Source organism: Mesoplodon densirostris, chromosome 2 (genome assembly GCF_025265405.1).
Source record: "Mesoplodon densirostris isolate mMesDen1 chromosome 2, mMesDen1 primary haplotype, whole genome shotgun sequence".
NCBI classification, from domain to species: domain Eukaryota; kingdom Metazoa; phylum Chordata; class Mammalia; order Artiodactyla; family Ziphiidae; genus Mesoplodon; species Mesoplodon densirostris.
Window position 1 is genome coordinate 80,728,566 of NC_082662.1, and position 144,179 is coordinate 80,872,744.

At 40.3% G+C, this 144,179-nt stretch overlaps 1 protein-coding gene across 4 annotated transcripts; it reads left to right on the forward strand.

Annotated features, from left to right (window-relative positions):
• Positions 1 to 49,242: 49,242 nt before the first annotated feature.
• On the forward strand, positions 49,243 to 118,458 carry LRRC8B (leucine rich repeat containing 8 VRAC subunit B). 4 transcript variants are annotated; one of them, XM_060090072.1, is made up of 5 exons: positions 49,243 to 49,378; positions 83,372 to 83,427; positions 94,151 to 94,253; positions 96,985 to 99,149; positions 114,964 to 118,458. In XM_060090072.1, the coding sequence occupies exons 4-5, from the start codon at positions 97,011 to 97,013 to the stop codon at positions 115,234 to 115,236; spliced, it is 2,412 nt and encodes an 803-aa protein (XP_059946055.1). In that variant the 5' UTR covers positions 49,243 to 49,378; positions 83,372 to 83,427; positions 94,151 to 94,253; positions 96,985 to 97,010; the 3' UTR covers positions 115,237 to 118,458. The 4 variants fall into 4 exon arrangements, with proteins under 4 accessions (XP_059946055.1, XP_059946058.1, XP_059946059.1 ...); XM_060090075.1 differs by lacking the exon at positions 114,964 to 118,458 and adding an exon at positions 109,613 to 109,750; XM_060090076.1 differs by lacking the exon at positions 114,964 to 118,458 and adding an exon at positions 99,799 to 99,868.
• The last annotated feature ends 25,721 nt before the right edge of the window (positions 118,459 to 144,179 follow it).

A 144,179-nucleotide genomic window follows, 5' to 3' on the forward strand; every position in this document is an offset into this window, starting at 1 on the left:
GAGAAATGAAAATCAAAACTACAATGAGGTATCACCTCACACTGGTCAGAATGGCCATCATCAAAAAATCCACAAACAGGGTTTCCTTGGTAGCACAGTGGTTAAGAATCCACCTGCGAGCGCAGGGGACACGGGTTTGAGCTCTTGTCCGGAAAGATCCCACATGCCGCAGAGCGACTAAGCCCGTGCACCACAACTACTCAGCCCGCACTCTAGAGCATGCGAGCCACAACTACTGATGTCCACACGCCACAACTACTGAAGCCCAAGCGCCTAGAGCCCATGCTTTGCCACAAGAGAAGCCTCCGCAATGGGAGGCCCGCATGATGTGGTGAAGTGTGGCCCCCACTTGCCTCAACTAGAGAAAGCCTTCACGCAGCAGCAAAGACCCAACACAGCCAAAAATAATAAATAAATAAAATAAATAAATTTTTAAAAAAATCCACACCCAATAAATGCTGGAGAGGGTGTGGAGAAAAGGGAACCCTCATGCTTTGTTGGTGGGAATGTAAATTGATACAGCCACTATGGAGAACAGTATGGAGGTTCCTTAAAAAACTAAAAATAGAACTACCATATGACACAGCAATCCCACTCCTGGGCGTATACCCAGAGAAAACAATAATTCAAAAAGACACATGCACCCCAATGTTCATTGCAGCATTATTTACAATAGCCAGGACATGGAAGCAACCTAAATGTCCATCAACAGAGGAATGGATAAAGAAGATGTGGTACATATACACAATGGAATATTACTCAGCCATAAAAAGGAACAAAATTGGGTCATTTGTAGAAATGTGGATGGACCTAGAGACTGCCATACAGAGTGAAGTAAGTAAGAAAAAGAAAAACATATATTATATTAATGCATATATGTGGAATCTGAAAAAATTGGTATAGACAATTTTATCTACAAAGGAGAAATAGAGACACAGGCATAGAGAACAAACGTATGGATACCAAGGGGGAAACGGTGGGGTGGGATGAAATGGGAGATTGGGATTGACATATATACACTATTGATACTATATATAAAATATGTAACTAATGAGAACCTACTGTATAGTACAGGGAACTCTACTCAGTGCTCTGTGGTGACCTAAATGGGAAGGAAATCCAAAAAAGAGGGGATGTATGTACACATATTGCTAATTCACTTTGCTGTACAGTAGAAACTAACACAATATTGTAAAGCAACTATACTCCAGTAAAAAAAATTTAAAAATTATTATTAACCTTCTTAGGTGTGCTAATAGCATGTGTTTGTTTGGGAGAAGTTACTTATTCTTGGGAGATGCATGCTTAGGGGTGAAGTATCTGAAATCTGTAACTTTTAAAATGTTTATCAAAAAGAGTATGAGAGAGAGAAAATAAATGTGGCAAAATATTAACAAGTTTTTAATCTTGTGGAAAGGTATATGGGTGTTTGTTGCATCATTCTTTCTACTTTTCTGTGTGTTTAAAATGTTTCAGTTTAATGTTGTGAGGGAGAAAAAAAGTGTCCAAGTGCACAAAGACATTCTTGCAGTGTTGCTAAAAATATTAAAATACAGGGTACCATCTAAAGGCTCTGCAAAAAGAAATCACTTAAGCACATTTGGTACAGTCGGTCCAGCCATAGAATGAATTCAGTCAGTCAGTCAACAATTATTGACCAAGGAAATACTTTGCATCAAATACTACCCTAAGCTCTGAGGACAGAGTGATAAAGAAGATAGAGAAGTCCTCGGCTCTCAGGAAAAGCCAAAAATAAGCAAACAAATAAATGAACAAATTCATTACTGACAGGACTGACATGGCATGTGGCATGAAGTGAATGACAAATGACAGAGAAGTCTCCCTATATTGAAGGTGGCCGACAAGGGGGACAGCTGGTAAATCTTCCCGTCCTCACAAGGGAAAGCCAAGTGAAAAGGCATTAATGCAAGCATGAGGACAGCTACACAGCATGAAGAGAATGATGTAAATTACACAGCACAGCTTAGAAAAATGACTGCAACATGGTGTTGTGTGAGAAGAGGGATGTCGAACCACTTCTATAATAGGATACAACTCTTCAGAGATATATATACACGAGTAGGATGATGCAATGCAAATTGCCAACAGCGTGTCAGTGTGTTGACATTACAGGTGACTTCTACTGTCTTTCACTGTCTGATTTTTCTAATGTACAAATGAACATATTACTTTTATTTAAAAAAAAAGAAGAAGAAGACACGTCACACTCTGAAGGTAAAGAAAAGCAGCAACATAAGTAGCCCACAGTAACACCCTGGTGCCCAGAATGAAGGTCAGTCTGGATACTTGAGAAGCAACATTCTGATCACTCTTAGTAACAATCCAGGGAGTGTCAGGCTGACGCCTCCTTTGTAACAATCCAGGGAGGTCAGGCTGCCCCTCCAAAGGAGGCATCCACTCTCCACAGGCAGCAGCTTCAGACATTCATGAAATGCTTTGCTTTCTTCCTTGACTCCAAACCTTGGGACTGAGACAGAAAAATAGGGGAAACTACTCATAAGCTGCCAATAACAAAAAACTAGCTGAGTCCGTCCAATTAAATAAAAAAACAAGTGTACATGTGACTGTGGGTCAGTGTCCTGGATGCTGCCAAGAAGGAAGCAACGTCAAGAAGCTCATTGGTGGGAGCCAAGTGATCGTCCCACCCATTTCCATAGCCAGTTAGCCATCCAGTTTCAGCAGCTCTGGGGAGCATGCCTGCTTATCTGCAGATGTCCACAAGAAGGCAGCAGAGGGTTTTTTCTAAAAAAGCTGGCGTGCTCTCGGACTTGAGACATAGGACAGAGAGAGAAGGCGAGGAAGAGGGAGAAAGATGGGGAGATTTTAGGTAACTTTTATAAAGAATCAAGTTTACAAGAAATTTATGAACTTTTAGTAAAGTCTGTAAAAGTTTGTTAGAAGCGATTCAGGGCAAATAAGCCAAATTTGGTAGAAGGAAGATGTAAGGAAATCTGATCCACCAGAACCTAAGAGTAAAACAAAAAAGGGAGGAAGTCAAGAAAAAAGAGAGATCCACTTTGTGGGAGATGGCAGGAAATATTAGTCAGCAAACCAAATATTTCAGGATATTGTACCCAGGGGAGTTTTATATTCACTTGGGGAAAACTGCATATATAGTGCCATTTATAGGGCCCCGTAGGTTCTATCTGTCTATAAATATCTCCCCTTCAAGTATGGAAACGTTTGTTTCTTTATGTTATTATCATTATTTGGGATCAGAGCACCTACAAATACTTGAATATTCTTGAAATAAGGTTGAAAAAATATATTTTAAGCCTTTAGGAGTTTCTTTTTTTTCCCCACTTCCTATATTTTCTCCCTTCTTCTTCCTCTTTCAAACAAGTAGCTGGCTCTGTGTTTCATTGCTTTCAGAGAGGTCTGTAGCGCAGCCAAAAGCAACAATTTCCAGGTTTTATTTCACAAAGCCTAAACTAAACCCACGGGAGAACTTAGAAGGTTTGTGGAAGAGATAAAAAGGAAAAGGGAATTTAAAAGCAGAGAGTTTTGGAAGAAGCAAGCAGGATAGAGGTACTTTCCTCAGCCCAGAGAAAAGACTTCCTCTGGGAGAGGGGGAAATAAACAAGAAAAGATGTGGGTCCCTGAAAGCTGGGGGCCAGGGAGGAGGCAAGACCCCAGGAAGCAGTGACTGTCCCACTTTAGACAAATGAGAGCAAGGCCAGAGTTGCTGCAAAAGACCTTGGGACACAGCCTGAAAAGACCCGCACGGGCCCAGGTGAGGCCCAGACAACCAATCCTCGTGGAAACGTGCGAAAGTAAAGGTGTGCTCTTTTGAGGGTTTGAGTAGGGCTGATCCACCACCCAATTCCCCCAGCAGTGACCACCTCGCACTGCGTAATTACAGAGTGGTCATTCTCAAAGACCCACACCAGCTGGGGGATGAGATGAACAAAGGGGTGAAGGAGACACAGAATCCCATCCTTCCCCAATCATGTCTGATTCTGAATTTTCCCCAGAGGTTTCTTATCCAGGTATGAGACACCTCACCCTTTGCTTTCCACTCCAAACTCTTTCAACCCATTTCTCTGATCACAGAGCAGAAGTGGTAGAAAAGAAGGGTAGGATCACTCAGAACAAGAGCTTCCTTTTCAGAGTCTAACAGGAAAAGGGTGGTGATGTACTACCGTGGTGAAAGTAAATGTGGGTGTGATCTATGGGTTTCATTTTTTCCCATACTTTTGCTATTGCTTAATGCCAGTGAGGAACCAGTGAGCTGCCTGCATCTTACTTAATGTTTCGTTAAAAACAGGTCACTTGCTTACTGCCTCCTGGACTGCCATAAATCCAGGAAGTCTGCCTGTTCTCATAATTTCACAGGCCCAGAAGTCTGAATATCCACTGGGGTAGAAGTGTCTATTCTGACCTCTTCTAATCCCTTTTTCCTTTAAAGTACCTCCTTCGCTTTTCTCTGCCCTTAAGTCCCAGACTTCCCTTCTCCCCACAATTTCCACTCCTTCCTAAATAATGGCATTCCTTTGGATCCAGTGCAAGGTGATAGATACCTTGTCTGATAAACTAATCATTGGCTTTATGTTTTTTGCGTTCTTTAGTTTCTAAGCACAGAGGTGATTGGCTATAAGTTAGAGGAGGCTTCCCCACCCCACCCCCAATGAACTGACATTTATCTTTACATCCTTTCACACGGAGAGGCCTCATAGCACAGCCACACTATGAAGTTAGTCTGCTGATGTGATCCCATCACTTAGCAAATATTAATTAAGCATTTACTATGTGCTGGGCATTATGCTGCACATTAGGGAGTCAAAACAAGTAAGCCATTGTCTCTCTCTTTAAGGAGTTCCAGATAACTAGGAAGGGACAGAGTGGAGGTTATTCAGCTCCACAATTAACTTTCTGAGACTTTCACCATAAGCAAGCAGTGCATGTCCAGAATCTGCTGTGAAGTGTGGTCATTCTCCTCTTGACCTATGGCAGAGAAATGCATTCTTGCCAATCAGGGCATTTTTGAAATGGTTGACTGTGTCCCCAGTACACGAACAGTTTTGTTAATCATTTTGCCCCACTTAATCGGTGGGTGGACTGGTAAGGCAGAGTTTGGGAAAGCACACTCCAAATCCTGAGCTGAACTCAGCATGACCCTTGCTTTCTTTTTCCCGTTGGCTTTTTCCAACCCCAACACACCTTTGGAAAACTCAGTCCAGTCCACATTTGGCAGAAACTAGGTGCTGACTAATTGTTGACCTAAGCTTTTTTTAAAGGTTAAGTTGAATTCTTTTGAGTGAAATTCAACCAAAACAACCATCATATTCCTTACAGATGAACTGCTATAGTAGTCAGGTGATATTCCTTCTGAAAATTACTGACTTAGCTGGAAGGAGCCTCTTCAGTGACTGGTTACTTCTCAGGAAGGCTGCCTAAGACCATATTTTCCATCAAGAATGCTAAATACCTTCCAGATGAAGTATTTGTGTAGGCAATTGTAATTGTCTAGGACAAATGCAAGGACATGACCCTTGGAGTCCCATGTCTTAGATGGGCTTTGAGCCAATAAGGCCAGGCTGTGTTTGGGTGGGTCATGCAGCCTTCCTGGAACTCTCCTCTGTGCTCAGATGCCCCCTCACTCTCCTGCAGAAGGCCCAGAGGAGAGGAGAGGAGAGACAAGTGACAATCTTCACACCCTTCCCCAGGAGGCTCACAGCAAATCTAGCCCTTTGGGGCTGGAAGAACAGGACAGCAATTACATGGAGTTTTATAGTCACTACAGGTAAACTGGTAACAGCACATTTAAAAAAATTAATGACAAGTCTAGGTTTTTTGTTTTTGCTGGCATCCTTGCCTTAGTGCTAAAGCTGAGATTGTGCATAAATGGAATGTGAATTGTAATTTCACGGGCTTCAGAAGGGATTACTGCCTACCTTGCAGATCCATATCTTTAGTTTGAGACTGAGATGTCTGTTCTAATGCAAATATCACTGGGAATGCAGGACTTTATGTCTTCTGGACCATTTATGCCTTGATCTAGATGAGCTTCAGATTACTTCCTGAGAGCCAACTGACAAGGGCAAGAAAGACCGAGAATATGAGGAATGGGAGAATGAGCACCTAAATGGGAAATGGACACCGATCTATTCATAAGATGGGTACTGAAGCAAATGGGGCTACTGCCAGGCCAACTCTATTTAGAATAGAGCAAAATATTTTCTGGCCGGCACCTCTCCAATGGTCACATTTTTCAGAATATTTGTTTCTGGAGACAGAGATCTGCTTTAGTGATATAGTCAGAGAGCTTATGCACCATGGTAATATTTAAATAAGTGTGCTTCCAGAGTAAAATAAATGTTTAGATAGCTGTAGATACACCACCCAAAAAGTGTACATTTAATCTCTTGCTCCAGAATTAAGACTTTGGACTAAAAACACATCAGAAGGAACTTGATAGCTCACAGCTTTCACATTATGTAGAAATGATCCATGGCCACAGAATCTCTTAAGTTGGGAGCTTCTGTTGGCAATTGTGTCTGTACATGTAAGGACTTCATAAAATGTTATTCAAATGATATAATTTTATGACTATAGAAGCATTCTCACAACACTGCACCTTTTGCTGTAATTGCAAGTTAAACCAAAAGTCACAGTTTGTATTTCAAAGATACTCCCCAGTCCATATGCATAAATGCACTTTTTATCCCTCAAAAATTTGTAGTAAATGTTAGAAATAGCTCTGTAGTATATATAGACATTACTTTTCATGTCTCATCCAGTGCCAAAAATCAAAGATTATACTTCTCATTTTAATTAAATCCCCATCAAAATTACAGTAGAAATTTTAGGGGACCTCAGCACATTTAGGATGTGGAAGAATAAAAATTCATGAATACCAAAAACTGTTCTTTAAGTATAGAAAATGGAAGGGACTCTGACCCAGAAATTAAGACACATTATATATCCACAGTAATTTTTCAAAACACATGGTATTCATATAGGGACAAATAGACCATGGAGTTAAATATTGAGTTCAGAAATATGTACAAGTGCATATGGAAACATGCCATATGATGGATACAGTACAAAAGACAAGGGGAGAAAGGATGTGTTGTGTGTGAAATGGTATTAAAAAACTGGTCATCCAGCTCATGCAGCTCAATAGCAAAAAAACAAATAACCCAATCCAAAAATGGGCAGAAGACTTAAATAGGCATTTCTCCAAAGAAGATATACAGACTGCCAACAAACACATGAAAGAATGTTCAACATCATTAATCATTAGAGAAAAGCAAATCAAAACTACAATGAGATATCATCTCACACCAGTCAGAATGGCCATCATCAAGAAATATAGAAACAATAAATGCTGGAGAGGGTGTGGAGAAAAGGGAACACTCTTGCACTGTTGGTGGGAATGTGAATTGGTACAGCCACTATGGAGAACAGTATGGAGGTTCCTTAAAAAACTAAAAATAGAACTACCATATGACCCAGCAATCCCACTACTAGGCATATACCCTGAGAAAACCATAATTCAAAAAGAGACATGTACCAAAATGTTCATTGCAGCTCTATTCACAATAGCCCGGAGCTGGAAACAACCTAAGTGTCCATCATCGGATGAATAGATAAAGAAGATGTGGCACATATATACAATGGAATATTACTCAGCCATAAAAAGAAGCGAAACTGAGCTATTTGTAATGAGGTGGATAGACCTAGAGTCTGTCATACAGAGTGAAGTAAGTCAGAAAGAGAAAGACAAATACCGTATGCTAACACATATATATGGAATTTTAAAAAAATGTCATGAAGAACCTAGGGGTAAAACGGGAATAAAGACACAGACCTACTTGAGAATGGACTTGAGGATATGGGGAGGGGTATGGGTAAGCTGTGACAAAGCTAAAGAGAGGCATGGACATATATACACTACCAAACGTAAGGTAGATAGCTAGTGGGAAGCAGCCGCAGAGCACAGGGAGATCAGCTCGGTGCTTTGTGACCGCCTGGAGGGGTGGGATAGGGAGGGTGGGAGGGAGGGAGATGCATGAGGGAAGGGATGTGGGAACAGATGTATATGTATGACTGATTCACTTTGTTATAAAGCAGAAACTAATAATAAAAAAAAAAAATGGTCATCACCTGGGAGACAATTAAGTTGGATCTCTACCTCATACCATACATAAAAGTGAGCCTCGAAGGTTTAAGGAACTAAAAGTATGAAGGAATATATGAAGCTAGTAGAAGAAAATACAGAAGAGCATCTTTGTTATCTCGGGGTGGGGAGGAAATTTTTAATAAGACCCCAAATCATACATCATAAAGGGGGAAATAGTTGAGTTTCTTTTCATCAAAGAAACCCTCCCAGTCTTAAAATACATGTGATTGGGCAAAGTTAGTGACAGCATAACTGACACGCTATCTATATCTGAGTATATCTAGAATATATATTATGGATAGAGTTAACAGAATAATGAAGATTTGGACAAGAAATTTGAAATGTCTAAACCCAACAAAGAAGTAGCATCTAAAACATTCAAGTGACACCAATAAATTAACAAATAACAATGACAAAAATTAGTTAAGCCAAGAAAGAAATGTGCAAAGAATTAATAGCTGTATAAATTATGTATATTATTTCTATCCATAGAACAGAGAAACCTGTAAACCAGCAAGTATATAAAACTATGCTTAAGTCCAATAGTGCTTAAAGGAATTGAAAAATAAATAATAGCTTTTTGTACCCTTCAGATGGCAAAAATTAAAGTAAAAAAACACCAAGTGAACAGGAACACTTGTTCAAGAGGTGAAAGAAGAAATGGTGTAGCCTTTCTATAGGGCAATCTGTCAATACTTATCCCATTGACCTTCTTCTAACTACTATGTGTATGTCCCAGAGAAACTTTTGCACAAGTCTATAAAGATGCATATAAATGGATATTCGTCTGTAAAGGGGAGAGATGCCCATCACCACGGTGTAGAGAAGTAATATGGTCTGGGACAGACAAATCCTGAACAATGCAAACGTGAGTGAAAAAAAAGTAAGAAATAGACACACTGTAGACTACAATACATAACAATTTAATTTAAAACATGTACATGTATTATACAATAATGCATATTTTAGAAGAATATATATGAATCCAAAGACACATAGCAAGCACATTAGAGAGGGTTTGTTGAGAAGGCAGTGGAGGAAATGGGAATAAGAACCAGAGGAAGAGATAAGAATATTGAAACTTGACTAAATGAAAATTAAACAAAAGTGATACCTTGCCCAGATGAGCACTGAGGAGTACAATGATCTCAACTCTGCACCCAAGTTCCAAATTTTAAAAAGAAAAAAAAAGTGAGAGAGCTTTCCTGAGGTCACACACTGAATTCGAAGCAAGACCTGGGCTTTAGTAGTATTGACAGCCTCATTTACTGAGACCTTGACCTGTACTAGTCATTATCTAATAGCTTGACATTCTATGCATTATCTCATTCAAACCTCACATTAAAAAAAATAATCCACATTATTATTTCCATTTTACAGATGAGGAAGCAGAGACTCAGAGAGGTTATGTTATCTGCCTAAGGTCACACAGCTAGTAAGTGGCATAGCTGGAATTTGAATCTAGATCTACATAACTGAAGTTCATGTGCTATATTTCCTGCCATTGTTCACAATTTTAATAAATAAATGAAGTTACCAAAACCAAGTTCATTCTTTCCTACTCCAATCCCCAGTCCTCTATCATTGACCACTTTGGTTACTGTGGTAGACTGAATAATCCCACCACCACCCATATGCCCACATCCTAATATCTAAAACCTCTGAATGTTTCCTTATGTGGCAAAAGGGACTTTGCAGATATGACCTAGTCAAGGATTTGGAGAAGGGAAGAGTATTCCAGAGTATTCAGGTGAGTTCAGTGTAATCCCAGGGGTACATTGGAGTGTCAGAGAGAGGAGGAGATGTGATCGTGGAAGCAGGAGATGGGAGTGATGCCAGGAAGGGGTCATGAGCCAGGGAATATAGGCAGCCTCTACAAGGTGAAAACAGCAAAGAAATGGATTCTCCTGTGAACCTTCAGAAAGAGCCAACAACTTGATTTTAGCCCCATAAGACCCATTTCTGACTTCTGACCTCCATAACTGTAAGAATATAAATCGGGCTTCCCTGGTGGCGCAGTGGTTGAGAGTCCGCCTACCGATGCAGGGGACACGGGTTCATGCCCCAGTCCAGGAGGATCCCACATGCCGCGGAGCGGCTGGGCCCGTGAGCCATGGCCGCTGAGCCTATGCGTCCGGAGCCTGTGCTCCGCAACGGGAGAGGCCACAACAGTGAGAGGCCCGTGTAATGCAAAAAAAAAAAAAAAAAAAAAAAAAAAAGAATATAAATTCTATGTCATTTAAAGCCACTGTTTGTGGTAATTTGTTGTAGCAGCAATAGAAATATTACAGACTTACTTCAGGATCTTTAGAGCCATCAGAGGGGTAATAGATGTGTTACCAACAAGGTTTAACAACCAGTTAATACCAAATGTGGAACTGAAATCTGGATTTCTTTATGCCTCAGTACTGGGTTCTTTCTACTACATCTTTCATTGGATACACACAAGTTTCTGGAGTAATAGCAACAGGGAATTTGAAATCAAATAAGTAGACATTGAAAGTGTGTGACTTGTTTCCAAGGGGGCACAGGTTTAGACACCAGGCACAGAAACCAAAGACACACCCTGTGGTCCTGTTACAGAGAATAGCTCAGTATACGAAAGGAAATGTTTCTACGCTTAAAGTCCTATGCCTGGCTATCAGTGAAGTAGAACAATTCAGGTTTGATTCAACTGCTCCAGCAATGCTATCTACACATATTAATTAGTTCTTAATAAAAATCATTTTCACAAGGCAAAAGAGGTATAAATAATGCTATTTATGAAGTTACTGTAATATTGTAAAAAGAAAAAAAAATACTACTGGAGTTGACATCAGAACTGGGTTCAACTTCCAACTCTGCCATTAGCTCTGTGATCTGGCTAAGTCAGTTTGCCCTTCTGGGTCTCAGATTCCTCACCCATGGAATGACCTGCATAGCCCACCACAGCTCTTCCGTGCTAGACCAAATCATTCAGCACTCTCTACGGAGCCAATGCTGTCCTAACACCAGCACCAGGCTGGAAGCCAGAGAGAGGAGCCCTGACATTCACTGAGTGCCTCCTGACAGCCTGGTGCTGTGCTCCAAGCTTCACTTGTGTCACAATGGTGATGCTCACAGCTCCACAGGGTCATATTATGATACATATTTCACAACAGAGGACAGCAGAGACCCAGAGAGCTCAAGTAACACACTCAAGATCATGCAGCACATGTTAGTTAGAACCAGTTCTGCCTTGAAGTGCTGTGGTCTACAGTGCTATGCCATCTCCCATCTCCTCCTCAAAGGTTAAATAATGTAACACACACACACACACACTTTTCAGGTGTCAGACACTTCACACTCATCAGTTCACTCAGTCCTACCAGCAACCCTCTGACAAAGCCAAGGCAGATGAGGAAACTAGCTCAGATACTTTTAAGGAACCTGTCCAAAGTCAAGAGCTGGGAAATGGCAAAGATGGTGGAACTTGCAGTTGAGTCTCTCTGACTCCTTGCTCTTTCCACGATGTCCCAGGTCCCTGCTCTGCCACCACCAAAGGGGTCTTGGGTAAGTCACTTAACCTCTGTAAACTTCAATTCCTTCTACTGTAAGATTTTTATTATAATACCCGTCCCTGAAGCCATCTTGAGGATTAGATCATTCTAAGAAAGTGTTTTGCAAGCTTTTAAGAATATACAAACGACAAGAGTGTTTCAGCTTCCCTTGAGCAATGACTATTTGTGTCATCTAATTTAGATCTTTTTTTGAAAGTTTAGACAAAACTATCATAACGTGTCAGGAACTAAATACCTCTATGAAACATAATTCTGTAATGCCTGACACAGGTTGAGGGCTTATGTGTTTGCTATTGTTAGTAAGAGAAGAGCCTTAATCAGTAGCTGTTCAGAAAGGCAATCCTAGCAAATACTCAGATGATCAATAACAGCATCTAGGGCAGTAGCCAGTCCATTAACTGGTACTGAAACCACAATTCCACATTACTGAATTTCTTAAATTCATTATGTAGTTTAGGTTTGTTAGATTATCACATAACTAAATTTGGAAAGGTAAAATAACTAGAGATTTCTGGAATGTGAGGTTCCTTGTCATTTAATATAATTTAGAAATGTTTCCTGAATACCCTGCCACAAATAGAGAAAATTATTTAGGGCATCAAGCAGGGAAGTACACCTACTCATGTATCTTTGGTGATGAATATTGTCCTCCTAGGCTGACCTGGCAGCATGTGTAAGGATACACATGACTTAATGAGAGGGGATAGGGCCCTCAATCACCTTAATCAATTATCAACCTTGGTGATAAATGGAGTGACACATGTGGGAGACTCAAGAATTGCCTCCAGAATTTCTGTAGAGGTTTTCTGAGTCAACTTTTCAGTCATTTAAAATATTTTTTGATATCCAGGAACACTTCCTAACACTTGACTTTGTCTATGTTCTGGCCATTTTCAATTGCACTAGAATCCATTTGCCATGAATGAAGTTCAGTATAACACTAAACCTGCTGTGGGACAGAAAAACCTAGAATGAGTACCAGTTTGCTATAATTGGAATAACTTTAGTTTCAAAAATCTTATTCATAACTAGCCAAAAGAATAACTAAAATCCTTTTTAATGATAGATTTATCATCATTTCTGGTGAATTTCTTCTACTAGCATTGTGTCACTTTCATTATGAATTAATAACCTATATACTTAGAATAAACCACAGATCCACCATGAAAAGTTGCTGAAGAACCACAGATGGTGCATTTTAAAAAGATGTTACTAAAATTTAATTAGAAATTTTGAAATACGTAGAGTCCTTTCAAATTAGTCATAATAATAGGAGTCAGGAATAAGTTAAATTCACATACATCCCCAAAGATGATTCTTCCACCAAAACTTTTATTATTGCATAGATCTTGGAGTTGAAAGACATGCACTTGAGTCCTAGCTCTGCCACGCACTGGCTCAGGCTCAAACTCTGAGCATTTCCTTACCTGTCATATAGGCATAATGATGATACTCCAAGGGTTTATTTTATCAAATTCTGTAATGACTATGAAAATGTCATATGAATTATAAATGTTAATTAGTATTGAATGTTAATAAATTACAAGACGTATATTTTGTTCAAATTATAATAGAAATTGTTGGCCTTAGAAGACAAAGAGAATACTCACATTTTAAGTTCTTCCTTGTTCTATTACAATATTGAGAAAGCAAAGAAAGGTATTTCAAAGACCCAGCAAATGAAAGTCATAACTGGGTATAACTGAATCTGTGGAATATTGAGTAGCTCTAAAAATTGTTGCCAGATCATTTCTCAAGCTAACTCTATAAAGAATGTGTTAATATAATGCAGAGAAAAATTATATGAATACTCTTCCACATGGAAGTGATAGACAGTGGTGTGTGATATGGAAACTAGAAAGATGAATAAGGTAAAATCTCTGCCTTTGAGAGCAAAGAGTAATGAATAGTCCTTAGTCATTCATCATCAGTTGGGATCATTGTTTCCAAAATTTATTATTTTCTCTCTCTCTCTCTCTTCCTCCTTCTCTTCTTCCCCCATCCCCTCTCTGGATCTGCATGTCTTGCTATGTATCTGTATACATTTACATGTATGCATGTATATATGAATATATATGCACAATTCAGTATATGTTCATATATCATCTAATAGCCTCTGGGATAATTTCTTATCAGGAAAATTACTTATCCCAAAACATACTCTTGTCTCAATCTTTCTCACCTCAGTATATGGCACTAGCATTCCCCTGGTTGCTCAAGTTACAGGAGACTTAAAAAATAAGAGTGAAAATAAACATAATTTTATAAATGATTTTGAAGTCTTAAGAGAAGATATAATAGTTAATAATGATTGAAGGCTTATATATGAGAAATTTCCCATCTCATTCAAATCTCAGAACTATGCTATAAAATAGATATTTCTGTCAATCCAAGTTGCAGGTGAGGAAACTGAGAATCGTAGAATATAAGTAACTTGTCCGAGGCCATACAGTTAATGTGTGATAAAACCTGGGATTAAAACCTAAATCTGTCTTATTGTAGAAATCATTTTTTGCATGTGTTTTTTGTGTGTGTGTATGAGTGTGTGTATTTCATAAAAGTCTGTGTCGTTGTTACAAAAAAAGGAATAAGGAAGGCAAACTTAAGTATCTAACCTGTAATATGCAAAGTACAAAAACCTGTGCATATTGATGATAATCACATAAAGATTAAAAGACCAGATTCCATCAAAGGACACATTTTAGGGGCATGAACTAATTCTTTTTTAGGAGTAAAGGGACTCATCGAAGAGATATTTTAATAGACTGATCTTGCTGTCTTCACATGGCAAATTGTTTCCAAAGATGGCCACATTCCTCTCATCTCTGTATACCCATGACACTTCATCCTGAGGAGGTGGAGTCTATTTTTCCTCTCTTTGAAACTGGGCTGTCCTTGTGACTCATTTTGTCAAAAAGTATATGGCAGAAGTGATGTTTTGACAGTTCCAGGCCTAGGCCTTAAGAAATATGGTCAGTCCTGTTTTAATTCTCTTGGAATGCAGCAGCCATATAAAGAAGTTCAACTACTATGTTAGAGAGATAAGCCTCTTGGATGGATGGGCGGGTGCATGGATGAATGGGTGGGTGGGTAGATGAATAGATAGGTAGATAGATAATGATTGATAGATGGATAGATGCTGGCTAGATAGATAAATACATAGAGAGATAGATAGATAATCATATATATAGAAGGAAGCCCTGGATAATAAGAGAGTTTGAAAGAAAAGAGGGAAGACCAGCCAGCCCCCATCTGATCCATCCACTCCAGGTGAGGCACCAGACATGTACATGAAGCTTGAACTACCCCAGCCAACACCACGTGGCCCAAAGACAATACATCCCCACCGAGCCCTCCTCAAATCGCGGAATAAGGAGAAAATGAATAGTTGTTATTGCCTGTTATTTTAGTTACCTGTTGCTCCATAGCAAATCACCCTAAATCATAAGCAATACATAACCAAAACACCTAGAAAGCTGGTTCATACTACATTTTACACTGAGCAGCAGAACCAAAAATTATGACTGCATAATGACTTCTTCAGTTTTTTAATCAAGCTGAAGCTAAACAACAAGTTCTTATTACTTGCAGGTTACTGGTGACTATAAAAAAGTTAATATAATGCCAATAGTGACTTATTTTTAATGTTCAAATTTGGAAATTACAGGGCTCTTGGCAAACATCTCATTTACCTCTCAAGGGTAATGTAACAGCTTTTTAAAGATAAGAAACCTGAGTCTTTTTGAGGGATTAAAAAAAAAAAACCTGAGTCTTTTGAGAGATATGATTAAGAAACTAGGATACCCAAACAAATTATAAATAGAAAATATTCCTCCCAAAGTCTTTTTCATTTTATTTAGTTTTAAAACATCATAAACTGAACTTAGTGAAGGTAGAGAGTTTGAAAAGGAGGATAAGAAAAGTTTTTAATAGATCAGAAATCATTTTACATAGCTGCAGACAGAGTGAAGTCAATTTTTTCTTTATTCCTGCCAACCTGGGAGACAGAGATGAATGAGCTCCAGAGCCAACCTTCATCCTCAGACTAGGCATTAGTTTCAATCCCCTCTTCCACTAAAGTTCAATAAGAACTTTAAGGAGAACAGTATTTCCTTAGATTGGATTTCAGATCACTAGTCATCTAGTGCAATTGAAAATGGCCAGAACATAGACAAAGCCAAGTGTTAGGAAGTGTTCCTGGATATCAAAAAATATTTTAAATGACTGAAAAGTTGACTCAGAAAACCTCTACAGAAATTCTGGAGGCAATTCTTGAGTCTCCCACATGTGTCACTCCATTTATCACCAAGGTTGATAATTGATTAAGGTGATTGAGGGCCCTATCCCCTCTCATTAAGTCATGTGTATCCTTACACATGCTGCCAGGACAGCCTAGGAGGACAATATTCATCACCAAAGATACATGAGTAGGTGTACTTCCCTGCTTGATGCCCTAAATAATTTTCTCTATTTGTGGCAGGGTATTCAGGAAACATTTCTAAATTATATTAAGTGACTAGGAACCTCGCATTCCAGAAATCTCTAGTTATTTTACCTTTCCAAATTTAGTTATGTGATAATCTAACAAACCTAAACTATATCATGAATTTAAGAAATAATCAATATATGTTCCATCCTCTGAGCTAGAGTACAAATAACGAAGCAAGAACTTTCTAATAAATAATAAAAGCAAAGTAGTTAATTCACAAATTCTTTAAACCTCTATCCATAAAGTTAATTTGTTTACATAATGACCTCAATCTTCACTATTACTATCAGCACAAAAAGTGTTTTTTACTGAACCAAGTTCTCTGACACAAAATGAAATAACAATACATTATGTTTTTCTTAAATTCTATTTGTTTTATTCTAAATAGTTAAAATATTCATATGGAACATTAAAAAGAATGTATATATGTAAAACATATTCATATGGTCCAAAATTCAAATGGGTATGTAATGTTAAAAGTCACATTCCTATCCTGTGTCCTCACCACCCAGTTCCCCTGCCTAGAGTTTCCTGCGTATTCGTCTAAAGATATTTTATGCCTTTAGAGGCAGATATTTTCCCCTTCCCATGCTTTTAGAATACAAATGGCCACCTTATATTTGTATATTGTTCTGCAATATACATTAAGATAAATTATGTTAAGCCTCAAAACAGAGGAAAGAAAGGTAAGAGCAACTAAAAAAATGGAAAAATAAATGTAGAATAAAGAAGATCAGCAATGCCTAAAACTTATTATTTGAAATGTATAAAAATATTGATTGATCCCTGGCAATCAAGAAAAGAGAGAAACAAGGTACAAAATAAAAAATATTGGGAATTTACAAAGTGACATCAGTATGAATCATGAAGACACTGGAAATATCCTAAGAGGATATCACGAAAAATAGTATTCAAATACATTTGAAAATTTAGGTCCAAATCAATAAATTTCTTTAGGAAAACATTAACTTTCTAGAACTGACACAAAAAGAAATAGAAAACATAAATAGTACTATAACAATTAAAAGAATCAAGTGTGTAATTTAAACATTTTCCATAAAGAAATCTCCAGGCCCAAAGGAGTATGTGAGAAAAAAATTAAACATTTTTAATTACCTCTGCTTCATACTATAAACAAAAATCAAGTCCAGGTGGATTGTAGACTTAAATGTGAACAGTTAAACAACAAAGCTTCCAGAAGATATCATGGACAACATCAGGATCTGGGGTTAGGGAAAGAGATCTAAAACAGGAATCAAAAAGCAAAAATCATAAAGAAAAAGATTAAGTAATTAGACTAAATTGAAATTATGAACTTAAGTTCATAAAAAGACTCTATTAAAGTAATAACAAGTGGGAGAAGAAATTTTCAACCCAGACAATCTAAGAGCGCACGTCCAGAATATATGAAGAACCCTACTAATTGATGAAAAAAAGGACAAATAAATCAATTAGAAAATGGTTCTCTTAAAAATTTTCTTCACAAAAGATGATGACCAACTGGCCAATAAACATATGAAAAGGCTCACGATCTCACTGATCATTAGGGAAATACAACACACCCATCAGAATATCTAAATCTAAATATCAAGTGCTGACAAACTTATGACAGAACAGGAAATTTTGTCCGCTTTAGGTGGAATGTAAACCACTTTGAAAAACTATTTTCTAAAATGGCCATGCACATCCTACGGCCCTATGTAGCGGGTCTGGCTGCATAATTTGTGGATCCAGTACAAAATAAAAATACAGGACCTGTTCAAATAGCAGGGGGAAAGTACTTCAAAAGGTACTAAAACATAAAAATTTTTCCTTTCTTGCACAGTATCTCTGGCAACATGTCATGATGTTGTTTATTTGCTCTTTAATGCCATTCTAAGCAAAGAAAAATTAAAATTTTAAATTATCTTGAATTTTACAATTAATCTCTGTATTGTACAATGCCAGTTTTAAGTGCACATATAAAGGCACTTGACTCATATGTGGAATCACCAGTATTACACAATTTGTATTTTATAGCCCATACATGGAGATGTACTTTATCCTACCAAAACAGTGGAAACACTGCACAAAACTAACTCTGCTATTTTTATTTCACCTCTTGACGTGTTCATATTCTATCTACATTCTCTACCTTTGGCTTACTTTAACCCTTACTAAGAAAGGACTAAGAGGAAGGGTTTGTCCCATCTTTCCCTTTCCTTCTCTGTCATCATTTTCAGAGTTAAGTGGTTGGCTAATAAAGGGAAGTCGTTTTCCTTAGAATGCATTACCTTCTCCCTGCACTTGATGCAAATACTGATTTGAATGAAAGCATGGCCTCTTGAGGCAGTCAGTGCCCTGCTTACTCAGTCCAGTCTGTAGATGTAATACACTTATCTTAAATTTGTTTTGAATCTTGTTGAACTTCAATGAATAGTAGCTCCACCAGAATTCTATGCTTGCAGGGTTTTGGTCACAGGCAAATGAAGCCACCAGGAACTGCGAACATGGACATTGTGCCTTTTTCCTCTGCTATGCACATGCTCATTATTCCATCAGACTTCAATTACAAAAGATAAGCTTCAACATAAAATTGTTAAGAATTTTGAGACTGAAAAGATGAGAGATCTAATTCGAAAATATACATGCACCCCAGTGTTCATAGTGGCACAATTTACAATAGCTAAGACATGGAAGCAATCTAAATGTCCATCGACAGATGAATGGATAAAGAAGACGTAGTATATATATATATATATATATATATATATATATATATATATACGATGGAATATTACTCAGCCATAAAAAAGAATGAAATAGGGGCTTCCCTGGTGGCGCAGTGGTTGAGAGTCCGCCTGCCGATGCAGGGGACACGGGTTCGTGCCCCGATCCCGGAGGATCCCACATGCCGCGGAGCGGCTGGGCCCGCGAGCCATGGCCGCGGAGCCTGTGTGTCCGGAGCCTGTGCTCCGCAACGGGAGAGGCCACAGCAGTGAGAGGCCCGCGTACAGCAAAAAAAAAAAAAAAAAAAAAAAAAAAAAAAAAAAAAAAAAAAAAAAAAAAGAATGAAATAATGACACTTGCAGCAACATGGATGGACCTAGAGAATATCATACTAAGTGAAGTAAGTCAGACAGAGAAAGACAAATATTATATGATATCACTTATATGTGGAATCTTAGAAACAGTACAAATGAACTTATTTATAAAACATAAACAAAGTCAGAGACATAGAAAACAAACTTATGGTCACCAAAGGGGAAGTGGGGGAGGACTAAATTAGGAGGATGGAATTAACAAATACACACTACCGGGGCATCCCTGGTGGCGCAGTGGTTGAGGGTCCTCCTGCTGATGCAGGGGACACAGGTTCGTGCCCTGGTCCAGGAAGATCCCACATGCCGTGGAGCGGCTAGGCCCGTGAGCCGTGGCCACTGAGCCTGTGCATCCGGAGCCTGTGCTCCACAATGGGGGAGGCCCCAACAGTGAGAGGCCCATGTACCGCAAAAAAAAAAAAAAAAATACACACTACCGTATATAAAACTAGATAAACAGCGGGCTTCCCTGGTGGCGCAGTGGTTGGGAGTCTGCCTGCTGGTGCGGGGGACACGGGTTCGTGCCCCGGTCTGGGAGGATCCCGCATGCCACCGAGCGGCTGGGCCCGTAGGCCGTGGTCACTGAGCCTGCGCATCCAGAGCCTTTGCTCCACAGCAGGAGAGGCCACAGCAACAAAAGGCCCACGTACCGCAAAAAAAAAAAAAAAAAAAAAAAAAAAGATAAACAACAAGGACCTAGTGTATAGCATAGGGAACTACATTCAATATCTTGTATTGTAATAACCTATAATGAAAAAGAATTGATAAAAAGAATATAGATACATACACATCATGTACAACCAAATCACTTTGCTGTACACGTGAAACTAACACAATATTGTAAATAAAATATACTTCAATAAAGAAGAGGAATTTTAGAACAGAAATAACAGAGCACCATACCAAGTACTGAGCTTTTGCAAGCACAGGGCACTGTGCAGCTGTACAAGTTGCATGCCAATGAAGCCAACCCTGCCCAGCAGATCCACTCCTCTATTTATAGCCAACAGAAATGCATGCATGTGTGCACCAAAAGACATGCTCAAGAACATTCCTAATATCATTATTTCTAGTATCCCTAAACTAGAAATAATTCAAATGTCTACCAACATTAAATGAATAATTGCATAGTAATATCTATAAAATGGAATAGTATATAACAATTAAAATTAAAGAACTCTAGCTCACCACAACATTGATGACTCACAAATATAATGTTGAGCAAAATTAGCCAAACACTGAAGAATACATGCTTTGTTATTACTTTCATGTAAACTTTTAAAACAGCCAAAATGAAGCTAGAAGTCAGGATAATGTATGCTCCTGGAAAAGAAGGAAGGAGGCATTGATTGAGAGAAGAATGAAGACAATACTCTGTCTCTTGGCCTGGGTGGTGATTACCCAGTAAGTTTATTTTGTGATAGTTTATTGAGCTGAACACTAATAATTTGTTCATTTTTCTGAATTGTCATATTTAATTCTATTTTTTAATTTAAAAATGGAAATATGGAAAAAGTATTCCTTTACTTTTGCTTATTATAGTTCTACAGTGGAAAGTGAGTTCATTTAAAAAAATTATCTGACAAAATATTAATGATGATACATAGCACCTGCTATGATAATCATAGAAATCTATTAGAAAATGAGCACACTAGAGCCTTTTAAGTTTGATGTTTAGGAAGTTCCTCTTTTATTACCATTACAAATCACCATCAGATGTCTTTTCTAATACTATTCTAATTTACTTTTCTAATGACATTATCTACTTCTGGTAGCTGTAGCTTGTTCCATATACACAAATATCATAATCATGGAAGTTATTAATTTTATTCTTTTTTTTTTTTTTGGCCACACCACATGGCATGTGGGATCTTAGTTCCCCGACCAGGGATAGAACCCATGCCCCCTGCACTGGGAGCACACAGTCTTAACCACTGGACCATCAGGGAAGTCCCAAGATTTTATCCATTTTATTATCTCCTATAAGATTATGACTTTGTCAACGTACATATACAAGAATTTCATAAATTTCTACTTATAATTATCATGCATTGAGGAAGCAACAATAGAACACGCCTTAAAGTCTTGTGTGGACTCTAGGTACAAGAGGGCAACCGTAACAATCCAACCAGTTAGTATTGACAAGGATGTCTTGATTTCTACAACTGTTGAACACATAAAGCAGGTGAATTCATAATAATTAGGTTTTCCCCCTTCTAATGAGTTGGTTGTAGGAGTAAGTAAAGAGTGAGAAATAATCCTTTGTTTTCGATGTAACTCTAGAAGAGGGGTCTATGAGAAACAGCAGAGAAATTACACCAGAAGATTAAGTGTTGGCCACAAAAGGGAGCTGTGAGGTGCAGAATGAGCTGATTCTAAGTCTTTGCGATCAATGGCCGTTCAGGGCTAAGAGAGAAATCACTAACATCATCTTCATCACTAGCTTCAGCCACTCCAAATCCCATACAACTTTCTGTCCAGGGCCAAGAAGGGTAAATTAAGAAAAAGAGGTAATGAATGGCAGTATTTTTCCTGTTTGCCAACTCTGCTTAATGTATAGGCCTCTTCTCCATTTTTAGGACCTGGTGTTGAATACTTAACTCAAACAGCTCATGTGGATATATTAAGGAAGCGTGGAATAAGCTTCTTTCCCCTATCCTCAATTCTCCTAGTGAACTCCAGTTACTACCAGAACAATGTATGAAAATGTAACTGTTCTAGAACCATTCCAACCTTTTATAATCATTGAATGTTGCCTGTATTTATTGAACTGACACTACCTTGCTCTGCATCTATGTAAGAAAATGTAAAAGGTGAAAGAAAATTACAATTAGCAAGGTTCTATAACAATTCTGTACCTAAGTGGTACAATTATACTATATGTATTCCATATCTGTAATAATATTTAATTGTGGCTTTTATATCATTTATTATATATTTTTTCAGATTCATGAATTTTCTCTGAAAAAGACTTATTTAGATTGGAATGGATTGATTGTTCAAAGTTAACTATAAGTCAACAAAGAGGAAGTGTATATAATGACAAGGTAGGTGATGAAACACCTCTGACCACATATTATTTAACCACAAATCTGAACCACAAGATAAAGTCATCAGTAGGAGTTGCCCATTTTCACTGCTAATACAAGAATATGCTCAATTCATTGATGTCAATGCTTTACAAATTAGCCACACATGCAAGGTTTCTTTTTCCTTTACTTTTTTGCCTCAACTAGATTGTGAAATTTAATGACCAATTCCTTTAATGTATAGCTAATATTACTTAAGTCTTCTTTTGTAGGGGATTGGGTTACTTTAAGATATTTTATATCTTAAAATCAGACTACTGGGAATCAAAGAAATTAAAACCATCGAAAACTGTCTTCCGCAGTCAGCATGTTGCCTGTGGTGATTTTAAAAGTATGCCCACAAATTCTTTGAAACTTCTCCCTTCAGGAGGTAAAACTTAAGTGTAGGTTAGTTTTAATGACTAACTTCTAATGATTTGGATACAGAAGATATGATGGTATTCACTTCTGAGATTAGAGTATAAGAAACCTGCAGACTCTTCCTTGCAAATGTGCTTTTTCTCTCCTGGATCACTTACTCTGGGAGAAGCCATATCATGAGGAGCCCTGTGGAGAGGCCCATGTAAGGAGGAACAGAAGCCTCTTGCCAAAAGCCATTGGAAAGAGCTTAGAAAATGAACCCCAACCCCACCCGAGCCTCCAAAGACTGAAGACCAGCTGACAGCTCAGCTGCAACCACGTGAGAGATCCTGAGTCAGAACCATCCAGCTAAGCTGCTCCAAGCTTCCTTTGCAAACAGTGGGATAATAAATATTTGTTATTTAAAGTTGTTATGTTTGAGAGTAGTTTAGTACACCATAGATAACTAATATAGATTTTGGTATCTGGAAATGGGATGCTGCAATAACAAAAATCTAAAATGTGGGAATGGCTTAGGAACTGGGCAATGGGCATTGAAGAGAGCCTTAATGAAAGCCTAAAGTGCCTTGAAGTAGCTGTTAATAGATGCCTTGTAGTGTTTGATAAGGCAGTGAGTGAGGGCTTACAAGAAAGTGAAGCAACTGTTATTGGAACACAGAATCAAGAAGAGCTTTGCATTTTAATAGCAGAAAGCTCAGAAACAGTGTTGCACATAGTTATATGAGAAGTGTTAAATGTAAGAAAAAAATGTAACTAATGAACTGGTTGACATAGAGATTTCCAACAGCAGTGTTAAAAGTGCTACCTGCCTTCTTTTTGCTTAAAGTAGAAGGCAGGAGGAGAGATACAAACTAAAGGAAGAATTAATAAACACAAAAGAGCCAGTAATCAATGATTTTGAAAGTTCTTAGCTTTTCACGATGGCAAATGATCCTAAGATTAAGAAACAGCTTCTACGTAAAGAACAAATCCAGAGCACTTCTGGGGGCGAGGGTGGAAACGGGTCAAATATGAAACCAAAGACTGAAAAGTCTTTGGTTTAGACCTCAGGATCATCAGAGGTGGTTCCACAGAGTGTGATTTAATCAGAAAAAGACTCTCTGAGGAGAATTACAGTGTGTATCACGGATGCTCTCAGTCAAACAATAGGGCCTCTGGAAAGCTTAAGGGTATTGTTCCTCAGCCTTCTCAGAAAAACCCAAGGAAGAGCCAGGGCTCCATTGAAAGGATTTGTAGGTATGGCTTTTGTCTAATGGTTCAACTTAATAAGATTCACAGAAAGTCCACAATGTTTTTAAAAGAATTATACATTCAGAAACATTATCAGCTTGGCCTGAGAGGGACAGAATCAGTACAATATGAAAAGTGGCCTTTGGACTACAAAAATTTCACTGGAAGGAAGCAGGCTGAGAAAACTGCTCAGCGGTAAACACAAACTATCTTTCATGACAAAGGAAGGATTACTCAGAGGGCAATGCCAGAAGGCCAGAGAAAGGCATAGAGAGCCATGATGAAGTATTTCCAGGCCTGGAGACCTAATCAAGAACTTCTACCATGTCTGACTGGATTTTATAACTGCTCTGATCAGTGACTCCCAGTTTCCCCTTTTTGTACAGAAATGTCTATAGCAGTTATCCTGTGCCTTTCACACCAGTGATCACTGGGTGTTTTGAGAGGGACAGGTTCTTTTTTTTTTTAATTTTTATTGGAGTATAGTTGATTTACAACATTGTGTTACTTTCTGCTGTACAGCAAAGTGAATCAGTTATACATATAGATATATCCACTCTTTTTTAGATTCTTTTCCCATATACGTCATTACAGAGTATTGAGTAGAGTTCCCTGTGCTATACACTAGGTCCTTATTAGTTACCTATTTTATTTTATTTTTTTGCGGTACGCGGGCCTCTCACTGTTGTGGCCTCTCCCGTTGCGGAGCACAGGCTCCAGACGCGCAGGCTCAGCGGCCATGGCTCACGGGCCCAGCCGCTCCGCGGCATGTGGGATCTTCCCGTACCGGGGCACGAACCCGTGTCCCCTGCATCGGCAGGCGGACTCTCAACCACTGCGCCACCAGGGAAGCCACTAGTTATCTATTTTATATACAGTAGTGCATATATGTCAATCCCAATCTCCCAATGTATCCCTCCCCCACCTTTTCTCCCCTGGTAACCATAAGAATATTTTCTACATCTGTAATTCTGTTTCTGTTTTGTAAATAAGTTCATTTGTACCATTTTTTTCAGATTCCACATATAAGCGATATCATACAATAGTTGTTGTTCTCTGTCTGACTTACTTCACTCAGTATGACAATCTCTAGGTCCATCCGTGTCACTGCAAATGGCATTATTTCATTCTTTTTTATGACTGAGTAATATTGAGAGGGACAGATCCTTGTTTCTTTAGTTCAACAATATATATATCTAGGTTACTATACCTAAGAAAATACACCCAAGGAGCCTCATCCACACCTGGACCTGATTAAATGATGAGATTCTGGATACTGCAATGGGGGCCATGGGAGGAGGTGAGAGTAGGAGAGGAAGTGAATCAGTGGGGGCCAGAGGACACATTGCCATAAGCAGCTTCCTCGAATCCCAGTGATCCCCACCTCCTGGTATCAGACCTTTGTGTAGTGCCTTCCCATTCCATACCAGGGTTGGTCTGTGTGACCAAGAGCATATGGCAGAAGTGATGGTATGTTCCTTCCAAAACTAGATTATAAAGAATTAAAGCTTCTGTTTTGGGAATTGTTTTCTCTTCTCTGTCTCCTCACCCACCACCCATACTTCCTGCCTCTCTTTCTCTCTCTCTCTTAGATCACTCACTGTGTGGGGAACCAGGTCATGAGCAATCCTATGAAGGACCCATAAGGAGAGTAACTGAGGCCTCTTGCCAACAGCTGTAGCTGTCAGCCAAACACATTCTCTAGACCCAGTTAAGATTCAGATGACTCCAGCCCTGGCAGACACCTTGATTGAAGCCACATGAGAAACTTTGAGAAACACCACCCACTTAAGCTTTTCACAGATTTCTGACCCACAGAAACTGTGAAACAATAAATATGTTTGTTGTTTTAAGCTGGTAAGGTTTGAGGTAGTTTTTTATATAACACTAGATGAGAAATACATTGACATATGCTGAATTGGATGGGCCTATTTCATAGAAGCATAAATGAACAACAGACTGGGACTCTCTTGGTTTTCCAGGTTTTTTTTTTTTTTTCTAAAAAAGATGTTTCAAAAATTGACTATGTGCTATTCCTACCACTTCTGATGTCACTCTATGACCTTTCATGGTTAACAAAACAAAAAGTATAACTCAGTTCAAAAGCTGCCTTAGCTTCTTTCATTTTATCCATAATAAATAAAAACTTATCAAGGACCGTGAAATCAAGAAATCCTATATTGGGACTTCCCTGGCAGTCCAGTGGTTAAGATTCCATGTTTCCACTGCAGGGGGCATGGGTTGATCCCTGGTGGGGGAACTAAGATCCCACATGCTGCATGCGCCATGGTCAAAAACTTTTTTAAAAAAGAAAGAAAGAAATCCTGTAGAGGAACACAGAGGTCACCCCCTCGACCAACAAGCCTGGCAAAATCTGAGATTCTAGGTCATTTTGACAGCACATCTGTAGAAATGGTGCAGCAAGAGATAGGACATAATAGAAGTAATTACTAGTATTTATAAATCACTTTGTTTTCAGAATGGTTTTTAGGTCATTTTTAATAGTTTTCATCTTTATTAATTAGCATAGCAGCAGTTTCCCCATTTTACTGATAAGGAGTCTAGGAAACAGGAATACTGCATTCTTATGCCACTCACCCAGTTATCATCAGAGCCCAAGTAGAAATCCATATCTCTTTAAGTTAGTTTATTAAGTTTCCTCAATATCCCAAATACTATGCTAGGTACCAAAAATACAAGGAAAAATAGGTACATGTCCTTATTCCCCAGGATCTTAAAATCTAGTAAATGTAAAAGTAAAATGGTGAGAGCAATGATAGTGATGATATACCAAGTACAGTGGAAGCAAGGGGCAAGCGTACTTTCCGTGTTCTCTTATGATCAGGAGATACTTGGACTTGCAACTCCAAGTATAAGAATAAGTAAGGATTCTTAGAATCCTTAGAATAAGTAAGGATTCTTATTTTTCCCAGTGATTCTATAGCCTAATGAACTCTAATTTCCCTGTATCCTAAACATAAATAGTTGAGAAGCTTCTTTGACTGATACATTTTTGTTTATATGGTAGGATATCAAACTAGAAATTTTGTCTCATGCATCACAATACAATAGATATTGAATTCCAAAGTGAGATGCCAGACCATGTATATATTTTCAAAGAAAATTATGAGAACCAATTTTGGTACCTTTAAAACCTCTGACCCACTTTGATGATATAAAATGTTGAAGGCAGACTGAGAGGGTGGAATTATAAAGGAGTTTTACCTATGGAAAAGAGATTCTTTCTTCTTCAAATGAGGTGAGGAAATCCTGAAGGAGACTCTGGGAGACAATCTGTGTTCCCGCAGTTGTGGAAGCAAGCTGGACTGGGGTGTGACAAGTCTGAGGACTGTGGCTGGATGCTATGGCTGCTGGCCTGAGGTATCAGGACAGAGACATCCAAGAGATTGGCTGCTGTCAGCTCATCAACAGAGACTGATTACAGGTAGACTCTCATCCTGGAATCATTTTAAAAGTCCTCCCATCTGTTCAAACAGGGCTTTGGCCTGATGGCAAGAGATCCCAACAGAATCTGGGCTTGGGTGGACTCCTGAAAACCTAGGGGCACGGCCCACATTGTGGAGTGGAGGTCAGAGAGGCCCAGCAGGTGAGCTGTCAAATAATCCAGAATGGCCCGAGAGAGAGAACATCAGCTTTAAACATCAACCAGGCCCAGAGAGTAAAGAGACAGAATGAAAGTACCAGTTAAGCAAGAACTTTCGGGTCCTCTTCTTGTCTGTCCCTGAGGCTGCTTAGGTGGGACAAGCAACCCATAATCCCTCCCTGACAAGGTTGCAAGGAGACAGCTAGCGATGGGAGGGGAAGGAAAGGGGAAGGAATTCTTACCTATAAATGAAACTAAAATTTAGCCTAGACATTCAAATTTTTTTTTTTTTTTTTTTGCGGTACACGGGCCTCTCACTGTTGTGGCCTCTCCCGTTGCGGAGCACAGGCTCCAGACGCGCAGGCTCAGCGGCCATGGCTCACGGTCCCAGCCGCTCCGCGGCATGTGGGATCTTCCCAGACCGGGGCACAAACCCGTGTCCCCTGCATCGGCAGGTGGATTCTCAACCACTGCGCCACCAGGGAAGCCTGACATTCTAATTTTTGAATCAAGCTCTGGTTTGCAAGTTAAAGCAACCATGGGACTTTCTGTCATTAAGTCCCCTCGAGCTTTTATCCAGCAGCAGGAAAAACATTTATCTTACTGAATACACTTTAAAATATCAGTGGGAGACAAAAATAAAATTGCTTTTCTTATTATATCCCTCAAACTATGCTTATTCAATATACCAGTTGTTTTTATTTTAATGGCAATATTATTCAGGCTAGATTATGAAGAAAAACAAGAATTTAAATGGAAAATTTCATTGCTGCTGTGAAAAGGTATAATTATAATTAACAGCCACAATTCCTTACATTTAAAAAGTTTTTTAAAAAAACTTAAAAATCACCTTCACATCTATTTTTCATTATCTCTATGATACTTTGCAGTAGTAGCAGAATAAGAAGTTAATTTACACCACATCAAGATACCTACATATACATACTTATCTAAACTCTCAGGGTGTATAAATCTAATATAGACTAATAAAATATTAGATATACAAAGGATCCAGCTCAGCCTGGTTTCTCATCTCTATATCTGTCCCAGAATCGCTGGGTCTGGATCCAAGTCCTCACCATCTGGCTGGGTCTGTAGTCCTGGCCTGGGACTGCCCCAGCCCCACGTCCCAGAGCCCCATGTTGCTCTGTTCTATTTCATTCTGTTCTATTCTATTCTATTCTATTCTGAATCTGACTCTGGTGTGAGGCCCCATGTCTGATATCTGGACCTTCACTGCATTCCCAAGTTTTGACATCTAACTCCGTGGCTTACAGTTGGCTTCTGACCATCTCCAAGTTCTTGATTACTCGCCCATATTCCAGTTCCTTACCAGGACTTCTTTCAAAGGACTGGGGGCCTGTCCTGGAAATCAGCCTAGAGAACCTAGCCTTCATATCACTTGACAAATCTTCAAGTCTTCATTGCTGTATCTTCTCAAATGCCAGAACTCCCTGCTATATCATTGTCAATTCTGTTACCAACTATTTGCCTGACTGAATCTGACTTAGCCCTCAGAAAGTCAGAAAGCATGCTTACCCGACAGCTTAAACCTCCAGCCCAGCACATGCATCAGGTGCCAGCTCCCCTGTGGGTGGGTTTATTGCCAGGTCTTAGTCCCTCCTATGAGCCTATTCTGATGAAAAGAATTGGCATGCGCTACTAAACCTCAACAATAATAACAGTTAACATTTATATCTTACTAAGTTCCAATCATTGTGAAGTACTGTATTATTTTATTTATTTCTTACAACAACTCTATGAAGTAGGTACTATTGCCTTGTACAAATGAGGAAACTGAGGCACATACTGGTGAGACAACTTGCCTAATATTTCTTGCTCAGAAGCAGCAGATACCAGGCTTGATAAGTTAAGTAAGATTGCAAGGAAGCAGCATGGGATAGGAGGGGGAAGAATTGATAATTGGATGCATACATTCACTGGAAACTAAAGCATTAAATAGATCTAGGAAATGACAGAAAAACTTTAACCACATGTAGGAAAAGACTAAGTGCATTTTAGAAAAAGGAAAGACAAGTGAGAACAAATGACTTTAAATTTGTTGATACACAGATGAGAAGGGCTATAAAGAGGAAAATAAGAGTTGAATCTGCTAACTAGGCAACTAGACAACCGTTGGCAAGAGGCGCAAGAGAAAAAGACTGGTTTCAGGAGAAGAACCTTCGGTTGCCAAAACCCTAGAGAGGGAAGGAAGCCTGAACTTAGTCCTGGTTGGACAAGAGCTGGAACTGCTCCAAAGTGCTGCAGGAGCTGTCTGGTCTGGCGCACTGAGCACCTTAACTCTCAGTGCAGGAGGGTTTTCTACAGCCTATTGGGAAAAAGAGCTGTAGTACAGCTGTTTGGAGCCCAACCAAACTAGGGTTCTTGGATTCTAGGCTCCACCACTTACTTTGAGAAGATAACTAGTCTTTCTGAGTCTCAGTTTCCTTAGTTATAAAGTAGGAATATTACTATCTCCCATGCAAGATTATGATGATGATGAGAGAAACTATGTAAATAACCAGCACAGTGCCTAGCACAGCACAGGTGCTTGGCAAATACTTAACTGTGGTACCATTGTGATTTGTGGTGATAGGAGGGAAAAGACCACCGTGATGCCAAGAAAAGGATTGTGAGCTCTATTCCTAACAGAGTTCTTGGCACATAGTAGGCAATCAATAAACATTTGTGTGAACAAAGGAGCAAAACAAGGAATAAATGAATCTTAGTGTTTCCATCTCAAGACCCAGAATGTAGTTGCTTGCATAAGATAGGGCAGCATATGTGCCGACATCTGATGGGTCATCTGAAGTTCTGTCATTCTCTGTATCTCATGGGGCTTCTAGGTCTTGCAGACTCTGAGGCAGGGTTCAGTATGCTGCCACACGGGCATGCTATAGGATACTCTGATGCTCTTAATATATAGGATTCATTCAGAATACTAGATGTCACGTCTATGCCGCTTCAGAATTTTCATGAATCTAATTTGAGTATTTTTCCAGGCTTTACTCCTACTCTGGAGGTAGGATGGGTCAAGAAAACGATAAACCAGGCATTTCATAACCTAGATCCCTCAGTTGTCTGAGTCCTCTTGGTCCATATTCATATAGTAGTGTAAAGGTGGTGAAAGACATTACTTGAATATGGATACATGAAAGTTCTGAAGTAGCATAGATGTGACATCCTTCACTTTGAAAAAGAGTTGAAAGTTGGAGAGGAGCAGTAGAAGGAGTTCCAAGAATAGACAGGATGGATTAAAGGAAAGTCAGTATGGAAAGAAATCATACAAGAAAAATGTAGTCACGCAGCAAAAATCTTTCACCATATTCTGAGAGATTGGCTATGCTCACTCCATATCAAAAATGAAATAAAATACAGCATTGTAATGGGCCAGAGATTCAGAACCCCGTGATTTTTTTTTCACAAAGAAGGAACAAAGGATTATTTATACTGATGGTATTTGAAGAGTATTTGAAACTAGTAAATGATGACAACTCGCACTGTAATTAATAAAATATCCAAAGCCAGTGATATGGAAGGGGGAAACCAGATGCTTTTAGGGACCCACCCTTAGTGTGAGAGCTGAATCCCCAGAGCAAAAATGAATACTAATGAAGAGAACTGACTATCAAAATAGATGACTGCAGTTATCATATGGTAGTTGGTTCAGTTCCAACTCAAACAGCAGACCAATCTGTGGTACTCTAAGATCTTTCTACAGCCTGGCACCAGGCAACAAATAGCCCATCTGTATTGCCGGGATGGCACCAGTGAGAGCAGACATCTATTTACATAAAGACAGACTTCAATGGCTAAAATTACCTTATATTTGGCATGGCTTGCTCATAAAAACTGAGCATTTAATATGCCAGTGTGCTATGAATTGTTTTCTTCATGCTTGGTAAATTTTCAGTATTTTTCAAGAGGCTAAATCCACAATTTGCAAGGGCCTAAATTGTTTTACCTTAAAGCAAGCTAACTAGAAAAGTTAATTTACATGTTGTTGGAGTATAACAATGTGGGCCTTTGTACTCAAAAACTATTCATACTATTTTCTTCCAAAATCAAGGATCTTTTTTAAGTTGCTTTTTTTTATGGTTGATACACTGGGTTGTTGGTTTGTTTGTTTTTTTGCGGTACGCGGGCCTCTCACTGTTGTGGTCTCTCCCGTTGCAGAGCACAGGCTCCGGACATGCAGGCCCAGCGGCCGTGGCTCACAGGCCCAGCTGCTCCGCGGCATGTGGGATCTTCCTGGACCGGGGCACGAACTCGCGTCCCCTGCATCGGCAGGCGGACTCTCAACCACTGTGCCATCAGGGAAGCCCAACTGGGTTGTTTTTGTTTTTGTTTTTGTTTTTAAGGCATGCACTATGGAGTCCTATGGCTCTGGATTATAAACTTCTTTTCAGTCCTTACTAGCTCTATTACTGTGGTTATTTGTGGGCCTCTGTTTCTGATTTACAAAGTAAGAATAGGTACACTCACCTCAAAAACTGTTGATGCTAAGCAGGACTCAGAGCACCTTGCAAAGAGTCTGGAAAAATTAAATATTAAGTAAATATTAGTTACCTCTGCTTCTTTCTTCTCTAACCTCAATGTTGCAAGACAATCAAATACAATTTTTTTAAATTTTAAAAAGTAATTTGACCTAAATTTAGCTCTCTGTCCAGATGGATATATTTTTCAGGAAGTAGCTCAGAGAGGTAAATCTATACCTCTGAAATGATTACGGGTAAAGCTAGTGCACAAATATGAATTTTTAAAATCGAAATATTAAATATTTTAAATCAGAGTTCATACTTTAAAAGAATCATGTGAGGTGGCACCCTTGCTTAGAAAAAATAATCACCCCTAATTAATCTGTTTTGTAATTCTGGGTTTCTGGATCCTATATGAAGATCTTGCCTAAAATGGGATATGTCTCTTCTTAGTTCTTTGTAAGCCTATAATTATATATTTACTCATCAATGTCAATAGACTTTGAAAAAGAGTATTGCATAATGTTTATTATATTCTGTATTTAAAAACATACTCTTGGGCTTCCCTGGTGGCACAGTGGTTGAGAATCTGCCTGCCAATACAGGGAACACGGGTTCGAGCCCTGGTCTGGGAAGATCCCACATGCCACGGAGCAACTAGCCCCGTGAGCCACAACTACTGAGCCTGCAGGTCTGGAGCCTGTGCTCCGCAACAAGAGAGGCTGCGATAGTGAGAGGCCCGCCCACCGCGATGAAGAGTGGCCCCCATTCACAGCAACTAGAGAAAGCCCTCGCACAAAAATGAAGACCCAACACAGGCAAAAAGAAAGAAAGAAAGAAAGAAAGAAAGGAGTTCCTTTAAAAAATAAAAATTAAAAAAATAAAAACATACTCTTGTCAGGAATAATATTTGATTTTTTTTGGAATAATAGGGCCTTTGTTACATTTTAGTCTTCCATGGGAAGGGCCTGCCTGATGGGTGTGTTTGTATGTGCGTGTGCATGTGCGTGTGTATTTATAACATGGAATATAAGCATATACTTCACCCAGTACATAGTAGATGTTTAATGACTTTATGTGACTGTTGATTTTAACAAATATTAAGGTATTGTCAGACACTGACACTTCTTGAATTGATTTAACTGGAGCAGACTTTTAAGGGTTAGCAAGAGGAGAAATAAGACTGAAAGCACGGAGAAGGCCTTATCCCCTCCACCAAGAGTCTGGACTTGTGGGACATTGAAGGTGAATACAGGGCCACTGAAGATAAAAATTCACTGCAAATGGAATACATCCGAGAGAAAACACATAGAAATATTAAAAATTGGTGTATGCAGAGTACAGGTTATTTTCCTCTTGGATTATGTCTTAAAGTACTGTCCATTGTTCTAGGTGTATCATAAAATCAAAATAATTATGAAAAATAATAGTGAATCACAGATCAGTCTGATTTTGTAAGGAATTAAACATCAGAAGTTGTCCTCTAGCAACAGATATCAGTCATTAGTATCATTGCTTCATGTGTTCTGCCTAATCCAGTTGTGATTTCTGAATCTATTTCTACTGGTACAGATAAAGAATCATTTTCTAAGGAAAATTTAGTTTTAAACTCTCCTAGAAACTGCTGTAAGAAACCTTAAAAAATATTGAAATGCCATATGCTAAAAAATATTCTTGCATGACAAATTAAAACAATGTGAAACCCAAGAGATTAGAAATATGGTTCAATCATGTTACCAATCATGGCTGGCATTGAAAAAGCAGATGTGAGACTAAACTTTGAAAGGATTTTGTTTGAATATAATAAATCTAAATTTTTCTCAAATGTGTTTGTTATAACTTCCACACTATTCATATGCCAATGAAGTCTTTGTAATTTTGTTGTTGGAGTTACTAACTTGTCAGATTGCATTGGTGTTTCTAGGTCTGAAAGCATAATTTCTGTTTTAGGAGATTAGGAGTGTTCCTGTTTCGAGATAAAAATCACCACTTTCCAATATTCCTGTGATATTCAAATGGCACACCATTTGGAGTCACAGGTGCTATTGAGAAAGTTACTTATATGTTAATGTGTTTTAAATTAGCAAGACAAAGTGAGAAAGTGATTTCTAACTTCAACTACACTGTTCACTGGCATAGAGCAGTTTAGTTAGATGCCTAACTTATCATTCAAGTAGAATTGTATTCTTACCGAATGGCAATTTCTCTTTAACCTAATCTAAAAAAGGAAAGATTTTGAAATGATCTCTACGATATACTTCACGAAACGTCTTCAATGTAAAAAGAAAGCATTTATTGCACCTAACAATGAGTATGGCTCGACCTGTAAGTCTTCTTTTTTACCTTAGTCTTATTAAGAAATATCACATTTTCACTCATTGAAAAGAGACCAGGTGCATGTATCCTCTATTTACAAAAATCTGGCTCCTTTGGAATAAATCGCTGCAGGATGCTGTTTAAATTGATGTTCACAGAGCACCTAAACATTTAGCACTTGAACCACAATGGGGCTTAGGGCGTATGTAGCGCCACTTGAAGTCTCTCCACTGCCAATTAATTTGAAGGAAAATATTGCCATGTGGGATTCTTGTTTTAGAGAAATAGCTCTGCTCCTTGCTAAACCAAATAATTTAAGCATGTTGAGTGGGTAATGGGCCCATGTACATTTTCCCCAAAATTCTCACTCCTTGGATGATATTAACCAAGAGATTTCAGCATTGTTGAGCCCTGACAAGGCTGACCGCAGAAGGCTTAGGCCAAAACCAAGGGTATTTGTTCTAATGAATAGCTACTGGGGCTGTTGGTATGCACTCCCAGGCATGCCTCTGCTTTTTTGCTTACTATTTCTCTGTTTTTTCCTTTTATTTTTCTTTCATTCCTTGTTTCTTTACCTCTTCTTGGACAGTTTTGTGTAGATAATGGACAGAGGACAGGCCTTGGAGTCAGACAGGTTGCATCTGAGACTAATATCTACAACCAAGCTGAGTGACCTAGAACAGGTCAGGTCTGATCTCTTCATCTGTAGAAATGACAGAGTAATATCTAACTTACTGTGCAGTCATGAGAATTAGAGATAGTAAGTGTAAGCTTTCTTAAAAGACAGAAAGTGGCCAGTAAAAGTAGCTGTTTTATTACTTTTATTACTATTACTACAATTACTTTCATGAGGTTGATTTAGATTCTTACAGCAGCTGCTGTTGAACTCTACTCTGAGTCTCTTTACTACAGAGTGTCCATCCTTAGATGCTATGAGTGTTGGCTGCTAGAGAGGATCACACCACCTTCCTTGAGAGATGCCTGGGAACTTGTATTCTCCCATGTCACTACTTCTCTAAAGTTTTCTTGTAAGAGGACTCAATCAACCAGTCATCTACAGGAACTACTATCTTAGGCTTTGCTTCTGGGATACTAACCTAAGAAAATTAGTAGTAGTAGTAGTAGTAGTAGTAGTAGTAGTAGTAGTAGTAATACAAATATATCTTAGGCCTTCCACTGGCAACCACAAATACTTCAAGCACTCAGCTAAAGACAATGCTAATCTATACTGGATCAGTTTCTCCTTCCTGGTTCCACTTCTGGCATGACAGTGTGCAACTCAGACTCACTCCTCAGCAAAACTGATGAAAAGTATTTTTTAAACAGCCATTTAAAAGTAGTTGGCCGTGGGCTTCCCTGGTGGTGCAGTGGTTGAGAGTCCGCCTGCCGATGCAGGGGACACGGGTTCGTGCCTCGGTCCGGGAGGATCCCACATGCTGCGGAGCGGCTGGGCCCGTGAGCCGTGGCCGCTGAGCCTGCGCGTCTGGAGCCTGTGCTCCGCAACAGGAGAGGCCACAACAGTGAGAGGTCCACGTACTGCAAAAACAAAATAAAATAAAATAAAAATAAAATAAAAAATAAAAGTAGTTGGCCGTGTGGGCATACAAAAATAGAAATGGCCCTATAGGCATACAGCAAGTGAGGAAATATATACTCAAGAATATTTACTAAAACTCCATAAAACTACAAGAGTCTGTGGTATTTGAGCCAAGACCCATACTATCCCTCACCATTCCCAGCTCAGTGAGATGGGAACTCCACCCAGACTGGTACAGCCAAAAACACAAGGTTCTGACTCCCCCCAGCTCCCAGTTGGAAGCCTATCTTCCTGGGAGGGACAAGACATCAGCATTTCTCATGCTGCCCCCAGCTACTTGTTGCTGAGGTGAAGTTCTGGATAAGTGCAGCCAAGAGGTGGGGGCTCCCTTCTCCCACTCATGAGACAAAGGTTCTACCTTGGGCATGGTAGGACACCAAGGTCCCAATTGCTCTTGCCTCAGCCCAAAGGACAGGGGGTTTATGCCAAGGGAAACAAGCCAAGGACAACTGGGGCTGTGCCCCCACATCCACTGAGCACTTAGTTCTTTGAGCTGGGGTGTCACTTAGAGAGAATTGAGCTATAGTTCCTTACTCCAGCACCAGAGTTGTGACTCAGAGATTTTGCCTGGGAGAAAAGGCTGGCCATAGAACAAAGAGCTCAAATTCTCTCCCCAAAGGAGTCAACTTTATCTGAAACAGCATGTGAAGTTCAAGCCTAAGGGTACTCTCAAAAAAACAGTAGAGGGCTTCCCTGGTGGCGCAGTGGTTGGGAGTCTGCCTGCCGGTGCAGGGGACACGGGTTCGTGCCCCGGTCCGGGAGGATCCCACGTGCTGCGGAGCGGCTGGGCCCGTAAGCTGTGGCAGCTGAGCCTGCGCGTCCAGAGCCTGTGCTCTGCAACAGGAGGGGCCACAGCGGTGAGGGGCCTGCGTACTGCAAAAAAGCAAACAAACAAACAAAAACAGTAGAATTGTTGGTTAGAGGCAATTGGAAGGAGATTGATAACTTACTTGAGGATATATAGGCTAAATGATAAGACAAATAGTTGCTGGAGAAAAATAAGAAAACAGCTGCAAGAACCCTCCTAGAATCTGAATAAACTTCAAACACTGAGTATCAGGAACTATCACTTCGAAGGAGCCTGAATTTGATTGGATTAATGTGTAAATTAATTTATTCCCCAGGACATTGTTACAAACAATAGAGCAATTAACCAGCCATTAGTGGAGTTTCATAGGTGGGTGTGGTCAGGTAATCAGACAAACAATCCCGCTAAAACCCTGCTATCCCAGAGTGACTGGGCACATCCAAGGATGAACCCTTGAGGAAAAACATCAGAGACTTTATGTGTGTTTAGTGTGCAGAGGAGGAGGGGCAAGGAATAGACTTCACTAAAATAACCCATTCAGTCCCTAAACAACTAAACAAGCTAATAACAACAACAAGCCCCAGAGGAGGGGCGAGATGGAGCCAGTATCCAAAGTTGCTGCAATATGTTATCTACAATGTTCATTTTCAGAAACATATTATGAGACATGAAAAATAAGCAGGAAAATATGACCTGTATACCAGAAGAAAAGCAAGCAATAAAACTGCCTGTAAGAGTGACCAGATGTCAGATTTATCAGAAAAAGACTTCAAAGAAGCCATTATAAATATGTTCAAAGAACTGAAGGAAACAATGATTTTAGAAGAAAGGAAAGCATGATGACAATGTCACATCACATAGAGAACATTAATAAAGTGATAGCAATTAGTTAAAAGAACCTAATGGAAATTTTGGAGTTGAAAAGTAAAATAACTGAAATTTTAAAATTCACTAGATGGGCTCAGTAGTAAATTTAAACTGGCAGAAGATGAAATTAAAGAACTTGAAAATAGATCAATAGAAGTTATGTAATTCAAAGAACAGAGAGGAAAAAAATAAAGAAAATGAACAAAGCCTCAGAGAAATGTGGGTCACTATTAAGTATACCAACAGACATGTAGTGGTAGTACCAGAAAAAGAACAAGAGAGAGAAAGGGGCAGAAAAAATATTTGAAAAATTAATGGCTGAAAACTTCCCAAATTTACTGAAAAAATATAAACCTACTTATCCAAGAAGTTCAAAAAACTACAAATAGGATAAACTAAAAAAGATCCATGAATAGACACATCATAGTAAAATTTCCAAAGAAAATGTTGAAAACAGCAACAGAAAAATGACTCCTCACTTATAAGGAAACTCCAATAAGATTAACAGTTGAATTATCAGAAACAATAGAGGGCTGGAGTCAATGGGATTACATATTCTAAGTCCTCAGATTTTAAAAACTGCTAATCAAGAATCCCATATCCAGCAAATTTACCATTCAAAAAAAATGAAGGTGAAATAAAGATATTAGGATAAACAAAAACTGAAAGAATCTGTTGCTAGCAGACCTGCCTTACAAGAAATACTAAAGTAAGTCCTTCGGGCTGAAAGGAAGTGACCTCAGACACTTATTTGAATACACACAACGCGTGTGCGTGCGCGTGCACACACACACGCACATGCACACAGGCACACACACAACAAAGAGCACTGATAAAGGTAATGATGTAATAATAAAAGAGTATAAATGCCTGTTTCTTATCATTTCTTCTCTTAATCATTTAAAAAGCATAAAGCAATGTATATTTAATTGTATTGATGGGCCTATAACATAAATTTAATATATTTGCCAATAACAGCACAAGGAAGTTGGTGAGAATAAAGCCATACTGGGTTAAGAATTGACATCAGATACTTAACTTGATTCCATAGGAACAAATGCAGAGAACCTAAAATGATAAATAAGAAGGCTGATATAACAAAAGCTATACATATATACTTGCTCTCCTTTCTTCTCTCAGCTTCTTTAAAAGACATAAAATTATGTAAAGTAATAATAATTATAACAATGTATTGTTGGGTTTATAACATGTATAGAGGTAATAGCTATAACAGTAATACCACAATAAGAGAGAAAAGAGAATAGAGCTATATGGGAATGATGTTTCTACATTGCCCTGGAATTGCTGGTATAATTCTGAAGCTTTTTTTGGTAAGTTAAGGTGTATATGGTAAGCCCTAAAGGAAATAACTAAACATATATAGCAATAAAATCATTAAATATATTAAAATGCAATATTAGAAAATATTCAATTAATGAAAAAGAAGACATTAATGCAAAAAAATAAATAAAGGTGAGGCATAGAAAAACAACTTAAGTGGGAAGTGTAAATTCAATTATATTAATAACAAATGTGAATGGATGAAACAATCCAATCAAAGAGCAGAGATTGTCAGACTGGGTTAAAAAAAAGGATCCAAATATATGCTGTCTACAGGAGACACAGGTTATTGTCAGAATTACAAATAGACTGAAAGTAAAATAATGAAAAAAGATGCACCATGCAAACAACAAAAATAAAGCTGGAGGGACATTTTATTATGCTAAAACTATCAATCCATCAGGAAGATATAACAACTATAAACATATGCGCACCTAACAATAGAGCACCAAAGATATGAAACAAAAACTGACAGAAATGAAAAGAGAAATATATAGTCGTCCTTCAGTACCCACAGGGTATTAGTTCCAGGACTTGCCACGGATTTCAAAATCTATGGATGCTCAAATCCCTTATATAAAATGGTATTGTACAGTCGGTCCTCCATATCAGCAGGTTCTGCATTTGTGAATTCAATCAACAGCCAATTAAAAGTCAATCCACAGATGCAGAACCTGTGGATACAGGGGGGTGACTGTGTTTACATAAAGTTCCCCCTATCACATCATCCTTAAGCCCTGGCCAGCATTTATTATAAGACCCCAAATGCACAGTTTGGGGAATACTTGAGAGAGGATTCATTCTTTTATAGTTTTTATTTTTAAAAATTAATATAACTAATAGTTTTCTTAATAAAAGGCAAAAAGTTTAAATTTGATAAAACCAAAATAAGCTGTTAGATTGCTTTTGTTACTTCTTAATCAGTTCTTTTGGCATTAAAAAGACACAATCTCAGATTATTTCTTTGGTTAAAAAAAGCAAACAAAAAAACCCCAGAAACCCCTTGACAGGCGTAGCCCTAGAGGAGAGCTTTATAGGACAATGTCCAGATTCAAAAGATCCACCAAAGCCTGAAACTTTGTCCTATGGTTATAACTGTGTATATTTAGAGGACATTGATTTTGTTTAACAGCAGGTATACTGAGATGCAATTCACAAAATTCACCTTCTTACAGTGTACAATTCACTGTTTTTTTCATATAGTCACAGAGTTATGCAACAATCATAACTATCTAATATCAGAACATTTTCATCACTCCCAAAAGAAACCCTGTACCCATTAGCAGTCACTTTCTCTCCCTTCTCTGCCAACCTCTGGCAACCACTAACCTTCTTTTGTGTGTGTGTGGATTTACCTATACTGGACATTTCATATAAACGAATCACATATTATGTAACATTTCATGACTGGTTTCTTTCATTTAGCATAATGTTTCCAAGGTTCATTTATGTTGTAGCAGATATCAATATTTCATTATTTTTATGGTCACAAAATATTCCATTGTATGGATATACCACAATTTGTTTATTCACTCATCAGTTGGTAGACATTTGGGCTGTTTCTACCTTTTGGTTATTATGAATAATGCTACTATGAGCATTCATGTACAGGTTTCTTTGTGGCCATGTGTTTTCAATTCTCTTGAATATATTCCTAGGAGTAGAATTGATGCATCATATAGTAATTCTGTGTTCAACACTTTGAGAAACTGCCAGGCTGTTTTTCAAAGTGGATACACCAATTTACAGTTCCACCAGGAATGTTATAAAGGTTCCAATATCTCCATATCCTTACTGAGATTTCTCATTTTCTTTTTATTTTAGTCATCCTAATGAGTTTGAAGTAGTATCTCCTTGTGATTTTGATTTGCATTTCCCTAACGACTAATGATATTGAGCGTCTTTTCATGTGCTTATTGTCCATCAGTATCTTTTTTTTTTTCCCAAGAAATGTTGATTCAAATACTTTGCCATTTTAAAATTGGGTTATTTTTCTTTTTATTGTTGAGTTTTGTTTTTATATACTCTGAGTACAAGCCTCTCATCAAATATACAATTTGTGAATATTTTCTACTATTCTGTGCGTTGCCTTTTCACTTTCTTAACATTAATATTTTATTTAATGCTACCCTTCTGTTTTTATTTAAAATGAATGAGAAAGAACACAACATTTGTACAAATGTGTAGATACAAGTGCTCTGGAGAAAGAGCAGAAATGCAAGGCAAGGAAAAGAGTCTTGGGTTTTAGTGCAAATCACTCCATTCTCAATGCCATAACACCAAATCTGTACTTGCAACACAGCAAAATGTGTCTACCTACTATATTCTATTTCTAAAATCCAAGACTTCTGAACTCAAATAAGAATCTGCCATCAAAAATCCAATCTATCATGAATTCCTGCACTATGAATATCTCCAGTAGAGAGCACTAATGTTTCTTAAATATTTTGTGTAAGTAGCTTTAAGCTAGAAAAAGCTTAGGAAGCAGTTATGACCCTTTTCTATTCCTACACACCTGGGAACATAAGACACAGGCATTTATTCCACATTCATTAATGGTTTATAGAGCACTCACTCCCCCCAGGTACCATGTTAGTCCTTGGGATCCTGAAGAGGAAAAGATATACTTCTTAACCTCAAGGAATTTAGAGTCTAGTGAAGAAGCTTATCTCAATCTCCCAATAGCCCCATCTTCCATCAGTCAAGGAAAGCATTTACTCATGCACTTCTCCATCTCTAACCACATACATATATGGTAGAAAAATGCCTGGACTGTCTTCACTTGAAAACAGGAGGGCCTTAGAGATAATCTAGTCAAAGCCTCTCATTTTATACATGGAAACTCTAAACCCAGTAAGTTACTTCCCCAAGATCATGATAAAAGCTAAGATCAATATGGGATTTACTATGTGTTTGGAGCTACTCTAACCATACTATTCATTTAATCTTCACAACCCATTTTCCAAATAGAAAATTAAGGCACAGAGAAATTAAGTAATGACAAACATCAAGCAGCTCATAAGGGCAAAGCCACGATTTGAATCCAAGTAGTCTTGCTCCAGAATCCCTGCTTTTACACTATGCTATATTCAAGTAACTGTTTCTAAAGGTAGTCATGACTTTCTGACTCATGTCTTTATACTGTCTTTTTACTTTATGCTAGCAAAATGGTTTCCAGCATCTCTAAAGCCAATCCTTTGGTCAAAAATTATCAAAGAAATCTTAAGATATTATGGCACTTTAAAGTCACAAGACACTCAAGTTGGAAAAAGTGGCCCAATTCAATGTGGATATTTATGTTACCAGGAGGAAGAGAGGAAGACATACATAGCCATGAGAAATATAATAAGTAATCTTGTAATAAGTAATTTTTTTAGCTAACTTTGATGAATGTTGCCACCTGTATATCATTCCCTTGTCTTCTTGACTCACCCCCATGTACTCCTTCCCACTTCCAAATCCCAGTCTTTTAAATTTGTTGATTTTTCAATCAAGTAAGAACATGTTAAAATATGAGAACTAAAGTGGACAGAGCTAGGGGTTAAATCCTGAGATGACCCTAGAATACACAAATTAGAGAAGATGTGCATTTCAGAAGTCTCAGACTTCATTTCATTTCACTCTTTCAGTTATCACCCAGCAAATACTTGTTTTGTGCCTACTATGTTCAAAACAATGAACGTGTTTCTGAGGATGCACTAGTCCATGTGATGGATGTGACCTTTGCCCTCCTGAGTTCCACAGCCTCGCAGCATTCCTCCAGAGGATGTTAGGGATCTGTAGTTAAGCAGTTGTCAACTTTCAACCTATTGGGCCTCTGAATGATGACTGAGCTGCAGGAGGATTAACAGAGTGACTCAGCAAGGCTAGAAACTGCTAATAGATGCCATCACTCTTAGGTATACAGACTATAGAGGTAAGAGCATATTGTTTAGAAACGCCTATAATACACTATTTGAGTAATTTGCATGAACTATCAAATAGTCCATAAATAGAAATTATTTGTATTATAATTATATTTTGTCCTTGAGGACCCTAGAGAACAAAATATTATATCTGCTTATTGAATTGGTAAGTAAGTTAAGGAAATCCAGGAATTTTATTTGACAATCGAGTTCACTCAAAGAAGATAAAATTATAAATTTCCACCCACCCATGTATCTGTTTTCATCCTTCAGTTTGCTTCTGCCTCATCTTTACTTGTAATCAAACTGTCTGTAACTCCCCCACCTACACAGAGGCCTTTGTCAGCCACCAAAAGCTGTTCTGCTCACCAAAACATCAGGCTTCCTTTGAGCCCTAAGTAATTTACCCATTAGGTCTGAATTTCTCTGAGAAGTCTTCCCTACTTTAACCCACTCTTTCCTCTACCAGTGTGAGACCTGACTAACTTTGCCCTTCAATTTTGTAATGAGATAAAGGACACCTGGTTTATTATCTTACTATTCTTTTTCATAAGGTAACCTAGTTATATACAGCTATTATAAAGCGTATTTGAGTTGTAGGTTCTGAACCATGATAATATACTGTATTAGGAGATACTACTTGGCCCCATATTTGCTCATATAACCAGCTACCTATTTGCCTCTATTTTTTTTTTTTTTTTTTTGCGGTACGCAGGCCTCTCACTGTTGTGGCCTCTCCCGTTGCGGAGCACAGGCTCCGGACGCGCAGGCTCAGTGGCCATGGCTCACGGGCCCAGCCACTCCGCGGCATGTGGGATCTTCCCGGACCAGGGCACGAACCCGTGTCCCCTGCATCGGCAGGCGGACTCTCAACCACTGCGCCACCAGGGAAGCCCCTGCCTCTAGTTTTTTAAGTTTTAAAAACTTTAAGCTTCTTCAGGTCACATGTCTTATTGCTCTATTATGCTCCAAAAACAGCAATTTCATGCAGATGGTGAATTGGATGTAAAGAAGTCTGCAGAGAGAAGTTAGTAGAAGAAGAAGCAGATAATTCAAAGATGTGTCTGCATTTGGGTACATAGAGTTCAGGAGATAAAGCCAGAGAGTATGGTGCTGTGGGGACACACTGGAGTTTGGTTAGTCAGTCCTCACTGATTTATCTTGTCCAGTCTTATATTCCCTGGAGGCGTGCTGGGAGTCTATAGACCCCAGGAGGGCAAAGATCACATCTATCACATGGACCAGTGTATCCCCAAAAACCAGTATAGTGTTTTGCACGTAGTAGGCACAGAAGAAATATTTGTTGGATGGTAAATGATTAAAATGAAGCAAAATATGAGGTATCTGAAACGTGAACTATACTTATCTTCTTTTCTTATACAGTCCAGGATAGATACATTAAACACATTGGAAATTAGAAACTCCTGCCTAGACTGTTAGTGGCTTGCCCTAGGCCTCATGGCCAGAAGAGCCACCAGCAGAACCCAAGACACTAGGTTCTGTGTTCTTTCTGGCATATATCTCTTTCTCCTCCATCTCTAAAATGCTCTGAATCTTGTTCTTTTACAATTTATTTTGATTTTTTAAAATTCTTAATAAACCACAGATATATATATATATATAGAGAGAGAGAGAGAGAGATAGATAGATATTAGCTCCTACTCTTACAGAATCATTTTATATGAGAATTGAAGGCTAGTGTTTGATGTGTATTATAATTAACAGATGGCCTTATATTAGGCCAAGAAGCACACACACACAGAAGCACATACACAGACAGCTGTTGAGAAAAAAAGGGTGAGAGTTGGTGGGAAGAGTCACTGTCTGGCTGGTGTTAGACCTGGGGACCCTCAGATACCAGCTGCTTTTACAGTACCAGGAAACTTTTTGACCAGATTTCAACATGGTTTAGGGAACACAGATTGAATCCTCACAGGGATCTCAGCAAGCATTGTCTCAGCCACTAGCAAAACTCCTCCGGGCTTTTTTTAGACCACTTTGCAGGAGCTGAGGGGCACCAGCTCTGCTTTAATTCTAAGCTTTCAGTCTGGCTTCACTTGCAAATATTTTCTTAGAAGTCTTCTTTTTATGGATGGGAAAGGGACAAGAGTCAATAATTGGCTGGCTGCTGTGTGGTGGATTCCAATATGTGACCCAGATGACAGTACATAGTCTTTAAATGGGATGCGTAGGAAACTTCCAAAGAAATATTTGGGCATCTTCCCAGAAGACAGATCAACTGGGAATGTTGGGCATCCTGCTGCAGGAATTCTTGTTTTTCCTTTGGAGAAGAGGCTGGAAAGTCATCTTCCTAACCCCTGTCTCATAAGGACAGGGCAGAGTATACTTAAGGCAGAGGGGGCAATCAGCACAGTGGGTAGTAAGAACACAGAGTAACTAGTCATGAATATTCCATACTGGGACCATGATAAAGGATCAACTCACACAGAAGTGCACAGCCAGCCCTGCGCAATTAGTTTCTAGTCAAGCTACCTTATTCCAAAAACATGTGCAATGTCCTACTCATCCTATCTTTGGAATTCTCACTACTGAGCTCATTCTCAGGTGTCATTCTCAGAATTTTCCCCAGGCCCAAGGCAAGTTCATGTTAAACCTCTACAACCAGGAGATTGAAAAGGTCGGGAAAACATGGTGAAGTGTTTGGTCAAAAATAAATAAAAATTCTTTATCAGTGACAATATGCTCAGTCATACATAGCTAAACCAGGAGGATTCTGGAAAACGTTCTGAGAATGCAAAACCATGAATGCCTTCTTGCTCTTGTTCTTTTCTTCTGATTTGATGTCTTGGTAGAGCTAAGAAACTTGAACCATAATGCTCAGAAAATAGTTAAAAGTAATATTTCAATTTAGAACCTTAAAGCTAGCCAAACTTCTTCAGACCCAAGTTCATATGATTCTCCTCCAACCCTACGTAGCCCACCAACCTCACCTCCCCTTTAAGATGCTATATGCTATCTGGATAAACCTTCTCTACTAGAGTACATATCTTTAATGAAAGGAATTATTATATTTATCTTGGTATTCTCCCTCACCTCTGTCAGATGGCCAGTGTTTTCTTTTATATACTGCAGACATTCAATGTTTAATTAATTTAAAGAAATAGAGGATTTTTCATTATCAGAAATCATTTTAGAATTAGAAAAGAACTGTTAATGCTGGATCATATTCTGCCTTCCATTAATCATAAAAATTCTCAAGACAAAGAGAAAATGGAACCCTTATCAAGGCAGCCGCATGGAGCATAGCTTAATGCTGATGTCACTCAGATTATTTTTTTTCAGGGAATCAGCTCAGAAGGGACCTGCCAAACCCAGGAGTTAGTTGATTACTTCGTGTGGGGCATGCATTTCAACAACCAGATGACCAAATTGCAATGATCCTTTTATTTCTATTATTTGTGTCATTCGACAGAGGAACCAGCCACATGCACTGTCCATAGTCATCCTCTTTTTCATATGAATGTGATCAACCTACCACTAGCTATTCTACTCAATGGGATGTTGTAGAAAATAGAGTATTTCTACTTCTGCTTCTTCTAGACAGTCTCGGCTTACCAGAAGGAGATTGACTGAGCCCTGATTGGTCACTTTAAGACAATACTTGGGGTAGATAAGACAAAGGTATAGGATTTAGTCTTTCTAAATTTTGCTTCTCTTTCAATACTTAAAGTTTCCCTTTCTTCATGAGACTTTGTTTATTACCATGTGCACTGATCCCTCTCTTCATTGGAGCATAAGTAGCACTTGATTGTTTTCTATGTGTTCATCTAACTTATGAGCTGCTGAGGTCAGGGACCAAGTCTGATGCTTTTTTGGTATTGTCCACGATGTCTAGCATACTGATGGTGACATAACAAGTGCTTAATGTCTATGATGGGACTTTTAAACACTATTTTAGACTTCAACGAATTTGGCTGTGGAAATAGTGACTGAGTCTTTTAGAATTTCCTTTGATCAGAATAATTGACTTTCTCTGATCAAAATAATTGATCAGAGTCCCTTAGAGAATTTCAGATACTCCTCTAAGGACTGAGCATATATCAAGACTCCACTCGTCCTGTTTTCAAAGAGATTACAGTGTAGTAGAAAAACTGGGCACAGGCATAAAAAGTCAAACAGTATTTTTATTTCTCATTATAAGGCCTACCCAGGGCCAATAATTTCTAGTTACTACTAAATACTCTTCTTTATGAGCTTGAATCATGTACAGAGTATTAAAGTTCTATGAGAACAGCATTTGGGGTCATTCATTTTTCTCCTGTGATATAAGCAGGAGCTTATATGAAGTGAAACAGAAGGAAGAAGAAAGAAAAGAAACATCTGTTTGATGCTACAGTTTCAGAGGAGGGTTCCCAGAAGCAAAATATCACAAATTCAGAAGCCCAATTTCTTCAGTGTCAGTAATAAATGTTGTCACCATGGAGGGTGATTTTGTTAATGAAAGTTGGAATAAATACATTCATAAGCCACATATCTGAGGTGAACCCAGAGCTAATACAGTTTTAATGAACTTGAGCACTTTAACTTCCTGCTAATGGTGACTTGGGTTACCAAGCATGGGAGTCACTTTTTTATTCATACCCTCATTGGAATTGGAATCTTAACAGATCATCTAGTTTTTAATCTCTTAATCTCAGAGGCTGAGTCCCAAGGAGGTTAAGTTACTACTCCAAGTCACACAAGTAGTGATATTGCTGTGATAGAAGAATGGATTCTCTGTTCGTGGTTTTGGAAGGGGAGACAATGTCTTTCCAAACATTCAAAGACACATATGGAAAATTAGACACTTAAAAATTTTAATGCCATGACTTTACAATCAATCAGTATTTCTCATAGCACTCACTTTTTTCCTTGTTTCATATTTAATTCTGAATACTTTTTATCTTCCTCTCCAGGTTGTAAGCAGTTTGAGGACCAAATTCAAATCTAAATTAGTTTAACAGATCTGTACATACACAGTGTCTCACCCTCATAAGTTCGATAAAAACTCTATCAATGACTAAATGAAGGAATGCTCTTTCAGCCTTTCCTCCAAGACAGCTGCCAACCCAGAATGGAGTGGACAAGGAGAGAATAGAGCAGCGTCACAAAGACAACACTCTTATCCCCTTTTGGGGTAATTTAAATTGTAGTCCTAATCTCAACAGTCTCTGTCTGACACCACTTGGTCTCATATAACTCAGTTGTTCCATTTTCTTTACTCTCATTTATACAAAACGATCAGATATGCTCCAAATGCTGAGTCTTTTATAGTCTTTATTTTATTCCTTCCGGAGGTTCCCGTACTTTTTTTTTTAATGGTAATGTGATTGCCATAGCAACTCAAAGATATAAATGTTGCCTAATTGAATCGCAGTGTTGAGGATGATAGTCTGCAAAAAGACTGACTTAAATCTGGGGTGGGGATGAGAGTAGGGGGTGAATGAGGATGATAAAAATTCTGTCCCCCGAATTCCTGGGTTTGGATTAATTTTTCGTTTGTTCTGTAAGGCACATTGTAACTTTTCCCACTTAACTGTAGAGGGAAAAGAGCGGGTCAGTGAATAGGGTAGACCGGCAGTTTCTTAGCAGTAAAAGCCTAGTTATGAGTAAAGCGAGACCCCTCTACCACGTTGTTCCATCCCCAGCCCGAGGATAAAGACATATGAGAGAGACGAATGCTATTGGAGGCCCAGAATCTTAAGCCGCTTAGTTTGGTACAACTGTAAACTGCCACACAGGGGCTCGGCCCCGCATCTTAAGTACGCAGTATAAGGAAAGGTAAAGGGATTTCCCGCAAGCTCCACCCGAGCCTTCCCTTCAGGTTCAAAACACGTTATGTAAATAACAAGTTACTCGGGGTGCACATGTGAGAAGGCAGTGGTCCGACACATAAATGTACTTCCAAAGTCCCTTGCATGTGCACCTGGATAGCCCTAAGCCCCTCTGCCGTCTCTTGAAAACAGCTCCCCGCTTTTCTAGCCCCAGCGAGACGTGAGCTGTGCACTGCTGCCTGCGCACCCGAGGCTGTGCCGAGCGGGCCGGGCGGCCACATGGCGCGCTCCCGGGTGATGGCAGCCGCGCTTTGTTTCCATCAGCAAGGGGTGAGTCACAGGCCCCCGCAGTCCCTAAGCTGGGCAAACACTCGGGCAGAGGCTGCTGCAAATTTAACAGCAGGAGCAACTACCGAAACAGCTGCTGCCCGTTTCTCCCCTTCCTCCTTCTCCTCCGCCGCCACCACCGCTGTGCGGCCAACGCCTCCGCCTCCTGCCTCCGCCCAGTACCCTCCTTCTCCCCCCGCGAACTTAGTCAGCGGTTCGCGCCGCCGCGCCCCGATTGGCCGGCGGAATGCGTCGCGTCACAATGGAGCCGGTCGGAGGCGGTGAGCCTGGCAGCGCTGGGGCTTCCCGCTGAGCCCGCAGCAGCCGGCAGCAACGAAGTGCGGGCGCGGGGCCGCCGCCGGCGCGCCCGGAGCGGCGCGGGGCGCACCCCGCGAGGAGCGCCGGATCCGGGGGCCGGAGGCACGCAGGTAGGTCGGGGCGGGACGCCCCTGGTCACCGAGGAGGAGCCGAGCCGACCCAGTTGGTGGGGGCGGAGGACCGGGTGAGGGGACGCAGCAGGTGGGGTTGGCCGAGTAGGTGCGGTTACCTGTCCGCGCCTCACCTGCGAGCCGGGCCTGCGGGCAGGTGGCTGGGCTAGAGAGATGAGGCGCGGTTTTGCCACTCCCTCGTCTCTAGGAGAGGGGGAGTGATACCCCCGAGGGACTTCTGGGTGCTGGGATCATTCGGGGCAGGAGGAGTGGGCGGCGCGACGAGGCGGTCTCATGTCTCCCCCAGCAGTCACGGCGCCGCACCTGAGTGTGAGTCCTCGGGGTGGTGCGGGAACCGGGTTCTGGTTTCCTGGGCTGGAGTCTCGCCCTCCCTAGATGAGCAGACCTCTCCGGAGGGCGTCCGCGCTCGGGTCGCTCTCCTTTGCCCCCTGCCCTGGCGCTGTTTGTTGGCAAACATTTTCTACTCGTGGGAAATCTACAATTGTTCGCCTACAATTTAATGGTGGTGTTGGCATTCGTTTGTTTGAAGGAGAAGGGAGCAACCTATACCCGTTTCGAGAGAGAAGCTAAGAGTTTCCCCTTACTGGGCTGCAGTTGAGCAGGTGCTGAGAGGTCAGAGGGAGGAGGCTGGGTGTTGGCTCATCACTGTGTCCTCACCTGACTTCCCAAAGTCCATAGGTTGCTTTTAGTCAGATGACATTTGTGGAAGACTTCTTTGTGGTCAGAAAGACTCCCTCTCAGCGGCCCCCTTCCCACCTCCCCGAAAAAAGGATAAACCTGATTTAAAAACGAAAACCTACCCGTGAACTTCCTTGAATAAATTCGCCTTGCCAAAAACTTTTAAGTCCGTAAAAAGATATCTGTATGAAAATTTTAAATTGCAAATAGTTAACCAACTTAACACAGGCAAAGTGTACACTGCTTTCTAAGAGGAAGTGAAATGGTATGTGTCTTTATCAGACTGTTAGGTCTCCTAAAACCTAAGTGTCAGGTTATAGTACACAGAAGCAATCAAACTGCAGTATAATTGTTTAAAAATTCCAGTACCCTCTACGTGCTGAGGTTCCACCTCCTGAGAACCGAAAATGCTCTTTGATTTGTGAGTGCCAAGGTGACTTTCTTTTGCCCCTGGCTTCCCTAGTCAACAGCTTCACCCTTGAAGGAATATAAAATGTCAGCCAATCCCACAAGTGACTGAGCCCCTAACATGTCAGACGTTACTCTTAGTTCAGGTAATGAGGGGGACAGTGTTGTTGCTGAGTGTACGGTTGAGTCATGATACCTACTCTCCATCTACTACATGTTAGAATTAAATTTACTATTCTTTGAAACGTTCTTTTTTTCTTAAATTGGAAAAGTGTTCCAACATGTCCAGCCTAACAGGAAGATTCTCACATTGGGAGTGATTTCATTTGACTGGTTAAGATTTGCTTTTTAAAGACCATTCCCCTCCCCATTGCTGTTTCATTCCTCCGAATCCTCAGAATGAAAGCACCAACGTTAATTAAAATGAAAAAGGGCCCTAATCAATATCACTGGAAAAGGGTACCAGGTCTTTCAAGTTTTTCTTTTTTTTTAATAGAATTTATTTTTTAGAGCAGTTTTAGGTCCACAGCAAAATTGAGAGTAACTGCAGAGAGTTCCCATGTACCCCCTGCTACCATTCATGCATAGCCTCCCCCATTATCAACATCCCCCACCAGAGTCAGTACACTTGATACAATAGATAAACCTACGCTGAGACATCATTATCACCCAAAGACCATAGTTTAGATTAGGGTTCACTTGGTGTCGTACATTCTATGGGTTTGGCCAAGCATATAACAACATGTATCCACCATTATAATGTCATCAGAGTATGATACTATATCATATTATCACTGCCCTAAAACTCTTCTGTGATCTTCCTATTCATCCCTCCTGCCCCCCCCCAACCCCTGGCAACCACTGATATTTTCACTGTGTCCATTTTCCAAAATGTCTTGTAGTTGGAATCAGTCTGTAGCCTTTTCACATTGGCTTCTTGCACTTAGTATTATGCATTTAAGTTTCCTCCATGTCTTTTCATGGCTTGATAATTTTTCTTTTTAGTACTGAATAATATTCCATTATCCCTCCACATTTTTTTAGGCTGTGTGGGTATTTTCCTTCAGTGGTTTGAAATTTGTGATTTTTTGTTTTGTTTTCTGGAGTTGAAGGTTGGAAATAATATGTAGAAGATTCTTGTTTGAGCCAAAATTTTTATTTATAAAAAAGTTTTTGTAATTTTAAAATCCTTTTTGATGGTATCCAAGTATTTTTTTGTTCCTTTTTGATTTTTTACTGCCCATAAAAAATAGCCTATTTAATATCTGATGTTCATTTAGTGTTTCTCAAGTTGAATTTCCAAATTTATTTTTTGCTTCTCTTTCCAGCATCCTTCTAGCTTACACTGATATTATCAGAAACAAATGTATGCTCAATCTGTCGTGTTACTCCAGACTCGGTGGCATGGTTTTCATTGCCTCCTATATAGCATGTCCCTCACTGCTCTCCTGACGCAGGGAGTATTGCTTACTCTGCAAACAGTACAGACCTGCGACCACTCATAGGAATTTGGGAGGTCCAATTATAGTATGGAATTTCTTTAACCAGTTGTAAAATACATTCTAATTTCTGTCATGTCTGTTTTCATATTGCTGCCTTTTCTTTTATTGCTATTGCCCACTTGCATTTTATTTCCTATCTATATTTCCTAAACTTCCTACACACCTTTATTATGACTTAGGTTTTTTTCTCGTGTTTAAAATAATGTCTTTGGCAGACATAACTTATTTTTCCTTTTCTGGATCATTAAGATTGATCTTAAATAAAATTAGGCCTAACTCCAATCACTGTATCTCTCTAAGTTCTTTTCAGTGCTGTTCATTTAGAAATTGAACAAAGGGTAATAATAAACTCCCTGTTCTATGACTTCCTCTTATTTAGGATTCTACTCAATTGCAACACAATTTAAATTCACTTCTGCAATGCTGTTGTGAACCCATGTAAAGGAAATGAATAAAAATGAGTTGTCAGAGCTTCAACCTTGACCTTTACTTTTGCCTTTTTGGTCTTGATATGGGTCATGTGATTCTGCTTGATATGGGTCATATAATTCTGCTTGTTTCTTTCCAGACTGTGTATCTTTGAACTTCATCTCCTGCTTCTTCAATTTCAGGATTCCTTGTAATTCTTTGTTGTTTGTTTCATCCTGTGGCCATTTTCAGGGCTCTATTCTACAATGCCCGCTCCTCGGTCAACAGCATCTTTCAGAGACATTATCAGCTACACAGCTTCTATTTCTCTTCTCTTTCCAGCTCCATGCAGGTGACTGAGATCTTCCTCCGCCCATCTATGATGGAGACTAAATTTTTTACTGTCCAGTAGCATATTCCCTTTGATTGTCTCAGGTATGCAGATTTGAAAGCATATTCAAACCTTCCTTCTTTTCTTCTTTCAAATTTTTTTTCAGCATTTTTACATTTCCCCCTCAAGTCTATTGCAGATTATAATCAGGAGTTCTTCAGGCTTCTGCCTAAGAGTGTGAACTGTGCAGACTGATGAGCCTGGGTTTGAACCCTACACTATCACTTTGGATGAGTTGCTGGATTAGTTAAGATTAGCTGTCAGTTACAGAGACCTCAAAGAAAAATTGCTTAAACAAAGCGATGTTTGTTTCTCTTTCACATTAAAAAAAAAAAGCTTATGGAGGGACACTCCAGAGCTGGTATTATGATTTTACAAATCCCCTGAGACCTAGGCTGTTTCCACCTTTTTTTTTTTTTTTTTTTTTTTTTTTTTTGCGGTATGCGGGCCTCTCACTGTTGTGGCCTCCCCCGTTGCGGAGCACAGGCTCCGGACGCGCAGGCTCAGCGGCCATGGCTCACGGGCCCAGCCGCTCCGCGGCATATGGGATCCTCCCAGACCGGGGCACGAACCCGTATCCCCTGCATCGGCAGGCGGACTCTCAACCACTTGCGCCACCAGGGAGGCCCTGTTTCCACCTTTTAGAACTACCAAATATCAAATGAGGCCCTCAATCTCATGGTCCTAAGTGGAGCTTCAGCCATCACATCCAGGTTCCAAGTGTAGAAGGGAGGACGAAAGGAAGGGAAGAAGATGGGAAAAAGCAAGAGCCCAGGGTCTCTTAAGGAAATTTCCTGGAGGCTGTCATACATTTCTTGTTAAATCTCATTGACCAGACTTTAGCAATATGACCTCACCTAGCTGGAATAGAGACTGGGGAATATTGTCCTTACTGTAGACAACCTTATGCCCAGCTAAAACATGGGATTTTCGCATCCTTAGTAAAATGGGGGAAAGGAACATTGGAGTAGTCGAACACCACTCTTATTCTACACCTTTTTTTTCTTGACTATTGTTATCCATCTCACAGAATTCTTAGGATTAAAAGAGCTCTTAACATGAAAGCATCTAATCCAGTATCCAGTATCTGGCATAAAACAAGCTTTCAGTAAATGTTAGTTCATATTCCTCCTTATTCCTTTTTCATGAATTGTCTCATTTCTCTACTACCACATCATTGGCATCCAAATCCTATTTTAAATACTGGCCCCAATCGATGGTACTAGACTGTAGTCTTGTACCTTATCATGGGAGGGAGTAACGCCTTATTACTCAATGTCACACCTATTTCTTAGCTTATAGTGTGGCTTCGATTTAAGATATAGCTCTTGGAATCAAATAGATCTAGATATGAATCCTGACTCTCCCACTTACTCAGCATGCCTCTTGCATCCTCAATTTCCTAATCTGTAACCTGGGGGTAAGGTTCAGATATGAGGAGTAAATGAAAAAAATGTATGTAGATTACCTAATAAACTGTGCCTGATGGAGTAAGTGGTAGCTTTTCTTTTTTAATTTGGCCTAATCTAGATGAACCTTTTTGAAAATGAACTCTTATTCCATTAAAAAAAAGTTTTAAAATTGGTCACCTCCATACATATCCAAATGAGTATTGTTATATTGTTAGTCAGACTTTTTGAGAATTGTCCCCCAAATCAGTTTAAACCTAGCAAAGTCTTTCCTCTGTGTGTGTGTGTGTGTGTGTGTGTGTGTATGTATGTATGTATGTATTTATTTATTTATTTTATAAAAACCAGAATAGCTCAGCCTTAACCTTTTCCAGCCTTGATTTGAATGATTTTTTGCCACATGCACTCTCAGAAGCAGAAACTTTCCACCAATGAGTATATTTCATAGCATTTTTTTCAGCAGCTATTTGTTAAGCACCTACTGTGTGCCAGACACTGTGCCGGCTTCTAGGGACACAACAGTAAGCAAAAATGCACGTGGTCCATACCACCATGGAGGTTACATGTTACTGGGGGAGACAGGAGAATCAATCACTGCAAATACATGAAAAATTGCTACTACCAACGTTATTAGGTGCCGTGAAAGTATGTGCAAGCGTCTTATGGTTGGAGGTTGTATGGTGACTTTAGGAACAAAAATTGGCCAGGGAGCAGGAGCAGAGATGTTGTGGAAGTGTGGCTTGAAATGAGCTTGGACACGAGATGAGCCTGCCTTAAGCAGTGATCAGAGTGTGCCACAGGTTTCCAGCACCATTCCAAAGCAGCTGTAATGTTTGGAGTCATCTTTAAGTGTTCATAATATATAACTTCTCCATGTGATCCTCTGAAAGGGGTCACCTAATTCAGGAACAATTTAATTCTTTTCTAATTTATTCATGCTATATTGACAAACTTTAAATTCAGCTACTTTTTTCTTTTGGATACACCAAGCAGATGCATCTGAGAAAATTGGCTGTAAAGTAGGATCTTTTCAGAGAGGGTCAGAGGGTTGATCTGCATCACCCTTAGCAAGGGGAATTTGAAGCCATTTGGCTGAATGGGGGCACATGAAGGAACGTTGGCAGAATAGGTAGACCACAAAGCAGCAGTGGAAGATGACCACAGGAGGGGAGGCGTAGGCAGTATGTTCCAGAGAGCTGGCTGGACTGCTGTGCTTGGGATGGCGCATCTCAGAGCCAGCAGGCAGCCGAACATCCAGTCTCTCCAAGGCTTTCAGGCTCTCATTGACAGGACCCAGCTTGGCACCTTGGCAGTGGGGTACCATTTCTCCTTATCCTGTCCAGCTGAGCTAATGGGGCATCCTTTGGAGAAAATGTTGCCTCTCTAGTCCCTTTGAGGGCCTTGGAGGGTGGCTGGGAGGCTCTGCTCCCGTGTAACACGTGAGGACATGACAGAGCCTTGGGGGCAGAGCCGCCTGCCATTGGACTGCAGGTTATTTCTTGCTCTGAGCAGATGAATTTAAGATGAATTCTGTTCATCTGAAGATTTTAAAGTTCATCTCTCTAGGCAAAACTAAGTGAGTTTGTTCCTGGCCCTATTTCAATGCCGAAATAGGGAACTGAGCAATGACTTGTCTTCGAAAAGTGTGAGTCATGATGCAGTTTCTGGATGCACGATGCTGTGCTTGGTGGGCAGGTTCCCAGAGTATTTATGCTCTGCCAGCACTGCCCTAAGGGGGCGCAAGGCTTTCACCTCCACCCTCCCAGGAATGCCTTTGGAGCCGGGGCTTCCTCTGGCTCACCACTTGCCAAGTATTTGGAATTCCTCCCTCAGGGCACCCCAACCTTGTTCCTACCTCTGGGGCTTCTCAGTTGCTGCTCTATGCCTGGACCGCTCTTCTCTTATGAATCTGCATAGCTGCTTCCTTCTCAATGGAAGGTCAGCTCCAATGACCTCAGGTATAGTTTCCCTGATCACCTCAGATAAAGTACCCTTGCCTTTCTCCGTCCTAGTCTTTCAGGCTTTGGTTTATTGTTTGCTGGCTTGTTTATCTTCTGTTTCCCTCCCCGCCCATACCAGAATATAAGTTACGTGAAAGCATGGATCTTGTCTCCCTTGTATATCTGCCCTTAAGCCTGGTATGTAGTGGACTCCCCAAACTGCTACATGTGATTTTGGGCAAAAAAAAAAAAAAAAAAAATTACCCCTTTGAACTTAAAATGGGGATGATATCACTGGTGCTACCTGCCTTATGGAACAGTAAGGGCCTGGAGTTAGTGTACCAAAGATACTTTTTCCCCCACCAAAACTTGCTAATCATCTTTAGATTCCATATTTTTGCAAATAGCAATACCATGTACCCAATTACATAACCCTAAAATGCGTAGAACTCACTCTGGGCTTCTCTTTGCTTTGTTCCCCCCTTAACTGCTCCTTAAAGGATGGTGACCAGTTTGTCCAGAGGCCACACCCTTAAGGTACCTCCCAACAGTGCCCTTCCTTTACAGTCTCTTGACTGCCTTGAGTCTTTTCCAGGACTGCTGCTAATTGCCTCCAAATGGTAGTTAAGTTTGTAGTCTTTCCTATCTTCCCCCCACCAAATTGGTTGTCCACACAACAGGAAAATAATCATTGTGAAAGGCAAAGTTCATACCACGACTACCTGGTTTAATAATCCTTTAATGACTTGCTTTGCCAAAGGATCGATTCCAAATGCCTTGGAGAGCCATATAATACAGTCTTCCTCCGTCTGCTTCTACAACTCTCCAGCTTCACCTCTCACTGCCCCCCGCTCCCCACCCCGTCATTTCTAAATCACCAACGCGTGCACCATGGACACAGCGTGCACAATCGCACCCCCATGCACCAGCCATCTTAAACTGTCTGCAGTGCAGGGAGGAAGGTACAAGGTAGCTAGATGGCTTCACTCCATGGCTTTTTTTTCCTTTTCTCTCTCTGTGTTCATATCCCCTTGTCAAACACCTGCCCATCTTTCAAGAGTCAGTTCAAGCATACCTATCGTGGAAGACCATTCCAGACCCTTCCCTCTGCCTACCACTCGTAGGAGCTCCTGAATCCCGTCCCTGTGTTGCCTCTGATGCTTGTGCATCTGTTATATTCCCTCTGCCAGAGAATGCCTCTGCCTCCTCCTAGGTGCTCCTTCATGATAAAGGATGAATTTTGTTCATCTCCCGAGTGAGCTTCCTGAGCCAGGCATTATACTTGGCATGTAAACTGATATGTGGGAAAGCATTAGGCAATAAAATTCAGTATACTTACTATCTAGTCCAGGGCCTTGTTTCAATAGTGTACTTTTGACTGGTATTTGGAAATCTGAAAGATTTCCTTGAAGGTTAGAAGTAGGAAGAAGAGTTATTGTATATATGCTGTTAATAGATATCAGTTGAATGACCAAAATATTTTGTTAATGAGCTAGTGTTTACTGAACGCTTACTGTGTTTAGAGTTCTGGATTTGGCCATTTGCAGGAGATGCTTGACTCAGCTCTTGGACTTTACTGAAATAATTCTGGCTCTTTCTATTAGAAGTCAAAATTTTAGATGGTCAGCACAGGTTCTTGGCTTACAGGCAGTTTATGATCTCCAAGGGTGCTTTCAATTCCAGGCTTGGGGACTAAACTTGGGCACAGAGTACAGCAAGATAGAAGCAACTTTTTTTTTTTTTTTTTTTTTAAATCTGGCTGCATGGGGTCTTAGTTGTGACATGTGGGCTCTAGTTCCCTGACCAGGGATTGAACCCAGGCCCCCTGCATTGAGAGCGTGGAGTCTTAACTGCTGGACCACCAGGGAAGTCCTTACAGGCAGTTTAGAATAAAGTGTCTGATAATGTTTTTATCCAGTACCCCCTAAAAGGATTTTGAAACACTGTGTCCTCTCCTCATACATTTTAAAAGTTAATATCTAAATTTTTTTATAGTTGTAAAAAATGGCACTTCTGATATTAGAAATACTGATTTAAAAAAACACTTTTTAATGTACCCAGTGGAAGCTAAATTAAATACCACAGTGATTTCATATCTACCATGTCATCCATTTAAAAAACACACAAACAAGCTGGTCTAGAAAAGCTGGGAATTTTTACATAGTTGTTTCCCTTGTGGAACTCATTTCATTCTTCTTCTATATAACCTAATCCCCATGTAACAGTCTTATGTTTGAGAATCTGTCACTGATTACCTTATCATACTCTTGTGACGCACATATATACACACTATATTTTTTTAAGTTCTTGTGACAATAAGCCTCTAAATGTTAAACAAAATTTCATTTGGATTGAGTTTTTATGATTTTGACTAATATACGATTGACCAGAACAAGTATATTAGAATTTTGATGAATAAGTATTAAGCATAGGTAAAATTTTATGGAAAATAACTTCTCAGTGAGATGCCTGGGGCTTAAAAAGAGTTTATTTATGCATAAGTAAAACTTATTGCTAAAATAAGGTAGGCTTCATAATCAAGGCTTCTTTTTAAGTGTAAATGCTTGAGACACCTTACCACATAAATAAGTGTATGGGAATGAAGGCAGTATAATTCCACTCTATTTTTTAAACTCCTGAGGTGTATGACAAAAGTTACCTAGTGATTGATCACAAAAATGATTTTCCATGTTCTGTTGTCTAACAACTTGATTGGGTCTCCCTCCAATGTTGTTTGAAGCAAAGAAATGGATTCTTTCCCCAACTCCCAAAAGGATTTCTCAGTCTTGAAAGTCAATCACTTTCTTAACATCTATAACCCTACAAGTATTTCAAATGACCCTCTCAGCTTGGAGCCCTGGAGAGTTTTACTCCCCAAGGCAATGCACCACACGCAGACTCCTGAGAAATGAGATGTTTACCTTTCTTGTGGAACGTGGGGAGAGGATGACTGTGAAAAGGGAAAAAAAGGGAGGTGGCCAGAAGGAACCAGCTGGACATCAGGTGTTCTGAAACACATACTTTTAGACGAGGGTTAATTGGTGATCTGGAAGTAGATTCTACCAGAGTACTCCTCCTTCCAAAAACAAAAAGCCCCCAAACCCCTTACCCCACTTTGAAGATCAACTGGTTTGGGTGCTAAAGAAAACTTTTCAGTCAAATTCACTAGCAACTCTAAGGAAAAAGTCCCCAATAGGCCAATTTAAAGATTTCTTCTTGGTGGACAAGAACATTCAAAAGGGAAAGAACATGGTTAGAGCTTATCACTCTTTTAAAAAGACTTGATGGAAGCTAATTTGATACCAAAGTGATAGAATCACCATTATCCATTTTAGGAATGTACACTCAAACTCTCCTAGAATATTTAGAAATAATACATAATTTTTTTATACGCATTGTTAGACTATATACAAATAGAATGTTGGTAAGGATCACCAGGTGCTTGACCGACAGTCACCTAGGTCAGTGGGTGACTGATTTCTAAGAGCAAGTCTTAATCCCATTGAAAAAAAGTTTTCTGCCACGTTTTAGCAGGAAATTAGCATTAGCAGGAATGCTAATTTCTTTCCAAGAGGAGGTTGTGAATTACATGCAAAAAGGTTTGGTCCCAGGCTAGGTTTGGGACATTTTTTTCTTTACAGAGTAATGCATTCTGAAGGGAGAGGAGTTGAGCCTGGCTGTCATTCCCATTGATTAGTAAGTCTTTATTGGGTCCTCCTGGATCCTGGATGCTCTTGACACCCTGTATGTAAGGACACTATACAGATGTCCCCTGTGCTCTTGCCTTCTCCCAGCAGCTTGTAGCAAATCTCTCCTGAAACACTTTACAGGGACCCCCACCACATTACTTACTCTATTATACATTTGTACATCACTTCTAACATACTGAAGCATTTATATGCACATTTATTCTCCTGATGACCTGTGGGAGATGGGGCAAGTGTTATTCCCAGGATACAAACGTGGATACTAAGTTATAAAAGGATTGTGGCTTGTCTCAGCAGACTCTACAAGTTAGCTGTAGATCTGGTGCCTGATGAAACAACTTTTTCTACAGTATGTTGCCTGCCTCCTTTTCCCAGATGTGTTACTTTATAGAAGGCTCTAAAAATTGAAAAGCTTGCCTTAATGTGATCATATGAAGATTAAGTAAGACAGATATGCTCACAAAATGCTTAGTAGAGTACATTGCTCTTAGCAGGCCCCCAGAGTTTAAAAAAAAATGTATTTGAATTTTGGGTCTGCCATGCTTCATTTTATGGATTAAGAAAAAATTTATTCAGTATTTTTTGAGCACTTAATATTTGCCAGGCACTGAGAATAAACCCAACAATGAAGAAAACAGCATGGAGCGTACATCCTAGAGGAGGGAAGATAGACGATAAGCAAATCCAACATATGATATCATGTACTGAGTGCTCTGATGAACAATGAAGCAGGGTACAGGGCTAGAGAGTGGTTGGCGGCTGGTAGTGGTTGGTGACACAGGGTGGTCAGGGAGAGCATCCCTTGGGTGAGGACTTTTGAGAAGACCTGAGTATTACACTCACCTGAGTCTGAGCTCAAAGCCTTGAGTTTATTTGGGTAAGTTGATTCAAGTCATGGTATTCTAGAGTTGTGTGGAAGAGATCTTACAGAGTATCGATTTTTAACCTTTTTTATATTATAGGTATCCTTGAGGGTCTTTCCCAGAATACTACACACATATGCATAACATTTTAACATGCCTTGAAATCATCCTTAGAACACCTCAAGTTCATATCCCTGTTCCATCTCAGTTTTTCTTTTTACTGATAAGACATTAAGGTTGAAAAAGGCAAAGTAAAAATCATCCAGTGTCACAGCTAGTTAGCGGCTGAGTCAAGGACCTAAGATTCCCATAAAGTTGTCCATTGCTTTTGCTGTTAAACTCTCTAAGTTGCTAGTGTTAAACTCTCTCAATTTGGTCCATAAAGCATCTCTTGTTTTTTAATATATACACCATTTTTATTTACGTAGAAAACCTCCCCAAGTAGCTTATGTGGCCAGTGTGGCTCCTTGTTCTATTTCCTGACCAGTAACAATATAAATAATATCCCAAGCATTCCAAATGTCCTAGAAAATTATGAACAAGGAGGACTCAGGGTGGCAGTAGAAAAGGAAAAAAACAAACAGAAACCAAAATAGAGACCTTGGAGTGTGAAGATGTTCTTACCGACAGCAGAGGGGCTGGAGGTGGGAAAGGCCTTGTCCCAGTTTTGACGGGGACAGGGACTCCCTAGGGTGAAACAACAGTCACCCTCACCACTCCACCCAGTGATTTCCTCTGGGGATATTTTATACAAAAACTTGGAAGATAAACTTGTCACTTTCAGGAAAATATTCATTGTATCAACTTATCTTCCCAGCCACACTTCCTTAACAGATGTCTCAACTTTAGTACAACAAAATAATCAAAAATTTTAAGTAGTAATCATCCACGCTGTGGAACTAATGTGTCATTTCCAAAATTGGATGCTGTGTAAAGGTTTTGATTTGCACACAAGATTTTTTAATAAAATAGACCTGGCTTTAAAACCTCCAAAAGTTAGCCACTCTACCTCCTACAAACACTGATATTTATTGAATTTTTAGGCTGCTTTCTGTTGTTGCAAAGAAAACCTACTTTTTCCATTAGAAGTGTCCCATAGTGTTGTGTTGATAGAATAATTCTAGCCTTTTCTCTCTTAACCAATGAAAGGCCCTTTCTTCCATAGTCCCCATCCCCACCCCCATTTCTAGGTATTTCTAGCCTACTTTTCCATCTGTGTGCCTTGTTGCTATGGTGATGGGCACCCTAGAAATAGAGAACAAAGCAGATATAATAAGCATCTCCTACATGGTTCACAATGCTAAAAAGGGATCTAGGTTTTTTCAGGCATGGATGGTTCTTTATTGGTGGTAGAACTGAACCAACCCAACTGGGAGGGGGCACTAGGGTTATGAGCTGATTCAGGCCCTACTTTTCCCATTGTTCTACACTTCACCAGACCTTTCTTTACCCATGATCATGAAGGTGAGCAAAGAGCATTAGGAGCCTGTGGAGCGGATGTAGTACAGAAATTAATGCCACAGAGTCACCCCACTGCAAAAGACAGATCTACTGAAGCGTATTACATGGGAGGAATCTTGGGCTGGTCTTACGGTCTACCAGTTGTTAATCCTATGCTTGAGTTAGTATTGTTCAACTTAATCTTGCAGTAGAGGAGATTTGCCAGTTTAGGTTTTCCTCCCTTCAAAGTATTTAGTCAGTATTAGACTTTTTAAAAAATTAAATAAAAATCTTTCTTGATTACCGATAGCTTGCAGTATTTGCTCCCATCCATTGAATTTTTAAAAAATAAGTGGTTAAACTAATGTGCACTTATTTTGTACTTGTTTTAGAATTACAATTAAATATTCTCTCTATATTATGGAAATTAGTGTTTTCCATAAGATCTGGGAGAAGGTGCCCACAGGTAGTTTTTAACCTTCCCACATGTATGTTCATTCTTTCATATATTACATCTTCAAGTATCAGGTTCTTAGACACCCATAATGAAATACCCAAAGATTAAATAAAATATTCCAATTAACCAATTCCAATTTCCAGACACTTATTTTTAAATTGAATATTATGTTTTATAATCACTTATAAAACACTTATGCATCACTTATGTTTTATGTTTGTGTTTTATGTAGAGGGAAAGTAGTTTTTAGCACAGTGTTTTAGCTTGTAAAGTCATGGGACGTGAATCAAGTTTTTGGAGCTAAAGAAGGTGAACATTCTATGTGTCTGTTGCATTGTGGCATGAGGGCCTGAAGTTCTTTTTGGCTCTAAATTCTTGTTTCTTTGGCCATGTGGCTCCTTTCTTTTTGCCTGATGAAATAGTATTTTGCCAGTTTTATCTGCTATAATGTCTCTTACACTGATGTGAAAATATGCTTGGAATCAATCTCACACTTCGAGATTTTTAAGTATATACCCAGTGTAGCCCTCCCTGCCAAAGTCAGCTATTCCCCTTTGTGTCATGAATGGAAGAATGAGAGCACTGGAGACTAGAGTGGGAGTTGGAACTCCCAGTGCTGATTCTGGCTCAGCCTCTGCCTGGGGTGGCCTTAGAGATACATTTTTAACCCCATAAGCAGCACTCAGCTTCATCAGGAGGAGCCCAGGAGCCACAAGGAAGGTTTTGAAGCAGAAGGTAACATCAGATTTGTTTTGGGAAGTGATGCTGGCCGTTATGTGGAGGATGTGTTGGAGATGTGAGAGATCATGTTGGGAGACCCAGTAGGGCAGTGGGGATGGAGCAGAGGAGACTCATATGAAACAAACTTGAGGAAGAGGTCATAGGAGTACATATTCTCATTTTCTTTTATCACAAGCATCCCATGGTAATTACATAAGTCCATCTATGCTTACTGAAATTTTACTAGTTTTACTATAATTTATAACTTTTCAGTTTTTTGTAGAAGGAAGGGACTAAGTTCCTTCTGATTATTTATGGAGTCCCCCAAATTCTCAAATTTCAGGTTACCAGTGAATGTACTTATATTAGCACAACTTTAAAAATCATAGCTTTGCTATAGGCTATGTCCCCCGCAAAATTCATATGTTAAAACCTAACCCTTAAGGTGACGGTATTGGGGGGGTGTCTTTAGGAGGTAATTAAGTCATGGGGGTAGAGCCTTCGAGAATAGGATTAGTGCCCTTATGAAAGAGACTCCGAGAGCTCCTTGCCCTTCCAACCATGTGTGGACACAACGAGAAGAGGTCCTTCTGTGAACCAGCAAGTGAGCTCTCAGCAGACACTGAATCTTCTGGCACCTTGGTATTGGACTTCTCAGCTTCTAGAACTGTGAGAAATAAATGTTGTTGATTAAGCCACCCAGTCTATGGGAGTTTGTGATAGCAGCCCGAATGGATTAAGACAGCTTCTAAACATGAGTGTCTTACTAGAAATGAGAGAAGACTTGGGAGAAGTAGTGTGTGTTCTGTGGGAAGAATAATGACTCTTTTTGCACAAGAGAAGTCTGTGGAAAGCAGGTAATCACTCTACACAGGACAGTTCCTTGTTTCCCAGAAGGCTTGAAAACTGTGGGCACGTTGGGTAGGTTTTATGGGGGGAGCAGGGCTTGTATTTGCCAGGAGTTTCCTCCTTCGTGGGCAGTTGTTTTCTTATGCCTCCTGGGCGAAAGGAGTATCCATTGCATTTGATGTTATCATCAACGTGAAGGGAGAAAGGCCAGGTAGAACTATGTCTATTTTTACAATTAAACTGGCGTTCTGAGTAGCTTAGCTCCCAAATAAGGTAGATGTTAGTCAGGATAAGAGTTCACTCTCCTTAGTCATTTTGCTGACTCCTCCTACTACATCTATGACTGAAGGAAGGGGTGAACGAATGAATGTGCGTTTAGTGTGCTGTTCATTTTATTGAGCTGAGCTACTTTTTATTCCCCTCAGAGATGTCTTTGAAGATTATCCACATTCTTGCTAGTCTTACGAGTTTACTGGTTGTGCAGGCATAGATAAATCCCATAACTGTCTCAGTTGCCTCATCTGTAAAGTGGAGATAACCTCATGGAGGTGTTGGGAGCATAAAGAAGTTAATTGATATAAAGGGCTTAGTAGAATATTTACATGTGGTTGGTTATCTTGTGGTGAGTGAGCATTAGCTTCCACAACTGAGTGTTACAATATGCTGAGCAAACTTGACTACTTCAGCCTCACATCAGCTACTTATAGGGGCCTCACAAAACACTGGGCTTGTTTTGTCTTATCTACCTAGGAAGAACTATTAGGGCAGGTTCCACTTGATTTGTCTTTTGATGATTTATAACTTGCTGTTTCAGTTGACTAGGCTTAAATGGACTTTTTCCTGGTTATTTTTAGAGTCAAATTACTTAATGCTGGAAAATTAGGCTTTTATATAGTTATTGATTGTACAGGAACACTACAAATTAGAAGAAATTATAGCTGTCCCAGGACCAGATTGGAAAAGCCTCTAAGTTTTTGTTATAGCCTGAAATTTGTTCAATCTGCACATTCTCTGAAATTCAACCTTGAATTATTCAGCAAATGAACAAGTAAAAAAAGTATGGTCCTTCACATTTTTAATGCATATTTTGAGATATGTAGACTTTAACTTTGAAAAGTTTTTCATGATAATTGATCAGCATGGGTAACAATACTCAAAAGCCACATAAATCTAGATAGCATAAAATTCTCATTTTTATCTGTAAGAAGCCTTGGAGCTCCTTTGTTTCTTTTCCTGTTCTGCATGAAGGTGAAAGCATCAGTGACTGGTAGTTTCCTTATCTTAAAGTGATCTAGACGAGAGAAAGTTTATTCTAACAATATGGTCTACTTTTGAAAAATGATGATTTTTTTTTTCAATCTCTGTACCAGTGTTTGTGTGAATGGAGAATGAGTTGTAAGGAAGCAGAGAGTTGCCTGGTGTGTGCATTGGCGAATGATGAGAGGGGAAAGGGAACAGAGGAAGGAAACTGTTCTGTACTTCACTCTTGATTCTGTGTTTTTCCTCTCTAGTGAAGTCCTCAGAGATGTTACACATGGTGCAGCAGTCTTATTTTTAAAACATTTCCTTTCCTAATGAGATTTCACTTTGGTGCTTTGTTGTCAGTGTGCTGGGAGTTCTGAAATGTTCTCTGTATTTATGTGAGTTTTGACCTAATAATCTCATGTGGGTTTACCAGGCTTAGCAGCTGTTGTTTTTACCAACTATTGCTAAATTCTGTTAATGTCCAAAGTTGAAAAACCCTTTTTTCTACATTGGCCTAGATTATCCAGAGTTTAAAAAAATTTAAGCCTTTTCCTCACCCCTTGTAATTTTCATTTACTTGCAAGAAAACGTATAATATTAATATTCTAATGGATGGTTTAGGTAGGCTGAACCTGTCTCTCACAGGACTCCAATGACAGCTTGCAGTGTCAATTGCAGAACAGCTTTTTTTTTTTTTTTTTTTTTTTTTTTTTTTTCTGTACGCAGGCCTCTCACTGCTGTGGCCTCTCCCGTTGCGGAGCACAGGCTCCGGACGCGCAGGCTCAGCGGCCATGGCTCACGGGCCCAGCCGCTCCACGGCATGTGGGATCTTCCCGTACCGGGGCACGAACCCGTGTCCCCTGCATCGGCAGGCGGACTCTCAACCACTGCGCCACCAGGGAAGCCCAGAACAGCATTTTTTTTTGATAAAGCCATCTATCCTCTTTTCTGCTGGAAGAAGGAGAGGCCTCAATTCTATTGTAATTTAAGTAGTGTTTAGTGTAATATGATAAATGTTTGCAGAGTGATAGTAATGATTGTTCTTTGACAAAGCAAAAGGAAAAGTTGAGAAGTCAAAGACTTTGAAAATGCCCTAGGAGAAAATAAATTCAGAATTAATAGCCATTTTGGGGGATAATTCTGCAGTTTTCTTTGAAGGAGGGCATCAGATGTTGAATTTTGCTTTTTCATGTAAGTAATGTAACAGGAATTTTTCTTAAATAGCTGACTGTATATCTTGCTTCCTTTGCAGTCTCTTAATTATAAGGCAGTGGTTTTTGAACTAGAATCTAGGTATGCTCTTGAATTCCTCTAGGGTTAATTTTGTTGGTTCTAAATCCCATCTGATCTCTATACTATCTTTCACATTCCCATTTTCCCTGTTGAGAGCTTAAATTTATTCCCATATTTCAGGATCCAAAGCAATAGTTTTTCTTATTATCAAATCAGATGGCCAGCCGTTTCTGCATTTACAGGTAATGATGTGTATCAACAACATGCTTTATAATTACAAGGCCATCTTTACATACATAATCGCATTTGACTCTGACAGTCCAGTGAGAGAGAGAGAGAGAGAGAGAGAGAGAATGGCTACAGTTAATTCCTATTTTATAGGTGAACTTTGAGAAGTCACTCAATATACCCAAAAATGACACACAAACAGAAGGACTAGGAGAAGAACTAGTTCTTATAGCTTCATGTCTAGTGTTCTTTCTGGCCTGTCATACTTTGTGGGCACACCCTGTTCTATGCCATGAGACGTTTGCCATATAAGCAATTGAGTCAATATGCTGTGTGAAATTGGTGTACCAAATTTTAATAAACTTTCTAAAACCAGGTTGTTATTCTTTAGTACTCTTCCTACTAATCATTATCATTGCACTGTCTGTGTAGTGAGAGCAGTTTCCTGCTTTCCAGGCTAATGACATTGTGAGTATACAGCTTAGGAGGTACAGAACAACAGGACAACAATAAGAGAGATGCCCAAGGAGACATATAACTAAGTGACAAGTTCAGTGGAAACAATGTAGGAAGTGAGACCCAAGCTGAGCCTGGCAGGATGAGACAGAATTTGGAAAGGTGAAGGGGATGGAAGGGAAATATCTGAGCAGAGACGTACGGGACAGAATGTATGAAGTACTGAAATAATTGTGAAATGATATGTCCAGGATTTGCTTCAAAATAATCCTGGGCATGGGTGTGATATGAGTTGATAATTGTTGAAGCTGAGTGAAGGGTACATGGGGCTTCCTTATACTATTATTTATACTTTTATATTAGGGATTTTTCATAATAAAAAGTTTAAAATATAAAAATGGTATGTAATATTTTTGGACAGTGGGTAGGCTGGCCTATCTGGAATAAAGGGTTTGTTCAAAGGCACAGTGGGAAATGATGTTGGAAAGGTAGTTTGGAAACAGATTTGGTGGTGGGAGGGAGTTCATGAATCTACACTCTGGAGTCTGGGCGAGTGCTGGTAGACACTGGTTCATTTACGAGACTTAAGTTGGACTTGACTATGAGCTGAAGGTGGGGTCACAGTGCAGCCTGGCATCCTCGTCAAGGATGACAGCAGACCCACTTAGGGGGTTTCTTAGATGCCACCACACCTGACATGCCATATTCAGTTCTGGAAGGCACATTAAAAGAGGGCTTCTACAAACTGAGTTTCAATGGTGGTGTGACAGAAGGTGTCACACCTTAGGAATCTTTCTTGTAGAACACTCCATCATTTTATGGTTGTTTACCTGGAAAGGACTTATTTTCCCATCTGCCAAGTTCCTTCTCTACTCCTTTTTAAACTCTCTCTCTCGTGTGCCTGAGAATGGGCAGTAAAAGCAAAATAAAAACACTGCTGATTGCCCAGTAATATAGAGGCACATGTGCATGACGGCACCTAATTTAACCTCCTGGAAACAGCCTTTAACAGCAGACAGTTACAGACAGAAGCACCCAACCGTTTAGAAAGCCTAACTCTTTGGTGTAGCTTTCGGAAGCAAAGTTCCCTCTTCCTTCCTGCTTAAAATGTTTCTCTATTGCTGAGGAAAAATAGGAGAGAAATTTGGATAGTTGGTAATATTAAGGAATTATTAATTGTTTGGATGTGATTCAGTGGTATGCTAGAGTTGACGAGAGACGATTGTTATGTTTTCAGGAATTTTGCAAGCCAGTTGTTAAACACAACCATTAAAAAATTATACAAACTTGAAGTATTAAAATAAAAGTAACACCCAAAATTTATCACTTCCTATTAATTTTCCTATAATTTGCTGTTATCTGTGCTCTTAAGGTTATTTATATCTAATGTCTCTGCATAGTCGAGGTACTGAATGTGTGCTGCACATTTCTTATCAACCCCACAGAAATTGGCAAAGACTACAAATCAGGGCCTTCCCCCTCCTCCCTCCCTGCCCCCCTGGCCAGAGAACTGGTTGTAAAATACCTACCAGCACACTATTGGGTATGATTATGATATTGTGGTTATATTTTTTAAACTCTTTACCTTTTGGAGATGCATACTGAAATAAGCCAGATAAATATAATGTCTAGAATTTGTTTCAAATAATCCAGTTGGAGTGGGTATCATGACTGTTGTATCAGAGTGATGGGCACATGGGCTTCATTATACTACTACTCTCTACTTTTGTGTATGTTTTAAATTTTCCATAATAAAAAGTTAGTAATTAAGGAATGTTACAATATAAATAAATAAGTTGCCTATACCCAGGAGGCAGTCTGGTACTTGTCTATCCCTCAAACTTTGATGCTGACATTGATAAAATATTATTCTCTAATTTTAGAGACCTTATTTGTAACTGGTTGACATAGATCATTGAGCTTAAATGTCTGTTTCTCATTAAATAAAATCAAGGAATCACTATGTGCAGTTTACCATACCTGTAAGTATAAAGGAATCCAACACGGCCTTCCCTAGGGCACTGAAAAGCTCTCTCTTCACAGTGGGGCAAAAATGCATTGTTGGATTGCAATCCTGTTTGCAGAACCAGTTGTACAGATAGGGAAAAATGAATCAAGTTATTGCTCAGAGGACTACTTTGGGCTGTATGACAGCTGTGTACTCTCTAGATTTATTTTCAGTCTAACTGATTTGAGTCATTTCTCAAGAAAGGAGTGCTGTCAAGTGAATTGTCTTCTCTGCAGATGAAGAGAGCCTTTCTAAACATTGCCTTGCTGGTAGAATTGATACGTTTGGAATTGTTGGCCTATGAATTAAATTAGACCCAATCCAATAACTTAAAGCACATAGCCTAGGTTGTATACTGACTACATCTCACAAAGAGTGCAGAAGTACAGTATTTTTTCTAGTATATATCTAGACATCAAATGGATAATTTGTAGCATAAATTTGTAGCTTAGAATACATCTCTGTTTTTCTGAGTTTGAAGTCCTTTTAAATTTCATTCGTAATATGCATCTGGAGAATGGTAGTAGTTTTCTTCGTGTCTTTGATTGTATAATAATTCCTACTTACCAAATGTAGTTGACCAGAAAAAAAATTTATGTAGAATAAGGAATGCAAGTGGTCACGGTGATTAGCCTATCAGACAGAGTGGTACGGAAATTATTAGATTTATAAGGGGGACAGGGAAAGGCAATAAGAACCTTGAGGGGAAAGTAGTCTATAATAGATTATAATTTTAAGTTATGTGAGTTTCTAGGCTGTGTAAGAAATACAGGCTTAGACCGTTCTCTAGGTTTAACCCCCCTCACGCACACACACACAAAATCAAAATGTCAAGCAATGAAAATAACAGATGTCAAACTCAGGTAAGCTGGGGTCAGAATACTAAAAGGAAGTCTAGCTTGAAGCAGATGCTGTAAACAGGAATTGAGATCAGGAAACCAGAAGTCAGAATAGGAGGGTAGAAGAATCATAACTCTTCCTTATAAGACAGAACTATGCAGAGGAATCACCTGGAGAACCTGGGAGGTTTTGACACTTGGCTACAGTTTTCCCCATGTTCATTTCTTTGTACCAATAACCTTCAATGCCCTGCAGGATCCCACCATGATACAGGTCCTAAAAGAATTTCTTTGGAGTATGTAAATAGAAAGCATGGTTCAAGATGAAGTTGGAACATGGAGATTGAGTCATGATTGCTAAGGAAAAACACATGTCAAGTTCTTGAAGTACAGGAATCACAGGACTGTGATTTATTCACTCAGCAATTATTTATTGAGCTCCTACTATCTGAGTTAAAAGCTGGGGATACATCATTGAACCTTACAGATAAAAGGTCTGTGCTCTTGGAGCTTACTGCCTAGTGGGTAGACACAGAAAATAGACAAAATAATTATATAGCACATTAAACAGAGATAAATTACATAGAGAAGAACAAAACAAGAAGTATTCTTTAGAATTGGATTCCCCAAGGATACATTTCCCAATTCTATCAAAGCTAGCAAAGGAGAGATTGATATTTATAAAAATACAAAACATACCACATCTGAAATTCCTTCCTGTTTCTATTAACTCTGTTGATGAACTAAATATATTCACTGTTTCTACAACCAACCAGTAGGTTTAAAGCACAAAATGAAGTTTAAGTAGCGTGGGAGAGCAGCTTTTTTACACTGAAGTACAATGAAAAATATGCCCTTACACATTTTGTTAGAGAGTTGGCCATTCATGATCAGGATGGTAGTGAGCACCTACAACAGGGAGGCTGGAAGTTATTTAAAATCTTCCAGTCCTGGGCTTCCCTGGTGGCACAGTGGTTGAGAGTCCACCTGCCGATGCAGGGGACACGGGTTTGTGCCCCGGTCCGGGAAGATCCCACATGCCACGGAGCGGCTGGGCCCGTGAGCCATGGCCGCTGAGCCTGTGCGTCCAGAGCCTGTGCTCCGCAACGGGAGAGGCACAGCAGCGAGAGGCCCGCGTACCGCAAAAAGAAAAAAAAAAAATCTTCCAGTCCTGTTTACCTCCAGTTGGGCAGACAAGTAGAAGCCACACAAAGAGATGTGTGTGTGTGTGTGTGTGTGTTTTATAACATATAGACATTATGTTTTAGTCAACTTGATTGCCTTCATAAAAAATTAAATTGTCTCATCTTTAAATAGAAATATTCACAAAGGCAAGTATTAAGTGAACTAACTCCTTTATGCAGGAGATGGACTCAGTCTACATTTACGTCTCTATTCCAAATTACCAAGTGCAAGCCTTTAAATCCAACATTGGCCAAGGTCAGCAGCAAAAACGAACAGTCTAACAAACACATATGTTCTCCTCTCCCCAGGGCTCCAGTTTATTTCCAGCTGCCTACTAGACCTCACCACCTAAATGACCCACAGGTACTGCAAACCCAGTGTTTTAAAAACCACATTCATCAGCCTCCACTGACCACTTTTCACCATTGACCTTGTGGCCAAAACCAGGGTGGTCTCTTGTCCTTGAGTCTTGGCTTTCCTTAATACCTAGTCTGCCACCAGTCCTGATCAATACCTGAGTAACTCTAGAATCCATGCCCATAAACTATTTAGCCGAGTACCTGCTTGAAAGTACTACAGAATGATGGTACTTAAAAGTGCTTAAAAATATTGGCTTTTATCCCCCCTTCTCCTCACGCTTAGTCACATCTCAGTTCAAGCCTTCTTTCTTGTTTTTATCCCTTGGACTATTGATCTGGTCTCTTAACCTATATCGTACATTCCCCCTTCTAATGAACCCTCCATGCTGCTATCAGAGCAGCAAATACTAAATTTCTAAATTTGAAATTTGACACTGACCAGATCATTTCACTTCCTTGTATAAAAACCTTCATGGATTCCATAGCATGGTACCCAAGTCTCTTTATGATCTGAACCTAAATGGCCTTTTTACCTCACCTTCTTCAACTTTTCCACAGGGTTCACTCCCAAGAGTAGTACTTGGTCAAAACTTAGCTACACCAAATCCCTAATAAAGGTATAAAACCTTAATTATGTTAGTAAATTATCCTTGATTCATAGTGAAAGAGCAAATTCGCCAGATTGCTCATTGATCTTCCAATGAATATTGGAATATTAACTCACACTTTATGATCAAGCCTTTCACTCAACTTTATTCCTATTTCCTTTCCTCATCTCTCCCATCAGCCAATAGTGTCCGATTTTTTCTGTTACTGCTACTTAAATTCACTCCTGTCATTTTCACTGACACTCCCCTGTTCAGGTCCTGACTACTCAGTTATTGAATTACTGCAGTAGGATCCTACCTGGTACCCTTGCCTCCATTCTGCCTCCCCTCCCTTCTCCTGCCCCAGTGTATCTCCCATGCCCCACTAGGTTACTTTTCCTAAAACATTGCTTGCACTCTGTCTTAGAATCTGTAATGGTTCTCTTTTGTGAGTCAAGTCAAGCCATACTCTTCATTCTGGAATGTTAAGTCCTCACTGTCCTTAGTGCCTCACTTATTTGTGAAGTCATCTCTGGCTATGAAGATCCGCTCCCCAGCGGGACCTCCTGCCTCATTGCTCTTCCCCACTCAAGACTCCCTGCTCTTGCCCTTCCCCAGCTGGAGGTGGTCTTCCTGATCTAGCTCCTGCATATCCCGAAAGGCTCAGATGCACATCACCTGTGCTGCTTTCTCCATTCCCTGAACTATAATTGTTGGCCTTTGTGAGAGGCAGCTTCTGATGGTGAGAACAACACGATATTTGGTGTCAGTTATGGGATCAAGCTCTTGTTCACCAGACATCTGACTTAGGCAGCTTACTTTTTTCTCTCTGAGCTGGTATCCTTATCGTCAAGTCAAGTGAGTGATTTAAATGACTTATGGGAAAAAATGCTCCATAAACTTTAAAGCATTATGCAGATGTATCTCATTGTTGTCTCAACTATACTGTTTAATTCTTGATTATATGTATTCCTGTTCCCTATTCATTTTGTGTATGTTTCCCGTCTCCCTAACTTTGGGTATTTTAAGGGTAGACATGAGGTGAAATGCAGAAGTAAAATAAATTCTCATTTAGTGATAGTCATTCCTTCTTGTCCTATTTAGCCCACACCACAGCCAATGTTCAACAAATTCTCCCCTGTCAAGAGAATCCAGTAATTACAAGCATAAAGTATCAGGCACTAGAGTGAAAGTACAGGGAGTGAGAGAGTAACCGGGAGAAAATGAGGTGACCAGAGAGAAGGAGACGGCCTAGGCAACTGGCCTGCCTCCATACTGACTTACTTTATGGGTTCATAGTCGAGCTCATTAGACTCTGAGGCAGTCTTTTCAATCTATTTACACGATGGCAATAGAATTGCCTCATCTTCTTAGGAGTAATACACTTCTTGCATAGAGTAGGCTAGCAAATGTTTATCGAATTCACTACCCGCATGATTATGTATACTATTATGCACACACACATGTTTATACAGGCACATATACATGCCAATGGATGTCACTACTTACATAGTGTTTTTTTCCCTTTAAATTTCATTCTCGTGTGTAGCAGCAGTGTGTCTGCTTTGTCTGCAGAGTAGCACTGATATTCGCATTTGCATTGTGTTTGTGCAGTGTCTGACGGGGTACCTGATTACTTGCTGAAGTCATAAGTAGTTTAGGAACTACCTTATTTAGATTGCTAAGAAATACCCGTACAAATATTGCATTATTTCTCAGATTAAGCTTACTCAAATCCTGCTTAAAATCAAAAATAAGAATAAAAAATAATAGTGAGAATTCATTCTGGTTTTGCACAGGTATCTTCTAGCTGCCTCTTCCACAGGCATCCTTCTAGGAATGAGAGATATGGTGGTGGAGTGCAGGGATTTATGATTCTGACTAGAAGGAAAATATGAACTGTGACAAGTCTTGTTTGATGACACTATCCTTGAACAATAAGAATAATCGTTGTATATTTATAACTTTTGCTATGTCTGGGTCACTGAGTCTTCATACTCAGTTAAAAAACAAACTAATCCAACTGTAAAATATGGTTCCTGTTTTTAAGGAGTTTATAATTTAAAGTAAAATACAGGGAATGACAGTAATCCCAGCAAAACAATTAGGAGAAATGGGATTTGCTTGTTACCTTAGAAGCAAAAGGTACATTTCTCCAAAGTAAGTCTTTAAAGACTGTGATTGTTTTGTTGCAGGGCTGACTTAGTAGAATGAAAATGATAGCTTAACCCTGTTCTGCATTCACCAGGTAAGCGCTAGCATTTCAGATGAGCCAGCCTGGCCGCAGGAAAAGGCATTTGCATGGAGGGAAATTTCCAGACAACAAAATGAAGACTTCTGCTTTTGCAAGTCCTCTTATTACTGCCTTAATTAAATTGATGTTTCCAAGGGAAAGTTTTTAAATGAAATCTTAATAGTGCTTCAGCTAATTCCAAATGTACTCTTTCATTTTACTCTGCTTTCACAATGTGATCATATTTGGTTTCACTTCCTGGTTTGTCCACACAAGGCTGTTGCTGGGAAATATTTAAACAAAGTGTTTATGAGACATGAATATTGTTTTTTAATGGATGCATTTTGGTTTGATTTAGATTTAGTTCATGTAGTAATTTTTATAGAAATAAGATTTCTGATGCCTAAATTGGTAAGTCAGTTGCTTAAAGAAAACTTAAGGGAAAAAAAAAAACTTTTTGCCACTGAATTTAATTAAGTTACCTTGTGTTGAAGCCTACAGAACTGTTTGATTAGGCACCAGCTGTGAATCAAGTGAAATGTAGACCCATAATTAGAGTAATTGTAACTTGATTTTAAACAGAGGTTTGATTGCATGATGAGTGACATAATGCCTAATGATTTTTCCAGAAGAAAGGCCCAGTATACTCTTGGGCTGATGGCTTGCTTAGGGTGTATCTAACATGGCCACTAGTGTATCAGGCACAATTGTGTGTGTGTGTGTGTGTGTGTGTGTGTGTGTGTGTTTTAAATGACTGTTCTTATGTGTTATAACATTGCATGAAATATTTGGCTACTAATTCTAAAACTGATATTTTTATCCCAATGCATCTAATTTCCACTAAAGTATTCAAGTACCATCTAGTGTAGAAAACCTAATCAAATCCATTTCTCTTTTGAAAACATCAATTAAGAGTTTTAGGAAAAATCTGCTCCCTCAAAATCTAATTGTTTTGTCCAGTTGAATCTTTTTTTTTTTTTTTTTTTTTTTTGCCGTACGCGGGCCTCTCACTGTTGTGGCCTCTCCCATTGCAGAGCACAGGCTCCGGACGCGCAGGCTCAGCGGCCATGGCTCACGGGCCCAGCCGCTCCGCGGCATGTGGGATCTTCCCGGACCAGGTCACGAACCTGTGGCCCCTGCATCGGCAGGCGGACTCTCAACCACTGCGCCACCAGGGAAGCCCCAGTTGCATCATTTTACTGGCTAATCTGAAAGCGTAATTTTTTTAAGCATAACTACTTTTCCACTTGATATTTTAATTATGTTTTATTTTATGTTTTATTTTACAAATTGATCTGATATATACCCTAATATAGAATTAGGCTTCCTGCTCTCATTCTCAAATCCCTTCCAATGAATTCTTCCTGATGCTTTCAAATTAATTTCCCTAATATACGCTAATATGTCCTTAAATGTATTTTTTTCCATCACTCCTCTGCTCAGATACCATCAGTGATTCCCTACTGCTTGTATGATCAAATCTAAATTCCTTCTGCTCTCATGAAAATATATGACTATTAATTCAACAAGTGATATTTTTATCTCAAAACAATTACTTCTCAGGTGCCTGTTATATGCTAAGGGCTGAGCTGTGTCTTGAAAAATTCTTAGCCTGACATTCTAGACTTTATTTGACCCAAATCTACTTTCCACTCTTATCTCCATTATTACTGTCTGAAAACTTCCACTCCATCCACACATGTCTCTTCACTAACTTCTTAAATTCACCTTGGCTTCCTCCTACCTTCTTTATTTGTTCCTCATTCCTTCACATAAAATATTAATCCTCCCTTCTACCCCTCATCCCTTCACCTCCCATTTATATAAATCCTATGCATTTTTCTTGGTCCAACTCGTAACACCTGTGCAATGACTATTATTTCTTTGGCATATATTGCCTTAAAACATAACTGTGTAATCCATTTGTTTGATCTTTCTTGTATTCATGCTTTATTTACCAAAGCATAAGGTCTTTTTGAAGTTCATGTTTGAGTTTGACACCTTTCTGTCCCTTTCAAAATCTGGGATGACGATGCTTTGCACCCAGCAGAAGCTAGGTCATGATTGTTGAGGACACTTAGTGGATGCAAGATGTGACAATCCTCCTATACTCTATCGGTACCCCATCTCTGGCCATGACACAAGTTGGTGGCACATAGGGCCCTCTTCATTTCTATCTCTGTTCAACTAACAGTGACTAAGTTGTTGCCTTCCTTCAGTGAATAAGACTTCCCACAATGGAAGCACACGATGTTGTCAAATGTAAATAGAAAAATGTTATTTCTTGTGTATGGGTTAGGGGGAAAAAATGGAGACAGGAAGAAAAGACACTATTAGCTTTCTTGCTGCAATCCTTCTACCTTCAAGTTTGTTGCTGAGAAATAACCGTAGATTCATTTGCTGTGCACAAAGGAGAAACCTAAGTCACTGACAGGAGATGATGCATGCTGTGCAGCTGGATTTGTCACTGAGCCACACAAAGCCCCACCCTCGTTTAGAAGTCATGTGTTAAACTTCCAGATTGGGAATGTGGCTTTTGTTTCCCGGGAAGCCATCACAGTTCCAGAGAGAACATGGCTTCTCTTCTTTGCTAACACTAAGTGAAGCGGCAGAGTCCTCTGAATTCTAAAGCCCAAGGACAACCCAATGTGCAGAAACCCTACCACTCACCGTCTCTGGAATGTGGACAGTCTACCTGATTCCTGTTAGTTCTTTGTGGGTTCTTGTAGAAGCCTGACCTTACTCTTATCACTTCCGTATCCCCAGAGCTGCCTCAAATTATTCTTAAGGCCATGGCTAAGCTCAATCTCTTTTCTCTTTTTGATAGGGCTGGAATAGAGACTTTATCTCCTAAAGGATTCAGGGGCCTTTGCATGTCATGTGGAATTAGGTGATTTGAAGATAAGATACTGTGGTGATTATAGGAAGTTGTTCTGGTCTTTGCTCCAAGCTAGAGGGGGAGGGGGTTCTCATTTTAATTCTTTTAATGTTCATTTAATATTTACTAGCAGCTTCTGCCTACTAAGCCCTGGGGATACAATGATGAGCATGAGACATGTAGACCAGACCTCCTAGAGCTTATACTTTACTGGGAGAGAAGTAAACCTTAATCGAACAATTACACGAAGGTGTGTGCTAAGTGCTGTGAAAACAAGGAATAGAGAACTAAAAGAACACATTGTGAAGGGCCTGGTCAGAGAAGGGGTCCCTTAAGAAGTAACTTCTCTAAGTTATTAACTCAGGACATCCGTGGCTTAAATGACTGCCTGCTCTGTTTGGCCCTTGCAGGTGAGCTTGGCCTTCTAAGTGGACTGCTTGGCGCTGTTTCAAATTGCGACTAGTTTGAGTAAGAATTAGCCCTCCTGTAAGACTATTCTCATGCAGTGGGAGGTATGAGTGGTATAATAAGAAATACATATATATTTGGTCTTTGCCCTCAGTTTCTGGCACAGAGTTCCTAAAACCCTTGGAATTTCCTGACAGGAGCATCTTTTATTACTCATGATGAGCCCCTTTCAGCCCTACGTGGCTTTATGCTAATGGGGTGACTCTGGATGGGCCCCTAGAGAGCTTCAGGATGAGGGCTGGTTGCCAGATGGACCAGCGGGGTGACTAGAGGGTTGGAACTTTCAGTCTACCCCCTGACCTCCAGTGGCCTGTGATTTAATCAATGATGCCTATGTAATGAAACTTCCAGAAACGCCCCTAAATGACAGAGTGTGGGAGCTTCCAGGTGAGTGGACATATCGAGGTTCTGGGAGGGTGGCGTACTCAGACGGCGCATGAAAGCTCCACACCCACCACTCACCCTCCCCACACACCACTCACCCTCCCCACACACACCACCAAATATCTTTCCCTATGCATCTCTTCCATTTGACTGTTGCAGAGTTGTATCCTTTACAATAAACCTGTAAACCTAAAGTGTTTTCCTGAGTTCTGTGAGTCATTCTAGTGAATTATCAACCTTGGGGGGGGGTGGTTGTGGGAGCCCCTGAATTTGTAATTAAGTTGGACAAAAGTGTGGGTAATCTGAGTACCTGGGACTTGAGACTGGCATCTAAAGTGGGGGCAGTCTTGTGGGACTGAGCACTTAGACCTGTGGAGTCTTGCACTAACTTAAGTATCAGGATAGGATTGCATCTCAGGACACCCAGGTGGTGTCAGAGAAGGTAATGTCAGAAAAAGAGACAACTCACTATGTTTATCCTAAATGGAGACCAGACATTTTTCTGCTCCAGCAGAGGAGCAAATGAAAACCAATGTTTGAATGAAATGAAAACCACCAGCAGCCATTAACCAAGTTGCAAACATGAAGCACTGATTTAACACCGAGGTGAAAGTGGACTTTTTACCTGAAACACAGATGACATAAGAGCTGGGTTTTTTTTCGAAACTGACCTATTTCTCTCTTAATGCTCTTGCTCAATCCTTTACTTCCCACACCTTCTTCCAGCGAAAATAGGAGCTGGAAAAGATAAGCAGTCTTGGCTGACCCTAACGTTTTAAAAGTCCTCTCTGGGTTGGGCAGGCAGACTGTGAGCCAGAGGTTGCAGGTGTTGTTTTTTTCTTTCTTTTTTAAATCCCTAGTTGATAGTGTGAATGGTCCATTTTCAGTCCATTATTGCAGGGTGGATTTGGAGAAGAACTTTTCTGCTCACGTTATTTTCTTCTCACAGTGAGGAGACTACTGCCAGTTTTGTGTTTTGGTCACATATTTCTACCTGGACCCCTGTGCCTTTTTAAAAAATTCTTTCTGACTTTGTAGTAGGACTTAAGTGTGAGGGGGTGTCAGTGACCTTGTAACACTTGCCATTTTGTTTCCTTGGAACCAAGATGGTGTAAATAAGACTCACTTCATGGGTTGTTTTGTTTCAGTTTAGGATAATGCTTCAAGGCCAAAAGCATCCTCTTCTAAAATTACTTTATTGGCAAAAAAAAAAAAAAAATGGTTTTCTCTAATGAGTTCCCCTTTACATTTATGTGCACCTTTAATGATTTCAGAATGCTTCCACAGTATTTCTTTTACCACTACTGTCAGCTTAGGGCCAGTATGATTGGCCACGTTTTGAAGCCAAGGACATGGACTTGGGCGAGTGGTTTGCTTTAGCCCATGCAGATGGCGGTGGAGACGGGCCTGGGAATCGTTCCAGTGCATATTTTCCACACCGGGAGCAGAGAAAACCAGCCCCTACCTCTTACCCTCACTTGTGGGGGGACTGGAGGGTTAGGGGAACAAAAGATATGAAGATAAATAAAAAGTGGGCAGTTTGCAGTTACCTAAAGCAGCTCCAGAACATCCACAGAGCAACATCTCAGCAGGAGGAGTGATCATCGCTCTATGCTTCCAGAATTGACTGCCCTAGCAATGACTGCTGCTGACCAGGAAGCAGAATAAAACTTCTGTAAATATGCCTGATATCTGGGAGCATAGACACCAGTAACATGTAGATAAAAACAGAGCCAGAGGCTTTAAAAATGCCTTCCTCTCACAGCAGTAGTCCAAACTGTATCAGAATCCATGACACGGGCAGCATGAGCTGAAGGTAAAGGCAGCCATATCCAACTTGTGAGGTTGTGTGCGTGCCCAGGGTGAGCCATGTGGCCATGTGATTCTTCCTATTCCAGCTGTCCTCAAGTGAGTGGTGATCACAGAATATGTCCAGTCTGCCCAGCCTTTTGCGGTCAGACACTAGCATTCCTGGGAAGGAAATAGCAAGAGCTAATAAAACCACAAGAGAAGCTGGATAGCACTCGTTTCCATCGTATTCCAGTGCCAGCTGCTGCCCCCCACCACCTCCCTGAGACATTGTCCTCATAATAACAAATAACCAAATCAGGAGGTGATGTGTTTTAGAAAGAGCTCTCTGGCTGCAACATGGAAATGGGACTAAGGAAGGGAAGGGAGGAGAATATTTCAGCTGTCTTCCCCAAAGATGAGGCAGCCTCCACCCAAGGCAGTGGTAGCAGGGATGCAAAAGAAGGGAGTAGTTTAAGAAAAGAACCAATTGATTTCAGAGAATAGAGGAAAAGAAGGTTTGGGGTTAGGTGCGTGAGCTCTTGATGTTGCTGTCAACCTTCAACATCATTCAGCTATCAGTGTTAATGTTGCTTCCAGTGTTCAGGCACTCAGGAAGAGCAGGTTTGGTGTGGGTGTGAGAAGAAATGGCAGGTTCAGTTTGGGACATGCTGAGTTTAAGGTTTCTACAACCACATTCTGAACAATCCCTGAGAAAAGTCTGGTAGATAACTATTTTACTTTAATTTAGCTAACTTTCCAAAGATGTTTCAACACCCCATTGATGAATTGGTACAGGGAAGCTGCCGTAATATCGAGGCGCTTAACCTAGCCTCGGAAAGAGTTGCTGGGATAGATCCTGAGAATATAGGTAAACAAGATTCTGCCCCAGTCCTCAAGGAACTTGAGGCAGTAGCTTATTACATGTCATAAAACAGTGTGAGAGAACTATTGATAAAGTATTCCAGGAAAGCAGATGGAAGAGCAGTGAACGCAGCCTGTGGAGGTCAGTGTGGCTCATGCGGTGATTCATGGAGTGAGGCTAGGGTGGGACCGATGGTGAAGTGAAATGTCCCTCTCTTAGGTAAATCTGGTATTCAGAGTTTGAACCTTTCAAATTGATGAAAATAGGATACTTTAATTTTACACAACCTAAAGCCTTAATCTTATGGAACTGCACAAGGCAGGTTGAATAAGTGTGACATTGTAGGGATTCTTGCCATATTGACCTACAGAGATTCTTGACTTCTTGCTAAATCTTAAAAGTAATCTAGGGCTTCCCTAGTAGCGCAGTGGTTGAGAGTCCGCCTGCCGATGCAGGGGACACGGGTTCATGACCCAGTCTGGGAAGATCCCACATGCCGCGGAGCGGCTAGGCCTGTAAGCCACGGCCGCTGAGCCTGCGCGTGCTCCGCAACAGGAGAGGTCACAACAGTGAGAGGCCCGCATACCGGGGGTAAAAAAAAAAAAGGAATCTATCACTGAAAGACAAATTCTCCCAAATGGAAAGCCTTTCTCAGATTCTAAAATTTTATAGTAGGCCTTTGCTTTTACTACAAAGGAGTTTGTTTTGTCAATCTCCACTGTCTCCACTGGCCAGGAGGAAATAAGAGCACCCAGACTTCTCAGTTTTCAAAGTAAAAGCCTTAGGGCCTTTTGTTTTTCTATCAGAAAGCTGATTGTCCCCTATTGTTCCTTAATCCACAGTCACTTGGGAGCGTTCCCTTCTGTGTCCCTCACTGGGAACCTTCTGAAAGGAGCTCTTATTTGAGAAAGGGAGCTCTCAGTGTTAGGCTTGTCATCTCCAAATCTTCCAGGATACATTTTTTAGGTTATCTTGGAATTGATTTTTTCAGTGAAAATACACATCTTGTGTCTTGCCTCTGGGGAGAGTAAATGTTTTTCAGAGGGTAGGTAAAGCCGGTTTTATAACACCCATCCAGCATGGCTAGCTGGGGAGCCCACTGATGCTTCCTCAGAAGCTGGGTCTGTCACAAGTACTGTGACAGTCCAAGTCCTGTTTTGATCTTGCCTAGTATGGACTGTTTATTTCTATTCTTAGAAGCGTTGCCATTTAGTACTTTCACATTTCATTCTTGCAACTTATACTTTGGTTCGCTGCTGGGGAGGAAGAAAGGCGATAATGTTTGCTGTTGTTTCTAAAATTAGTTTGAGTGATTTTAAGCTGGATAAAGAAACTGAGCTACATTTTGTTTTTTTACTTGGCAGCAATGGCTGCACTCTGAGGAGCTTTCATTAAGTCCTGCATTTATATCTTCTCAGCAAAATATTACTCTGGTTTAGGTCAATGTGAAACAGAAAGGAGGAATGAAACTCATTGTTAAATCATGTTGGGAAGCATTCAACCCAATTCAAAGAAATGCACAATAAAGCAACAAGATCCTTTTCATGTGTGGAATTAGCAAAGACTTTTATTTTTAATGATGATTCCCACATCTGGTGAGGGTACTACTCATATTGTTTATAGGAAAGAAAATGAGCATAATCTTCTTGGGAAGTAATTTGATATTATATATCAGAAGCCTTAAAATGTTCATGCTCTTTGATCTATTACTCTTACCTTTGGAGGTCTATGCAAAGGAAATCATATGAACAGAGTTAGAGATGTTTACAGCATTATTAGTAATAAAAAGGGAAAACATAAGGTTCAGTAGGGAAATGATTTTGTAACCTATGACATAGCCATGTATGAACTATTATGCTTCAAAAATGATGTTTCGAGAAACTACAACAGCATCGAGAAAGCCTATGAGAAATGATGAGGCAAAAAGAGATCTCAATATCATAACACTGAATTTTATAATGGCATAGTTATGTAAAACTAGCTGGCCGGCAAAAACAAAAACAAAACTGGAAGGGGAAAACGATCCTAAACATTAAGTTGTTCTTTCCCCATGTTTCCCTATTTTTTGTAAGAAGCATAGATATTTTCAATGAGTTTTTCTATCTTTTATTTATAAAATGAGTGGTGCCTCATAATGCTTACCTCTTTCTTCATTAAAAATTTAAAGTTCATATTTTATGCCTTGTAAATTGCCATGGTGATGGGATTAAATGTGTAGCTTGTGACAGTGATTTTGTTTCTCTCCCTGGGTTTTAGTTGACACCTTTTGTAAGAGGTCAGAAAGTGATCTCTTTAACAGCAGTGGCTTTTTAAAAAAGTTATCTTTTATATGTTTCATAAAGTTATTATAGATGTTTGAAACTTTAGAACCACATAAGTGGATAAATTGTCTTGCAATCCTATGATGCATAAAATATAACAATATGTTTATGATTTCTCTTTAGGAATTTTTCACATAGAAACTAATTGCAGAGTTTCCGGTTGACCAGGCATTCATAGGGTAAGATTAATATTCTGAATTGTGAACACATGGTAAAGATAATTACTATTACACTGGTAGCTTGGGGCAAATAAGTACTGAATACTTAGTGTGTAAAAAGAGATTACTGTTCTTACAGATGTTTTGAGTAAAGTCCTTTTGATGTTTTTAAACCAATTAAACAGAAAATTAAATCTGTATACATTTTGGTAAAATGTCATCTTCCTATCCTTTGTTGGTTTTGTATGTAGAAAAGGATATGTGTATGTGTTTGATATTTGTCATTTTTTTAACATTAAAGATCTAAGGAATATAATAAATGTCTATGAGAGACTTAGACTCCATGACTCCATGTCTATATTTTTCTGATTTTTGTTTAAGGTAGCATTTTTTTAAATTAATTAATTAATTAATTTGGCTGCATTGGGTCTTCGTTGCTGCACATGGGCTTCCTCTAGTTGCAGAGGGCGGGGGCTACTCTTCATTGCGGTGAGCGCTTCTCATTGCAGTGGCGTCCCTTGTTGCGGAGCATGGGCTCTAGGCTCGTGGGCTTCAGTAGTTGTGGCATGCAGGCTCAGTAGTTGTGGTGCATGGGCTTATTTGCTCCGTGACATGTGGGATCTTCCCAGACCAGGGCTCGAACCCGTGTCCCCTGCATTGGCAGGCGGATTCTTAACCACTGCGCCACCAGGGAAGCCCCTAGGGTAGCTTTTTTTTTTTTTTTTTTTTTTTTTTTTTGCTGTACGCGGGCCTCTCACTGCTGTGGCCCCTCCCGTTGCGGAGCACAGGCTCCGGACACACAGGCTCCGCAGCCATGGCTCGCGGGCCCAGCCGCTCCGCGGCACGTGGGATCCTCCGGGATCGGGGCACGAACCCGCGTCCCCTGCATCGGCAGGCGGACTCTCAACCACTGCGCCACCATGGAAGCCCCCTAGGGTAGCATTTTTAATGTATAGAATTGGTTTGCCATGTTTCCGTAATGAAAACATGGCCATGCTTTCCTAGAGTAGGTAAGTCAGAAATAAACAAGTTCTATATCCTGTTGCTTCCTGCAAACATCATTCATCTTTTACAGTTGTGGAAGTTTAATCTTAAATTAGCTCTGTGGAAGAGCTTTTGACTTTGACATGATGAATGATTAATTTGTACACCGTATTAAATTGCATGGCTCTCCAGTGTTGTGAATATGGCATATGTCTTAAAGCTGTGTCACCCAGCTCTGAACATATAGTCCAGGTAAAGCAGTGGTGAGGACAGTGGATCTATCCCCTGCTGTATTCTGAACACCATTCTTTTTACAGATGAAGGTAGATGCTTGGACTTCTCGAGTATATCCGCATTTCCCTGCTGATTCATTGAGTTGACTGTGAATTCTTAAAAGCTAGTAACAGATCAGCTACTTTTCTCCTTATGACTCTTCAGTGGCTTTTCCACCACTCCTATACTACTTACTATCCAAACTCTTTATCTTGACTGCAGGCCCTCTGTTACTGTACTTTCCCCAGGCTTCTGACATTCCAGCCAGGTGTCCTCCTTTCTGATCTGCACGCATCCTAAGCTTCTTGCTCCTTCTCCCTGGAATGATCTTCCCCAGTATCATCATCTGGTAGGCTCCATTTAGATCTGTGTTCTAATGGTAGTCCCTCTAAAGAGGCCTTTCCTCACTCCCCAGTCTAAAGTAGCTATGTATTCTTCATAACATTTCTGATTTTATCATGTGTGTGTATTTGATTTTCTCTCTTTCCTTACTACACAGTAAGGTCCTTGAGAGCAGGGATCTTGTGCCTTGCACATCTATATTTCCCTAACACTTAGAACTCTGCCTGGCACATAGTAGACATTCTAAATATTTGTTGCATGAACAGACTAAATCCTGACCTTTGTTTGACAAGTACTGCTTTACCATTCTCAGTAATGTTTCACCCATTCTCTTTGGATATTTTGTTTGTGTAGAACCAAATGCAGTGCTTACTTTTGGCCATCATCCCACTCATTTTGGCACTGAAATGACAGTATAAGATGGTGCTGCTAACTCTCAACTATGCATGTCTTCTCTCCACAATAGGATTGTAAATCCCATGAAAGCAGAAACAAGGCCTCATATTTCCTTGGTATGCCTTTGTAGTTCTAACCTCCATAATTGAATGTATATAAATGTTAACTTTAGAGAAAGGGTTAAGACTAGTGGCTTAATCATATGTTTAAGTATTTCTAGAATATACTGGTCTGTGTGTCCCAGAGCTAAAAAAAAAAAAAAAAAAAATCTCATTTTGATTTATAGTTTTAAAAAATTATAACACAGAAATGTTCTGGACTATTTTTGCAACTTCATGTTCCAAAACCCTGTTTTATCTGGCCTATTATGACTTAGGCTAGGTGACCAGAAGCAATGCTCTCAACCTCCCAGTTCTTTTCAAATTAGGCAAGGTGGCCTTAAGGCCATGTTCTACTACCCTGTGACCCTAGAGAAGCTGCTTGAACATCTTTGAAATTTAGTTTCCTTATTTGTGAAGAGTTAGACTATGATCTCTGCGGTTTCTTCTTGGGTTAAATAGTCCATATGATTCTGCTCCTGTGAAAGGTAGGTCACCTATGGAAGAATTACTGTAGAAGCAAATGGACTGATGATCAGTGCTATCGGCTAGTCATTTGAAAGGAGAGCATGTGTGATTCCCCAGGGACTGCACAGGGACTGGGTTTGGCTCGACTTTATGGCTTGCTGACTCTGGGGTGATGGGAGGGGGTCAGGAAAACGGTTTTATAAACAATGAAGATGGCGGAGAAGGGTTTGAGGTTGCTGTCTGTTTACACATTCTAGGAATTATGTAGCCACTGGTTGCTTATGCTCTAGTGTTAATATTACAGTAATGGGACTGCAGCTTCTCTTCATTCTAAATGTATTCTAGATAATTTGGTAGCTTAAAGCATCAAAGAATTGAGAGGTCTTTTTCTAAAAACACAATTACCATCTAAATTAAATGCACAATATATTTCGTAACCATCAGAAACAAGGAATAGTGAAACAATGTTCTTTAAAGTTCAACAACTCCGATTTAATTAGGATTTCTAGAGTTGTTCACATGCTCTTAATTGTCGTATTCAGTAACTTTCTCCTGGGACTTTAGATGATATGGGTAAGTTTTCTAATATTTAGCATATTATTTGATTGTTTCACAGATCCATTTCCACTCTACAGCTTTGTGTAAGAAGCTGCAGAATGATAGTTACACATCATTATTCTCCTTTGGTTTCTCTGTTTTGACTATGATGTCAAACCCTTTGATTTCTGTGCTCCAGAAACACTGTGCTGCTTTTTTACCTCACTGACCCTGCTATTCTATCCCCCTTTACTGTCTGATAGTCCTTCCTCATCTGATACGTTACAAAGGGGAGAGAGATTCTATTCTTCACTCACTAAATTCTTTCAAAGAATTAATTCATTTCTGTGGCACTATCTACTACTTAAATGCTCTTGACTTCCTATAGTGGATTAAAGATGGCTGCAAATACTTTGTGATTTTTCCCATCAAGAGATGGAGTCTGTTTCCCTTCCTTTTGAATCTGGGCTGGATCTGTTTCCTTTTTGCCCCATCAAGAGGAAGAAATGGTGCGGAGTAATTTCTAAGGCTGGACCTTGAGGAGATTTGTAGCTTTTGCTTTTGTGTGCTTGTAACGTTCCTACTTAGAACTTAGCCACCTTGCTCTGAGGCAGCCTAAACAGCCATGTGGAGGAGTGGCAAAGCCCCTGGTCATTAGCTCAAGCTGAGCTCCAGGCCAGCAGCCATCCAAAATGCCAGCCCTGTGACTGAGGCATTTTGGACCTTCCAGCCATCACAGCGTTCCAGCCAACACCATGTGAAACGGAACTGCCTCATCATCCCACAGATTCATCAGAAATGATGAATGGTTATTTCAGTTGCTAAGTTTGGGGATGGTTTGTTACATAGCAGTAAAGAACCAGAACAAAAATTGGTACCTAGAAGTGAGGTGTTGCCACAAGAAAACATCTGGCATTGGTTTTGAGACCAGGTAGCAGTGAACCTGAAGGGGAAGTAAGAAGATTATTGGACTTCCCTGGTGGCACAATGTTTAAGAATCCACCTGCCAATGCAGGGAACACGGGTTTGAGCCCTAGTCCGGGAAGATCCCACATGCCATGGAGCAACTAAGCCCGTGTGCCACAACTACTGAGCCTGCACTCTAGAGCCCGCGAGCCACAACTACTGAGCCCGCGTGCCACAACTACTGAAGCCCGTGTGCCTAGAGCCCATGCTCCAAAGCAAGAAAAGCCACTCTGCAAAGAGAAGCCTGTGCACTGCAATGAAGAGTAGCCCCCACTCACCGCAACTAGAGAAAGCCTGTGCGCAACAATGAAGACCCCATGCAGCCATAAATGAATGAATTAATTAATTAAAGTTTTAAAAAAAGAAGATTCTTAATGGTGGCTCGAAGAGCAGTGAGGAAATTACTATTGGAGGATATAAAACGGTACCCTTGTTATGTATTGACAAAAAAATTAACAAGATTGACACTTACAGTAACATGGAAGATAGAAAATGAACCTAACTGATTTGTGGATCTAGCTTAGATTTCCCAGCAGAATATTGGAAGTACCAACTGACTTTTTTAAACCACTTATGACCAAAGTATTGTAAGAGGGAGTTTAATTATAGAAGAAATGGTTCAGATTTTAAGTAGACTTTAGAGGACATATTTCCAATCCAGAATTTTCTGGAGTCGTGAATAAAAACTGTTTCTTTCAAAGTAAGAAATGGCCTCAGGTCGAAAGATCAGATCCAGAGTAGCACTAGTGCAGTAAAACTTGGTCTTAAGGTGCAAGTAAAAGCCAGGACACAGGTCTAGGACCCTGTATTAAGACTTCAAAAAGATTTAAGGCAGTGCCTCTTCTCAGCTAGATAGAAGGGCTTCTAAGAATCTTAAGGGTGTTGTCCCATAGCATCCTGGACATGATTTAGATGACAAGATCCTAGACTTAAAGCCTGAACTTGATGCCATAGCAGAATGAAACTTTTCAGGGACTTGGCAGAGGGTGAGGCTTTCATGTGGGAGGAATGTAAATCATTTGTGGGCAGAGAGTAGACTGCAGTGGATTAAACACTGCTGCACATTCTTTGCCACTTTTCCCACTGAGAGGGGGCATTTGCCTCCTTGAATCTGGGCTGGTACCTGACTCCTTTGACCAATAGAATACAGTGGACATGACACTGTGTAGCTTTGAGAGCTGTCTCATAAAAGACTGCAGGTTTTACCTCTTTGCTTGGAATGCACTGTTTTAGAACCCAACCACCAAGCTATGTGAGGACACTCAAACAGCCACAAGAAATCTCACACAAAGTACCAGCCAGCAGTCAGCACCAACTACCAACCTGATGAATGAGGACATTTTGGAACTTCCAGCCATCTTTGTGCCAGCCAACACCAGCAAATAAAAGAACCACCCACAGAATCACAAGAAATAAAACTATTTTAAGCTATTAAGGTTTGGAATATGCAGAATAGTTAGCCAAAATCCTTCCCATCTATATGCTTCCAAGTTCTAGCCTCTCTGTGGAAAGGCTTAATCATCTTAGATACACCCTGCCTAACACGTGAACGTAATATTCTTCTGCCTTCTGCATTTTTGTACGTTCAGTTATTTATTGTACAAATACTTACTGTACACTATGTGCTATAAACTGTGGAAGATCCTATAATACCACAGGATCAGAATCGGAATCCTTTGACCCTGTTTCTCCATGGACCTCTCTTAGGACATTTGATTTTGCTAAGTGGCACTGAATTTTCATTTACAGTGACTATTTCATTCACTGCTTTCTTTTCAAATATATTACAAAAGTTTTCCATATTATTTCTGGCCCACGTGATCGAAATAGCCTTTCAACCACCCCCTTGTTTCTAATCCTTCTCCTCAAATCCATCCTGCAAATCTCTCTAGCTCAGTGACTCAGTATTCCTCTGCCTTACACCTGAGTCTCGGAAGGTTCCTGTAGTTGATGGTAGCTGTTACTTTGTAGTTTGTGGGGAGGGGGAGCACTCTAGACATCTGAAACTTCAGAAGACTTAAAAGGTAGGCACTTTCCCCAGATATTTCATTGCCAATCTATCTTGTGAGCTTTCTCCTCCTGGGAGATATGAAAAAAAAAAATTGCTGGCCTCACCTAGACCAACTAAAGTGTTCTTTAAGAGTGGCCCTGGGTTTAAGTTTCTTATAAAAGTGCCCCAGGTGATTCTAACGTGAAGCCGAAGTTGAGAACCACTGTCTTAGATTTGTGATTCTCAAAAAGTGGTCTCTACACCAGCAACATCAACATAGGAATTTGTTAGAAATACACATTCTTGCGGCCTAATGCAGACCTAATGAATCAGAAACTCTGAGGGTGGGACCTATCACATTGTGATTTCATAAGCTCTCCAGTGATTTATGAACATTGATGTTAGAGAAACACTTTACTAGATGAATTCTAGTTCCCTTCTAGGTCTCAAAACTAGTGTCTGGCTAGTGATCATTTAAGTGCTTGAGAAATGCTAAGTAATTGTCATCAGTTTTCTGAAGAGTGGTTCAGGGGGTTATTTATAATAGTATAAAGCAAAGGAGCAAATTAATCCTGGATACTAATGCATCATTTCTCAGAGAGACAACTCAAAGAGCTCGGTGCTTTGTGACCACCTAGAGGGGTGGGATGGGGAGGGTGGGAAGAAGATGCAAGAGGGAGGAGATATGGAGACATATGTATATGTATAGCTGATTCACTTTGTTATAAAGCAGAAAGTAAGACACCATTGTAAAGCAATTATACTCCAATAAATATGTTAAACAAAAAAAAAGACCAAAAAAATTGCAGTTGGATATATGTTAGACCCAAGAAACATCTTTTTTTTAATAAATTTATTTATTTTTGACTGCATTGGGTCTTCGTTGCTGCACGCGGGCTTTCTGTAGTTGTGGCGAGCAGGGGCTACTCTTTGTTGTGGTGCACGGGCTTATCATTGCAGTGGCTTCTCTTGTTGCAGAGCACAGGCTCTAGGCACACAAGCGTCAGTAGTTGTGGCAGCCGGGCTCAGTAGTTGTGGCTTGTGGGCTCTAGAGCACAGGCTCAGTAGTTGTGGTGCACGGGCTTAGTTGCTCTGCGACATGTGGGATCTTCCTGGACCAGGGCTCGAACCTGTGTCCTCTGCATTGGCAGGTGGATTCTTAACCACTACACCACCAGGAAAGCCCAGACCGAAGAAACATCTTGATGAGAAGTAGGACTAAGCATTTTGAAAGGATGTAAGGAGATTTTAAAATCAATTTTCAGTGACAGTAATATAGAGAAACCCCATTCTGTATTGTTTGGCTGTGTCCCTGCCTGGGGCCAGAGACAGAGAGCTTTGAAGTAGCATCCAGTTCTCATCATACAATGACTCTAAATACCATCTGATCATCATTTGTTTATTTTTTCACTGGTTGTTTTGGAAATGCTTTCAAAGTAAAACAAGGACTAGTGGGAAGTAAAGACTGGCTAACTTGAGTGTTGTTGTTCCAGTCTTAGAGACTTTGGGGTGAGATTGTCAGATGAATTCATGTGCTTTGAAAAGCTTTTATGATTTTTTAACAAGGTTTAAAAGCTAAAGGAATGGGATTAGGACCATAAAATCCTTTACTTTTAACATTGTTTCTTTGAACTGATTTAGTGTGTTTGTATATTAGAAATAGAGATCTGATTTGGATTGGATCCTCATTGTTTGCAAAAATATGGTCTGGAAAAAATTTCCTGGACACACAAACAGTATTAAGTTTTATAACGACAAAGGACAGCTATGCTCTAACTCTCCAGTTAAGCACTTCAATTAGAAAAATTAACATCATTTAACATATAGGAATGCTTGAGACTTTTCATACATCATTAAATCCAGATGCTATATATTTATATAAAGTCTTAAATTGTTCAGTGGAAAATGTTCAGTAGAAAAAGTCTAGCTGAGAAAGCAGATTATATAGTATGTAAATGGAGACATTGTGGAAAGCTATATCCTTTGTATCTTTGTCTTTCAAAGATTAAAATGGAACCCAGTTATAATGCAGATGTTGGGGTAAGTTGATGTCTTAGTCCCTTCAGGCTGCTATAGCAAACTACCACAGACGGATGACTTAAACAATAAACATTTATTTCTCACAGTTTCTGGAGGCTGGGAAGTCTAAGATCATGGCACCAGCAGATTCAGTGTCTGATGAGAACTCACTTCCTAGCTCATAGATGGCCACGTTCTTGCTGTTTCCTCACATAGTGGAAGGGGCAGGAGAGCTCTCTGGGGTCCCCTTTATAAGGGCACTAATCCCATTCACGAGGGCTCCACCCTCATGACCTAATCACCTCCCAAGGCCCCACCTCCTCATACTATCACATTGAGGGATTAGGATTTCAAAATATATATTTTTCAGGGACACAAACATTCAGTCCATTTCAGTTAGGGGAGGGAGTTAAATATTCAACTTTTTTTTAGCTGTTGAAAGAACTCAGACTGGCTTAATTGGATTAAATGGTCTGGACAGTGTGGTCTGGTGTGGACAAGGCCTGAGATTTTAACCTGAGGACCTGGGTTCTAGTTGTTACTATTTCTTGCCAGTTTTGTCACCTTGGACGAGATAACTCCTTTGGGCCTGCCTTATTTTCCATGTTTATAAAATGTGAAGAATAATATTTATCTTAATGGTTTGTTGTAGGTATGAAACAAATTAATGTAAGAAAGTGCTTTGAAAGTAGGAAAACAGATATTAGATTATTAATAACAGATTTTTATTTGTCCTCTTATTGACGAGGAACTCATCAAAGGAAATCTGAATTAGATGATTAGAGGAAAAGTTTATAATTCTTAAAAAGATGAACAGGAAAAATTCTCTACAAATAATTCTCAGTTAGAATAAATATGACAGGGCTTCCCTGGTGGTGCAGTGGTTAAGAATCCACCTGCCAATGCAGGGGACACGGGTTCAAGCCCTGGTCCAAGAAGATCCCACATGCCGTGGAGCAACTAAGCCCATGTGCCACAACTACTGAGCCAGTGCTCTAGAGCCCATGAGCCACAACTGTTGAGCCCGCATGCCACAACTACTGAAGCCCGCACGCCTAGAGCCCGTGCTTCACAACAGGAGAAGCCCCCGCAATGCAATGAAGAGTAGGCCCTGCTCGCCGCAACCAGAGAAAAGCCCACACGCAGCAACGAAGACCCAACGCAGCCAAATAAATAATAATAATTATTATTATTAAATAAATAAATAAAATAAAAATAAGAAAAAGAATAAATATGGTGAACTTGTAGTCAGTTGTGGTTTGCAAACAGGTTAGTTATTGTAGTTTCCCCTTCTGATTATTTTAAAATATTACTGTAGTTGGAGGTTTGTGACTCTTCTTTCTTTTTGTGCTTAAAGTAGAAAATATATTTGCAATATCTAAAGGAAACTGTATTGTGCAGGAAGTATCATTACAGCTGGGTAGCATTCTGGAGTTATGCAATAAATTCTTTCCTGGCACATTACGGATGCAATGCAGTGGAAGAATATTTAAAATGTTTCACAGATCAAATGTCTTTATTGTGCTTAACTACACATAAATGCAGTTGTGTGTCATATGTTGTCAGTCTTTTAAAAATGAATTGTGAATAAGAAACTCATATTCCAGTGGTGCTAAGTATGAATTAATAAACGCTGAGTTGTCACACACTAACTGTGCTTTCTGGCCTGCAAAATAATTTGATCTTCAGTAGTAATTATAAAGAAGGCTTTACACACGGATTGGTAAATCCAAAGTAAATTTCAGACATGCTAACTCTTTGATCTTTGAAAATGACAAGGTTGCAAGAGTATTGCTAAAAATACCTTAAATACAATTCGGGGTCAGTACTCTGAGCCGGATTTTGAGTACTTAATAAACCAAAAAAGGATTGTATCTTCCAGGCAAATATATAAACCTTCTCAACAAGTTTTCAGAGGATACATAGGCACTAAAAACTGCAATTTTCACACCCAGCTAAAAAAAATTTTGTGTGTTTTAGAATGTTCTCACATTTCAAACTAATCAGTATATATGTAATTTAAGCTATTGCAAATGATTGAAGTTGATGCTAAAAATGACTTTTATTAACCTATAAGGTAAGAAACAAAAACCAATAGGTTTTAATATAAAGGTAGCTACATTTAATAATGTCATAATTTCAGAGAATTTCAGTCATATTTCTGAGCTGTGTCTTAAAAAGTTATTGACTTGTAACTATATTTAATGAATCAGTAGGCTAAATTTTAAGAGCACTGAGTCTCATTTGGATAGATATATGATAAAGTGCAGAAATTATATGGTTTGACAGGCTATCTGATGAATGCAAATAAGACCAACTGTGTATGAGGATTGAATGAGCGAAATTAGCATATGGAGACTGCTTGGAAGAAGCTAAGTGTTCATCTAAGTGTTGTAGATACAGCATTTTAAAATATGTTAACATCTAAATTTCTGTAGAAACTTCTCTGTAAGTTAAGGAAGTTCAGAGGCTGAGTGCAATCTGGTATGTGGATGGGGTCTTATATAAATAGCTTTGCCAGAATGTCTCCCAGTGTGAAAAGTAAACTGGTCTATGAAAATCCACTTGCCATGTAATGTCTTATGATGGAGAAGGTCTCTAATGACAGTATCTCCAATTTTGTTTGTTTGGATGACCACAGCTATTTCAAGATATCTATACTTTCTCACAGAATGAAGACAATCACAGAGATGGTGTGTCTAAGAAATTTCAAAAGGTGTAGGCCTCCTGACTGAAGCACAGTCAACTTATTGGAATCATTTTTTTTCATTATAGTAAGTATAAATATTTAAAGTATATTGTTTTGGCCAATGTTGACTTGTGCTCTTTGTTGAATAAATATTTGCTGTCTGTGAAATACCCTTATTGTTAGAGCTGTTTGTGTTTACATTCTTCTACAATTTCAGTTGTGTATCTGAAATGAATATAACTCCCAGCATCTTTGAGGGGACAAATAAAGCCATAGACTTTGAGCTGGCAGAGCCCTTAGAGATGATCTCATTCACTTTCTTTATCCATTACAAGAAATTCTTTTGCAACATCCTTGACGGATGGTCATCTTATTCAGCTCAGCCGTGGTAGAAGGGCCTGAACTATTTCACAGAACTATTTCTATGGATGTTCCACTACAAATTAAATCAAAATGTCACTTTCTAAAATGTGCATCCACCTAGTTCTGCCTCTGGAACAAATCCACTTATTCTTTTTTTTCTTTTTTTTTTTTTTGTGGTACGCGGGCCTCTCACTGTTGTGGCCTCTCCCATTGCGGAGCGCAGGCTCTGGACACGCAGGCCCAGTAGCCATGGCTCACGGGCCCAGCCGCTCCACGGGATGTGGGATCTTCCCGGACCAGGGCACGAACCCGTGTCCCCTACATCGGCAGGCGGACTGTCAACCACTGCGCCACCAGGGAAGCCCCCACTTATTCTTTAATCCAAGAGGTAGTCCTGCAAAAATGTAAAGATAAATTCTCAGGTTCCCCTAGTCATCTTTTATCTCAGCTGAATATCATAAGTTACCTGTGTTCCTCCATAGGAAATGGTTCGTAAACAAGTAGCTCCTGATTATTTTGTTGCCCAATTAGTCTTTAACCTATGACTGAATGTTGGGTTCCAGGTGTGATCTTACCAGGCAGATACAGAGGACTGTTGCCCCTTTATCTGGGTTCATGATTTAATATGGCCACAGATTATAGTCATATTATGGCTATATTTAGCATAAAGATGGCATATGGCTATATTTTGCATAATAGCTATGACACAATTAGCTTAATGCGTGCATTCATGTCAACTAAAATCCTTAGATATTTTTCACAAGTTCATCCAGCAATGTTTTCTGCCCTCCTTTCCTCCCATCATGTTGATGATATGTTGGGGTCTCAGCCCAGACTTTCTGTCGCATATAATCCTCTTGTTTTTGGTTTTTGTCTTGTCTTGACACACAGTTATGATTAACTGCAGTGGATTGAAGCAGAAGGGGAGGAGTTGAGAGTTAGAAATAGACCCACTAAACCAGAGTAAGGGAGGGAAACCCTGGAAAATTATTTAATCAAGCATAGGTCCTAACAGGAAGTTGAATCCATATAATATGATGATGGCCAGAGAGGATGCAGGTGGAAAGTGGTGCTCCAGGCTAGTAGTTAAAATCAAGGATCCTGGGATGCCTTAGCAAGGGGGAGAGCATGAAGGTATAGGGTTCAGGGTCAGATGGTCAGGAAGATGTTAGGGCTGACCAGCAAAAGAAAAGACACTTATTCATAAGTATCAGAGCCTCTGTAATGGGATTCTAGGGTTCAAGGCAGGATACCAGTCCCTTGAAGGAAGACTAATGAGAACAAAACAGTTTTTCTTGGGGGTGCTACCAGTACTAGGGTATCTAGAAAGAGAAACTCAGACCCAGGAAAGATAAGACTTAAGACTCAAAAAAGTGCAAGAGAAGTCCGTGGATGAAGGTTGCAGCTGAACCACCAGCAAAGATGACCATGCTACTGTGATTCTTTTTAACCAGAATTGTTATAAATCCAAATATTTCCTTTTATCTGTCTTACTCTGTGCCATCTTATAGGTGGTCTGGATTTTACTAGTTAACAATTTTTTTTAACGATTTAGGTAAGGCTGAATACTACATAAGTCATTTCTGTAAAGAGCATTGTGTGAATACTTTAAATATGAAAATGCAAAATCCACCTTGTTTTTCTGAAGGCAAAAATAATAATAGTATGTGCCCTTAATCATTTATACTATTAGTACTTTGCCATCAAAACATTAAACATGAGAGAGAGTCCCTTCCACAGTGTTGTAACTGGGGCTTCCTTCCCCATCCATTTTTTAAGCCATTACCATTTTGTGCCAGCTTTTAAATATGCTAAGTTGGATGCGAACGTAAGTTACAAAGCAAGAGCTTGGGGGGAAAGGAGATAATGTATTAAATCACAGTTTGTTCTGAACATAGAATTGGTACATCCCTCTAATCCTAAGGGATAATTTTATAAAGCAGTGCTTCCTCAAAGGAAATTCCTTATCATGGTTGAAACACAACTCTTAGGCTGTAACCGATGCTCCAGACTTGGGAGTGGAATGTGAAAGAGAGCTTATTCAGACCATTTGGAAGGTACAAAATGTGGCTGTTAGAAATTAGTAGCATAAGAACAAGTTTTCCTAAAGTTGATTGAAGAAAATTTGGCTTCTGGTTTTAGTAGCTTAGCATGAAGTGAAGATGCAGGAGGAAACTAGATAGTTGCTTCACATCCTGCACCAAATAAATACCTTTACAGATCCAATCTGGCTGTCACCAAATGGTCTCTCATCTAAGGGACTTTACAGTGCTCAGTTGGCACAGCCTAAGTTTTCGAATGAAACCAGGAAACTTTGGTACCTTTTGATCATCAGTCCTGCTTCCCAGGTTTTGCCCGTGAGCTAAATCCTACTTGGTTATGTACAAGCCTTAGAGTTTAAGCTTATTTGGGGTACTTGCTTCAGTGGTTTTTCTTTTATTTTCCTCCTCCAGTTTCTGCCCTCCTACAAGGGAAAGTCATGATTACACTAACAGAGCTAAAATGTTTAGCAGACGCCCAGTCATCTTATCACATCCTAAAACCGTGGTGGGACGTCTTTTGGTATTACATCACCCTGATCATGCTGCTGGTGGCCGTGCTGGCTGGAGCCCTACAGCTCACACAGAGCAGGGTTCTGTGCTGTCTTCCATGTAAGGTGGAATTCGACAATCACTGCGCCGTGCCTTGGGACATCCTGAAAGCCAGCGTGAACGCCTCCTCCGATCCCGGGACGCCGCTTCCGCTCCCCCTCAGAATCCAGAACGACCTCCACCGACAGCAGTACTCTTACATCGACGCCGTCTGTTATGAGAAGCAGCTCCACTGGTTCGCAAAGTTCTTTCCCTACCTGGTGCTCTTGCACACGCTCATCTTTGCAGCCTGCAGCAACTTTTGGCTGCACTACCCCAGTACCAGTTCCAGGCTTGAGCATTTTGTGGCCATCCTTCACAAGTGCTTCGATTCTCCATGGACCACCCGTGCCCTGTCAGAGACGGTGGCTGAGCAGTCAGTGAGGCCCCTGACACTCTCCAAGTCCAAGGTTTTGCTTTCTTCCTCAGGGTGCTCAGCTGATGTTGATTCCAACAAGCAGTCATTGCCCTACCCGCAGCCTGGCTTAGAGTCAGCTGGCATAGAAAGCCCAACTTCTAGCGTCCTGGACAAGAAGGAGGGCGAACAGGCCAAAGCCATCTTTGAAAAAGTAAAAAGGTTCCGCATGCACGTGGAACAGAAGGATATCATTTATAGAGTGTATCTGAAGCAGATAATAGTCAAAGTCATTTTGTTTGTCCTCATCATAACTTATGTTCCGTATTTTTTAACCTACATTACTCTTGAAATTGACTGTTCAGTGGATGTGCAGGCTTTTACTGGATATAAGCGCTACCAGTGTGTCTACTCCTTGGCAGAAATATTTAAGGTCCTGGCTTCATTTTATGTCATCTTGGTTATACTTTATGGTCTTACCTCCTCCTACAGCTTGTGGTGGATGCTGCGGAGTTCTCTGAAGCAATATTCTTTTGAGGCGCTGAGAGAAAAAAGCAACTACAGTGACATCCCGGATGTCAAGAATGACTTCGCCTTCATTCTCCATCTGGCTGATCAGTATGATCCTCTTTACTCCAAACGCTTCTCCATATTCCTGTCGGAGGTCAGTGAGAACAAACTGAAACAGATCAACCTCAACAACGAATGGACGGTCGAGAAACTGAAAAGTAAGCTTGTGAAAAATTCCCAGGACAAGATAGAACTGCATCTTTTCATGCTAAACGGTCTTCCAGACAATGTCTTTGAGCTGACAGAAATTGAAGTGCTAAGCCTGGAGCTGATCCCTGAGGTCAAGCTGCCTTCTGCAGTCTCACAGCTGGTCAACCTCAAGGAGCTCCACGTGTACCATTCGTCTCTGGTGGTCGACCATCCTGCCCTGGCCTTTCTAGAGGAGAATTTAAAAATCCTCCGCCTGAAATTTACTGAAATGGGGAAAATTCCACGCTGGGTATTTCATCTGAAGAATCTCAAGGAACTTTACCTGTCAGGCTGTGTTCTACCTGAACAGGTGAGTACCATGCAGTTGGAGGGCTTTCAGGACTTGAAAAACCTGAGGACCCTCTACTTGAAGAGCAGCATCTCCCGGATCCCACAGGTCATTACAGACCTCCTGCCTTCGCTGCAGAAGTTGTCCCTCGATAACGAGGGGAGCAAGCTGGTTGTATTGAATAACTTGAAAAAGATGGTCAATCTGAAAAGCCTGGAGCTGATCAGCTGCGACCTGGAACGTATTCCACACTCCATTTTCAGTCTGAACAATTTGCATGAGTTAAACCTCAAAGAAAATAACCTTAAAACTGTGGAAGAGATCATTAGCTTTCAGCATCTCCAGAATCTTTCCTGCTTAAAGTTGTGGCACAATAACATAGCTTATATTCCGGCCCAGATTGGGGCATTATCTAATCTAGAGCAGCTCTCTTTGGACCATAATAACATTGAGAATCTGCCCCTGCAGCTTTTCCTATGCACCAAACTACATTATTTGGATCTAAGCTATAACCACCTGACCTTCATTCCAGAAGAAATCCAGTATCTGAGTAATTTGCAGTACTTTGCTGTGACCAACAACAATGTAAGTAAATCCATTCTGCCCTTTATTTGGCCAGTCATTTGAGCATCTGCTGTTGCAGTGTGATGTAGTTAAAGATAATGGACTTTAAGTCATACTAAGCATCCTGAGCTCGGCCTGACTACCACTTCTAGACATGTGACCATGGACAAATTATCAAAACACTGAGCATCAGTTTTTCATCTAATTTACCAGTTATCATGGAGATTTTATGAAAAAATATATAAGCATTTGGCACAGTTCATGGCTTTTACATAAACATTACAACTGAAGTGTTTTAAACTAATTAATTAGTTATGGCAGGGCTTGCTTTCATTTTGGAAAAGTCTTAAGTATTTAGAAAGTTTCATAAAACTTTTCAGCTTTCCAAATCTGTCATAGGAGAACTTTTTGTTAAAAATACTGTGATCATGAATTATTCATAAGTCTTTTTTGTGATACAGTAAGAAAGACTTGAAATCTCCATGCATGTCTAGAAAGACAGTTCAAAATGAAAGGCCTGGTTCTATAATGCAACACTAGGGCTCCTTAGAAGCTTTTTCCAGCATCTATGCTTTAAAAATGAACCATAATTTGCAACAGTAAAGCCAAATTAAGGAAAACTTAACTTTGCTGAAACAAGAAAAAACAAAATAAATGAGTAGTTTCCTAGGTTAAAATGTGAAGGAGGAGGAAAAAGACAAAAAATCATGCTGGCTGAAAGGGCAAGAGGATGACGGTAATATCCATATGGGAAGAAGAAAAAAAACCTGTCAGAAATCAGGTCTGCCAAAAGATGAAAGTGATCCTCCTCTAGTTAAAAAGGAGAACTATTTTCTTCGGCTCTACCCAAAAAGGTACTATCTCCTGGACTTTTTGTAATTCATATTTCATGCTAAATATAGCTACAAGCATGGTGTTGGCTAGTAAACATATTAATCACCAGACAGTATTTTCAGAAACCATGGATTGTTGGGAAAATACCAGAGAGTTGGGGAATGAGGCAAAATTCATACTGACTTTTAGAATTCTATGACTTTACTCATATGTAAAAGGATAGAACCCATTATACAATAAACAAAGCATCTTCATGTCTTAAAGGATTATGAGGTTTTAAAACTCCTTTAAGGTTGATCTAGATTAGCAGTTAACACCAGAATTACCTGAAGGGCCTGTTAAAACACAGATTGCTGAGCCCCACTCCATGGTTCTGATCCAGTAAGTAGGTCTTCAGTTTGCAGTTCTAAAAATCTCAGGTGAAGTTGGTGCTGCTGGTCTGGTGACCATACTTTGAAAACTACAGGTCTAGAGATTCATCATGTGTCATTTAATTATGCAGTTGATTAATATTAGTATTTTGGTTACACTTTTTCTGTTGTTAAACCTATAATAAAAATTATAAACAATTCTTCTGAAAGGCACTGGTTTCACCAAGTTGTTGTACAGTTAAATCACTCCATAAATTTCTTTTTTCTTCCAGTGTGAACAGATTAACACACTTTTATTAAGCAATCTCTGAATATATGTAGGAAGAATAATACCCCAATACCCTTCAGTTCTGCTGCTTAGGCTTACTCCATGAGGGAACAACCCATTCATTTTTTATAACAAAGTGAATCAGTTATACATATACATATATCCCCATATCTCCTCCCTCTTGCATCTCCCTCCCTCCCACCCTCCCTATCCCACCCCTCTAGTTGGTCACAGAGCACCCAGCTGATCTCCCTGTGCTATGTGGCTGCTTCCCACTAGCTAGCTATTTTACATTTGGTAGTGTATATATGTCCATGCCACTCTCTCACTTTGTCCCAGCTTACCCTTCCCCCTCCCTGTGTCCTCAAGTCCATTCTCTACATCTGCGTCTTTATTCCTGTCCGGCCCCTAGGTTCGTCAGAACCTCTTTTTTTTTTAGATTCCACATATATGTGTTAGCATACGGTATTTGTTTTTCTCTTTCTGACTTACTTCACTCTGTATGACAGACTCTAGGTCTACCCACCTCACTACAAATAAGTCAATTTCATTTATTTTTATGGCTGAGTGATATTCTATTGTATATATGTGCCACATCTTCTTTATCCATTCATCTGTCGATGGACAATTAGGTTGCTTCCATGTCCTGGCTATTGTAAATAGAGCTGCAATGAACATTGTGGTACATGACTCTTTTTGAATTATGGTTTTCTCAGGGTATATGCCCAGTAGTGGGATTGCTGGGTCGTATGGTAGTTCTATTTTTAATTTTTTAAGGAGCCTCCATACTGTTCTCCATAGTGGCTCTATCAATTTACATTCCCACCAGCAGTGCAAGAGGGTTCCCTTTTCTCCACACCCTCTCCAGCATTTATTGTTTGTAGATTTTTTGATGATAGCCATTCTGACTGGTGTGAGGTGATACCTCGTAGGTTTGATTTGCATTTCTCTAATGATTAGTGATGTTGAGCATCCTTTCATGTGTTTCTTGGCAATCTGTATATCATCTTCGGAGAACTGTCGATTAAGGTCCCTCGCCCATTTTTGGATTGGGTTGTTTGTTTTTTTGATATTGAGTTGCATGAGCTGCTTGTAAATTTTGGAGGTTAATCCTTTGTCAGTTGCTTCATTTGCAAATATTTTCTCCCATTCCGAGGGTTGTCTTTTCGTCTTGGTTATGGTTTCCTTTGCTGTGCAAACTTTTAAGTTTCATTAGGTCCCATTTGTTTATTTTTGTTTTTATTTCCATTTCTCTAGGAGGTGGGTCAAAAAGGATATTGCTGTGATTTATGTCATAGAGTGTTCTGCCTATGTTTTCCTCCAAAAGTTTGATAGTGTCTGGCCTTACATTTAGGTCTTTAATCCATTTTGAGTTTATTTTTGTGTATGGTGTTAGGGAATGTTCTAATTTCATTCTTATACATGTAGCTGTCCAGTTTTCCCAGCACCACTTATTGAAGAGGCTGTCTTTTCTCCACTGTATATTCTTGTCTCCTTTATCAAAAATAAGGTGACCATATGTGCGTGGGTTAATCTCTGGGCTTTCTGTCCTGTTCCATTGATCTATATTTCTGTTTTTGTGCCACTACCATACTGTCCTGATTACTGTAGTTTTGTAGTATAGTCTGAAGTCCAGGAGCCTGATTACTCCAGCTCCATTTTTCTTTCTCAAGATTCCTTTGGCTATTCGGGGTCTTTTGTGTTTCCATACGAATTTTGAAATTTTTTGTTCTAGTTCTGTGAAAAATGCCATTGGTAGTTTGATAGGGATTGCATGGAATCTGTAGATTGCTTTGGGTAGTAGAGTCATTTTCACAGTGTTGATTCTTCCAATCCAAGAACATGGTATATCTCTCCATCTGTTTGTGTCGTCTTTAATTTCTTTCATCAGTGTCTTATAGTTTTCTGTATACAGGTAGTTTGTCTCCTTAGGTAGGTTTATTCCTAGGTATTTTATTCTTTTTGTTGCAGTGGTAAATGGGAGTGTTTCCTTAATTTCTCTTTCAGATTCTTCATCATTAATGTATAGGAATGCAAGAGATTTTCTGTGCATTAATTTTGTATCCTGCTACTTTACCAAATTCATTGATTAGCTCTAGTAGTTTTCTGGTAGCATCTTTAGGATTCTCTATGTATAGTATCCTGTCATCTGCAAACAGTGACAGCTTTACTTCTTCTTTTCCGATTTGGATTCCTTTTATTTCTTTTTCTTCTCTGATTGCCATGGCTAAAACTTCCAAAACTATGTTGAATAATAGTGGTGAGAGTGGGCAACCTTGTCTTGTTCCTGATCTTAATGGAAATGGTTTCAGTTTTTCACCATTGAGGATGATGTTGGCTGTGGGTTTGTCATATATGGCCTTTATTATGTTGAGGTAAGTTCCCTCTGTGCTTACTTTCTGGAGGCTTTATATCACAAACGGGTGATGAATTTTGTCAAAAGCTTTCTCTGCATCTATTGAGATGATCATACGGTTTTTCTCCTTCACTTTGTTAATATGTTGTATCACATTGATTGATTTGCATATATTGAAAAATCCTTGCATTTCTGGGATAAACCCCACTTGATCATGGTGTATGATCCTTTTAATGTGCGGTTGGATTCTTTTTGCTAGTATTTTGTTGAGGATTTTTGCATCTATGTTCATCAGTGATATTGGCCTGTAGTTTTCTTTCTTTGTGACATCTTTGTCTGGTTTTGGTATCAGGGTGATGGTGGCCTCGTAGAATGAGTTTGGGAGTGTTCCTCCCTCTGCCATATTTCGGAAGAGTTTGGGAAGGATAGGTGTTAGCTCTTCTCTAAATGTTTCATAGAATTTGCCTCTGAATCCATCTGGTCCTGGGTTTTTGTTTGTTGGAAGCTTTTTAATCACAGTTTCAATTTCAGTGCTTGTGATTGGTCTGTTCATATTTTCTACTTCTTCCTGGTTCAGTCTCAGAAGGTTATGCATTTCTAAGGATTTGTCCATTTCTTCCAGGTTGTCCATTTTATTGGCATATAGTTGCTTGTAGTAATCTCTCATGATCCTTTGTATTTCTGCAGTGTCAGTTGTCACTTCTCCTTTTTCATATCTAATTCTATTAATTTGAGTCTACTCCCTTTTTTTCTTGATGAGTCTGGCTAATGGTTTATCAATTTTGTTTATCTTCTCAAAGAGCCAGCTTTTATTTTTATTGATCTTTGCTATTGCTTCCTTCATTTCTTTTTCATTTATTTCTGATCTGATCTTTATGATTTCTTTCCTTCTGCTAACTTTGGTGTTTTTTTGTTCTTCTTTCTCTGATTGCTTTAGGTGTAAGGTTACGTTGTTTGAGATTTTTTTTTTCTTAAGGTAGGATTGTATTGCTATAAACTTGCCTCTTAGCACTGCTTTTGCTGCATCCCATAGGTTTTGGGACGTCATGTTTTCATTGTCATTTGTTTCTAGGTATTTTTTGATTTTCTCTTAGAATTCTTCAGTGATTTCTTGATTATTAAGTAGTGTATTGTTTATCCTCCATGTGTTTGTATTTTTTACAGATTTTTTATTCTGATTGATATCTAGTCTCATAGCATTGTGGTCAGAAAAGATACTTGATATGATTTCAATTTTCTTAAATTTACCAAGGCTTGATTTGTGACCCAGGATATGATCTATCCTGGAGAATATTCCTTGAGCACTTGAGAAAAAAGTGTATTCTGTTGCTTTTGGATGGAATGTCCTATATATATCAATTAAGTCCATCTTGTTTAATGTATCATTTAAAGCTTGTGTTTCCTTATTTATTTTCATTTTGGATGATCTGTCCATTGGTGAAAGGGGGTGTTAAAATCCCCTACTATTATTGTGTTACTGTTGATCTCCCCTTTTATGACTGTTAGTATTTGCCTTATGTATTGAGGTGCTTCTATGTTAGGTGCATAAATATTTACAATTGTTATATCTTCTTGGATTGATCCCTTGATCATTATGTAGTGTCCTTCTTTGTCTCTTGTAATAGTCTTTGTTTTAAAGTTTATTTTGTCTGATATGAGAATTGCTACTCCAGCTTTCTTTTAATTTCCATTTGCATGGAATATCTTTTTCCAGACCCTCACTTTCAGTCTGTATGTGTCCCTAGGTCTTAAGTGGGTCTCTTGTAGACAGTATGGGTCCAGGTCTTGTTTTTGTATCTGTTCAGCCAGTCTGTGTCTTTTGGTTGGAGCATTTAATCCATTTACATTTAAGGTATTTATCGATATATATGTTCTTATTACCATTTCTTAATTGTTTTGGGTTTGTTATTGTAGGTCTTTTACTTATTTGTGTTTCCTGCCTAGAGAAGTTCCTTTAGCATTTGTTGTAGAGCTGGTTTGGCAGTGCTGAATTCTCTTAGCTTTTGCTTGTCTGTAAAGGTTTTAATTTCTCTGTCAAATCTGAATGAGATCCTTGCTAGGTAGAGTAATCTTGGTTGTAGGTTTTTCCCCTTCATCACTTTAAATATATCCTGCCACTCCCTTCTGGCTTGTAGAGTTTCTGCTGAAAGATCAGCTGTTAACCTTATGGGGATTCCCTTGTATGTTATTTGTTGTTTTTCCCTTGCTCCTTATAATATTTTTTCTTTGTATTTAATTTTTGATAGTTTTATTAATATGTGTCTTGGCATGTTTGTCATTGGATTTATCCTGTATCGGACTCTTTGTGCTTCCTGGACTTGATGACCTATTTCCTTTCACATATTAGGGAAGTTTTCAACTATATTCTCTTCAAATATTTTCTCAGTCCCTTTCTTTTTCTCTTCTTCTTCTGGGACCCCTATAATTCGAATGTTGGTGCCTTTAATGTTGTCCCAGAGGTCCCTGAGACTTTCCTCAATTCTTTTCATTCTTCTTTCTTTAGTCTGCTCTGCAGTAGTTATTTCCACTATTTTATCTTCCAGGTCACTTACCTGTTTTCCTGCCTCAGTTATTCTGCTATGGATCCCTTCTAGAGAATTTTTAATTTTATTTAGTGTATTGTTCATCATTGTTTTTTGGCTCTTTAGTTCTTCTGGGTCCTTATTAAACATCTCTTGCATTTTCTCCATTCTATTTCCAAGATTTTGGATCATCTTTACTATCATTATTCTGAATTCTTTTTCAGATAGACTGTCTGTTTCCTCTTTATTTGTTAGGTCTGGTGGGGTTTTTTTGCTCCTTTGTCTGCTGTGTGTTTCTCTGTGTTCTCATTTTGCTTAACTTACTGTGTTTGGGGTCTCCTTTTCGCAGGCTGCAGGTTCGTAGTTCCCGTTGTTTTTGGTGTCTGCCCCCAGTGACTAAGGTGGTTCAGTGGCTTGGGTAGGCTTCCTGTTGGAGGGGACTAGTGCCTGTGTTCTAGTGGATGAGGCTGGATCTTGTCTTTCTGGTGGGCAGATCCGTGTCCAGTGGTGTGTTTTGGGGTGTCTGTGACCTTATTATGATTTTAGGCAGCCTCTCTGCTAGTGGGTGGGGTTGTGTTCCTGTCTTGCTAGTCGTTTGGCATAAGGTTTCCAGCACTGGAACTTTCTGGTCATTGAGTGGAGCTGGGTCTTTGCGTTGAGATGTAGATCTCTGGGAGATTGTCCCCGTTTGATATTACGTGGAGCTGGGAGGTCTCTCGTGGACCAATGTCCTGAACTTGGCTCTCCCACCTCAGAGATACAGCCCTGACGCCTGGCTGGACCACCAAGAGCCTGTCATCCACACGGCTCAAGAAAAATGGAGAAAAAAAAGAAGAAAAGAAAGAAAGAAGATAAAATAAAGTTATTAAAATAAAAAATAATTATTAATTAAAAAAATTTTAAGTAATCAAAAAAAAAGAAAGAAAGAGGAGAGCAACCAAACCAAAAAACAAATCCACCAAGGATAAGAAGCGCTAAAAACTACACTAAAGGGCTTCCCTGGTGACGCAGTGGTTGAGAGTCTGCCTGCCGATGCAGGGGACGTGGGTTCGTGCCCCAGTCCGGGAAGATCCCACATGCCGTGGAGCGGCTGTACCCGTGAGCCATGGCCGCTGAGCCTGCGCATCCGGAGCCTGTGCTCCGCAACAGGAGAGGCCACAACAGTGAGAGGCCCGCGTACCACACACAAAAAAAAAACTATACTAAAAAACAAATGGACAAACAGAACCCTAGGGCAAATGGTAAAAGCAAAGCTATACAGACAAAATCACACACAGAAGCATATACATACACACTCAAAAAAAGAGAAAAAGGGACACAAATATATATATATATTGCTCCCAAAGTCCACCTCCTCAATTTGGGATGATTCATTGTCTAATCAGGTATTCCACAGATGCAGGGTACAATAAGTTGATTGTGGAGATTTAATCCGCTGCTTCTGAGTCTGCCGAGAGAGATTTCCCTTTCTCTTCTTTGTTCACACAGCTCCTAGGGTTCAGCTTTGGATTTGGCCTCGCTTCTGCGTGTAGGTCACCTGAGGGCGTCTGTTCTTCGCTTAGACAGGATGGGGTTAAAGGAGCAGCGTCTTCGGGGACTCTGGCTCACTCAGGCCGGGGGGAGGGAGGGGTACGGAGTGCGGGGTGAGCCTGTGGCGGCAGAGGCCAGCATGACGTTGCACTAGCCTGAGGCGCGCCGTGCGTTCTCCCGGGGAAGTTGTCCCTGCATCCCGGGACCCTGGCAGTGGCGGGCTGCACAGGCTCCCCGGAAGGGGGGTGTGGATAGTGACCTGTGCTCGCACACAGGCTTCTTGGTGGCGGCAGCAGCAGCCTTAGCGTCTCATGCCCGTCTCTGGGGTCCGCGCTGATAGCCGCGGCTCGTGCCCGTCTCTGGAACTCCTTTAAGCAGCGCTCTTAATCCCCTCTCCTCGTGCACCAGGAAACAAAGAGGGAAGAAAAAGTCTCTTGCCTCTTCGGCAGCTCCATACTTTTTCCCGGACTCCCTCCCGGCTAGCCGTGGCGCACTAGCCTCCTTCAGACTGTGTTCACGCCACCAGTCCTCTCCCTGCGCTCTGACCGAAACCAGAGCCTCAGCTCCCAGCCCCGCCCGCCGCGGCGGGTGAGCAGACAAGCCTCTCGGGCTGGTGAGTGCTGGTCGGCACCGATCCTCTGTGCGGGAATCTCTCCGCTTTGCCCTCCGCACCCCTGTTGCTGCGCTCTCCTCCGTGGCTCCGAAGCTCCCCCCCTCCGCCACCCGCAGTCTCCACCCGCGAAGGGGCTTCCTAGTGTGTGGGAACCTTTCCTCCTCCACAGCTCCCTCCCACTGGTGCAGGTCCCGTCCCTATTCTTTTGTCTCTGTTTATTCTTTTGTCTTTTGCCCTAACCATGTATGTGGGGGGTTTCTTGCCTTTTGGGAAGTTTGAGGTCTTCTGCCAGCGTTCAGTAGGTGTTCTGTAGGAGCTGTTACACATGTAGATGTATTTCTGATGTATGTGTGGGGGGGAAGGTGATCTCCACATCTTACTCTTCCGCCATCTTAAAGCTCCTCCTGATCACTCCATACATTTTTGAAAGTCGTGGCTGATTAAATTGTCAGCGGGCCGTGAATTATCTAAATGTATAAGCAGGTTAACAGCTTTCTGTAGTTCAATGTTAAATTTAAGATCATTGGTACCTTTGACACCAAGTTTACTGACTTCTTGTTTGTGGCTAAAAGGGAGATTAGGTGTTAGTATCAGACATATTTTGTCTTGAAGTGTACTTGGTAGCATATGAAAAGTCTTATGCTGAAGATAGTTTATGGCCAAAGTACTATGGTGTCTTTGGCTGTGTTGTCTCAGAAGTGTGATAGCCAGCAGTTGTGGAGCATCCTCCAGGCCATAATGATGACTGTGACGCCTTTGAATGGGTGAGGAACACTTCATCAGAACTATGAAGAGACTTACCTGCTAAGGATGTGGAGAAACTGGAGCTCAGAAGACAGTGACCAGACAGATGAAAAGTTCCTCTCTGATGGTATAGTGTATCCTAATTATAAGAAGTACTGGGGAGGGAAGGGAGAGAGAATAGTCCACAATATTGGTCTTCGAATATTTGGAAGACCTTACATAGGAAAGAAAGCTTATTGGGAATAGCTGTAAGTGTTAGAGCTCGGACAAGCAGGAGAAGATATCTCATCTTTCCCCAGAAAGCTGTCCAAAGACTGAATGAACATTTGAGGAGGGAGAAGGGATTTTTTTTTTTTTTTTTTTTTTGCGGTACGTGGGCCTCTCACTGTTGTGCTGTTGTGGCCTCTCCCGTTGCAGAGCACAGGCTCCAGACGCGCAGGCTCAGAGACCATGGCTCCTGGGCCCAGCCACTCCGCGGCATGTGGGATCCTCCCGGACCGGGGCACGAACCCATGTCCCCTGCATCGGCAGGTGGACTCCCAACCACTGCGCCACCAGGGAAGCCCCCTGATTTTCTTATTAATAAAACTGTCCACATATAAATTGTCAACCACTTGGTAGGAATATTGTTAAAGGGAATTAAGTATTAATGTTTCATATAGAGATTTAACTAATTTCAAGGTTCCTTCTTGAAACCTAAGGTTCTCATGAGTCTATGAAGTAGACCAAAATATTTATAAAAATTAGAAAATAAAACATCAAACCTGCTGCATAAATACTTAGATGTGCATATACTCAGAAATGTGAGTTGATTCCTCCATTTAGAATGGAGGTTGGTAAAGATTCCCGAAAGAACAGTTTTTAAAGACTTCTTTTTTTTTTTTTAAACAGCTTTATTGGAGTATAATTGCTTTACAATGGTGTGTTAGTTTCTGCTTTATAACAAAGTGAATCAGCTATACATATACATATATCCCCATATCGCCTCCCTCTTGTGTCTCCCTCCCATCCTCCCTATCCCACCCCTCTAGGTGGACACAAAGCATGGAGCTGATCTCTCTGTGCTCTGCAGCTGCTTCCAACTAGCTATCTATTTTACATTTGGTAGTGTATATATAAGACTCTTCTTTTTTAAAGACTTGGGCAGTGTGTCAGGTTTATAGATGGAGGTAACAAATACTAACTCTGGGGTTAAGCAGAAAAAGACATTTATTGAATGGCTGTCATGTATCTCATCCCTGAAAAGGCTGAAGAATGAAGCTTGGAAAACAATCAAGCACAAAGTTAGATAGCAGAAGAAATGCAGCCAAAATCATAGTACAAAAGTAAAATAAAGAAGATACCTTCACACTGACCGTACCAGCACTGGACACCAATGCTACCCTGAAAATGAAGCTGCTGCTACTGTGGCCCTTGCCCTCCCACAAAATCGGTTCTTCATGGTTTCTGCTTCTTTGTGACACAAGGCCCACATGTGAGCACCTGATAGAGCTTAAGAATGCTCACACTCGAGCTGTAAGTTATCTGGGAACACAAGGATCTTGTGTTTTCGGTTCCTCTAGTTGGAAGTGGGCTCTGCTTCCCATCAAGAGTCCCACCAAGATAAGGTAGGGAATTCTCAGGACATAGAAGATGTGAGGCAGCCCCCCAAATGACAGACATTCACTGAGAGGGCACTCCAGAGTTTACTCCACTGAATAGTACTAAGTTTTATCACAAAAAAACATTAAACATTTTTTAGCATATTTTTGCTGCTGGATTCCTCAGAGACTTTAACATATGAACATGCATTGTGCTTCTCCAAGAGGGAGATATGGTGTGCAACGTTTGCCACACATAGTTGAGCAAGGCGTTCTTTTCCATGGTAATTCTTGAGAAGAGTGTTCCTGAGAACATTGACTGGGGAAATGTGAAAGGATAGAGGTCATGCCCAGAGGATTGCAACAGGCATCGGCAGATGTAATAAGAGATGAGAGCCTTTAGAAGGTGGGTCAGAGTGGAGAGTGCCTTGAAATCTACCAGTCTAGTTCAAGTTTGAGTCATTGGATAGTAGCTGAGGTGAGGCTTGAGCCTAAAAGTGCTAGTTAACCTGAATCAGTACCTTCAAAGGAGGCTCTGGTTGTGGCAGACACAAGGGTTGGGAGAGGACAATCAAGAAACAAAACCCTGTGGAAAGGTTTAATCATTATGATTTAGAAGTAAGAATATAGATTAAGAGACTCTTGTATCTGAAAGGAACACTATGGGTCATTGGTCCTGAGGTCAGCAAACTACAGCCTGGGAGCCAGATCCTCCCACAACCTGACCTAAGAATGGTTTTTAAATTTTTTAAGTGGTTGGGGAAAAAAATCAAAAGAATAATAATAATATTTCATCACATATGAAAATTATATGAAATTCAAATTTCAGTGTCCATGAATAAGTTGCATTGTTCTCCTTAGTGGGCCTGTATTACAAAGAAATTGTACTCAATTGTGTTATTGTATTTTTAATTACATCACTTAAATGTATGAAATTTTTTCTCTCTTGTTATTGTAAGTACCTACATAATATTTTCAGTTTTGCCACTTGCCCTGCAAGACCTAAAATATTTACTGTTCCGCTCCTTTAGAGAAAAACTTTGCCAAGCTCTGTTCTAGTCCACTGCCTTCACTTTACTGATACTGAAACTGAGGCTCAGAGCAATTTGCCTGAGGTCCAAAGCTTCCCAGTGATGGATCTGGGATGGAACCCATGTTCCAGCTCCTGCTCTAGTGCTCTTTCTCCTACAGCTCAGATGCATCAGTCCACATGATGTTCCACGGGAAGCAGTGGTCTGTGTAGATGATGGGAGAGGAAGAGGCAGCATCCACCTCTATCCAGTGCCAAAGTGTAATTGGATTATGATGGTGTTGAATGTGATGGAGAAGCACAAGAAAGGGGGAAGATTTAATAACCTCCCTCAAATCTTAAAAACCACTCCAATTTACACCTAGGTCTTCCAGTTTCTCCATTTCTGCATTTAATGCAACTCAAAGACTTTAGCCAGAAGGTGAATAATGTAGAAATTCCTTCTGCAGATCATTTATGTGGCAATGCTCCTTGTTGGTTTTGATATTACCACTTAGATATGGAAATATTCAGCTTTGCTTCTTGAAATGATTGGATTTTATAGATTCAGGTTGACATGTTCTGAGATAGCATGTGTCAATGGCCAGAAAAATAGGAAATCTGACACTGAAAAGAATTCTGAAATGAGGTCCCAGCCTCTGAGAAACAGTGGAATATTTAATTATCAATGTCAGCCATGAATATAGGATGAGTACCATCCTTCCTTGGATGTTCTGGGGGCTTCAGTACATTTTGTTGAAAGTATTTGGTTGCCAGAAAATTCTAGGATATAGAGTGATAATGTAACCATAGTGAGTTTTTTTTCAGTTTATTTCATAGTTTATTAAATATATGTAATACAGTTTATTCTGTAAAACCATTCTGTTTATATAGTTTATCATCTGATCGTCTGTAAACATTTCTTTTGATTTTGAGAAGAAATCAGTGGTCCACTGGGGAAATTTTTTCCTTTCTGGCTCATGTATTATATGGTTTAAGAAAGAGCATGCTAAATGAATTCAGTATAAATAAATGCTATCTAAATATTTTTTTTAATTTATTGGCTCAGGCAAAATTTGTAAGTCGATTTTTCAAGATAAAACTGCTGACTTGAAAGAAAGTCTTGAGTCTCTAACACAGCTCCCCAGCCTCCTTTAGCAAAATTGAATTCCATTACATGAGTTAAAGCCCTGTGCTTGAGCTGCGTGATGATGCTGGGAGAAAGCCCCTGAGACGGATACTTACCGCTCAGGAAGTGTGCCGCTAACCACAGTCCTTAACTCACTTTTACGGCACAACTGAGGGACCAACCCCAGAGGCTCGCTCTCATTGCCTGGCGAAATCCCTTGCCTGTACTCTGGGGGCTGAGAAGAAGCTAAAATCACAAATTCAGAGATATGAAAGAAGATGAGTGAGGCATGGTAGTGTTGACAGCCAGACAGAAGGAGAATGAGGACAATGGCTTTAGGGTCTTCACTCAATAGGAAATCAGTGCAATCAAGCAAGGCACCTTCCGGGGCCTGGAAGCTGAATGAGGAAGGGAGATTGGGATTCCTTGATGCAACCCTGGTTAAGGCACTCTTCTTCTAGCAGCCGTTGTAGACTAATGATTTCTATAATTGTTTCATATTTCACTCCCCCTTTAGACCAGTGCTTCTCAAATGGGGGCAATTTTACCCTGCAGAAGACATTAGTCTAGAGACATTTTTAGTCGTCACAACTAGAGAGGGGAGTGGCGCTGGCATCTAGTAGGTAGAGGCCAGGGATGCTGCTAAGCATTGCACAATGCACAGGACAGCCCCACAAAAAGAATTATCCCACCCCAAATGTCAACAATGCCAAGGTTGAGAGACCCTGCATGGATCTTAAAGACCCATCTGTCTTGCTCAGTACTTTATCCCCAACACCTAGCTGGGAACCTGGCACAAAACGAGGCTCCCAGCAGGCATTCACTGAATACAGGTGAGCCAAGTCTTCCCTCTTCCCAGCCTCTTTGCCTAAGTCACTCCTTTTGCACCAGCAGGCACTCTCAACCCTGAGCACACTGCACAGGACTGATCATTCCCTCTACTTGTACGTCACTGACACTACTTTTGAGCTGCAGATAATCTCTAATCAGAAGGAGGTTACATTTCTTCTGTCACCTCTCTGTCATATCTCTATACTGAAATTGACATATCTGTGGTTTTGCATCTGCATTCTTAAGAAGGAATGAAATAAAAGGGTAGATATTTTCCTTTGCTTATACCTAGTATTTTGGTGTAGAATGATGAGCTATAATGCATGGCTGACTTAGCAACAGTGATCATTAGATTTATTTTCAAGGATAGCCAGTACTGAGAGTATATGTGGTTGATGGAGGAGAAGGCAATTTCCAACATAATGAGCATTTTTGAATGCAATTTGACCAATTTTTTATGCTGTATAGGGAACGTTTACCCTTTTGAAGAGACAGTTCTGGAAGGCCCCGCAAGTTCCAGCAGAGAACTGGCTCAGTGGGGCTACACTAGCCCATCAGAGGAGCAGATTGAAATCTGGAGCGCCCCCTTCATCCCTGTTTCTAACAAAGCCACTTCCGGAACAAAGGAGCCTCATTGTTTCATAGTTGCAAAGATGCCTGGTCCAGGCCTGTATAAATATGGGGAACGTTACAGGGTGGGGTGCATGCAATCCAGCTCTTCCTGGAGCGCACTTGCCCCTCAGTGGCAGGATGAGAGCTGAGGACATTGAGTGTGCTCAGCCCTTCTCTGGGTGTCTTTCCCCAATAAACCCTATTTCATATACACACTGTGGCTCCCTTAGAAACTCAAATGCAACCTTCCCACCAAATAGGGGAGCAGTTCAGTTGAGCAATTGTAGCAGTTGACCCAGTTGCAGGCTATTTATTGTATTTTAAATGATTTCTCTGTGTCGTAAGACTTAATCGAAACTCTCAGAGAGCAAGAAGAAGAATAAATACTCGTGAGTGAGTATGTAGAGGGGAATGAAATGTGCATGTATAGATTGTCCTATCTTGCATGGATTGTATATCTATAGATTGTGTATATATCTATTGTATATAGATTGTATATCTATATCTATAGATTGTCATATCCTGTATAGATTGTATAGATTGTCATATCTTCTTGTCTCTACTCCTGTCAACTTTTTTTTTTTAACAGAATAAAGTTTTCAGTCTCTACTGTGAAACCCTAAAAAATAGCCTTGTGTCTGTTCTCGGGATGTTTTTGAGGGTATAGCTCATTATCCCACACAGTAAACTTATTATGAGGACCCTTGAGATCCCTGATTTCTGACTAGGACTCAAGAATAATTAGGCTTCTCCTCAGTCACTGGTTTGTTTTTTGTTTTTTTTTTTTTAGATGTTGGGGATAGGAGTTTATTAATTTATTAATTTATTTTTGCTGTGTTGGGTCTTCATTTCTGTGCGAGGGCTTTCTCTAGTTGTTGCAAGTGGGGGCCACTCTTCATCGCGGTGCGCAGGCCTTTCACTGTCGCGGCCTCTCTTGTTGCGGAGCACGGGCTCCAGACGCGCAGGCTCAGTAGTTGTGGCTCACGGGGCTAGTTGCTCTGCGGCATGTGGGATCTTCCCAGACCAGGGCTCAAACCCGTGTCCCCTGCATTGGCAGGCAGATTCTCAACCACTGCACCACCAGGGAAGCCCACTGGTTTTTTTTTTTATCTCAGGGACAAAGAGTATGTAACCGATTAGGTTTCCTTTGAGAATTGAGAGTTGCTTGTTAGAATGTTCAGAGCCAAATCTGTTGCCCACCCATATACAGCAGGGGTTTATAGAAGTTCATGGTAGCCTCAATCCTGACTCCATGTCAGGATGACCGTATTTTTCCTTTATCTTTCCCATCTACTTCAAGTGTATCATCATTGTTATATGTACCTCTGTAAAATGTTAGAAATGTTTTTGGGAAAAGGTAGGGGTATAGATAAATAGATGTATTATGGTAGGCCATCAAAAAAGAGTTTTACTGGCTTCTTTTTTTCCCTTTCCAGATTGAGATGCTACCAGATGGGCTGTTTCAGTGCAAAAAGCTGCAGTGTTTACTTTTGGGGAAAAATAGCCTGATGAGCTTGTCCCCTCACGTGGGTGAGCTGTCAAACCTTACTCATCTGGAGCTCTTTGGTAATTACCTGGAAACACTTCCTCCTGAACTGGAAGGATGTCAGTCCCTCAAACGGAGCTGTCTGATTGTCGAGGAGAATTTGCTCAATACTCTTCCTCCCCCTGTAACAGAACGTTTGCAGACATGCTTAGATAAATGTTGACCTAAAGAGGAAAATAATTTTTAAAAGTACACTCCAGGGCTTTATCTGAGAACTCAATTTTCCTAAGTTATAAAGATGAACAATGGATAATTATGACTAACTATAACCAAATGTCTTATTAAAGCAACTCAGTGTCTATCCCTAAATTAAACAGGTAAAAAGTATTAACACTGAACTAAAGTTTTGTGAATAATTGATCTTTAACTTATGGAAATATAAGAAGTACACTTGGAGGGTGGAATGGGGACATGAAATTATTGAATCTCTACATTGCAGTTTGTATCTTTTGAAGATTAGGTATTACTTATTTGCATACTTGTTTTAACTGACTTCCTGTTTTGATATTTATCACCTAGACCATAAACTCATCAACATAAATTCCCTTGATGTACACTGAGCACTGTCTTTGATTTATGGTCTTAATATTTTTAGGCAGGGTACATTGTGCTAGGCAGAATTCCTTCTGGCTTAATTTTTACTTCCTGTCCCAGCTTGTTTTGAGTCCTCCTCCATCTGATTTTCTCTTAACAACAATGATGAACCCTGAGAAAGTGCCTGCCTTTGGCCTTTGCATAGAACAGGAGCAGGGTACTTAGGACATGTCACCCTCGGGGCATCCTAAAAATTAATGTATACTCAAATTTTTCTTATATATCATCAAAGCCTTTTTTATTTGCTAATGATTTTTATATTAAATGTAAAACATACAAATATTTTTATTGTATTATCTTGGATTCAAAATCTGTGAGAATAATTTTTGTAAGGTACAGAGAACACATCCTTTTCTTTAAGAATTTACTATTAATATACTTGGTTTTAGCTGCTTATGATTCTCATATTTGTGCACATTCTGTTCCAAAATGTTTTTGTACTCTGCAACTAATTACTTTTGGATAACAAAAGCCTTGTGTTTCATGCCCTAAAATATTTGGGGGGTTTCCTTGTAAGAGGATGGCCACATAATCTACCTCTCTCTTCCCTAGTGCTGTGCTATTGTACGGGTACAATTCTTAATTACTTCAAAAACTGTGATGGAGGGGAGAGGTGCAGATTTGGATCTTTAAAACTGATTTTAAAGCATTCTGTAGAAATTAAGTAAGAGTTAAGCAAAATACTTTCTTCTCCATCTGCATGATCTCTAGATAGGATTATAATGTAAAACACTCTGCTTAAAATTCAGTGCTTAAAATGAGTTCTCAAAGCTCACAAAGAAATAGATCTGGTTAACTGAAATTCATCTCATGCCTTTGTCTAACTTTTCTGGAATACATTTTGCTCTTTTTTATAAAGAGCTTTGTGTTTGGCTTTTTATTATCATGCATATTGTAAAATGAACAAAATCGACTGACTCATTTTGGGGAAATGTACATTTTCAATGTGTTTTTCTCTAAAGGGTCTAGGCATTGTGATGCCATCTTATTTTGGATGTAACTATGAAGTAATCTATTAACTGCACCTAGACAAAACTGGAAAACACTATGGGTAAAGAGTACTGTAAACATGGAATTGTGTTGTATGGTATTTTTTTTTCTTGCTTTGTCCCTTCCAGAAAGATGAAAGTGAGTCTAAGTTATGGCAAAATGTAGCTTCCCTCACCTGCCACACACCCCTGGACTAACATTCAGAGAAAAGAATTGTTCACATCAAATGAAATTTGAGTAATAGCTATAAAAAATATAAAACACCAAAAGCTGCCTAAAACATTATTGTTTATTCTGAATGAGAAAGAACAGTGTAAAAATGCAATTCTTACCAAAACTTGCCTTTAGTCAGAACTCAAGTTCTCAGGGAGCCAGGCATAACTGATGAAACTTTCTTGTAGGATTTCAGAAAACAGATTCTGACTATATTTAGGGTTTTATGTTATTTTCAATCTTTTTAATATTGAGTTCTTTGTCATTTTAATGTTTCACATCCCTTTGCACAATAGAATTGTCATGTGTACCGATTCCAGTGTTGGATAGGATTATCTTATGTTTGGAACATGAATATGATACATGGAAATATGTTTAAATGTTTTGGGCCATATAATTAGCCATAATGTGTATGAAAAATCTTACCCCCTTCTATAAGGAAGAGTTTTTAAAACAAATTTCAGATTTGCTACTATTCCCCTGACAAACTACAACTCCTCCCAGCTAGTCACCAGTTCTGGTCACCTGCAGAAGTCACTAGCCAAACCTTCCTTATCACCCTTCTAAATTTCTGGAAGCAAGTTACTATCAGAATCAATAATGAGTTTTGTAAGCTTCTTTCCAAACACTAGGGTTTGGTTACTAATGCAAACTCTGTTGTTCTTGATGCCCTAGTTTTTAGGTTTACTTTTTATTTCAATCCTACACTCCATTGTTTAGGTAACTTTTGAAATGATGTAACACTGATGCCATGAACTCTGAGACCACCACTTAACACACAGAACTGTGGTGTTTGATGCCACCTTTACTGCAATGTTGGAGCAGATCTTCAATTTGGAAGAGGATTTTAAATGAAGAAAATGAAGTTTATTCAATTATAATTTTAAGACTTTAGTTGATACTTGATTTCCAAGAATGTGTAGTGCATTTTCCAAAAAATAAATATGGATGTTATTCAGAACAAAGTTGAAGGCTTATGCTAGCATTGGTTCATTTTATTTACATACACACAGATACACAATGATGAGCTTGCACACACACACAGACACACACACGCCCCATGTATACAAAATGTAATTTATTAGTTTTGGATATGTTTAATATTTTTCCAAAGTTGTAAGAGGTTGTAGGTTAATGCTAGTATATTAATTCTTTTTTATTCCTTACTTATAATCATGGAGTATTCTATTCTCTTAGTTGTAATGTTAAAAGAAAACTAAATGCTCAGACTTGGTCAGCGACCTAAGTGGTTTTGAGCATTCCTTGTAAGGTGTAGTGTTCCTTCACTAACATACATCAGGGTATATCTGTGTGGCACATAGATTCGGTGTTTTCATTCTACATCCTCAGTCTTCATTTTTCCTCTGATATCACCATGTTTCACTGTCACTTAGCAAATGTTTGTGTTAAACAGGGTAAATAGAGATCCTCAGGGTCTCGTTGTGGCAAAGCTCCAATGTGTGTGCTGTGGTGAGCTGCAGTGAGTATCTGCATAACATTATTGTTTGATAGTGAAAATATTTGTTTCTGTTCTGCAGGTGTCTCATGATTCAAATTTTGTATGTTGAATTAAAGTATTGCATAATATTGATGGGTTCACAAACCATTAAAATAATCAAACAATTATTCTGTGGATTTATAGCTTTATTTCCTTGTATTTTCAATCAAGTGTTCTTTCCATCGTCACTTTCTCTTAGCATTGTCCCATCCACATAAGGTATTTTGTTTTCCCTCTCCACTCACCCATCTCCTTAAATTTATATAGTAACGAAATATATTTGTGCTAGAGAACTTGCGATAATACTTGAGCATGTATTTATTTGGGGGGAAGCCAGAGCCTATAATTATGCCTAATTGAATAGTTCTACTTGACCCATCCCTGCAGTCTTTAGAGCTGATCCAGTGATCCCTCATCTGTACCAACAGCATGAGAATATAACTGTAAATCCACTTTGTTTTCAGGAACTGTATATTGCATCAGAATCTGTGTTTATTTCTTTCTGGAAACAAGACGAAGGCTGGTGGGAGAGGGGAGGAGTTATTTTGCATCCTGGTTTGAATTATGAAGACATTATATACATGAAATGGCCTAAACTAGTAACTGTTGCAAAATGCCCTGGATATAATTATTTCTTATCTTCAGCTGGATATGAAAGCTGAAGCGGTGAAAAAACTGCAGTCCTATTTAATTGGTTTCTTCCTGTTTCTGGTCCATCACTTCTACATCCACTGGGAACTATCTACTAAGTACCTTTGGTAATTGACTACATTCTCTTCAACCTTTTTTTTTTTTTTATATGAACAATTTCATCAACCCTAAAGCATTAACATGGAACATATGAGCCAAAGTACTGAGTTGAGCTGGCTTCTGGTTGAAATTAGTTCATATTTAAATTTTGCATTTGACTTGTATAGTACACTACTGCTGAGAAAAACAATTAGGAATGCCTCCTGCATGTTATATATTATCTCTAACAGAGATGGTGCAATTTAAAAAATACAAAAGGGCATAGAATTAGAATGGATGTGTTTGTGTATATATGTGTTGTATATAAACCTAAATATTTATGCTTAAATATTTTAAAAACTCTTCAAATGTTTCACTCTCAGCAAAATAATGGGCCAATCCTGAGTAGAGACATTTTCTTTGGTTAGCTTCACAGTGAAGGCTAGCATTTGTTTTTTTGTCTTTGTCACATATTCTGAAACATGTACGTAATTGGTTTTCACTTCTGATAATGGATTCCTAGAAAATGTGAGATTGTTTTGAGTTGAATGATTTTGGCCCTCAGGTTTACCATGTAAATCTGCATTTTGGTGGTAAATCCCTCTGCCTGAGCTTCAGTAGGTTTTGGTAAACTTTACTGTTTTTAAAATAACTTTTGTGTAAAATAAAGATTCAATTTTTATAATAAGTGGCAAATAAAAACAGATTCAGTGTTGGAAGAAGTTGACTGGACTAATTTTACCTGTATACACGTATCAGTGCCCAAGTTCCAGAAGTGATTCCCTCCTCTTCCCAGGGTTTCCTGTGCAGTTGTACTGTTATATTGTTCACCAAATGATGTATTTTAGATTTACATATGAATCTCATAACAGTAGTATGAGTTTTCAAAGTATGCTACAATGGCCACAAATTATCAAGTCCCTGAAAACTGTTGACTTGATCCTAGAATACATTGTGGGGGAGTGTTGAGGGTGTGGAATCTGTCACTCCTAGTAAGTCCATCTGTCGAGTAGTGTTCATCTTTGGGGATGGATGTTCACAAACCAGCCCATCTCTCTCCCTCTCGGCTCCTGTTTCTCCATCTACTGTGAGTTTCGCACTAGCATTGAATAGTGGACCAGGTAAATAAAAAGTAAAAAACTACAATACAAGAAATGTTGTGAAGGTTTAGTAAAGGGAGAAGACACTCGAATTATCGAGTAGGCACATAATAGTTTGAACTTTTGGATAGAAGACTCTCTCAACCACATACACAGTTTCAGGAACACATTAGAAAGCAGATAGTAAGAACTTTTCTCTGCTGGAGGACAGAACTCGTTATAGACTGAACCAGATGATGAAGGAAACCAGATGGTCCTATTTTTCCCAGAAAATGCATACCTCAGGCAAGGCTTTCCCTCACCCTAAATGCCTCAGGAATGGGAATATGTTGGGGGAACAAAGCCAGTGCCTGACCTAAGGCGTCACTGCAAGGTGCTTTGGGCACTGGGTCCTGTGCTCACAGGCCACGGGGCAGTCACCTGCCCCCATGAGCATGGGGACAAGGGTGGCTCCACGTTCAGCACTCACCTCCACTTTCCAAAATCGCTTTTCAAACATGCTGTGAAGGGGGCCTGGCTGTGCAGACAGAGGCTGTGTCGGTGCTGTTGAGGCCACCGTTTGATGCTCTGGAGTTCCAGCTCATGTTTGAGTTTCTGACATGAGTGGATTCTCTGAAATCCAGGTTCCTAGCTTGTTTTCTGTGTCCCTCTCATCTCCGAAGTCCAGAGGAAAGCAGTTTATCCAAAAGCACAAAGCCAGACCTTGAACTCAGCCCCATATTTACAGAGGAATATGTATCTAATATGCCAACGAAGGATCAGAAAAAAAGTCATTTTTCAACATGTGAAAAATGCAGTCATTTTTCGACTTGGAAAATACAAGTCTCTTCACCCTGTGTTGTCTCATCATGCTTTAGACAAGAGTTCTAAGTCTTGCCTCCTAAATACCAATGATTCTATAGAACTCTCTGTGTGCTGCTGAGAAGCTTTTCAAATTATTTCTTACAACAAGTACCTTAAATTTTGTGTGCCTTTTTACACAGGCCTGTTGTTTATTCATTTAGGGCTCAGGCACATCGTTTTTTACTCTCTGCCTCCCTCTGCCGCTGAGATGAGAAGAAATCAAATAGAAGTTCGTCTGGTTCCTATTTCCTCCCCTTTTATTCAGTTTCTCCTTGCCCTGCCTTTATAAAATGCAGCACCACCCCCCCAAGGTAAGATCTTGAGAATTCAGTGGCCCTCACTGAATCTCAGTGACTCCATTTCAAATGAGATGCACTTAGAAAACCCCATGCAGTGCCCGGCACCAGGACCAGACCAGACATGCAGGTGCCCTGGGCAGGTAACAATTTGTCACCCCTTTAAACATGCTTTGAATATTCATTCAATATGTACTTGGTAGAGATGGGGGAAACTGGTTTTCTATTAGTAAAAATCATGAACCTTTATGTCAGCTGTCTGTTTCCTTCTCCAAAAGCAAAGCTCTCACAAGAGTAAGGTAGAGCTTAAAGATGATTGAGCAGAGACAGGTGGAGGTAGGGGTCCTCATAGCATTTCTATCAAACACTCCCAGTGGACAGTCTCTTTTCCCAGGCCTCATGAGCAGGCCTCTCAGCTGCTGGGTCTCCCCTCTCTTTTTCCCCCTCAGAGCATCCTACTCTTTTGGCCCTTCCTAGATCTCAGGCCCTACACCCTCCAGTCTCTCTCTCTCTGATTGGGCTGTTTAGCATTGTCCTAACCACATATTCCAAGCTTACACAAATCACCCTTTACTAAATCCCAACTTTGAGAGTATTAAATGTCCATCATATCAAGGGAGATGTTTTAGTTTGTACTCATCAAAATAGATGTCTTTCAAGGGGACTGCCCTGGCAATCCAGTGGTTAAGACTTCGCCTTCCAGTGCAGGGTGTGCTTCCAGTGCATGGGGTACAGTTTCGATCCCTGTTCAGGGAGCTAAGATCCCACACGCCTCGTGGCCAAAAAACCAAAACATAAAACAGAAGCAATACTGTAACAAATTCAATAAAGACTTTAAAAAAGTGGTCCACATCAAAAAAAATATTTAAAAAAAATAAAAAATAAATGTCTTTCAAATCACAATGTCCAGGGGAATGTGATTGTCAGCTGGCGAGGTGTGCTTGCAACCTTAGGAACCTGAGGCAAATGGGATTATAGTAGGAAAAGGATGGTTTCTCAGTTACCTCAGGTTGTGGTAACTTTATCAGAAGAGAAATAATCGATTTGGACCATTGCATATAACATGCTGAATAAAGTCAGAATGTATTTGAAAAAAATAAATGTCTTTCAGTTATTAAGATTCTCCCTTCCTTCAAGGTGGTTTCCTGTCACAATTTTCAAATCCAAATAACAGACTTATTCACTGTGCTTAATGGAAGTAGGACCAATTTGCATTCCTTAGGCTGGTAACCTAATGAATGGCATGTGAAAACCCGCGTTAACTGGCCCTGACCTATTACCAATTATTCCAATAATATTTGGTGCTCCTTGTAAATTAGTACCCAGGCAAATGTTTAAACACTGGGGGGACCAAACGCCACTTGTGTGAAGAGAGTTTCCTTCTAGTCTTTCCTTGAACTGGGTTAGGATTCACATGCTTGTCTTATTGCCTCTATAGTATTTTATAAAGAAACTACTCAAATCATTATGGGGAGAAAACAGCCATTCTGTCACTCTTTTCATAATAGTCTGAACAAGTCTCAGGCAACTGCTCTGTGAAAAGGGAAATCCTGAAGAAGTAGCCCAGTGAAGGAGCATTGATTCAGTCTGCATTAAGAGGCCTGAGGGAAATTTGCTGGACCTGTGATACCTGGGCAGAACAATACATCATAAGCCTCATTAATGGCTTCAAACTGAGGAAAGATAAAAATCTAATCATTTCATCCCTGCTGCTTCAGCTTGGAGTCTGTCACCTCGGGGAAAAATGTCATATCGGGGGAAATCCATTACAACAGTAACATTATTTACCTCCTGCTACGGGCCAGGTGCTCCCCCAGGTTATTCATGCGTGCCGTCTCAATCCATCCAACAAGGTTTTACTTGGTGTGTTATTCCCATTTTACAGATGAGAAAACAAATGAAAAAATAACTTTCTCAACATCTCATGACTGTTCAGATAGGAATCCTATTTAACCTACAGGTCTGCAAAGCCGTTTCTTCAGAGGTTTAGGTAAACAGCACCCAAGATTAGCACTTTACCCCTTCTCACCCACCTGGGTGTTTGAAGGCTCACAGATCATGCTCTGGTTTTCAGAGCTCACTGGTCTCCTATCACCTTTATGCCCAGCGCTTCCTCCTATTCCATATCTATCCTAGTTTGCCTTCTCCTGAGCCAAAGAGTCACCTCCTATCCTTTTTATTTTCCCCCTTCATCTCCTAATGTAATTCTAGAATTGTGGAACTTTCCAACTGGAAGAAACCATGGAGACTTTTCTGAAGAGGAAAACCTAGATGGCTTGTCCGAGATCACAAGCCCATTGTCTGAGGAAGGTGGCACCTAAGTCTGCATGTCCCCCTGTTTAGTGCTCTTTCCACTCTCTGATCTGGCTCTCAGGAGCACAGATAGTCTATAAGCAAAGCCTAGTGGAAGCGCCAAGACTAGCGCCCAGGCCTCCTCCCTAACTGCAGGTCCTGTGCCTTCTCTAACAAGGTGCATTCATTTTAGTTACGTCCTGCATCCTGATAATAACCCTTCCTGTGTCAATGCAGTACTGGGCTCAAAGCACATGAGGCTTCTTTCCCCATTTCACTTGTAAGAAAACTAGACTCTGAAAGGAACCATCAGTAGTTACCATTACTGAGAACTACTAAAGCATTTGTCATAGTAACATCACGAATGTTTAAAACATGTTAAGATAGGTACAATCTCCATTTTATAGAAAAAAGAAATTGGTCCAGAATGGTTAAATGACATATTGGGTTATATGTTAGACTATATAGCTAGGATGTGGCAGACCCAGGTTTGAACTGGAGACTCTGTACCGCCAAATTTCTGCTTTTTGTATAGTGCACGCTGCCAAGGTCATAAGACAAGCAAATGATGGTGGTGTGAGAACAGCCTAGGGTTTCGACATCTAATCCAGCCCTTTAGACTGTGCAAGGCATTCTGGGAAAAGATTGATATGCATGCAGTTACATACATATACACAAACACACAGTTTTAAACACCCTTTAGTATAAATATAACAATTTCATCCAAAGGACTAATGTAATTTTAAACTTCATGGTTATTTTTGAAGCGGCAGAGTTTTTATCTCAATGTCCTAACCTAAACTATGAGCACATGTGCTCTCATTAGAAGAACAGAGTGCCATTCTGAATTTCAGACCCTGTGGGAGACGATGGATGAAGAAGCCTGTTAAAAAGAGTTGTCAACATTTTGGTTTTTGCTTCAAGGTACAAATGGGGCTCCCAGTCGGTTTGTGTTTTATACAGAATTGCAGTTCCAGTTTAACTCCCTGAGAGTCTTGGTTTATTATAGGGAGATGCTGGCAGACATTTTAGACTTGCAAAATGACTACCAATCACAGTTCAGGCTAAATTGGTTCTAAATGCGTTCTGCTGATGTAGATGTTTGGAGAGTGAGGAAGAGGGACGGGTGATGCTGTCCTTATTGAATTCCTGCTGTGCTACAGATAAGAAGCTGTGTTCCTCACCCTAAGCCGATGGTGTGTCCCTCCCTGGCTCTGCCTATTAGCTGAACACACACTACTAAGCATGGAGAAAGCCTCACCTCAAGCTCTAAGAACCCACTCCGTGAAGCACTGGTTCACTTGGCATTCCCCCTTGGTTTTTTCAAAATGCCTGCCCTTCAAGACAAGGAGCATGTCAGACCCACTGTGAGCTGCCCAGATCAGCCGCCTCGAAGGCCCTTCACACAGTGGGACTGCAGCTCTCACATGACACTCCACCCCTTTCACCAAGCTTGGCTCAGGAAGAAAAGATGACTTACCAAGTGACTTCGCACCATTACATTAGCTGCTTTTTTTTTTTTTTTTTTTGCGGTACGTGGGCCTCTCACTGTTGTGGCCTCTCCCATCGCGGAGCACAGGCTCCCGACGCACAGGCTCAGCGGCCATGGCTCACAGGCCTAGCCGCTCCGCAGCATGTGGGATCTTCCCGGACCGGGGCACGAACCCGTGTCCCCTGAATCGGCAGGCGGACTGCCAACCACTGCACCACCAGGGAAGCCCACATTAGCTGCTTTCTATATTCTTCTAGAAGATGAAAGAAACTGGCCCGCCTCCCTTTTTCTTTCTGGTGGTGAGTCTAACTCCTCCAGCTTAGAAAAGAGCGCCCGCAGAAATTTTTTTTGTGAGACTGGAAATGAACCAGATGGCTGGGGTGCTGCCTCGGAGAATCAGCAGAGGCCCCAGCTGAGCTCCTGACCGGAAGGGCTGCAGGAAATCAGCTTCTCGGGGTGAGCTGTGGCTCGGGAGTTTGGAGATGCTGAGGATGCCAGAGGCCAGCTCATAGTGGGAGAGAATATGGGGTCCTTGTGACTTCTAGGATTCGGCATTGGCCCTTGCTGCTGCCATTTCCAGTGTGATCTGAGGACGCCAGTGTGCTCAGGGTCCCCGTCTAACAGAGGCTAATGAGAGGATGAGCTTAGGTGTTCCCTGGGGTGCCTTCCAACTCCAGTATCTGGATCTATATAAGATGCTCAGTGAGTGGGAAGTGTTGATGAGGGTTAATAATGAGTAATTTTCTTAAGAGCCTGAGCATGTCATACATTTTTTAGCTTTGTAAATGACTCACTTTTATGACATATGAACAAGTCTTTTATTCACTGAAGAACTTAAAGCATAATAGCCAGTGAAGGAGGATGGGATGGTTTTCAAGTGTTGCTCTGCCAAGTACCCCATCAGGAGAGCCAGGTGTGCGGTGAAGAGGAGCCATGTAGGGCAGGGCAGATAGGAGCATCCCCAGGAGGGCCTTCATCAGCTCTGGCTACATTTCCCTTACTAGGAGAAATGGCCTCAGGTTGCACAGGTACAAAGGTGACCTGGGAGGTTCTCTTGGGCTTTAACACCAAAGTGTGAAATCTGAGGCTGATCCATCACCACTGATGTCCAGCCCAGAGTCTGATCTGGGACCAACGGATGCCTCCAAGTTTTCAGTTTTGGATTTCTGTTTCATGGGACTCTGGGCCTAAGTGTTTGGCCAGCTAATAGGTTCCCAGCTGGAGAGACACACCTCCAGGCTTGGGTATACTGAGAGATGTCAGCTCCTCCCTGAATTTAGGGTAAAGCCCCAATTGGGTGCCAGCTCAAGGGCAGACTGTGTGCCCATCAGGCTGACCAGACCCATGGTGGGCTGTCCTGGAGCTGTGTGCTGTGTACCTGTTCTGTGCTCTGGTGCCCAGCTCAGGACTGCTCCAGGCCTCGACATGGCTCTGCTGTGTCTAGAAGAGGAGAAAGCAAGTCCACTGCCTTAGAGCTGGGCTGTCAGCCAGCTGCTGGGAAGGCTCTCGGCTGCACCCTGGGCTGGAGTCTCATCTCTACCAGTAAGATTTGGGTGACCTTACCTCTCTGAGCTTCAGTTTCCTCATCTGTAAAATGTAGACTCTATTCTACAAATATTTAGTGTCTGCTCCTAACCAGGGCCTGCCTTAGGTATTGAGGATACAGTGAGATCAATGGGAACAAGACAAACAGGGTCCCACCATCATGGAAACAAACCTCTCTCGGTCTCAGGAGGATCTCAGGAAATTATGTACAATGCTTAGCATTTTGTCTGATCCCCAGTGGGTGCTCACTACGTGTTAGCTCTAATGAGTTTTCCTCCAAAGGTGGTAAAAAATCTTTTAAAATACGCTCTTTTCCACCTTGCTCTTTACACATGTATTTCTTTCTGCCTGGAAGGCTCTTCATGCTCCATTTGTCTCACTAACTCGGGTTCACCCATTTCTCCAGTTAAATGCTCACTTCCTCACGGTAGCACCTGCCTGACCAGATTTACGTTCCCCCATTGTGCGTTCTCATGGCAACTGGCACTCTACTTTGAGATAGTATTACCTTGGTAATACTAGATACCATTACCTTGGTAACTACTACTTGTTTAATGTCTGTGTTCCTGACTAGACTGTAAACCTGGTGTAGACAGCATCCATGGCTATCTGAGCCTCAGCACCGGGCTTGGAGATTCTCCGTGAATGTCTGACCATCCTACTGGCTGACATGTGTGAAGGGCATGTTCTCCTCCAAATGAGAAAAGTACACCAGACCAGGACAAGAAGAATCTGACCCATCAGGAGCACATGGGCCCTTCTAATATGAAGAGGAGGGGCAACCAAGAGATGGCTGAGAAAACCATGCCCTGGGCAGCATCCTCATCTCCCTGGAAACAATCAGGTGAACAAGTTACGGTGCAAAGGAAGGCATGTTGGGTTTCCCATTGGTAAGAAGCATTTATCCACCAGCACTGAGGGCACTGCTGAGAACAGGGCAGTCAGAGTCTTCTTTGAAAACTCAAGTCACACTCTTTTTTTTTTTTTTTTGACATGAAAGTGTTTTACTGTACCAGGAGTTCACAAATCTGTGGACAGCACACACCAGTGAGGATTCCACATCATTGGGGAGGGCAGATGCGGTGGCGCTCAGCACCTGGACAGAGACAGAGACAGAGCCCTTGGACCCACTGTTCACACAGCTTCACATTGGGAAGGGTTGGGGGAGAAGGAACAGGCAGGGTCGGGTGTAGCCCAGCTGTGGGTTTTGGAGAAAGACTGCATAGCTCGTTAAAGCTTGTCCTTTTTTTTTTTTTTTTCACTTTGCCCTGGGCAACCAGGGTGCCTGCCCAGCACTTGGACAAGTCAGCACCCCTGCCCTTTTAGGGCTTCTGTCTTCCCCTCCCAGTAGGGACATTTCTGATGGGGAGAGGACCAGGGTGTGGGGAAGGTTTGGGGGATAGAGGGAAGGCCTGTGGAGGGGCCACTGGGGGACTGGGAAAGGCCCTGCTCCTCACATATCCCCCCTTCCCTGGTTAAGTCACACTCTTGTCTGTTCTCTCACAGCCAGGCAGCGTGATTAAAAGAAGTCTTGCCTCTTGTAACTGTAGAGAGAAGAAGGTTGAGAAAATGAAATCCAAGGCCACATGATGGGAATGACGTCAGCATCAGAGATGTAACTGTGTTGACTCTTTACTCTGTCGCCCGGTATGAAAGAAGCCCCCCACCCCCACCTAAGTACCTTGAGAAGGAGACAGTTATTTACATGTGACTCACTGGAAATGTTAATGTTCGTGCCCTTTGGTGCACTGCAGGATTTAACAAAGCAGCCATGTGACCTGACCCCAGTGGTTTGCTTTTGGCCAGACTCCAAATCCTCGGGGCAGTGCTGGACTTCCCATGTGCATTCCTACAGTCCCAGCGCAGGGAACGGCGTGGCAGTCCTCTGTGCCAGGCCTTTCCAAGCCTCCATGTCTTTGCCCATGCTGCTCTCTAAATCAGAGGTCCCTTCCTTAAATATAAATTTGGAAGACTGTCTATCATCTATCTATCTATCTACCTACCTACCTACCTATCTACCTGTCAAACTTCCATTCATTCTTTAAGACTAAGACAAAATATTTTGTCTCTGACCACCTTCCTTCCCCCAAGTTGGAGTTCAGTGCTTTTATTCCTGAACTTTATAATAACGTAGTGAAGTTATTTATAGATTTCCTCCTCAGTAAATTGACAACAGAAACCAAATCTTGTTCGTCTTTGTATCCCCTTCAACTAGTATGGTGCCTAGCACATTGCAGGTGCAGAATGAATGAAAAGCAGAAAGCCAGGCATTGGCAAACCTCATCCCAGGGCCAGTGGGTCAGCCAGAAAGCCTAAGGACAAGTGTATGTGCCAGAAACTGCTAGTGGGTACTTCTGTGGACAGACTGTGAAAACAGTAAGTTGTCGAAGGCTTGTGGGCAAGTAAACAGCATGAGGAAGTTTCAATAGAACTTTGGGTACGTGATTTGAGGGTATAATGGGTATGATGAGGTTATAGCATGAAAATCTTATGTTCATTCTACAGATGAGAGAACTGAGGCTTTGTTAAATGTTTTACAAAAACACACACAGTTAGTAAACAAAAAATCTGGTTTAGAATCCAGATGTGATTTCAGAGTTTGTGTTCTTAGATACTATGCAAAAACTCAACCAAGTCTACAACCACAACCTGGACCTAGTGTCCTTGAGGTCTTCAGGGAACATTCTCCCAGCTTGTTAGGTGACTCCAGAATGTCACTAACCCTGACTAGGCCCACTTCGGTTTCCTATTCTGTAAAATGAGGAGCATTGAGCTAGGTGACTGTTAAGGCCAATTTTAGTCTCTGAGATGTTATGATTCTCTGTGGAATACAAATGGACTTCCTAACCTGGAAATCAGCATGGTCAAAACGTAAGTGCAGGGCTTCCCTGGTGGCGCAGTGGTTGAGAATCTGCCTGCCAATGCAGGGGACACGGGTTCGAGCCCTGGTCTGGGAAGATCCCACATGCCATGGAGCAACTAGGCCCATGAGCCACAACTACTGAGCCTGCGCGTCTGGAGCCTGTGCTCTGCAACAAGAGAGGCCACGACAGTGAGAGGCCCGCGCACCGCGATGAAGAGTGGCCCCTGCTTGCCTTAACTTGAGAAAGCCCTCGCACAGAAACGAAGAGCCAACACAGCCAAAAATAAATAAATAAAATAAAATAAAATAAAAAATTTAAAAAAACGTAAGTGCACTCATTTATTGGTCCTGAAAGACTTTCACAGTTTGCAATCGTGACTCCAAAACACAACAAAGGCTATGACATATTACCCTAAGTATTATCTTAAAGGCTTAGTTATTCTTCCCGAGTGGGCATTTAAAATATGCCCAAGCACTGAAGTATGACTCTTGAATTCACAGAAAGCATCCATTTACATGAATAGTCATACTTAAGTCACAGCAAAATTTTCACTCACTCTCCACGGCTTAGGGCCTTTATTCTACCTGTAATTCTGTATCATACTGAAAGAAAGTTCAGCATTGCACTACCCGGACCTGTGGCACCCCACCCCATCACATAAGTCTCCATCAGACATACATGCACTTCTCTGCCTTCAGGCTGAATTTTAGGGTAGAGCGCCCCTGAAAATGTCTGTGTGGTTCAGAATGAACTCTGAAATGAAAAGTTCCCATCCAAACCACTGAATAGCATTGTGTTGTTGTTTTCATCAAATCTATGCTGTCGCTCCTTTGATTTGGCTTTCGTTTGGAATGATCTGTCCGATGCCATTTTTCTAAAACATTCAGAACAAGATACAATCTCATTATGGTCAGCTACATAGAGTGGACCTTTCAGAGCATAAAGAAACATCTGTCCTCCATCTGTGGTGTCTAAAAAATAGGACTTTCAATAGAGTACATTGTAGGACTCTAATGCTTTTAAAGGGCAAGAAATCCATTTTTGACTAAAATCTCCAGAAATATGTCTAACAGAATATTTTCATCTTACATACTGTTTTTCAAAGAGCATTTCAAAGGCCACTAGTGCAGAGCATTTAATAAGAACATAATCTTTAGGTTCAACCAGACCTGGTTATAATACTTGTTCTGTCGTGTAGTAGCTGTGTGATCTTGGAAAGTGACTTAATCTTGATAATTTTAGGTTTTCTCAGGGATGTAAAATAGAATAATTGTACCTGTCCTAGGAGATAATGTTTTCAAAGAGAATGACACTTAGTAGGGCACTAACTAAATGTCAGTTGTTGTTCCTGCTTCACTGTTGCTGTTGTTAATACTTGAGGCAGAGTGGCCTGATTCCTCATGCAGCTGAAAGAACACGGGATTTGGAATCAGAAGACCTGAGTTTGCACCCCACTGCTGCCACTTACTAGTTGGGTGACCTTGGGGAAATCACTGAATCCTCAACTCAGCTTCCGCATCCTTAAAACAAGGAAAATAAAAACTAACTTACGGGGGGCCTTCCCTAGTGGCGCAGTGGTTGAGAATCTGCCTGCTAATGCAGGGGACACGGGTTCGAGCCCTGGGCTGGGAGGATCCCACATGCCGCGGAGCAACTAGGCCCGTGAGCCACAGCTGCTGAGCCTGCAGGTCTGGAGCCCGTGCTCCGCAACAAGAGAGGCCGCGATAGTGAGAGGCCCGCGCATCACGATGAAGAGTGGCCCCCGCTTGCCACAGCTAGAGAAAGCCCTCGCACAGAGACGAAGACCCAACACAGCAATAATTAATTAATTAATTAATAAACTCCTACCCCCAACATCTTCTTTAAAAAAAAAAAAAAACTAACTTACTAATAACATATGTGAGGTGTAAATGAGGTGATATATGTGAAATTTCTGTGCCAACTGCCAAACTCTGTATGCATGCATTATTTTGTCATTGTTAATATTATGGACTCAATGTAAGTGTCCCCCCCCAGAATGCAGATGTTGAAACCCTAACCCCCAATGTGATGATGTCAGGAGGTGGGGCCTTGGGCAGTAATTAGGTTTAGATGAGGTCATGAGGGTGGAGCCTCCACAATGGGATTAGTGTCCTTATAAGATGAGAGAGTGTGGAGCTCTCTTTCCTTCTCCCCATCTTAATTCAGCTGTCTACAAGCCAGGAAGAGGACCCTCACCGAGAACTGAATTGGCGACATGTTGACCTTGGACTTCTGGCCTCTGGTACTGTGAGAAATAAATGTCTGTTGTTTAAGCCACCCAGTCCGTGACATTTTGTTATAGCAGCAGCACCACCAGAACTGAAGAACAGATCATTTTTTTCTCAGGAATTTTCACTTACAGAAACCTTAGTTATGTGCTCAAGTGATGATAACTGATTTCCACTTAGCCTCTGAAGTGAAGATTCTGGGGATGGAGTAAGGCAGCACTGAGGGTAGACTCTCTGTCTTCCCCAACAAAATGTCACCATTATTGGGTGCTTGTCTTAGAGCTGACCTCTGAACATTTAAAGTCCACAGGTCTGAAGACGTGCTGAGACAGAGAAGGGTTGTTGACTATGGTCTCTTCCTATTGCATGTTGTTTTGATGTTATAATTGTTAGGTTTCTCAGATCTCACCTCCCAACCCCTCCCTGCATTTATTTTTATTTTGTTTTATTTTTATTTATTTATTTTTGGCTGTGTTGGGTCTTCGTTGCTGCACGTGGGCTTTCTCTAGTTGCGGCTAGCGGGGGCTACTCTTCGTTGCGGTGCGTGGGCTTCTCATTGCGGTGACTTCTCTTGTTGCAGAGCACTGGCTCTAGGCACGCAGGCTTCAGTAGTTGTGGCACATGGGCTCAGTAGTTGTGGCTCATAGGCTCTAGAGCGCAGGCTCAGTACTTGTGGCGCACGGGCCTAGTTGCTCCACGGCATGTGGGATCTTCCTGGATCAGGGCTTGAACCCGTGTCCCCTGCATTGGCAGGTGGATTCTTAACCACTGTACCATCAGGGAAGTCCCCCTCCCTGCATTTAAAACAACTGGCAATCCAGGCCCTCCCCACCCTCCTGGGTACCTGATCCCTTTGTCCTCCCCCTAGGGTGGAAGTCCTTGGGCTTGGGGCTTTGAAACCTGCCAGACCTAAGTCTGAATCTTGCCTTCCCAACTTTCTAGCTGTGTTACCTTGGTCAAGTCACTTAAGTCACCTCCATTTTCTCATCTGCAAAATGGGAGAGAATGACTGGTTGGGAAAATTCAGTAAGACAGTACATTTAAAATTCTTAGAGCCACATCTGTCAGCCAGGGTCACTCACCAGCTTCACCCTCCTCCCTTGAGCTCTCGTCTTACCCCCTGCTTGCTTCTTTTACCTGATTATTGACACCTCTCTGGGGCCTATGGTGAGACTGATCACCAAGAGTCAGTAGCTATTGTGCATATGTAAGAAAGTGTCCTTGGGAAACACTAATCAATACTGTATCTCAGTAAAAACAATAGACTCAGTTGAGTACATTTGCTGATTGAATGTTTGAAAGAGAGAGTGTGTAAGCTTGGATATTCACAATATCTCTGGTGGATACACACACACAAAAATGATAACACTGTATACCCTTTTCTCTGCATATCTTTTTGTACTTTCTTTTAATTTTGCATCATGTACATGTAATACCTATTTAAAATTACTTTTAAAATGTCAGTGATGTTGGAATACATTCTTGGCTTAGATACTCTAGAAAGAGTTCTCCAATGCCTTGAATGTTAGCATAGACTCCAAAACTTTCTAATATATGGACAAGGGAAATTGTGGTTCTTGAAGCTGAAAACCACTGTCTAATAATAGCCTGTTAAAAGCTAGAAGAAGAGAGTCTAATCCTGCAGCCTCTTTCCCTTAGAACATCTGTAACCTCTCTCCTCAAGGTTTGTAAAGTCACCATTTGTCACTAATAATAGTAGTAATGTTTATTGAGACCTTACTCTGTCAAGCACTGTTCTGCATACATTTCACACACTACCTCACAACAATCTTCTTAATCTGTGTGAATTTGCACAACAGTCTTGTGAATTGAGTCATTATTATTCATATTTTACAAAGTAGAAAGTTGAGTCTCAGAGACTTTTCTAACTAGCAAGTGACAGAGCTGAGATTCAAAACTATTAGAGGTTTTTTAATGTTTCTTTTTTTATTATTATTTACTGGATAAATTTGACAGATTTTGTAAATTTAAGGTGATATTTATTTATCACATTACATACCTATAGTACAGTATTACTGTCTATATTCTTTAACTGTACATTACATCTCTATGGCAAATTCACTGCTCATTACAAGTCTGTACCCTGAAACACCATCAGTCTTATCCCCCCACACCTGATCCTCTAACCACCATTTTATTTTGGTTTTTGTTTGTTTGTATAGGTCAAACCTTTTGTAGGTTTATGATAAGGGGCATTGGACTGTTATAAGGATTAAATTAATTAATACATTCAAAGTGCTTAGAACAGGATTCCTTGTAGTATTCCTCCCCATTAAGTGCCAACTTTAACATCCTGGAGTCAGGGAGGAATTCTGTAAGTTAGAAACATGAACAAGTCAGCAAAAGTACATGAAGTCATTGTTATAAACTGAAATATAAGTCAAAGTCCCATTTATTCTGTGAGCTTTATGTTATTCAGGATAGTTTTCCCTTTGTTTTTACTTCCTATGCCATTGCCTAGAAGATCTCCTGCCATAAATTTTAAGTTATTTGTGCCCCCCTCTAGGATTTTTATGCTTTTTCATCACAGATTTTTAACATAAAATCAGAGAAAGGCAGTATTTTAAAATGTAGCCATTAAGATGACCACCCGCACCAGCAGAAGCTTTGTGATTGGATCTTCCTTCGTGGTTTTGATTGGGGTGTGTTCCTACCTGTGGGAGATAAGAACAAGTGAAGCAGGAGACTTGCAGGGCAATTTGCTGTTCCAAGTGGTTAAGGCATAAAGACACTTTGAGATCCTGTTTTCAACATGTACAGGAGTAGCAACCACATAACTGCCTGCTATATCAAGCCAAGGAACAAGTAATATCTGAGTCTGACTGATAAAATACACCAGGTTTCTATAGTCAAATGCCAGGTTCATAAAAATATAAAGCAAGAGAGGAAAATCCCTCCATTTTGCCACCAGAACTACCCTGTCCAGTATGGCAGCCACCAGCCGCATGTGGCCACTAAGCTCTTGAAATGGGGCTACTTTGAATTGAAATGTTCTGTAGGTATAAAATATATGCTGGATTTCACAAAATTAGTGAAAAACAATAAAACATTCCAATAGTTTTATATTGATTACGTGTTGAAAGGGTATAATTTGAGTGTTTAGGGTTAAATAATGTAATTAAAATCAACTTCATTGCTTTCTTTTTATTTTTTAAAACGTGGATACTAGAAAACTTAAAATTACCTGTGTGGCTCACATTACGTTTCTACTCGGTAGAACTGCTCTAGACAGAAGTCTGAACTTTACGCTGACCTGACCCTTAAGTCTCCAGTACCTTAGTACCTTAGAACTATATAAAGTGACTAAATTCACTAGAAACAAGTAAATTTATTGTGCACATATTAAGAATACAAAGATTAACACTACAGAGTTCTTGTCCTTAAGATAAAGAAAGTAAGTTTCACTGGGTCCTACTTGAGCCAGGCCCTAGGCATCCTTGCAAGCTAGATAGAATTTCCACTGCACAACTCAACTCTAGCTTCATGGTCTTCTCTGTTTGGAGGCCCAGAAATCTTCTCCAAACTGATATGTGCACAGGTATTCTCTTCCCCATGATCTTCTCGACACCCTTAGTCACAAATACCCACTTTCCAACTCTAGCCTATGTGTCAGTCCACTCAAGCTGCTATAACAAAACACCATAGGCTGGTGGCCACTCTGGACTTCTTGCTATTCCTCAACAACAGCAAGTAATCTCCTTTTCAAGGCCTCCACCCAAATGCTCTGATATCAAAGTGGCTCATTCTCACTCCTCCTTCAAACCTTTCCTCAGCTGCTTCCTGTCCAGTGAGCACTTCCTTGACCCACATACTTTAAACTGGTAATTGCCCATCCCAGATACTCATTTCCCCTGCTTTACTATAACCCTTATCACCAGCTAACATATTATGCCTCCTACTCTTTTATTGTTTATCTCCCCACAATAGAATCTAAACTCCACAAAGGTGGGGACCCTATTTTGTTCACTGCTATCTTCCCAGTTCTTAGAACAGTACCTGCCACAGATGTTCAACAAGTATTCAATATTTGCTAATGATTGAATGAAATTCTCAGAGCAGGATAACGAGGCACAGAGAAGCTCAGTTTTAACCTAAGGTCACAGGACTAGTCTGTGCCAGGGTCAGAATTAGAACTCAGCCAGCGCTCATTTCACCCTGTCAATCTGGTTCAGCAACTGAAAGGGGGCTCCCCATAGAACCACAAGAGCTGGCCAGCTGTGCTGTGCTGCAGGGGAAGTACACACCAAGGTTCAAATGCAAATCCTGCTGGAAGGACTGAGCTGAAACAGAACCAAGTCTTTTGGCAGCACTGTTGACAGTCTCTGAGATTAAGGAAAGTCATTTGAAGGCATATGCTGAAGCTTTCCAGTTTTAAGACTGGCTTTAACTGCTTTTCTTTCAGCTGTAGCTTTCTGGGATGATGAATGTACCATATGCCTGTATCTCCAGGTTCCCATACAAATTAGGAAACTAAAAATGCCCGATGATTAAAACACATTTCTGCTTGTTTCCATGGGAAATCAACTGCTGTGAAACCTTAGGAAACGGGAGGGAGGCTGTTCAGCTCGACGTGCTGTCTGGGAGTGGCTGCACTCTGCCTAGGCTCCAGTCCAGTCTGTTCACAATTTTGGACAGGTGAGATGCTGTCCTAGGCTACTTGCCCTGCTTGTGGCCAAGTGCCACCATGAAGACCAGTGTGTCTTGTCTGACTCCTTTGAACCTCTGCCACCAGTGGACTGGCCGCTCTACTCCAGGCCCTCCAGCATTAGATCCTGAGCCAACCATGCTAGGTAGGGCCCCTTCCAAATGACAAATAGACACTGAACAATGCCAAAACCCCAGCCTCACCCTCCCACTGTGGTTTCAGCATGTGTTGAGCCCACTAGCAGGTCTTCTGGTGGACAGAGGGATGCACCCTCAAGGATTCTTGCTTGCAGACTCACTGCTGGCTACTTACAAGTAGGCAGAGTTGATTTGTGGAAGAGGGGGGAGTGTTCTAAACACAAGAAGGGGGCCCTGGGCAGCTGCACCAAGGACGTCTCTAGGAGGCTGTGATGGTTGCTTGTTGCCACCTGTCCCAGAATTAGCACCAATTTACCTAAAAGAATGCTGAGAGAAAAGACTGCTAAAAGATTTCAGTGTTGCTTGCCAGTGGTAATCTTTGACTTATCCGGGTAAAACTGGCTCAGGTGCTTACTCTAGCCTAAGTTGAGGATTGATTAAACCACCTCCACTCTCCTCCAACCCCCAGGCAAGTTGAGGGTGAAAAGATAACCTTTCTCTGCTTTCCTAAACCATAGTGTAACTCAGGCTGCCAGGGTGAGGCCCAAAGCTGGAAACTTGGCAGTAAAGTTGAGTGTAGAGTTTAAACTAACTCACTAGCTGGGAGACATCAGGGAGCTCAGAGCCATAGTTTGAGTGTCTGTAAAGTGGAGATGATGATACCTCCTCCTCAGCGAGGTTACCAGGATGAAATAAGCTAACTTAAGTAAAAGCACTCATCCTGAGCCTGGTAGGCAATAGGTGCTCAGTGCCTATGGTTCCTCTTTTTCTTTCCCTTTGTTGCTATATTTTACTGGCAAAATTGGAAACAGATAGCTTGTTGAACAATAAATAGGCAATGACTTCCCTCCTCCCATAACTATTACTACCAGCACTAGCAGCTTGATTCTTCTCAGAATTACTACTGGGGATGCAGACAGTACAGAGAATTCTAAATCCTTGTACATAATACCCCTATTTACTTGTAACTCATCAACAGGCTTGGTTGTCTTGCCTAGGTGGAATGTTTCTCAGAGACACTAAGTGGAAAAGGACACTTATGTTGTCTTTTGCCAAAATAAACCATTGGTAGGACCTTGTGGAATTAAGACCATAGATCACAATACATTCCAAATGCCTTGCCCTAGGCTGGTCAAAATATTTTGACTCCTCTTGTCTTTAAATGACTCACAGGCATGATTCTTAACCATGAGGCCATCCTAACAGGTTCCATGTAAGCCAGATTAGAGGAAGCAGAGTTATCATTTTGTGGTGCTGGGGAGGCTTTTAGTAAATCAGCCTTTCCATTACACCTATGATGTACAAAATCATGCTTTGGTAACTTGATCTATTTCTGTAGATTTCCAGTAATAGCTTCTCAGTACTGTGGGCTCTCTTTCTACCCCAACCCAGTTCTGATACTGACCACCCAGAGTTGGTACAGACTCCACAGGTTAAGGGCAAAGTCCCCCGCAGGACTGCTCTCACTTCAGATGCCAGCCATGAGTCTTGGAAGGTCGCTAGGCCACCCACTCTTCTACCCAACTGGCTACAAATTTGGGGGTTCCATGACTCCCTTCATTTTGAAAATTCACTAGAATGACTCACTGAGCTCAATGATTACAACTTTATTGTATACAACGAAGAGCAGCCAAATGAGATGCATAGGATGAGGTCTAACAGAGAACACAGAGCTTCAGTGTCCTCTCCCCATGGAGTCAGGGCATGTCACTCTCCAGGCACATCTATGAGTTCATTAACTGGGAAGCTCCACTGAGCTCCAGTGTCCAGGGTTTTTATTGGGGTTTCATTACATAGACATAATTAAATCATCAGACTCATGATTGAACTCAATCTCCAGGCACCCCCAATCCCAGAGGTCAGGCTGGCCCAAAGTTCCAATACTTGAATTACATGTTTGGTCCTTCTGATGTCCAACCCCTATCCTGAAACTATCTAGAGGCCCAGATGAGTCACCTCATTAACTTAACAAAGGCACTTTATCACTCAGGAAATTCCAAAGGTTTCAGAAGCTCTGTACCAGGAATAGACAAATACCAAATATATTCTTTATTAGACTACAGTCTTTTATTATTTACAAACCATCAGGGCTTTGAGTTTAAGCTTTTTCCTTTGTGCAGTGGAGACTTACTTAAAGCAAGTTGAAGTTATCATGTATTGAGCAGCTACTATGGCCAGCCATTCATAGTATGTGCTGAGAGCAGTATCTATGGGCAATAAATTGGGCGATTGCATGGACAGTGGTCTGGCTGAAGCTAAGACGGGAAAACTGGGAAAGAGGCAGTGGCCGCTGTGTAGCCACGAAGTGGTGAGAGCTAAACTGGCAGAGCAGAACTGCAAATGGAAATGGAGGAAAGGGAGGAGTTGAGAGAGATTTTGAAGGAAGCTTTCGACTTATCATTTAAAGTTTTGTCTCCATTATAAGAGGCTACACAATGGACTGAGAAGTTAGAACTACTTGAAGAGTTAAACTATCTTCTAAAGGTATCCAAGTAATATTGACAAAGTGGGTCCTCTGTGATTAACAGAACTTTGTATTCTAAACATTAAAAATTCAACTGTACACACTGCTATATTTAAAAAGGATAACCAACAAGGACCTACTGTACAGCACAGGGAACTCTTCTCAATGTAATGTGGCAGCCTGGATGGGAAGGGAGTCTGGGAGAGAATAGATACATGTATATGCATGGCTGAGTTGCTTTGCTGTGCACCTGAAACAACCACAACATTGTTAATCGGCTATTCTCTAATATAAAATAAAAAGTTAAAAAAAATTCAACTAACATTAAAGATCTTAATGCTTTACCTCTTGAACAAATTTCAGGCCCCCTGTCCTGATCTTTAATGCCATATTCCCATTCATTCTTCTGAACAAAATATGTGGACTCCTCTTGTCTTCAAATGGAAGACTGTTTCTGTTCTAAAATGAATACTGTCAGTTTTTACCTTTCAAACAACTGTCTGAAATTTGTTCACTTCTGAGTTCAAGGTCCTTCCTCTCCTTGTAGATCACAAATTCATGATGTATCCCTGTATAAATCATGTATAAAAGAGAACCTGTAATATTGTTGTGTGAAAAAAACAGCTATTTCTTCCTGCATACAGATTTAAGTAAACAATAAAAGTAATATTTCAAAATTCTCAGTGTATACTTTCTTTCCACACTAATTATTAAAACAGTGAATTGCTCATATCTGAGGAAGTACTGCAATATGACAGATATTTTAGATAAGAATTTTTCAAAAAAATAATTTAATGGATTTAAATTTGGGGGTGAAGAGAAATGATGATTATTTTAATGTATCATGGGTGATATGTTACACTGAAATAGAAATGAAATAGTAAAAATTATATATGTTTTACTCAGGCAGTAAGCACACATTATGCTTACTTTAAAATTTTTTTATTATATATCAAGTTAACAAGTTGACTTTTAAGAAAATTGGCAACTGGCAACTCTTCATGTTTGTCAATATACTTAAAAAAACTTGACAGAAAGACTCCTCCTTTGACATTTTATTAAAATAATTAAGTGAACAAGTAATTCTTGAACATCAACTATGTGGGAAATCTACTTGTCCTGCATCTGCACAAGATAAGCCTTGTAAGTAAATCTCCGTATGAAGCCTGCCACCTCCCAATCTGGAGTGGTCTGCCTCTTTCTTCTGTCTCTCCCTGCCCTTCCAGTAAGGGAGCCAGCAGCAGATCACACCCGGGAAGCTCCCAAGGAGCTTTGTGAACCATCAGCTCACTCCTCTTAAACTTCTAGATTCACTCCAGATTTGAAACTTCTTCCAGTCCTTGACAGAAAGAAAAATACCGACCAATCTCCACAAAAGTCGTTCAGCAAAGACCACGATGACTCCTGCATTTTCTTGTGAAAATGGTGGCAGGAGATGCAGAAGTGGATCTTGTTCTTGTGGCTGAAATTTGTGCCCTACCATTTGTCTTCATTAGCCAGACACTGAACAGATCAAACCTTGCAGAGAGTTTTACGTGAAACCTTCCTATCACAAATTTTCAGAAGTCATTTTGGAGTTCCAGAGGCTGGCCAACAATCTACAAATGCTGTATATTAAATGATCTCATCATTCTAAGTAGATTTTTTAAATTCCTTTCCCCTTTCCACTTAGAAGTCCCCTATTATTGCCCACCTCCATTCTCCTTGGTAGATTAGCTGGGATAAGCTGCCAGTCTGATTTGAAGAAAAGCACTGTGATGGGATGTGATTGTTAGCCTAGACAGGGTCACAATGTGTCCATCTGGGGACTGTGGCAACTGTGGGTGATTTGGGGACTGGTAGTAGCACCACTCCTGATCATGAAAGATTAAAGCTTGCCCAAGTAAAGAACTGGTAACTTTAAAAGTATTGTTACTTTTTCTTCCTTCTCTGGATACAGACTGAAAGAAAAACACTCAACATTTTGTATTTGTTTTAGATTATTAAAAGATTTTTCAAATGCTTCTTGTATTAGGAGTTTAAGGTGCATCAAAATGGAACATTTCAAGGTGGCTTAACTGGAGTGTCTCCCTGCTCAAAATGAGCTACACAATATCTCTCTTCTCAGTCAACATGGGCTGATGTTGGACATAATTCATCCTTAATGGTCCTGACATATATTCATTACGGAGAAATGAAGAACAAAACATTATATCTGGGAAGATAATCTACAGATAAAACTCCAAAGAAGCAAGGAAATTGATGTTTATTTCCCTTAAGCATTACAGGAAAAAAAATATAACATTTTCTAGAAGTTTAAAAAATTCTGATGTTATAAGGCAGAAAGGAAGTACAAGAGTAGAGTAAGAGTGTAGGCTTGATTCCACTGTAGGCACCTTGATTCTATTCCTGGCTCTGCCACCTACTAGCAGCATGACCTTGGGCAAGTCACATTACCTACGTGTGCCCCCAGGTTCCTCATCTGTGAAATGGGGACAGTGATAGTACCTACTTCATAGTGTTATTACATGGAGTAAATGAAATCATACATGTAAAATGCTTTAGACCCTGACTGGCAGAGAGCACTCAACAAATGTTAATTTACTACCCTATTTGTGGCATTCAAATCACTGTAGCAAGTTATCAGACTACCTCTTAAAAATTCCAGACCAGGTTGCTCACAAACCTATTATTGTTATGTTCTAAAGTTCCTGAAACCCTTCTGATCAGAAAATATTTGTTTCAAAGCAATTGGTCAAAAGCATTATTACAGAACACATAATTTTGAGTTCTGGTTTAGCCAATGAAATCAACAGTTAATATGAAATGACATCAGATAAGGTGTAAATAGACTGTTGTAGGGAGTATCTTACAAGCTGAAGAATGTTGCTGACATTCAAGAAATCTGGATGTTTTCAGTTTCTTAAATGTGATCACTCTTGTTTTCATGTTATGGTAAAATCATGCTCCCTTTGGCCACATGAAGCAATTTATCTTGTCCAAACTCTAGTCTTTTTTTTTTAATTTTTATAAATTTATTTATTTATTTATGGCTGCATTGGGTCTTTGTTGCTGCGCGCGCGTTCCCTAGTTGTGGCGAGCAGGGGCTACTCTTCGTTGTGGTGCGCGGGCTTCTCATTGCAGTGGTTTCTCTTGTTGTGGGGCACGGGCTCTAGGCATGCGAGCTTCAGTAGTTGTGGCACGTGGGCTCAGTAGCTGTGGCTCACGGGCTCTAGAGCGCAGGCTCAGTAGTTGTGGCGCACAAGCTTAGTTGCTCCGCGGCATGTGGGATCCTCCCAGACCAGGGCTTGAACCCGTGTCCCCTGCATTGGCAGGCGGATTCTTAACCACTGCGCCACCAGGGAAGTCCCAAACTCTAGTCTTTTCCTTTATCTACATTGCTTTTGGAAGAAGTCAGGGCAGTTAACTCAGAAGTATCCACCCCTCCCGCCCTCAGACACATACTTATCCATTCTTTACTGTAAGATGGTACTTCCTTTTCACTGAGGATTAATTTTTAAATTCCTTTAAAATAAGATAGAAAGTAAGATAGTTTCTAATCATTTTAATGAAATATTATCATGCCAGACAGAAATTCATGGTGCCTTTCTTTGATATCCCATAATCAGAGTACATCATTTCTATCAGCCCTCTACTGAATGTTCCTCAGAAAGAGGGCTGGACAGCTATTAATGTTACAACAGGCCTAGAGAAGCACTCATAGGAGAGTATGTTCACGACACCAGGGAGGGAGAACACCTAAGGACATGAAGTTATTCCACCACTGTCCAATTCATAAGAAGGAAAAAGACAGTTACTGTTAAGGACTGTGAAAAGCCTGAGACTTTATTATTTGCAAGCTAAAAAATCAGCCTGCTCCAGTTTCTTGGATTCTGGTAGAAGACATGAAGCTCCTGGATCAGAGATGGAAAAATGTTCATCCCTCATAGCAACAGCAGTAGCCAGAAGCATCAGCATTTTTTATGTGTCTGTTCCAGCATTTTTTATGTGTCCGTTCCTTGAGCTTTAACATATTAACAGTAGATTGTTTTATAAGAGAGGGACCATGAGCTCAGCGAATGTGAACCCTTTATAACGAGTGTGTCTGCCTGTCCTTTGCTCTGGAGAGAGCCATTATCTTTATTATACTGGACAGTAAGTATGCATGCCTTTGCTCTAGAGGCAGACATTATCACTATCTTCAAAGGTTGTTCACTATACAAATATCTTTGAAAATCTAGTCTGGAAGAAAGGGCAGTTAGTGTCTTGCTCATAAGATGTACAGAAATACTAGAGACCTATGGAGAGTTGTCTCCCAGTGGTCACTGATAAACTATTCTATGATATCTCTTCAAGTGCACAGAATTAAAGTGTTTGTCTTATACCACTTTCAACTATTTCTAAAAGAATGTCAAAGAACCTAGAGGCCAGTACAAACGTATAAAGGCAAGGGAATATTCCTCAGTGTAAAGGAACAAGGTTACACTATTACCAGTGAGAATGGGGGCTCTTTGTCCTATTGAAGATAACAGCCACTTTATTATGGCTGTTTGTAAGGAAAATGCCTGCAGATCGCATCTATCAAGAGGGCTCATCTTTGTAGGCATTCATTAAATTAGTTAATGCGGCCTATAATTCCCTTCTCTTTCCAAAGGGGGAAAATCTTATGACTGTTCTGAAGTCTTTAACTCTAGAATAACAATTCAAATATTCTATTCTGAGAGAGTTTATTCTTCTTGGAATTTCGATAGATATGACAAAGGAAATAGTTCCATGGTAAATGAAGTTAGAGACATGCTAGGTTCAGCAAAGTCAACAAGTATTTTTAATGCAGGACTTCTCAGAGCCCTAAGCATGTTAATCTGCATTGTGAATCTCCAAGAGGAATATAGTGTTGCCCAAACGACTTTGACCACAGACACCTATTTCTCAGGGTACTCAAAGGTTCTACAGAATGCTACTTGGAAATGCCTCAGTAGAGGAATGGATCTATCTCACTGGTAATGGATGGTGGAAGACAGAGGTGCTTTGAGAAGATATTGCCTGATTGGGCTGCCCTGCTCTAGACATATTTCCCATAGATAGCAGCACCGGATGCCTTCTTGGGTCTTTGGTTACATATTGGTGATTATATGCATTACTGACTGAAATCTAG

Bases quoted from the DNA above. Each gene is read 5' to 3' on its own strand.
- LRRC8B (XM_060090072.1), top strand. From the start codon at position 97,011: ATGATTACACTAACAGAGCTAAAATGTTTAGCAGACGCCCAGTCATCT. The intron at 99,150-114,963 runs GTAAGTAAATCC...TTCCCTTTCCAG, and splicing joins TTGCTGTGACCAACAACAAT to ATTGAGATGCTACCAGATGG.